The sequence below is a fragment of the Homalodisca vitripennis genome, chromosome X (genome assembly GCF_021130785.1).
Source record: "Homalodisca vitripennis isolate AUS2020 chromosome X, UT_GWSS_2.1, whole genome shotgun sequence".
In the NCBI taxonomy this organism is placed as follows: domain Eukaryota; kingdom Metazoa; phylum Arthropoda; class Insecta; order Hemiptera; family Cicadellidae; genus Homalodisca; species Homalodisca vitripennis.
This window is the reverse complement of record NC_060215.1, coordinates 144,551,514-144,695,692: the sequence shown is the minus strand read 5'-3', so window position 1 is coordinate 144,695,692 and position 144,179 is coordinate 144,551,514. Positions and strand designations below refer to the sequence as shown.

Genomic DNA, 144,179 nt, shown 5'->3' with positions numbered 1-144,179 from the left:
ATTACGATTCCAGCACAATAAATCGGCATTTCGTATCATTCCAGATGCCGTTTTATAACATACAAGATTTGTTGTGTCATTCATGAGACTAAATCCGTAATCTCGAGTTTTTCGGTGGAAGCCAATTTAAATTGTAGCTAACATTGTCAATTACAAGTGTAACAGTTAACTCTCCGTTTCCATTCTGATGTTTAAGATCTCCAACAAATAAGAGTAATAAATCGAAAATGAATAAAGCAGTGCTAGAAGCAATGATCCTTTATCTTTAATTTAATGTATCATTCAAAGATTGGTTCAAAAAGAATCACCAATGTTCTATTGTACTTCGTTTGTAAGCGTTTATTAGAGGTGTAACTGCCAGAGCTCTGGGTAACAGATAGTTCTCTATGTAAATGCTTTCAATTTCAACTACAAAAATGTGTTCCCAGAAGTGGGTAAACTCGTTACAGCGGGTTCGACGGTTATCGCGAGATAACCGAATCACGCAACGTCGAGCGTGGCTGCTGCTTGGATGGATAACCGCTGAGCGATCCTGTCCTTGCAAGCAGTCCACCTGCCCGGCCAATGGTGGTGTTCGGAAGTCACCTTTAAGCCGTTGGTCTCTAGATTGTGTTAGAGAGGGCTTATTAGCCCTAACTTCAACTGGTAAATAACACATCTTTTACTTTACATTTTATTTTTTTACACTTAAAGACTGCACTCTCCAAATACTGTGTTCGAATCCCAATTAATCAAGAAAGAATATCCAACCTTACACACTGAGTAATCTGTTTGCAGAGGACTTTATTCGACATAACATTACTCCTTTACTCCTTCCTCTTGATCTCCACTTACATCTTGAAGCTGGCGTGAGATGACGCTGACTCTGCGTCCTATACCTACCTTATAAGATCACAACTAGAAAATTCTGTGCCTTTATGAAACACTTGTGTCTATGAAGAGGTAGTAATCCTTTTTGGAACCAGGCTACTCAGCAAACTTCAAAACGTCAATAATTACACACACAAAATTGGTTACTTAACTGGAAACTTGGGTATCGCCAATATTAAATATACAATGAATTAGTAATGAAACGTAAAACAATTATAAACAATATTTCGTGGTGACCCCAAGTTAAATTACATTGAAAAAAGTGTTGAACTAATAAAAAATTATCAAATCGCACCAAGTAAGAATCCAGTAAGAATCGACGTTTTAAACATTCTTTCTGCTTTACTCTTGCGGATAATCTAAGTAGGGATCTTTAAAACATAAATTCACCCTTCCCACCAAAGAATAAAGCTGTTTTTACTTTGTGAGGCGCACTTCGAATTGGTTCGACTCTTGTATTGGTGAGTTTCTGCCTTGCTTCGGTAGACCCCTGTGTCTACTCACTTAGGCAATCTCTCCCTTGCAGAAGCCAGTACCTAAGTTGAGATGGTGAGTTTATCTTCTATGTGAAAAGTTCTAAACCTATGTTCACCTTAATATTCAATTTTCATTGAATGGCTTCTAAGTATAAAATAAATACCAGAAGAAAAGTTATCAATACTTAGATGTAACCACATATTAGTATCACGTGTTATAGGTTGATGACCACCGGTTCAGCCCTGAGGCTTTAGTTCTAGTCTCTGCCAAATTTCTTCTCATCCTGCGAGATATCTATGAATAACCTGTCTCATGTGGTCCGTTCAAAAATGGCAATAACCGGTTAAGAAACCTTGCACTTAACGTGAACTTTCATCATCCTCAAATCCATAAAAGGTTAGAGTGTCAGCACTTTACTGTGGCCATGCCATAGCTAAGATACAGCAGTGCCGTAGCTATAAAATAAGCCCGCACTTTGGATGAAGTCAAGTTTAAAAGATTTGGTTCCTCTGTAAACAAAGAACATATCCTTGTAACCTGTTTATCCGGTTAATCACTTACTTTGATGCCAAGATGATGTGCGCTTATTACGCCTAAATCAATTGGAGATACCGTTCTGTTGAAAGTACGTTATTCATTTACATCGTACGATAGTATGCAGTGCAGTCAAACCTGTTGATGGTAGGATTCGACAATCTCTTTAGTGCGTACAAAGTCATATTGCGTACAGTTAGAGGTTAGAGCATTTCGGTGACTGACTGGAGTAAGTGGTCATGCATACTCATCGAGTTGAACCATTTAACAAAATGGCGTCTATCTTATCGCCCTATGCCAACATTAACTTCTGTTACCTGTTTTTGTTGTGAACGCTAGAAACAACAAATGTCATGGCATAATACACAGCAAGTTTACTGAGTAGCCTGGATTCGTAAAGGATTGCCACCTCGTCATACACACAATGTTTCATAGTGGTAGAGAATTTTCTAGCTGTTTCTATCTTATTATGATATCATCAGGTAGGTATAAGACGCAGAGTCAGCGTTCATCTCTCGCCAGCTTCAAGATTTAAGTGGATCTCAAGAGGAAGGAGTAAATTAGTAAGAAGCTTTAAAACATTGATTCACTCTCTCCAGTAAAGATAGAAGCTCTCTTCAATTCGTGAGATGACATCTTGGTACGATTTAATAAGTTTTTAATACTTTAAAAAATTTTTGAAAATGGTATATTTTACTTGTGGTCACGACAAAATGGTGATTATAATTAGTGTTCGTTTCCTTACTAATTGTATATTTTAAAAAAATTGGCGATACCCAAGTTTCCAATAAAGGAATTCATTTTTTGTTAGTAATCATTGACGTTTTGATCCTAAAAAGGCGGTTAGTTGTGTAGTTCCCCGTGAGGATATATTGGCCAGTTCTCACGGTATACAGAGTGTCCGTGTATGCCCATGTAGTCCGCACCAATACTGTACATACATATGTACGTTTAGATCTTATATGTATCTATTCTAGGGTGTACAGTGTTGTTGGGCATGCACATCCATATAAATGAGCTATATGTACTCTAGTAATCTACTGTACCACAAGCCAATCATAATTCTGTGGCATACGACCCTTGCTTTCTCCATAATAAAACGCACTAACAATAGCTCAGCCACACAAAACATTGTACTAATTAGGTACATTTTAAATAAGCAATAGTTCGCTAACAATATTTTTAGGCTGGACCTGACATTTTTAATCAGGTCTAGCCAGATCGAGCTAGCGATTTTGGCTATGGACGCTACTAAACACTTTTACATTTAAGACAATGAAAAATTAAAGAAAATACAGAAATAGATAGTAACGCCATCATTAAAATGGCGATAACTAGATGGATATTGTCGAGAAAAGTTCAAAGGCTGTGATAGCAAAGAAAATTAAGGAACTTAATAGTCCAACACAAAGAAAAAAAGTCAACCGAGTTACAAAAACGAATGAAAGACGGAGAAAATATCCAAAAGAATATATAAAAAGAAATTTGGAATTCAACCTGAAACGATAAATCGCAATGGTACATTAACTGACTTCGATGGTAAAGTAGAAGAATACATATCGAGTGATACACTGTCAATCGTGATTTCGCCTGATCCATTATTTGAGCGAACAGTCTGCAAAGCTATAAAGCAATATCTCTTGATATGTCTGTGAAGTTGGTGGCTGACAGTTACGGACAAGGCCTGGCGTAGTGGCATACCGACTTTAACAAACTCTAGGAGAGAGCGCGAACACCACGATGTGGTGGCGCAACCTGGGGCCGGGCGCCGCGCTCTTACGGTAGAGGAGGGTCGTTTCAACTGGAACTGCCTCACTAGCTCCTCGTGGGCCACCTGCATGGACTGACCACACACCTCGTAGAGAATGATCAGTAGTGGTGCAGAGCTCGGTAGGCTCTGCTCGGTAGTGGGACAGAGCCGAGCAGTACCGACAAATACCGAACATACGGCTGAACAGAGCCGAGCAGTTCCCACAAATCCCGAACATTTGGCTGATCAGCGACCTCAGTTCGGAACTGTTATGATTTCTATTATCTATTACGAATTAATGAGTCTTTTTATATCCGAATATATCTGAGAAACATGGAAATTATATAGAACGTATATTACAATAATGTTAATTCAATTAATTATATTAATATTGTACTTTCTTTTATACCTCATACTTGACAAAATGTAAGATGGTGCACAACGAATAAAGTGTCATAATTTCATCGTATTTTGCATATAGGCTTAAAACAACGGTACATATATTTTTTTGTTTCATTGGAAAGCTATTAAAATTAATAGGGCAAAGCAACACATTCATAAGCATAACTGCAACATATTTTAATATAGAGTCCTTAATTTGGAAGTACATAAATTAATAATTACGCTACAAAAGCTATAATAAAGAGTTATCACAGTAGATGTTAAGAACTAGAAACTAAGTGCATTAAAAAAGAAACTTTTGAGCCAATGTTCAACCAAAACATAAATATAGAAATGTGACAAAAACAATCACAGCTACTCAACTTACATACCTAACATAGCTCGTGACATCGTTAATATACACAACATTTTTCTAATTAGATTATAGTAATTTAACTGACAAATTCAGTTTAAGATCATATACGAATATAAGTATGGTTTACAATTTTAAACGCCACTTTTATAGTTGCGTAGGAATATCTATATAATACATATGATGAAAATATTTTAGTCCTACTGATCTCTAATGCTATGAATATTAATTAAGTTGTAAAATCAAGGTTTAATTAAATAAATGTAACTGTGCTGCATCCTGCAACATTCGGCTTGAAGATGTAATTGAAATATATGTATGCTGTACCAAACTACTGAAAGGTGTTCAGCTCAGAGTGTAAACTGAAAACACAGTGGTACATTTTAATAGGTTTGCCATGTACTGAACTAAATTAAATCCAGAATAGTATGGAGCGAGAGCGCTTGGGACTGCTCATTCCACTATTCCAATACATGGGCTATCTGTAGTTGGCAGGAGGGGCCCCTCCATCCCCACTCTTTCTCTACGATGTGTATGATCCGAGGTGGTCCATGCAGGTGGCCCACGAGGAGCTCGTGAACTGTCTCTATACGGCGCTCCGTAGCTGGAACGACTACAGAACGGCGACAAAGCAAAAGTCCCACCGGAGCTGTCGCGGCAGCACGACCCGTGTATCGAATGCCTGCCGTTGCAATACATGCTGTACTGGTTCTAGAACGAGAACTGAAACTATTAGATACCGCGACAATATATGTTGCTACGAGTCCAGAGAGGCCAAATTTCTATTCTCGCCAATTGGGAATTTACTTGTATTCACCTCTTTTTAAAACTGTAACAATGTTTTAAAGCTTTGATTTAAGAGCAATTATAAATCCTAGTTAAAAATGTATATTTTCCTAGATACTTTTTTCAACAACAGATTATTAACTGTTACGTCTTTTAAATTAGCCATATTGCATTGAAATTGATCCGAAATTACTCGATGCTACGAGACGTAATGAAATAAATATGGTATTTCGTTGCAAAGAAACTGTTAGCCGGAACCGTTCCACAGCAGTCGCTAACTCGTTGCAATGGTTCCGCGTCTATACATTCCGACTGGGTACGACGGTCTTGATTGATCTGCTCTAGCAGACGGCCTCGCCGACAACGACCATGTCATCGTGATTGCTGGATCAATTATGTGACAATTACTTATCTCTATTATTTATATCACACCTATCACTGAATTGGTAAAGTCCACTATTGTTATACTGTAAGATACAGCGTTTAGGTTTGATAAAGTCAACAAACCTTTTTCTTCAGTCTCATTCTTGGTAACAAGGTGTGGGGTTTCAGTTCAGATAAGTTAATTTTCACTGACTTTGGTAGACTTATTTAAACATCTTATTGACTTCAATTTAACGGTTGATTTAATAAAGAATGTGTAAGACGATTGCTAACTCTATACAGGGTGTCAGTTAAGTCTGGAACCTCTTTTTTTAATTTTTGAACCACAATAGAAAGAAATACCAAAGTTCACACACGTGCTTACTGGTGATAGTAACGCACACATCTGCCCAATTACCGACCGGCTAATCCCTTTGGGGGACGGTCCACAAGGAGTCAGACAAAATTCTTAAATAGCAGCATAGGTCAAGTTTAAAACTATTACAGATATTACAAGTAAACACCAATTTTTAAGTACCTGTGATCAAAGTAAGTGTTCAAAATGTTCAAAGTGGCCCACGAGGAGCTAGTGAGGCAGTTCCAGTTGAAAACGACCCTCCTCTACCGTAAGAGCGCGGCGCCCGGCCCCAGGTTGCGCCACCACATCGTGGTGTTCGCGCTCTCTCCTAGAGTTTGTTAAAGTCGGTATGCCACTACGCCAGGCCTTGTCCGTAACTGTCAGCCACCAACTTCACAGACATATCAAGAGATATTGCTTTATAGCTTTGCAGACTGTTCGCTCAAATAATGGATCAGGCGAAATCACGATTGACAGTGTATCACTCGATATGTATTCTTCTACTTTACTATCGAAGTCAGTTAATGTACCATTGCGATTTATCGTTTCAGGTTGAATTACAGGTCAAGTTTGGTATCAAATTAAAGGTCTTACTTAGCAGAGTACAATGCCGCAAACCGGACTTCAAAAGGTGGATTCATTCAGTAGTTATAGCTATTTGAATTTTAAAACAATTGAAACAATGTAAATTATTAAGTATTACAAGTAAACACCAATTTTTAAGTACCTGTGATCAAAGTAAGTGTTCAAAATGTTCCCCTCCCATCATCTGACAATGTAGTAATCGAAGCCAGGAATCAATAATTATTACCAATAACACAACTACTGTTAGAATGTGAAAGTGGCAGATAGAGTCATACACAGCATCCACAGAAACTTAACGTTTGGGAAGGTATTACAGGAAATCAAATTATGGGCCCATCATTTATCAATGGTAATTTAAATGGTGACTCGTATCTAGCAATGCTCCAAAATGAGATAATTCCTGCACTACAAGCTGCTCTTGGTCGACAATTTCAAAGATTTTATTTCCAACAAGATGGCGCGCCACCACACTTTGCTCTCCTTGTTAGAGAATACTTGGATACAATATTCCTTCACAGATGGATTGGAAGACATGGTGCAGTAGAGTGGCCTGCTCGTTCCCCTGATTTATCTCCGCTGGATGTTTTTCTTTGGGGATACCTCAAAGATAAGTTTATCATACTAAGCCTCGAGATTCGGCGCACCTAAGAAATCTCATAGTCCAAGAAGCTCAAAATATTCCTCGTGACTACCTTCAAAAGGCAGTGGATGGCTTTTACAACCGCCTAGGACATTGCCAGACGATGGGAGGGGAACATTTTGAAACACTTACTTTGATCACAGGTACTTAAAAATTGGTGTTTACTTGTAATATCTGTAATAGTTTAAACTTGACCTATGCTGCTATTTAAGAATTTTGTCTGACTCCTTGTGGACCGTCCCCCAAAGGGATTATCCGGTCGGTAATTGGGCAGATGTGTGCGTTACTATCACCAGTAAGCACGTGTGAACTTTGGTATTTCTTTCTATTGTGGTTCAAAAATTTAAAAAGAGGTTCCAGACTTAATTGACACCCTGTATATTATAAATCATTGGAGAATTGCTTTGACACAAGATAGCGGTAGACTTGCTAATAAAGAAACAATTTTCTAGCGAAATAAAAAATTATGATGTGTTGTTTGAGCGTTTACGGACGGAATGCCAAATAAAGATATTTATATTGCCAGGTTATAGACGTATTTCTTATTTTAACAGGATGTAATTATAGAAGGAAAGGGATACAGAGATATATTCATGAGTGCAGGAGACAGCCAGATCGAATACAAGAAGCAAACAAGATTTACTGTTTAAAATCAGAAAACACGTCACAATGTCTCGGGCCCGAAAGATGCGGTTGCCAAATCGCATGGTTGTATGAGTGCACGAGATTAAGTCAATTTCAATATGCAAGACATTTCAAAATAAAATTAACGAACTGAATCACTCTATGACGTTCCCACCACCAAAAATGAGCCTAATGATTCCGTGATTACTACTAAAATTATAGCATGTAAACCGAAAGGATGGTATGTATTGTTATAATACTAGTGGAAGACTAAAAAGGTTTAGCGACTGTTGAGTCATAATTATATTGTTTAAATCATATCATTTGAAACTTCTTTGTAATTTATCTAAATTTTCTAAATACTTCAAAAGAGGGAATATACATAGCACTAAGAATATAATTTTTGTGAATTGTACAAGTAAATTTTATTAGTAATGTCATTGTTTTAGATATTGTTCTTCTATTTAATTATGCTGGAAAATGTAATTTTCATATAGTGTATATATAAAATTCGTATGATAATGAAGGAGTAAAAGTTACCAAGGGTGAGTTGTTTTTTTTTCTTCTATAACGGATTGTAGTTTGCTGATTTTTTTTGTTTGGTCTGGTGGCACAGCTGTCGGCTGTTTAGAATCTTCTGTCACTTGTCGGCGTCGCTGTCAGTTTATCTATCAGAGTGTAAATTATTGTATGTTGGAGGTATAGTTAGGTTGAACAAATTTATGATTTTATTCTTTGTTGATTGTTATGCATTTCTTAGTTCTATTGTTATTAAATTTTAATTGAGCCCTGTTGACAACCCTATAAATTCTTACGTTTATTTTAATCTTTCGTATAGAAGGTATCAAAGACAAGTGAAAAATCAAATAAATGTCAGTGAACTCTGTTTTGTAAAATATCAAGTGCTGCTCATCAGCATAGCCGGCTTAACTTCTTTGTCAGACCGATAATAAGTTTTCATTATTTTGGTGTTAGCATTTTAATCAAGAAAAATGTGTGGAGGTTTCACCTGTTCAAAGAATGCATTAACAGCACTTAATGTTTTATACATAGTAAGTAGTAGCATTTTATAAATTAGAAGTAAACCTAGAGGCATGTTATAGAGTAAATTTATATGTTTACAAGTCCAACTTGGCGTAATTTGTTGATTTTTTATGGATAGTAGTGAGAAGTGTCAGGATATCAATATTAAATAAATAAGTGAGTAATGACCTAATAAGAGAAATTTCTGCACGAGGTAGTCATTCCTCAATGTAGGGAATGTTTTAATCTCCCTAATTTAGACATAAAATACTTATATTTTAACAAATACTTATTGCAGAAAAAGCTTGTGAGAATTTAACAGTAAATAAACATTGTGTTGTTCATAAAGGTAACAAGAGGCTTACCTAACCTAACTACTAGACTATCTTGCCTACCCAAGGGCATAGCACTCTACCTGAAAGCCTACTACCCTACCCGATAGCCTACCACCTTACCTGAAAGCCTACTACCCTACCCGATAGCCTACCACCTTACCTGAGAGCCTACTACCCTACCCGATAGCCTACCACCTTACCTGAGAGCCTACTACCCTACCCGAGAGCCTATCACCCTACCTGAGAGTTTATCGCTTTACACTTGAAAACTATCGAGCCTACCTGAGCTCTTAACAACCTAATGAAGAGAGATATCCTTCCCTTAAGGGGGCATGTATTTTTTTTAGCTTTTTCGACCTTTCCTCACTTTTAAATAAGTAGTATCCTAGTCACATTTTAAGTATTTTCAAGGACCAACCACCACCCTACCCGAGAGCATTCCATCCTACACAAGAAGTAGTTTTCCCTTTAAGGATAATGTTATTGTTTTGTTTTTAGGCTTTTCCCCACTTGCATTTAATTAATATTGCTATCTTAGTCATTTATTAAACACTTATCATCCAAAACATAACCTAATTTGCGAAGTGTGTCTTATAAACTAGTATCAGAGTAAAATATATTAAATGTTGGTTAGTCAGAAACTATACCATCATTTAACTTCTACAATAATTATCAAGCTAAACGGTAAACATACACTTTACCCACTTCACATAATTTTTTATTTTTTAAATGGAAAATACTTGGAACTTGAATAGAAAAATAAATAGCAATAACTAAGGTGTGGGGAGCCCTAAATATTTAAAAGAGACCTCACAAAAACTAGTCATTAAAACATTCTGATAGTAATCCCTCAGGCCAACAATATGTGCTTGCAGTAGCAGCATCGGTGTTGCTCCATGCTGAAGGATGTCAACGAATTAAAAACCTTCGATATAGTACCTCTCATTAACAAATCAAAATTACACCCTTAAATATGTTATTAAATTCTGTATGGTACTAACCTAAATGGTTAAAAGTGGATTTAAATTATTTTAAGTAACAGGGATAAAGTAAATACTATCCAGCCAAATTTAGGATGGCCAATCAGCACTTAGCAAGTTTATAAGAGAAATAATAGCTAATATTAATTTATTATAATTAATAGGCCTACTCTCGAATCAAAAAGTTTACATACCTGAGTTGGAAATCTAACTACAAACTAACTAGAAGAGCTCCAATAATGGGAGTTACTTTAAAATTTAGGTTGGTTATTTCTGTGTTTAGACAAATAAAGTAAATAATTTGCTAACAATAACAGTTTTTTATGTCAATGACAATGAAAAAGGTACTAGTTTATGGCACATTTCAACCACACTGCAGCTTTGAACATTCATAACTCAGAAACTTATTTTCTGATAAAGACTACATTTTTATATGAGATAGTTACAAATGTAGTCTACTGTTCTCGATTAGCATATTTTAGAATTAAGTTTTATATAAAAAAATTGTTAATAACTTACCATTTTATCTTTCTCCTTGACCGTTTGGTAAATAAAAATAGGCTACAGCATTGGTCTTGTTTTTAAACTCTTAAAGTCATTATTTTAGACCTGTAATTTTGTAAACCACTATTTAAAATGTTCAATTTTTAACATCAATTTAATTGAGCAGGTTTTGTATATTTACCGCAACCGGTACCTGCTTGATTGAACGCATAAACCGCCAGACTGTCTAGGGCAGTGTTGCCAAAAGAATTTGAAAATCATTTTAGGTAAAATTCAAGTTAAGTCCACCATCTGACATTATCTTGAAACTCATAAGGTCTGATGATTTGGCCATCTAAAATACCTGCCCACAAATCAATCTTCCCGTGGTCAAATAAGGATTCTCAGTTGCCCAATAATGTAGGTTGTATACGTTTACAAAGTCATCTCTCCTATATGTGCTTTCATCTGACAATAAAGCATCTTGTTCAAAAACCAAGTGATCTTCTCTATGTTTTTCAAACATCCTCAGACAAAAATATTCCCTTGGAGCATAATCATAAGTAAGTTTAGTCTGCAAATGGTATGGATAGTAGGCTACTGTTGTCTCTGTAATATCCTGTAGCTTGCAGATCGTGACAAGCCCATTCTGGCAGTGATGGTCATCATCAAGACACTAGAGCTATCCAAATTATGTCTTTCTTCTCCATGTTGTTCACTAGGTATTTTGCCTTCTAATAAAGCCTGATGAACATTTATAAAAACGCTGTAACCGGAAATCTGTGTATACTGTATTCAGATACCTTTCCTGATACATGTTAGCAGCCACACAGGCATTGCCATGGCATTAACCATAAAGGAAATAGATGTCTGCGTGGTCACGAATACAGCAGGCATAGTTAATAGCAAACAATAAATGTTGAACAGTTAGCACAAGTAGTTATACAATCCAATAATGGAGACGTTGGTTTGGAAATTGCAAAAGATTCATAACTTTTATATAATTTCTTCATAAAATTAAATAGCAATTGAAGAACTTTTTTACCAAACTAATGATGATCAAATGTTTTATATATATATATATATAAAACATCATCTGCGAGAGGGGATATTACAATTTTATTGATTTTTTAATTCTCCATTATCATATGAAATGTAATTTATAATTCTAAATTTTTATCAGTTTTGTCTGTTTTTCCTGTTTAACAGGCAGTGGGTTTCATCCTGATTCTGGCAGCAGTCTACGGTCGAGCGTCAGCACAAGTAACCAACCTTCCGATAGTCAGTGGCATCCTGGGCTGCGGTGTGTTCCTCATCCTCGTATCAATCTTGGGACTGTTTGGAGCAGTGAAGCACAACCAAGTCATGCTCTTCTTCGTATCCTTTATGCTAGAGATATGTATTTGTTACAGATTTGAAAAAGTGTATTGTATTTGTGACATGTGATTCAACCTAGAATACACTCCTCCCCTGTAAAAGGGCAATGTGATTCAATGGGTACTGCAGTTACCACATAGTTAGTGGCGTGTTAAAATCCTCTCTTTGTCAGCAATTCACTCACCGGACACGGATGGTCCAGAAATCATTGTTAAACCATTGGCATTTGAGACCCGGCTGTCTTTGAGTATCGTACTATAAGAAAAATGTACCAGTTACTCATTTATTTTTGGTCACAGAACTTTACAAGGTGTCCATAGGCTATACATTTTATTTTAAAGGTACGAGCTATATGCATAAAAATGTCTGTATAGGGGTTTGTAAAACACACTACTTTACAAAATTTAGTGTTTTAATTTTTTTAACTTTGTCTTTTTTGTAAAAAAGAAATAAACATGTTTGTTAACCAAGATCATTAGATGCATTTAAAACAAGTTGAGATTTTGAGTAAATGCTATGACTCAGTAAAACAAGAGGATACAATGTTTTATACCTATCCAGTATAGGACAAATATTGAGTATGAATGGTTAGCCAAACCGAAGTGTTTTATCCTTCTCAAGCATTGAAGGAAAACTCAGCGTTCTTCATTTATTTTCAGTTGGGTGGAAAGATGTTTTTTGTAATTTCGCTTTATATTTTACTTGAATATTATAATTAGAGTCAATTATTGTCACTTAATATATAAAATATGTTTATACAGTTTTGTTACAGTAAAAGCTTCACGAATACATTCGTCAAAGGCTCGCTATTGAAATAAGTTTTGTGTATATTAGTAATTTGTCAAAGCTAAATTTTGAATCCATCGAATCTGCAACCAAGATTTGGATATTTGGATTGATAGAGAAAGTCTAAAATCTGCCGGATTACCCATGTCACTAACTATTGCACAAAAGTCATGTTCATGTTCTAGCACTTCCATTCCAGCGACATAGCAGAAAATGAAAATTTCGTTTTGTTAAACTAATAAACGTTAAATCATTGTGACTGGAAAATAAGCTTGTGTATTACATCGTCTAGTGGGTTTTGTGGTAGATCGATACTGGTAAAGAATGAAGGAGGAAATCAGATGAAGGATTTGAGATGAGTTGTTGTATTAAAGTAACATCGTTGGGCTAGTAGTGGTAGATGGAAACATGGGAGATAGGTGGTCAAAGTAAGGAAGTATTGTATTGTTATGAACAGTATTTGATTACAAAAACCTTTCTCCTATGGTCATGTCTGTGCATTGGAGCATGTCTACTTGCAGACAACAGCTGATTGGCAGTAAGCTGATTACCGATTACCGAGATATATCAATCAACCCAATAACAGATTATCGCTATTTTCTATATTTATGATTGAGCATCGTCGAGTATCTGCTACATCTATTAGCCGGTGACAGCTGATCAGCTTTATGCAAATTACCGATCCGAGCACTGAATTGTATTTTTGTCATACATTGTGTAGCCATCTCACTATTATGAAATTACAAATATATATACACACATAGTGCTTTTGCTATATATATATATATATATATATATATATATATATATATATACGGCAGAAATAACTTTACAACAACAAAATTGGTTATGTGTTTTAGCGGACATAATCATTCAACAACACTTGTTAAGGAAGTATTGTTTACAGATATATTAGTCAAACGCTTGGTAAGAGGTAAGAGATTGAAAGTCACAATATAAGTTAAGTGCCAAGTAGATAAATTTAATTTACGCCCATAAATTGACTGGTTTAACTTTATTTTATTTTGTTACTTTACGCATCTCCTATTAACTAAACCAGTATATATGATGTTTTGATGATTGGCCAAATTGTACAATGATGGGCAATACAGGAGTATGACAGTGTGGTGGACAACATATACTTATTTCAAAGGGAAGTCTGATTTGTAATTCTATTGGTTTTCACTCACATTTTCTAGACCACTAAAGATCAGACATATTTCTATTTACCTACTCCATTAGGAGTCAAAATAGAGGTCTGGTTGAAAAAGGTATAATACTAACCTTACTGTGAAGAGACTGCACTACCTAATGTATGAATTTTTTGTAACTGTAAAATTTACAGTTGTTAGATGTTCAGCAACTTTGAAAATCTAACAACTGTTATTTCAATTATAGGTTGTGTTATACAAATTCAAATAAAACAACTTTGTACATATTATTGAAATAGGATTCTTTTTTTTACTAACAAGTAAATCTCTGTAGCTTATGTATATGTTGATATAAATGGGTTAACTTATTACTTCAACTTGTTACAATTTTAAAATTTCTGATACAAAAAGTTGTGATTCTTCTTTTATTATTACATTATGATGCAGAAATATTTACTCGAAATATTGTCTCGAATTTGCTTATAAAGTATGTTTAACAGCACTTTTTAAAAGTTTCCCACAACTTTTTTTGTGCTGTTTTTTGTGAAAAAACAGCACTAGTATGTAAGCTGCATAATAGTAATAGAATCTCAATTATTTTACAAACTATTAATATAAATTACAAAACTTCTGCTTATAAAAAGGTATAGCATATTCCAAACATATGTCAGCCATTTTAGTCAAAATAAAACAATTTCAAATTTTTAGTTAGGTATCTTTGTCAAAAATGTTTTCAATAATTATTATTTTCTTTTTAAAACTCAACACTAAATTTTAATAAAAATTACATATGGCAAGTTATGTCTGAATATGATAGACTAAAGAGTCCTGCCGGCAAGGTACCAGATTGATAATCTGTCTCCATTTTTGGATGAAGCGGACTCTGAGGTTTGGATCACAGTATCACCTCCTGAAAGCGAGTAAATGCTGGATATTACGAGGTTCGTTTATTTCAACCTCCGATCTCACCCCATGGCAGTGATACAAGTGGAGGTCTGCGGTTTGTGCAGTAGTCAATCGCGCATCTTCCCCGCTACAACATTTGTCACTGCCGAGTTCAAGTAGTCAGTTGGGGCTGAGATGCAGTCGTATAAACATGGCCGCCTCTATCGATTCTCCCACCAAGTGTAAATTGAGGAGTTTATTCCTTTCCTGCAAGCAGAAGTGCAGGGAAGAATTGTAATATGAGTTCAAAACACAAGTCCCTAATCAGGTAGAACAACAGTAGTCAACTGAGAATTGTCAATGGTGAACGACAGTGTTGATATTTTGAGTTAATTGATATTTTGAGTTAATTAGTTCATAATTATTTAATGATGAATTAGCTTACTGCAGCAACATCTTTCCGATGATAACTGTCAGGTGAGGAAGCAAAATGAATTTGTGTAAGAGAGATAAGGCGATACTTGTGAGAAAATCCATATTCTATGTGTCACTGTAACGTATATATATCTTCCAGGGCCTCTACCACCAGCATTTTTACAGTGAGTGAGGTAGTGTAACTAACGAGTAGTAGCAAGAACCTATTGAGGAGATCATTGTAACTAACCAGTAGTAGTAAGAACCTATTGACGAGATCAAGCTGTTTTCCTGAGCCAGTTACAGTACATGATCATCCTGTTCCTCATATTCCTGGTACAGTTCAGTGTGGCTTGTGCCTGCCTTGCCGTGGACAAGCAAGAGCAGGAGCAGCTGGCCGAAGAGGTAAGTGAGGTGCACCTGCAACTCTGGAAATCATTATATTCAACCAACTCGCAAGTTTATGTAGCTACTTAAAAACGCTAGTTACGATCAGTCTTATAAAGGCCCACTAATTAGACACACCCATACTTTCAGATACAATATTACACAGTTTTGTTTATATGAGGCAAAGTTACGGCTTTACAGACTTTCTACCATAATGAAATCACGCTCTGCGAGACAGAGTTAATTTTTGTGACTGGCTAATCACAGTACTTTGGCCAATTTATACTTTGTACAGTATCCATGTAACTCACTCAATTTCTCATTGCTTATAACACAAATACGTGCTATATCAAATATGATTGTAACAATCTGTACCGTTTATGTAACTGGTAGTATTACGAAATTGTACACTTGCAGACAAGAACTGTCCAGTTGTGAGAGTTTTTACCATAATCCACTACAGCTAGTGTAATGTCTAACACAGGCTTATAAATAAGGGGGGCTCAGGGGGGCCAAATGCTCCCCCCCAAATTCTGAGAAACGAACATTAAAATTTCACACAGTAGTTTGTTTTGTAAGGTCTTAAAGGTCAACAATTTTTCAGGGAAAGATTTCTGAGCCCTATTATTTAATGTTAATTTTATACCACCCAGTACATCACCCCCCCCCCCCCAGAACTAATTGTGTATACGAGTATACCCACTGGTGTCTTACTATAACATTCTCAGTATCTCATATATAACCGGTAGTATTAGTTGTATGCCTGCAAACAGTGGAATACAACAACAGTAGTAAGAATGTTAAGACTTCTTTTGATTCATGATAATGAATTTAAACATAATTATAATTATATTACATGATTATTATCTAAATTAATTTTGTAGTATAATAGTCCTTTCTAACGTATGTTTCATTGTCCAAAGCATCTTCAGGGAGTCTCTAGTAAACAAACATACTAGTAAAAGTTTAGTGTAGGAGCCGAGAATAAATTTGCACTGTATAAGCACACAACTTTGTTTTTCTTGAATTCGATAGAGGAATGTTTTCCAAGAAAGAAGTCAGTCATCAGCCGCACTAGTTTTGGTGGTGGTTGAAATAAGATATTATGAAAAGGGTTAAAAATATGAATGAGGAGAAAAAAACACGCATCATGAAATTCAAGACATAGACTGCTTACAAATGGCTGTGTGGGATATTGTACAAAGGGAAACACAAGATTCTTATCATCATCCGTCACTTCCTCTGTTGTCAAATGAAGAAGTCTTGCTTAATTCAGTTCCAGTCGTAAACATCTATAACAGTAATTTTTCAAGTACTTCCAAGCTACATTCTTCCATGTCTTCTATACAATCACAATCAAAACATAACTCTCCTGTAAACTCGTATTTATCTCCTATCTCAGCTGTGGAGGTTGAACGGGCAATACCTTCTTTAAAATCAAAAAATTCTTCGGGTATTGATGAAGTTTCTAGCTCACTCTTGAAGCGGTTTTTCAAAACTATTCTCACACCATTAACAGTTCTTTTCAATGACTCAATAGCTTTGGGAATACTTCCAAATGTTTTCAAGGTTTGCCAAAAGTTGTGCCAAAAAAGGTGATAAATGTGACATAAATAATTACCACCCGAAATGTATACTCTACACCATATCTGAAGTATTTGGAAAACTCATTTATAACAAACTTCTAGTCCCCTTAACCAAGTTCAACTTCCTCGTTCCAAACCAATATGGTTTCAGAACCGGGCGATTAACAATTCATGTAATCACTGACTTTTTGCAGGAAATAGTTTGCAACCTTGAGTATAGTGGAGCCTGCTCTGAGAGTCTTCTGTGATCTCAGCAAGGCGTTTGATTGGGCAGATCACAGCATTCTATGCGATAAACTTCTAAAAATTGGTGTGCATGGATTGCCACTCTCCTGGTTCAAATCCTATTTATCAAAACGTCATCAGTTTGTTGAAGTATGTGGAACTAGCTGAGTTTGTAGAATCTATGTTTCATGTGCCCCAGGGCAGTGTTCTGGGGCCTCTGCTCTTCATTGTGTATATCAATGACGTAAGCCAGAGTTTACCCCTGTCAAAATCCGTAATGTTTGCGGATGACACCACCTTATTGTTCGGTGGTACAGAGCATGATTTGTAATCCAGAGTCTCTGAATTGATCTCATCATTTTAAACATGGTTGTTGAATAATAATCCATTATTAAATGCAAATAATACTTAATTTATTCAATTTTTGATTAGAAATAAAAATCCAATGATAATATCACTAAGGCTTTGGTATAACAGAGAGCTCTTCAGTTAAATTCTTGGGATTGGCAGTCGATGACAACTTAACATGGTTGCTTCACATTTTCCAGCTTTGCAACAAATTGAGTCGAAGCAGTTTTGCCCTCAGAAAATTATATCCTCTTTTACATTCGGATGCATTGCTAATGGTTTATTATGGTTACTCTTCCTCTGTTATTTTTTACAGAATTGAAGTATGGGGAAGCTTACCCCATGGATCCAGAGGCTTACTTGAACAAAAAATGAGCAATCCACCAAATTATTAATGGATAACCACTCTTAAATTCTTGCAAAGGAGTCTTTCGTTCACGTGGAATTTTAACCTTTACTTCTCTTTACATTTATAGAACAATACTTTTTAGACCGAAAAAACTCAGGATCTTCATACTGTTCGAGAAACTCACAGATTCCCCATCAGACATGAAGTAACCTCCGCACTCCATCACACTGTCTTGCACTCTCAGAGAGTTGTTTTAAATGAGCTTTGAAAAAGTATTTATTGAAAAATGAATTTTAAAGTATTGGTGAATTCCTTTCTACCTGAGACTGTAGAACATCAATTTTAACCACTGTAGCTCGTAAGTCTGTCAGTCAAACGATTTATTGTTAGTTCCTTATTTATAAATTAAGATTTTAATTTCTGACATCTGAGATGTATATATTGTATAAAATGTATACCTATTCAGAAAAATAGATGAATTGGAATGAAATTATAATTTCTTTCCCAGATTATATTTTGCTCAGATTGTCATACTTAAAACCAACTGTCAAACACGTAAATATATGTTAAATCAGCGTCAACAAATTATATACAGACTCTTAAATGGTAACTTTCAATCTCTCGTAGTTGTCTTAATCTGTAGCTCATTTCCATTCTCGAGATGTCCCACAGACAAACAGGCAACCATGATAGAAAGAAGGTGACACGAAAATGACACATTATATGACGCATCTTGTACAAATGAAAATTCATGCCAAATGTTTCAATCCATGTCTACACATGAAATCTCTCTCAACACATCTTGCCACACAACACATTCAGTTGTTTGTTCATTAAATTGGGTTAATATCGGTGTTTAAATAACAAAAGTCTATACACCAAATCACTATGAAATGATGTATGTGTTGGGATAGTTAGGCTACATGTGTTAATGAATCTCATCTTTAAATTAATTATAGGCGTTTGTTTACAAATATATTTATTCTGCTATTTTCTCATTGCCATCATTATTATCCATAAAACCAATGTAAAAATATTCACTAACACAGCCAAATCCTTTGGAGTGACATGCACCATCACCGAACTCAGTGTTGCTCGTATAGGAATGAAGCTTCATGCACAATTTCAAGACTATAGGTCAGTTCTTTTTCTAGATATCTTGTGAACAGGCAGATTGACCGAAAGGAAATTTTTCAAGGCCCAAGAGTGGTAGGCTTCGCTAAAGCTGAGCCAATTATTTATTTAACCAGCTGGAATGATACCATCACTTAGCACATAAACATTTTAAACAAGCATCGTGCCAGTTTCTTCCTCTTATACTTTGTGCTAGTGTTGTGAGGCTGTTGATTTGATTGACGACCGTATTAAGAATTCCCAAATAAGCACAGTTTACCACACTATTTAGACAGGTAAATTAAAACTCTTTGAAATAAAAACTGTTGAATTGTGAAATTCTTTTACCCAGGTACCTTTTTCGAAGGTACTTGGCTGTAATAGAAAACCTAATATGAGATAATTTTACGTCTAATCGATCTCTTACTTATAAACGAATTTTTCCTTAGTGCTTTGGCATTTTTTTAATCTCATCTTGAAAATAATTTGTTGTGTCAAGTCACAGAGCAAGAAACCAATGCCACGTTGTTGTATTCACATTTTAATTGTTTTCGTACAACTTATTTGAGTACACCAATAAGATAAAACTTACATAGTAGTATATCTTACCTGTTTGTGATATATCTATGCATGATAATTTATTTTAAATAAATGTTTCTACACAGTGATATTTCTCATAACAAAATCATTTAAAAATGTGTATAATTTAGCAATGTTAAAAGTTGTCAAGAAAACTTGATCATAGAAAAGTAGAACGAACCAGGTTTGGTGCATTCCATTTTTGCACTTAATATTAAATGAAGAAATAATACAGTAAAAATAATTACATAAACACAAAAGAAAATAAAAATGGTTCAGCATAGAGTGGTAAAATTCATTAATGGATATTCATAAATACTTATTCAAAATAAAATATTTGTACTTCTATAAATTTGTATTAATAAAATAAATTAGTTGCAGTAGTTTTATATACTGAAACAAATCCAAGTGAACAAAGGCATTTGTTACACACACATTCACAATGTTAATACTCTTTAAAATAAATTCTCTAAGAGTCATAGCATGTTTGAAGCCACAGCTTTATTGTCAACCTTTATCCTTTCAATTTAACCTATGAACAATAAACATCTTCGATTTAGTTCTTTTTACCTGTTCTACATGTTCACAGAATGACATCATTTGAAAAAGGAGCCTATGTTTATTGGTAGAAAAGTATGAAACAAAATACACGCAGAATGAGTATGATACGAGTTTGCAGAAATTTAAAACTAAACCATAAAATAAGTTTTTTGTAAATGTCCTTATTCTGTGTTGAATTTTTTACTAACAAATAGTTATAGCAAGTTTGAAGAATATTCATCTAAAATAATAGTGCAGGTAGTATTTATAAAATGTATGAATTCTTAAGTAGAACTATAATTATAATTATTTACCAGTTGTTACACCTGATATCCGAAAGGATCAGAAATGTGACAGATCTCTAAACAACGTAATTGTCGGAACAGTGATCACACACATAGCATACAACAGCGCAGCATGGCATATTTACTCTACACAGAAACAACCCAGAGAAATATTGTTTGAGTAATTTTAATATCAAAATCAAAATCAAAAACAAAAATCAAAATCACTTTATTGTCGTATAAATCTCATGATCATAGACAAAGTCATAAATACAGCACATTCTGGTAGCCAAGTCCAACATAGATAGTTAAAAGTTAAAAGTTTAAAAGTTTCAACACAGTTACATCAACAATATCAGCATTAATGCACTTAATGTAATTTAATATAATTTACATTATTTGGCAATGCAAAAGAACTATACAGTAAATAACAATGGTACCACTGTAGTTACATCGATGGATCTGTATTGAAAACATAACATAATCTTATTAAAACAAAACAGACTTATTGGAGAAAAATTCCTCTACAGAGTAGAATGGGTTCTCCAAAAGCCATTAAATAATATTTTTTTAAGAAAAGTGTTTTTGTCAAACTTTGGGATTAAATGTGACAAATGGTTATATACCTTCAGGGAAAGTACCTGATGACTCTTTAAAGTTTTACTTAATCTATTAAATTTTATTTTTGATAAATTCTTGCATCTTGTATTGTGCGGAATGGGTATCAACCAATGGGCTTTATTAAATTTGGATTTTGGAAAATATATTGAATTAAATCAAATAGATACAGGTTTATGACAGTTTGAATGTTTAGTAATCTAAATAGCGGTTTACAGTGTTCTATGCTAGATGATTTGGATATAATTCTTATGGCCTTTTTTTTTGGAGGATCAGTATGTCATTGATCTTACTACCATTGCCCCATGCAACCAGGCCCATATCTAAGTATTGATTGAAAAAAATGCAAAGTAGGCGGTTTTTGACATAGTCGGTGCTAACAGAAAAAGGTTAGTCGCCTAAGGAGGTAAACTACTCTTGACAATTTAGAAGAAATATACGTAATATGAGAGTCCCAGTTCATGTTTCTATCAATGTATACTCCTAGGAATTTTACATTGTCTGAGAGACTAATGTTTAAGTTACGACTGTCAACTGTCCTCGTACTGAAAATAATATTGTGCGTTTTTGATTCATTCAATAAGAAACCATTGCTCGTGAACCAATTTGAAGCATCTGAAATAGAATTTTTTTGAAATTAAACTAAGTTCACTTAAATCTTTGCTAATATTTAAAAAATGTAGTGTCCGTCTGCATAAAGGATGGTTGAAGCTGTAATTGAAGCAGGCAGATCATTTATACAAATTAAAAAACAGCAAAGGTCCAAGTATGGATCCTTGTGGGACTCCGTACTTCACGATTACTTCATGAGACCAGCTTTCCTCAATGCAAACTTTTTGTTTTCTGTTATTAAGGTAAGACTCAAAAAAATAAAATCGGCATTTGACCAAAACCGTAATATGCCAACTTCCTTATAAGATCATTATGGTTTACACAATCAAAAGCCCTGCTCAAGTCACACATAGTGGCTTGAGCAAAGGCCTTATCCTCCAAAGCCAGAGACACATCCCGCAACAATTTATCTAGAGCTTGAAAAGTGGAACAATTTTTCCTAAATCCAAATTGCACGGAGCTAAGAAGATTGTTTAGTTTCGAGATAATTGCTAATTTGCTTATGCACTAGAGCCTCCAACAGTTTTTGCCAAGAATTGGAATAATGGATATCGGGCGGTAGCTCTCTGGTTTATTTTTGAGTCCTTTTTTATAAAACCGGACAAACTCTTGAAATTTTCAGCTCCTCGGGGAAATAACTATCTTTTAGACAAAGGTTAAAGCAATGTGTCAATGGAGATAAAATGTGTGAGGGGTTATTTGCTTTATCATATTATTAGACATACAATAAACGTCACAGCTGTCAGAGTTTTTTTTCATATTTTGAACTGAATTTAGAATATGATCTGATGTTATTTTAGCCCACTGAAAAGACTGAGAGGGTTTATTGATATTACTTTTTATTAACAAATCACTTGCAGAAATTGTTGCATTGTCTAAGTTGGCTTTAATATTGAGAACAGAGTCTATGAAATAGTGGTTTGAAAATGTTCAGGGACTAATGCCAGGGCTTATCATCACTGGCATTGGAAAAAACAGTTGTTGCTATTAATAATTTTCCAGGCTGCCTTGCATTTTAATTTTTGCTTGTATTTATAAAATGTTCATTATGGCGTTGCTTTGCTAAGGCAATAGCTTGTCTGTAATTTTTTTTTAGATTTTAAAAAACTTTGCCATAACTGGGTATCATGTTTTTGCAACTTTATGAAGGTATATAAGATTTACTTTTCATTTCAGACAAATCTGAGGTATACCACTCATTTCCTGATATATTATAATTTTTTCGATTTGATTTTTTTAGTTTTTTAAAATAAAATAATACATTTATAATGGTTGAAAAAAAAATTATTGAAAAATGTAACTGCATCACATTGTTTATGCTGGGTCATGAATTTATCCCAGTCATATGAGGCTAGTGTTATTACAATACTATCTAATGATTTTTTAGGCAAAATAGTTTTTAAAATTATTGACACTGTTATGAGGACCACTGTTATATTTTAGGAATTTATTTATGTCTACTAGGATACCATTATGATCAGAATAGGGAAAATCCATAATTTTGCAGGAGACATGACTCGAAATATTTTTGTTATTTATAAAAACGTTATCCAGGCAATTTTTGCCCCTTGTGGCATTACGGTTCAGATAAAGGAAGTTGTGCTGTCTTAGAAGATTTTTGTAGTGCAGAGGCAGGTCCATTTTTAGTGGTTAAGTCAAATTTGTAATTTAAATCACCACCGACCACCACAGAGTAATCCCCTCCAGTTAGAAAGAAAAAGTAGTAAGTTATCTAATGCATCCAAAAAGATATCGGAGTCACCAAGCTGGTGAATGATAGACAGCTACTACTATCATATTCAGTTCATCAATAAAAGTTGCAGAACTCTCAAAGTGTAATTCCGAGCAATATCTACTTATGTCACAAACTCTAGTCTGCAAAGAGTTATGGACAAACACCACAGAACCCCCTCTAATATGGTTGGACCTATTGAAAGCTCCAGCACAATGGTACCCTGTTGGAAAAGAAAACAGTATATCGCTATAACATAGCCAATGCTCAGTCAGACAAACAATATAAGCATCATTTAAATCAGATAGGAAACTATCCAAAATAGTTACCTTATTACTGAGACCTTGAATATTGAGGTAAAGTATTTTTACATTTCACCATTCCTTAGGAAATGAACTAATCTTAATATTCTTAGAGGGGACTATGAAAAATAACACCTGTATTTACAAAGGACATTGTAAGGAGCCTTATGTCTATGTGGTTCACTGATACTGTCCAGACAGTTCTGCATTTTCAGGCCAAACTGAGCTACCAGAAAGTAAGTTATTTTATAGATAACAAGTTTGAAAATGTTCAGAGATCTGCGGTAAGATTGTAGCATGTAAAAGGCGAAAGAACTGCTTGTAGATCAACTGTCCGGACAGTATCATGTAACTTGCCAAAACTGTGAATAGTCCGCAGTGAATGTATTAATTATTAAATTACTAATAAATTTGTATTTCTTAAAAATTAATTATACAGTTTATATTGATGGCTACTTTTATTTTGATTGGTTCTTATAAATTGTATCCTCCAGTTGCTTTTAGCCTTCATTTATATGATATACTGTATACATTACTAATATTAATTTAGCTAATGTAGAAATTATTTGAAAGATGGAATAATTATACTTATGTATAGGGTTGGCGCACCGTCAGCATGGACCTGAAGAAAGAGGTGCAGAAGGATTTCAACTGCTGTGGTTTTGATGACAAGATCCACAACGCGACTGATCCCATGGGACATCCCGAGTGTGAGCATGTGGTAATGTCCCAATTATTTTGAATTTATTTCAATTTTTTGGGTTCACATCAAGAATGTTTATTGTTGTCCCACATCAAGCATTAACAATGTCACAGGATTGGCATGAATTAGGCTACATCGTTTGTCGTATTTGATTATAACTAGTTTCTTATAACTAAATTAAAATTTCTTTATAGCTAGTTTATAATTTCCTTAGAACTAAATTAGAATGTCCTTATAACTAGTTAAAAATTTCCTTATAACTAGTTTAAAATTACTGTAAAATTCATTATCATTAAAATCATTTAGGTACACCTCTTCAGCTGAATAAAAAGCTTTCATTTTGAGCCACTTAACCAAAACTTAAAGTTCTTAGTGCACACTGTTTTGGCATTATGAGGTAACTTGTTAAAAAGATTTGTACCAATGTAGACAGAGCTATGTTGGGACTTGTTTAACCTAATGTATCTCACATCAATTAGATATGCAGATCTGGTATTATGAGAGTGTACAGAATTTCCAAGGTGTGTGTGAAGAGAATCTGACCTTGTTTAGTTTAAGAAACTAAACAAGGTCAGATTCTCTTTGATATAAACAAGGCTCTGTAGAATGTAGATGTATGTGATGAGGTTAATAATATTTAACACACCAGTCTTGTTTAAAGTTCATTTTTGACAAAGAATTTGCAATGGAAAAAACCTTAGGTATTTTATGGAATTTTCCATGGTTGACTGTAATAAAAGTAACTGAAAAACAATGTTTCAAGAATTTATGTAATCATCACTTCATCATAAAAAAAGAAGAAGAGAGCTGTAAATTTAGAAACCAAAACTGGGTTAGTCACTGATCATGGTGATGTTGCAAATTATTTTTACTATTTCTTTTTCATATTGCCAACATTCCATCACCAAATGATACTTTATCATCTGTTACTCTAAAAAATCCTATCTTTTTTCGCTGTTCTTCGTTGTTGCTTTGTTCTTATTGCAATAACTGGGGCTTATAGAACTATGTCCACATTAGCATTATGTACTCCTCCACTAAAAGTCATTGTAAAGGAAAAAATAAACTTGATGAAAGTTAAAAAGGAAAAAGATTAGAATCAGCACAGGAGGTGAAAAGAGAGGTTATGAAAAGTGGCAACGAGAATGGGAACTAGCAGAGGTTGGAAGGTATACATATAGCTTCTTTGATAAAGTTGAAGACAGAATAAGTTTGAATCATTTAACACTAGATAATTATCTTCTTTTTTTTGTTCTCTTAGGACAAGAAGCTTATAAATTGCACGTAATCCTGTAAGAACCTTAGCACTGCTTCCGGAGTGACAGGATATTCAGGATGGGTAAGGTTAGGGAGTAGGGGCCGCCTCCTATCGAGATCCATGAGGAAGAATTAGGGCACTACATCTCAAAGTCATGTCTCCCCAGAAGAAGGGGAGGCCAGCTCTGAACCAGCCGCTCCAGTCAAAGTAGGCAGGGAGTGGCACACCCTTGTTGAGGCTAGCGAGAACCTCTGAGGTTAGGGAACAATCCCCACCAACTCCAGCAGTCATCTCCCAAAGTAGACTAGACCTATCGAATTGCCCATGAACCCCAGAATCTCGACATTTGCAGTTAGTGATGTTAGTGACCACTGGGCACAGCAAAATCCAATGTGTCACCTAAATCGGTGCAACCTTAGTATGTCAAGAAGCGGCACATCACTAATCACAAATCTTGAGATATTAGGGTACAAGGGTAGACCTATATGTCAAGTCTACTGCGGGAGATGACTGTTGGAGTTGGTAGGGCTCCCTAAGTTAAAGTTTGCTAATGGTGCAGTGTAGCGGGTACAACGGTTATCGCAAGATAACCGGATCAAGCAACGTCGATCGTGGCTGCTGCTTGGATGGGTGACCGCTGAGCGATCCTGTCCTTGCAAGCAGCCCGCCTGCCCGGCCGTTGGTGGTGGTTCGGAAGTCACCTTTAAGCCGTGGGTCCCCAGGTAGTTAGAGAAGGCTTCTTAGCCCTAACTTCACCTTGCAAAATAAGACATGTTTATTTTACTGTACTTTTTACTTTAAAGTATGTTGCTAGTCTAGACATAGGGTGTACCACCCCCCTGCCTGCTTTGACTAGAGAGGCTGGTACAGAGCTGGCTTCTCCTTCTTAAAAGAGACATGACTGAGATTAGTGACCAACATCCTTCCTCATGGATCTCGACAGGAGGCAGCCCCTACCCCCAAATCTACCTATCCAGAATATCCTGTCACTCTAATAGCAGCACTAATATCCTTTTAGGATGAAGAAGAATTTCTCAGCTTCTTTTCCTAAAAATACAAAAAGAACTAAATTAATAAGATACACTAATTTCAAAAGCATAAGTACTACTGATATGAGCGGTATACCATCAGTGCTACTAGGATCAGAATAAATAATATTATAATATTTGTGGAAATACTGACTATCTTTCTGGGTCTAGTCCAGTAACATGCAGTTTTCAATATCCACAGTTGATAAAAAAAGCAACTAATTTCGTTGCAGGTGTGATGAAAGCAATTTACAAGTAAATGATATTAAAAACATGACATGAGGAAATGTTGAAACAATTTGTGAAATTGCTTTTAAAGGTTCACATCACACACAAACCAACTAACTGGCTCTGTAAGTATATGATATGGAATAGTACTACATGTAAGCTAAAACATATTCATAAAAATACATTCCATAGATATTATCCATATTCCATAGTACTTAATAAATTCATGACCATACCTTGTCAATGTCAACCTGATGTAAAATAATCTTTATTACTTTTGAAGCGTCATATGTTGCTTTACAATGTTTTCCTTGTTTGCAACACCACGTGAGATACCTCTTTGTTGAATGCTACATTTTAGTACCATCTGTTCGAAATGTGTTTGTTTTATTTGTATTTTTTCATCACAACTAGAAATAAAATTTGTTTCGTATACATTGTTTATTTCTAATTAAATCTGACTATTATACCACAACAGAATTTTATTTTCAAGACTATCAATAACGGTACACACTTCATAAATCATGTACATGCTTTGTACTAGATACTAATAAAACACTTTTGGTTTCAAATCTCTTAATGACCATATTATTACATTTAAGTACCATAGAATAATATATGTATATTTATTTTCAACAAAACTAAAAAAGTTTTCAAATAAATACCTTTTCCACTGTTTTTACGCAGAAAGCTAAACTCAATATTGATTGAAGCGTGACTCGATCTCCAGTGTATGATTGTCGGAATGATTTGTTGACAGAGTGCATGCTGTTCTCTCTCGGACTGCCGGTGCCTGCCGTGCATGAAACAACTTCAGTCAGCCATCGACTACGGATTCAAGCTGTGTGGAGGCGTCGGACTGTTCTTCAGCTTCACTGAGGTTAGCTTCTGATTATACTGTCCGATGTTATAGTCTCACGTCATAGCTCTATCGTTGCCGTGACGTATTATTTTCCATCCACAGCATGTTTATTCAAAACTCTGCTCTTTTAATTGGATGCATTTCTGGCATATCCATCTTCTTCTTTTTTCACAACCAGTTTATTCTAATATTCTTATCAAGCATAAAAAAGACACGGAGGGCCGATCCTATGAAAGCATTAGCAAAATACTTGTTTAGACTCGTACATTTAATGATTTTTTTAAAATCCCTTATTTTTGTTAGTTTGGATGTTGATTTAAATATAGCGTAATATATTGTCTGCCCTATTAATGTATCTTGCATACGTTACTTTAGGAATTGTTATTATATCTTTAACCCGACACCCGGGCCCGTAGTTGGGAAGCCTGTGTGCCATGTGAGACAAGAAAATTATTTAGAAATACTGAAGAATTAACTCTGCTAATCTGGAAATTATTCATTAACTAAGTTCATTTTTAGACTAAAAATACTTAACTGACATTTTTTGTTTAGTTTTATTTTTTATATAGTAATGAAATTCTTGTATATCGATTATTGTGTTTTTACAGCAAAAATACTTAATTTGTTTATACATTGTACGCATTAAACAATTCGTTTTTACACAGTGAAATCTTTCAAAACACAACACAACCACTTGAGTGGAGCTCTGAAAAGATATTTCAGTTAAATCAAATCAGCCGAATCAAAGTTAGTTAAAATATATTCTTTTTTTCAACCTTCAACTTCAATCAGTCAATGTAGTGATAGTCGTTCTGCCCATCATAGTGATGAGTTAATAAGTAGGTCTACCAACAGTAATTTCAATGAAGGCGATACCAGCACTGATGACTCAGTGCCAAACACATCTTTATTGAATACATACACGTTCAAAGTCAGCTGATCCTTCACGGTCCGTGAGTCAAACTATACTTGAAAACCTGACATTAGATGTTAGTAATAACACTAGCAAACATAATTTTTATGTTGGATATTTCAGAAAAGCATCGTACAGACTTCAACAAATTTTCCTAATGAGCTACACAATGAAATGAAAAATAAAACTGTTACAAGAAATGGTCCGTATGAGCCAAATTGTCAGTTTCCTAAAGATTCATGTAAAGACAGCAAACCATTTTCTGTAAAGTACTTCTAAAAAAACACAAAATCTTATTTGAAATTAAAGCGTAAGTGGCTACGCTGTTCTTTAAAAACGATTCAGTCTACTATGAGACCCTTTGGCTTTTTGCAGACAAAAAAGTACATCCTCAGCATGGATTTTGGGCGTTTTAGACTGACAAGGCCTTTTAACAAATTAATAAAACATGAACTTAGCAATACTTATTTGAATGCATGCATGCATTAGTGTTTAATATATGAAAAAACAACAACTGTTGATTGTTGATTATCAATGGCATTCAGGCTTAAAAAATAAACAAACATATGGGTCAAGGTTCTGGATCGCATTGTAAATGTAACTTTAACATTTGCATCGTTAAATTACATTGTCTTTAGTGGTCACACACAAAAAATAGGTCAAGCAAGAAGCGGAAACTTTTTGTCAATTATTGATCTGTTATGCAAGTATGATGACCAACTAAGTCACATTGTTAGATATGTGACTCAATCTGAAGGTAATGCAGGAATGCCAACAAAGCTTGAAATTAATGAAAGCTTATTAGCTTTTAGACAAGCAATCTGGGGAAAACTGGGGAAGGTTTACACGAAGCAATCTTAAAAAGCCTAGACGAGAAAGATCTAAATTATCGAAATGTCTCAATGGTCACAATGGAGGGATAAATATGTCGGTGTTTATAAATGTGTACAATCCAGAATACAGAAAATGCGATAAATATATTCACCACTTTGCCCAGAATTTAACTTAATTTTAAATGGTGCTGTACCAAGTATTGAAGGGAAACACTATGTTTTTGGAGTCTTTTTAACCAGAGCATTACAATATGGATTTAGTTCAACTTGTTGCACTTTAAAGAAATATTGTGCTCTACTCACTGGTGATTAAGATCTGATGATTTGAAAGCTTTTCACCATCCACTTAGTGAAACACTATCACAGACTTGACTCCTGGAATCCTGGAGTCCATGTCGATCTGAAGAGATCCAAAAATAAGTCGATGACGTAGATGTTCTATGCAAGCGCCTTACATCGTTTCCACATCGGACACCTAGACAACAAAAGAAGCCGGTCTGGTTTACCCAGCAGCGTAATCTAGTGTAATCTGTAAGAGATGTTCTCTCGGTCTCAATTTTGCACCGGATGAAAATGAGGCCCAAAACTAACTATATTATTTAATCACATTATTTATCCACATATTTACAATTGAATAAAATCCAAAACAAAAGATCAAAGAAACCGGTTGATAGTAGCAGGATTAGTTTCTATACATCGGCAGACTAAACCTTTTGTCGCTTGTCAATAAACCTTTATAAAAACAGTTGCAGTATTGTCTCAAATAATTCAAATTGTTTCCAAAAGATAGCAGCACAACACATGGCCAGTGGAAGCTGCCAAACCTATCTCACACGTCAATGAAATATGGTGTAGTATGCCACCCGGGTAGTGACCGAATTTCGTCTGGAAAGGGTTATTCAAATCTGATTAAACAATTCTCGAAATTTTGGCTCACATTTTACAAAAACTGTGTATCTTCAACACATAATTAAGAATAGAAGTCGGGTTTCTAGACAGTTCACTTCAAGTATTAGGAAGAGCTATTATTTTACTCTCTCTTTCACGAAAAAAGAAAAAAGCAACGATCTGAGTTTTGAGGGTTTGTTGCTCTATTAGCTAACAGTGATTACCATAAAGCAAAATGATTTATAACAGTATAAACTATTGTAAAATTTACTGTTCAGATTGTTGGTTTCACTTACAACTGTCTCTATTTTCAGTTTGTTGGAGTGTGGTTGACCATTCGCTATCGCAACCAGAAGGACCCTCGGGCCAATCCGAGTGCTTTCCTTTAACCATTAAATGACTTTGGTAAGATGTAGCAGAGAATATCTCTAAGTGCATGATTTTGTAGTGAATTAAGTTCTCCTCCTGTATCATTAAAATTCTAAAAGGATTGTGTTCGTATTCAGAGACAGATATTAATTTATCATATAACTTTACATGATCACACTAGACGTCATAAATAAACATAGTACACATCAAAATGTAAAAGTTTATAAATACTATTTAAATGTTAATTTTAAAAAATATTCTTACAAGTTCCTAATTTCTAGTTAATAAAAAATCAGCAGAGATGAGAAATTTTAAAATACAATAATTTTTACCTAGTTTTAAAATTTTTCATTTTGTATGCCTTTTAAAAAGGCTATTAAAGCATTCTCCATCCAAAACAACGTATCTTTTCCAGATAGCATCATTCTGTGAAATTCATTAAAATACATCAAAACCTTGATTGCTACAAAGATATTTTTGTAACTGGAACTTTCTGTCGTACATCAATTTAGTCACTTCTATACACCAAAACTCCCAGGTCTGGTAGTACATGTAATTGGGATAAAATTTAATGTTACATTTCAAAATGTTTGTATATTATTGGGTTACTGGCCCCTTAGCTGTATATAGAATAATCTATATTATAATTAAAATAAAACAAATTAAGTTATGTATTAGGTAAATATCTACTGTCCCTTTTATTACAGTTTGAAAATTTTTTTAGTAGATATACCTTAAATAACAACCCAAACATGGATGTACTCAAAATACTCGAGTCATTGGTCATTCAAATGAACCAAGCATATTTTTGATATGTATTTGGAAGCTCCTAGTTGATACTGATATCTGAAAACTGAGAAGCCTCACACACATGTATACTCTTACAACTATTGTCCGCATTCTCTATTCACCTTAGAATGTTTCCTATTCGTTTATGAAAAGCAAAGTAATAATGAATATTTATTTATTTCCTCTCTCATAGTTACAAAGATCTCAACATACATGCAAAAACAGGAAATGATCTCCACATGGGCATATCCTGTGTGTGGAGATCGAGACGCGATCAGCAGCATGAATATGTACTCATCAACATAAAAAGTAATGTAAATCTTCGTATGGAAAAACAACGTAATGACAACATGAAATGCAACTTTTGTATGCTCGTAATATAAGAAAAAAACAAATACTTCATAGCTACAACAAAGCAAGTGTTTGACAATAAGATTACAACCAGATAACAACCGCAGAAATTATCAACAACACCACCGCAATAATGGTATACACAACACTTCTTCTTCTATGGGTGGCCTATTGCCATGCACTTAAGCCTCAAGGGCCTTTTTCGCACCCCGAAAGCACACCATGAGGCCGACCAGTCTACGGTTTCAGCAGTTCTGCAAACCGCCGAAAACAACCGATCAGGTCCTCCTGAGGATATTCGCCTCCCTTGTTCAAACTACCAATGATGGCATACCGTTCTCTTGATATTGCAGGACAGTCAAAGAGCAGTTATTCACTAGTTTCCTTCAGCTCATCACACATTCTACAGAGTCGATCCTCCCGAGGATACCGACTCTGTGAAGATGCTTCCTCAGGTGACCATGTCCTGTCACTAAATCTAGTTCTTATAATGTACTTTTTGGATAACCGAAAACTCTGGATAGCCGCTTTCCAAATAATAATGTCCCCAACATACGTCAAATTATATAGGTCAGAGCTTAAATGTAACTTAGTAACAGGTTTTCAAGCACTTAACACTGACTAGTAGAAACTCAATAAAACAAATAATAAAAACATTTTGTGCACCAGTCACTTGATGCCTTGGCCTGCCGAGAAGTGCCAGAGCAAAGAATGTTCCATGTATCTTCTTGGATGTGGTATACACAATTTGCTATTTATCCTTTTAAAACTATAGTGAAGTGCAGGGGAGTGTATACTCTCAGCCTTTCAGAGCTGACAATCATTTATTATAACAATAATTTATGCACACTTTTCCAAAGACAAATATTATAGACTGACACAGCGTCATTTAGAAAATTTTGTCTTAATCAAGGTGGCCACACAAACAGAAAACCGGGAATAAGTTGGGAATGTAACAGACCAGAAAAAAACCGGAGTCTTGCTGTAGAACTGGGAAAATCTCAAAAACAATTTCTCTGTCTCTATGAACTTAAACGACATCTTGAATCAGGACGTAATAAATCTTGAAACTTACGTATTTTACACGACGTGGCCCGTGGTCTGAAGATCGAAATATGTTCGCGAGCCCCATTTAATGCCAGTTAACTCTACTTATGTAGTGTTAATCCACTGGACAATTAAAGTCGGCCGACCGATCATCTTAGGTCTAGGATAAACTGTAAGCAGCAGAGCGGTAGTGGCTACGATACAAGCGGTTTTTTGTGTTTTAGTTTTATTCACTGAAAGGGGGCCTTCAGACAACAAAATTGACCAACTCTTATTCTTGAGTGAAAATAGCATTTTGAAAACACGTGTGTTAGATAGATTTCACAGGCCTAAAATGTACACTGTTCACCATATAAACAGGCTTATAGTTCAGTTCGGTGAATATTGTTATCTGTTTGTCAGTTTGATAAGAGATAGAACCCAGTCTCTTGAGTACACCAGAATTTCAGTTGAATTTTAACCAGACACCAGAGATAAGACACTTTTTGCAGTAGAACTCTCCTGCAGACAGACTGAGTGGCAGGAGAAAAATGTAATGTCTGGAGTTAGCAGCGGATCAGTGGCACATATGGTGTGGTTCCATGGTACCTTGCCGCTCACGTCTTTCACCCATGGGTAATGTTGAGCGTTCTTCTTATGAGCAATAAACTTTAAGACGTTGCTCTATCGCTCACCTCCCACCCGTATCACAGCCAAGGCCTTTATGGTCTATGACAGATTGCTCCTGGCAAAAAGTTTTGTGTCTGAGAGTAAAAATCACTATTCTTAACTGGTGCAATAGATCTCGTGAGTGCTGCTTACAACCAATGTCTGACAGTTGTTTGCAAGAACTAGAGAGCCATGTTGGCAATTGAAATTTCAATTTTAAACGTTGCAGTGTGTGAACTGATGGTATTGATTTCCGCAACAATCAGCGTAAACAGCTGTAGCAAATACTTTTGACAGTCCTCACGAGTAAAATTGCTTATCTTGTTCACATTATATGATAGTAGTTGTGCAAATTCTCTCGTAACTTTACTTGCCATTGTAAACTCTTCTTAACAGCCAGTAGGCAAAATCTACCACACATAACAGTTTTCGTAACAGGAACAACATTAGCTGGACGATGGCTGGTGGACATGTAAATTAGTTCTCCGTTGAACTATTCGTCTGAACGACTTCTTTGCACACACGACGATCGGTCGGACAGTTGGAAATGTGCAGACCTCTCACCCTCAATGCTGGACTGCAGCCTGCCCCGTGATAGCACTATGTTGGTACTGGATTGTTCTCTTTATCTTTCCAAATTGGATACATGTTTTTTCCAAACATCACAGAAAGGAAAATTATTAGATATACGTGATGTCTGATGATACATTGAATGACACAGAGATAAAAATTTGGGAGCTTGAAATAGGTGGTAGCGATGAATCGTCACCAAAAGTCTCCCATATCATTAGCGATGAAATTCACTAGACCACTACAGCTTCGTGGCATTTTCTGAAAATACACTGTTGCATTCGACATACATTTGTTACAGTATTACAGTTGTTTATTTGGTTTAAAAATAGGTATTAGAGAATCGGATATTTTCTACAAAAAAAAAAAAAAACGGAAATTAGAAAAGAGATTTTGAGTGGCCACCCTGTTAATAGCCCTGATCCTGAACATTTTCTTCTTCACATTTCAAAGTTCCCTAAATAATTTTTGTAATATAAATACGTCCCTTTAGCTGATAATTCTTGGCCCCACGGGTGCTGATAATTACAAAATGATCTTGACTACGAAGAAACTGCCATAAAAAATTACAACCACGAAAAGTTGACCACGAACCCTCAAGATATTAGCTTTAAGCTGAAACAATATTTAATAAAATAAAAACTGCCTCACCAGAAGGTGCACCACATGCGACTTCAATACTGGTTTGAATGATCAAAAACAAAAAGTTATAGACTGGAATTACTTATATTATTTACTGGATTATTTGTTAAGATTAATATTTGAAAGAAATGATTGGCTAAATAACTATTATTAATACTTTAGGACTGAACTCACGGGAATGTTTATTTATGGCTAAGATGGGCAAATTTATCTAACGGATACCACCACTTTTACTGGAAGTGGGTGTTTAACTCAGTCATATCAAACATAATGGGAGTTATGATTGTTTTGTCGTAATGTTTTATATTATAATTTATTATAATCAGTATAGTATGGTTTTTTTTTACTATAGGTACAGATCCCTCAAGTTACTTACTAAGATTTACTGACGGTAATTTATATTTCAGAGAGAATATCAGGTTTTCCAAGCACAACCGATGCCACGTCAGCTTGATTCTCTCCACTTCTCTAGTCATCAGATCTCACTCGTCCTTCACAGAGCAACGCTTCCCTTCGCTTCGTCACGTGTTTGTAAAGTCAACAACAAACAAGAATACATTCATTTTAGTTTCTCAAAAGTGTAAACTGCTATATTCGTAGTTAGCTTTTTAGTGTTAGTGTTTTGTGTTTATTTTGTATTGAATTTATGTTACAAAGTGTAATGAATAAGACTATAAATCAGATTTATTGTAATGCTAGTCATATATTTTGATGTACAATAACTAATATACTAGTCACTGATGTAATTTATTATGTGTATAAGTTGTAAATGTAGTCGACTGTGTCAATGTGCAATAAATGATGTCATATTTTACGTTTTGTCTTGGAAGTAACTTCCTATTGAATTTCTGCTCATTTAATAAGTTATTCGGAAAAGAGGGAAAATCATGTAATGCTGTTTTCTTATCAACATTTTCACAGAATTGAGATATATAATTGTGTGTGTGTATTAATTCTGTGAAAATATATATATATATAAAACATCCATTGTTTTAAGCTACTAGGTCAACTTAAAATTTCCCTTTGGAAACCCAATATGTGCTAATCGCTTATTGACTTAAAATATTAATTTTAAACATTTGTTTAATCCATTAGTTAATTAATTCCTTAATGACTTTGGATCTGTTAAGTTTGATTACTCTTTTATTACAGGTAAAAGAAGCAATATAAGTTTGACTATAATTTTATACCATTCGAAAATTGGGGGGAATGTGCAATTCTAACTTTAAACTAAGTAATTTTTGTACTTTACAAAAAAAATTGTTCTGCTCGAAAAGTCCCATCCTTCGGGCAACTTCTATTCCTCGGAACCATTTTGACTTGTCATGGGACTGATTTTATTCTTTCCATGTTGAGATTTTTTATAAAGAATTTTACCTTTCCCAATCATCCATTTTCATCCAACTTTGTTAAACTGGTAGGTCACATAGACCACCCTTACATCTCCTCAGCTATGTTCTGGTAGTTTTTCCGATTTCAGCAAGGTAACAATTGAGGTGCAAAACAACATGATAATATGATAATATTGAGATAGAAGACTTAACTTTGGTTCTGTCTACCACATATGCAGTTCTCAAGAACTTTCATCATCTAGAGATCTTGAGTTTTTGTTATGGTAAAACTCCAATGTCCCAACATCAACATCAGAGAGTGTGAGATGTTGGTGACACCAGCCCCAGAGTCATGGTTCATTGTATTATTTCTTTTAACACACAATATGCAATTACTAAACCAGGGTAGTACTCCAACCATCCAACCATTACAGCCCAGGACTGTATTATTTTTAGCCGGACACACTGAAAACGGAACATCAAACACGTAAATAATAGGCAACTAGCTCAAGAGAAAAGTCACAACTTTAAGGGTCTGTGATTAGCCATCGCTGATTCACCATTTATTTACAAGTCTGACAGTTTATTTTAAGTGTTTCCAGCGAAGAAAAGTATGATTATAATAAAATAAGATTTCACTTTTAACCTTTTTGATAACCTCCAATTCCAACCTCAACCAAAATTAGTGTGACTGACTATTATTTTCTTTCTACGGGGAAACTTCTTTGTAATTAACTGCAAATACAGTCACCAACAATCTTATAAAGTGTATGGTGAGACAGGATGAGTAAAATAGTTATGCATTTTGTTCAAAAATGGATGCAATATGACATTCACGACAAGGACCAAAATGGTTGACCAAGCATTTGGATGGATGAACTGGATGGATTGGTTGTAAGAATGGATGAGAAAATTCAAGAAAACAGATTTTTCATGATCACAGGACCAACAAAATTCTACTGGTAGTATACATGGAATTGTGACAGAAATCTTGATTTACACAAGATACCTGCCAGATAGTGACTCTACTGATTGTGCTGTGACTGCGAGTGAAACTTGGGTGAATGAAAAAGATAGTTCATTGACTGAGGACCAAAAATCTCCAAAAACACTAAGAATATGTTTACAAACTTTGTCTGCAAATAAGCTCATTTCCTGGAAATAGGTATAATGATAACATTGGAAAGATACTGTGAAATTGTAACAGGAGAAAAATTCACATCAAGCGAATGGAGAAGTTGAGGTTCAAGGTTTCAATTTGTGTACAAAAATAACTGTCCACATGGAAAGTAGACTCATGAGGTGCTGCATGGATTTAGGTAAAATATTTATTACCATTACCAACACTGCTCATATCTTGCTCCAAGTGATTAACATCTTTATCCCCAGATGAAGACCTCGCTCACAATGCAGTGCTTCCAAGGAATGATGCCAATCTGCAGGCTGGACTGGATTGGGAATCTAACTCAAGACTATGGTAAGTGCCTCAATTTAGCTGAAGACTACACATAAAGTTTTCTTAATAATGTGCTTTCTAATTTATACAATACAGTACAGTTTCTTATGTTTATAATTTTTAATTCCAAAACATATGATACTTTCTGAATGGTCCCTATACCATCTCTTTGATTACGACCTCAAAATGTTTTAAGTTGATAGTTACGCTCCCAGCAGGAATTACAGCCTTAGAAATCCTCATAAAACCAACTGGTCTGATTATGAGAAAAGGTTCTGCTAGGATTTTTGGTAATAGAGTAATCTTAGCTGATATTGATGAGACTGCATCTTCTTATGCAAATGCACACGTTATTGAATCTGCTGACAACAAAAGCAAAGCCCTATGGAGTGTAGTAAACAGTGACAGAAACGGATGACATTTACAATCTCAAATCCGTATCGCAACAAATAATGAAGTGGTTGACAATCCTTTAGTGAGCATTATAAACTAATCATTTACCCTTGGTCAATTTACCACTGCAATGAAAATATCCAAAGTGTATCAAAAACACATAAAAAGACCAACAACTGAAGTACAAAATTATCGACCCATATAATTTGTTTCTACTTTTTCAAAAATAATGGAAAAAGTAGTTCTTAACAGACTTATGAAACATCTAGAGCAATTAAATCTGATTACCAAATCTCAACATGGGCTCTTGAAAGGAAAATCTACCACTTTTGCCATTATTAGCCTTGTTGAATATATCATTGACCAAATTGGCAAAGAAAATGACATCTGTTCCTTGACTACAGTAAAGCTATCGACTACCTAGAACATGACTTTGATCTCAAGGAAACTATCATCTTTAGGTATCAGAGGTACAGTCAAAACTGGTTCCTAAGTTATCTGTCAGGGCAATCCCAAATAGTTGAGGTGCAGAGCACTACACTTGGCCTTATAAAACACATATCAATCACACCCAATGCCTGTTACAAGAGGAGTACCTCAAGGATCCGTCCTAGGTTCAGTCCTCTTTGTGCTTTTTGTCCATGATTTCTCAACATACCTTCCAGACCACAATGCCACCTTTGTGATTTCTTACTTACATTAAAACATAAAAAAATATTTTAAACTTTAATACAAAAGTTTTGTGATGTGTCTGAAGAAGATATCCTTGATATCGAAAGGCCTCACAAAATAATAAAAGTATTAAATATTGGTTTTATGTTTTAACGTAAGTAAGTTATCAGTACCAATATAAGCTCCATCTACAACACCTTTGTGATGTATACAGATGACACAACACTCTTGATCAAAAACAGCACTGCTAAAGGAGTGTATGCTTCTGCATTTAATTCGCTAAATAAGGCTCTGATGTATTGCAGAGGAAATGACCTGGCTGTTAACCCATTAAAAACATTAAAAGTAAATGTAAAAAACCACATTCCTAACATATCTGACGTAACAACTGAAAACCATGTAAGATTCATTGGTGTCACTCTGGATGGGAATCTCACCTGGACTGAGCACATAGACAGCCTCTGTAAAAAAATCAGCACTCCGTATGTTGTCTGGCGGATAAAATGGATTGGGAATTTTGAAGCCGCAATGACAGCTTACCATTCACTAGTGGAAACCCATATGAGGTATGGGCTTATTGTGTGGGGTGGATCCCCTGCTGGAAATCTCAACTGGGTACTCATACTACAGAAAAAAGCCATAAGAACCCTTGCTGATCTTGAACCCCAACAAAGCTGCAGACATGCTTTCCAATCCAGGGGAATAATAACTGTTACTGGGCTGTACATTCAAGGAGTAATTTTGCATGCTCATCAGCTGTATCTCCAAACAGGGAAAGACCTCCACTCACATAACACCCGTCACGCAGCCGACTTTGTTCTGCCTCTACATTGTACAGCACTTTTTAAAGAAAAGCCATCTTACATTGGGCGAAAACTGTGGAACATTCTACCAGACACTATCAAAAGACTTAAGGGAGAAGCTCTGAAGAGGAAACTCCACAACTTCCTTGGAAACCAGCCATTTTACACCCTTGAAAAATTCCTAGAAGCATGCAGGGAAGAAAGGAGATTCCAAGACGTATCCTGACATCATTTATTGTCAACAATATTAATTTAAATATATTTAACTGTTATGTTTTAAATATAGGTGACTATATTACATATTCTTGAAGAATATGTGAATAAAGAAATTTGTATATTATCTTCAAGATACTTGGATGCAACAGAAATGACTACAGGTACAAGTGGTAGATGAAACGACTGCCACCAGAAACCCCAATATTTACAGGGAAAGCCTTTAATCAAGGGTAATCCTAAAGGAATAAATACCAACTTGTATACTGTCACTGTCTCCAAAGTTCAGTGGGCAATAAACAGTTTAGCCCATTCACATCTCTTGGTGGATCTTTCAAGTCCCCTCCTCAATGAGGACTGATACCGTCTACATCTTTTGTACCTCAGTCCAAGAGAATCAATAGAGTAGTGTTTATTCCTAAGTGTGGTTGTTGTAACTCTACAACCACCAAATCATAAAGTCCTAACAGCTTTCATTGTTTTTACCTGAGACACTTGAGAAATTGTGGACAATCGCATTTATAAAGGGGTGCTCCACCTTTGCATCAAAACAAATACGCCTACAAACCAGAGAAGTTGTGTAAGATATTTCTTCAGAAAGTGGTGAGTTGGACTGGGATTCTCCTGCAAGGAGGAAAATGACAGAGCATTTCTAGACTCTTAGGGTGTATTTGATGCACCTCATGCAGTCCCATGAAAACAAATTTCTATTCAAAATGTAAGCAACCTCAAACTTCTTAGCGTTGGTGATGTATGCATCATCTTCATCTAAGTATCTGAAAGTTTCTCTAGGTCAAAAACTGTCTATGAATGTCCAGCTGGACTATGAGCTCAGTGGATAAAAATAGTCATTTGTGACTCTTCAACCATCTTTTGAGCCTCTATGGGGCTTGAAGCATACATCTGTTACTGACTACAAGAGACAGTCTCTGATATCAAAATGATGTAATAAGTTTATTTTGAGCTTCTTCATCACCAGCTTTTTTTGGATCTCTTCAGATGAACATGACTCCAGATTTTAGGAGTCAAGCCTGTGACCGTGTCAGATTATAGATTCTGCACTAAGAGGAAGATGAACTGGAGCTAAACTCGACATTCAAAAGAGACAGTTATCAGATCTCAGGCAGATTCTACATGGTACCCTGGTCTGGTAGGCAATAGCATCAAATAAATCTTTACAAAATCAACTATTAGTACCACAGTGGCCCTTTATATGAAGCCCTCCAACGTTCTGGAAGTGTTACTTGAGTTGTTTCACCTCAATATCTTCCTCAATCCGTTGGGTACTAAAGTCCGGATATTCGGACATGTGAAGAAATGCATAAAAAACCAATAAAAACATATTTTTGCGTATAGTTTTATCATAGTGTTTAGTGAAACAAAACGTTTTTCATCCGAATTTTTTTAAAGAATTTTATTTTACTAAAAAAGTTAAGTATATTTCTATTTTTGGTAAGTACATGTTTTGTTATTACTTTTAATTTTTACATTCCTTTATTAAAAATATGCAAAGTTTACTATTACAAAATTTATTTATGTACTACTAGTTTTTTCTTGAAATCATTAATTTTTATCGAAAATTAAGAAAGTTACTGGTCAAAATGTAAAATAGTACACAACAGCTTAAAAAGAATCTGGTATTTTCAGTAATCCCTGGATAAAAGTCGCTGCGCCCGTATTTCTTGGACACAAGAAACATTGTGGTCTGGTACCCAAAGGGTTAAAACAGAAGCACGGCTGGCAACATAACAAACTGATGATGATGCCCAGTTGGTAGAACACTGTGTCATTATTGGAGAAAATTCCCAAACGCCTTTTGCCAGATGACATCATGTCAACCAAGGACGTAGTCAGCAAGGGGGTCCGGATCCCCCCCAAATTTTCAATGGTTTAATTACTTTTTTAGTAAATGATTATTTTTATTATTTTTATTATTTTTATAATTCAGTATTACTAACATATACTGCTGTAAGATCGTTCTCAACATAGAAACAGTCAAGAACTTTTTAAGGAACAAAATGGGGCCTTACTTTCTGTAGATTATGGGAAAATATTAGTTGCCTTGACCCCCCTCAACATTTTTTCCTGGCTACATTCTTGATGTGCACAAAGTATTGTTCTGCCTCAGTCCACATTGACCTGAGAGATAACTGGCTACACAGTAGTCACATGTTATCTCAAAATCAAATGATATCTTAGCTCGCAAATAAGAGTCAAATCAGGATTTGGTTTTTTTCAATTAGACTTCAAAGAACAATCAATTTACATGGAAATTTAGGAAATTTAAGTATGATGTTTTAGGTAAATATTTGCACAATTCTTACCCCTGTCCAACTGTGGATAGAAAAATGTTACACTGGTAACTCCATCTTCTCAAACAACGGAGCAAGTTAGAGCAATTCAATTCTCTTCTGAATATATAAAGATTGTGAGCATTTCATGTTCAAACTCGTATCTTGTGCACATCTAATAAAATGGGTCTTAAACCATCAGGGAATCTTAGGAGATCTTAAGACAATGCTGGCCAAGGGAGGGTTTTCCAAAATACCTTTGTTGGTAAGAACAATAATAATCAACCACCAGGCATAACATCCTACTCTTGTACAAATTTCTCACTAATTCTTTGCAAGAGATCATTATGCAAATATAAGAGCAGTATAAAATATGGGGAGTAAAATATTTATTAAATCTGAAAATAAATTATTTCCATTTGCTTTTTCAATCAATGAAGACAGTTTTTTCATTGTATTCTGTCATGCATGTTTAATTATAAAAATATTGTTTCGCTAAAACATTATGGGAAAGGAGCTTGAATTATTAGTGTTACATTTGGATGACAGAGTAAAAAATCTGACTTTTAATATGTTTCTGTTCATGGATATTTCCTTGGCTCTATTATTTAGTATTCTGTTAATGTATGCCCATATGTCCTGTACACAAATTAAATAAGATTTCTTAGTTGTAATATCAATTTGGATAAACTGATAAGTGAACGAAATCTTGCCTTTAAAATACCTTTTGTTTGGGATTTTTATGTGGAGCAATTATGTTAAAATATTATAAAGTGAAATTTCCTTATATGTATCAAACAAAGTCTTGTTTGCTAACTTGTACGCAATTTCAAATAAAAAATCTCCAAATAATGTATTGCTATTTAAACAATATCAGGAAATCTCTGAATAATCTTCCCACTAGTAAGACACTCATAACTAACTCGGAAAATGAATCTTTCTTGAGTATCAATAAGATTAGAAACAATAAGAGGTAGCTACTCTCTTTTGTTATAGCTACTCCTAAATTTATAAAAACATTTAATTATTTAATGATTTTCCAGTTAACATACGGCATAGACCATTTAAAAAGTTTTTTTAATTGGTTAGAATATAGTGATTTTTCCTGTATAAAAGATTTTGTGTCCTGTGATATTATTTCTCCTAAGTTTTAGTTCAGTGAGTATTATATAATTGGTTAAGGTTTTGTTTTAAAATGTTTATTTTATATTTTAACTATGAATGTTTTTGTTTGTGATACACTTTAACCCTATAAGTGGCAAGTTCCCTATAAGGCATTCGTCTCAGACGGTGCTTGCCACATATAGGGTTAATACAGTTCAGTGTAGTGCTGTTTTTTTCTTTGGCCATCAGTGTCTACTTTGTACTTGGTTTCTGTGTACTGTTGTTTATAAATACAGGGTGTGTCATTTGAAAAGATATCTCAAATGCCTGTGAAAGAATGGATTGTCCTAGAATAGTGAACTAACCGAATGCCCTATAAAACCAACCCTTTAGGACAGTTTTAAATATTGTTATATATATTTTTAGTACAAGATGTAAATGTTCAGAAGTTTATTGTGTTCTTCTGTATTTATATGTGAGCATATGTAATGCTCATACAATTTATAAGTACTACCTTGGTGAAAACCAAACTTAAGTCTTTTTTCCCTTTAGAATAAAATCCAAAAAAACTATGACATGTGAGATTTTAAGTATTATTCCATATAATTTGCAGGTGTGAATATAAAATTATGTTTTACCCATATTCATTTACACAATAAATTCAGGGGTTTTTAATATACAACAAGGTATTTTTCTCAAAGAAATCCATTTTACTAACTAAATCCATACCCAAATTTTGAAAAATTAAAATTCTCAAGTCTAAAAATTGTTAAGTGATAACACAAGGCACCATACACATAATTATGAATATCTATGCAAACCAACCATTCTTTGTACTTGATCTTTTGTTCTAGCTCCATCAACATTCTCATTTGAATAATATATGTGTTTTTAAGCTTAATTTCAACAAGTTTTTTTTTTATTTCAAATGAAATGTTATTGATTCAACCAAGATTGTTTTCAAAATAAAAATACAGTTTTTGAAAAATAATTATTACCTACATTAATTTATGGATAAATGTATTGTTTCAATACAAAATTTTTTAACAGTATAAATAAACTAATTACCATCTCAGTTTATGTTTTTTGAATAGCATATATTCAATCAAAATCAGCTATTCATAAAACTGCACTATTTACATATCCTGAATAGATGATTATTTGAGAACGTTATTTGAACAATCATCAGTCTTTTAAGAGATTTTGTTAATTAATTACCAAAGAGCTATAATTTCAATTTGCTCAAAATTTGGGCTTTCAGTTCAAGGTGATCATGTTGCATACCAAAATAACTCTGATTTTATTGTGAAAGTAAACTGAAAAGAACAATGAGTTGGCACGATTTTGAAATTAAAAGTGGTAATTAAATTTTGTTCATTAAATTTTTGGTTTATAAACACTTTTAAAATTAATATAACATTACATATGTTTTATATTTTAAAAACTTCAAAATTGAACCTCAGATCTATGGATTTTACCATTCCACATACAGGTTCTAAAGTAATGAAAATATGTTTTTTAACTGTTTTTACGTGTTGATGTTATGGGAAAATCGTTTTAATTATGTGTTCTCATAGTATGAAACACTGTGTATATTGTGCTATGCAATACTTGAAGTTAATGTAGTATTACAGTGAATATAGTTCAGTACAAAAATACAATTCAATTACAACATATGCCAATAGCTGTGTTATTCACATGAATTGTGTTGAAACATTATTGATTCTTGATTTAATGGGAATTTTTGCCTTGCAAAGGCTCCGATGATGTCAGAATAGCCAACCGACTCATGATAATATCTCCAACCGTCCAACCAATAAGATATTGGAGATAAAGGGTGGTTTTTATGCAGTTATCACTTTTCTTATACTTCTTTTTCTATATTTCTTCAGACTAATTTCAAGGGGTAGCAAAAAGCAAAGCAGTTTGCATCCAAGGGATTTTCCTACTCCCAAGGATCAAAAAGGACTTAATTCAAAACTGCAGCTGTTGTAATAAGTCAGGTACTTTGTCCTTATATTCAGTGTATGGATTTTTTCCCACTGAACAGATTAACAAATGCTAAAATATGGTTTATTCACCAATTACGCTATTGTGTCATTTGTAATTGACATGTAAATTATCTCATAATTTTTTCTTATGTATTTAATTGACAATTCACCAGCCGTATTAATGGTGGGAAAAACTATAATATGTAGTTTTATTTCGGTAGAGACCAAGTAATTGCAAGAGAGAATTACTTGGAATCGTTGTGGTCTAAACGAAGGAGAAAAAGGGAGAAATCAAGTATTGTGTTGTTTATAAAATATTTACAATGTATTTTTCAGAATTAAATTAAACAATTAAGACTAAATGGTAATGTGTAAATAATTATAATTAAATTGATTTATAAATATTTACATAAATTAAATTTTCATTTATTACAATAAAATATAATCAATAGATTTCTACAAATTTAATAAATAGTTACAACAATATAAATGGCAACAACAGTATAACTAACTGTCACTAGGCTCAAGCTTTACGGAAGACCTGGACACTGTATGCTAAACGTATGTAAATGTTTAATAATTTACTAATAACTATTGATAGGACAAGCTGTTGTGTCCGTCAGCAAAGTTGCAAAAAGATTTATTGAGTTAAAAATAAATAGCTAATCAATACAACCATGGCTGAGCTATGGAGTAAATCTAAAAAGATGTTCAAATAATTAGATCTACTCCAACACATCGTTTATTGAGAATCAATCATTATTGTGAAAAATTAAACGTTTATATTTGAAAGACATGAGCAACAAATAAAAAATAAATAATGTATTCCCAAGTACAATATAGTTTCAGTTTTACATGAGAAAAAATGAATAATACTCATTTTCCTAATACTTAACACTACTATGGGATTAACATTGTCCATATTTAGACAACAAAATGATGATTAACTAAACATAAGGTGCAAATGATAGTTCTAGTACTACTATAGATTATTGACTAACATGTTAAAAACGTTTTGTAGGACAAAATGAAAACATTGAAGTATTATTTATAATCCGGGCTGCTCTTCTCAACAAAAGATTAAATGCACTGATTTGGAATCTTTACGATTTTTAACGATATTGAAGAAACCTGGTAACCAGTTAAAAATTTTTAACTTTAAATTTTTTTTAAATCAGTACTCTTATATAAATATTAATTTTAATGTTCAAATGAAGTAATAAAACATGCCTGATTAATTTAATATATAAGTATCAATATGGAAGTCTACTAAAATTCATGCCAGCAGTTACAACATATTTATGCAAGTAATTAATACTTAACAAACACTAAAAGTTATGATAAAATTCAATTACAGTTTACAAATGACAAACAATATTTCATGCAATACTTTATGCTACATTTTTATTGATTGCGTTTCAGCGAAAAGCACTTTAGCACACCTTTCCCTTTAGGAATTAATTGTTAAGGTCAGTCTGGAGTTCTATACTAAATATTTTGGATTTGTGCTATTTGTAACCCCTACTCAATGAGTTTGGTGGAAGTTTGAAGTACAGCAATTTAAAATGGTTAGTACAAAAAATAAATTTCTATGTATCAATGAAAGACCTAACCAAGATTGAACCAAACCTACTTGTTGTGTCATCAAGACTTCTAGTCTTCTGACCAGTGAAGCCAAGGTCAACACAATTTTAAAGATCTTGATAAGAATAATCATACAATAAAAATATATTTAGAATTGCCCCAAAATTCTTCCAAGAGGTGAAATTTCACTGACAACATAAAAAGTTGTTTCTCAAGTAGACCACATGTTCAAATTTAAGGTTTCATTTTTGTTACTTGATCCTTTATAAAATTATTAATCCATTCCCATAAATTTTCACATTCTGTTTTTATCTACATTTTTGACAAACAATAATCTCTTAAAGTGAATCTCAATGCTTTTTAAGTATACATTCTGGTCCAATCTTCTAATAAATTATTGATAAGTTTCAAAAATTACCTCTTTTTATCCCCTAGTGGTGTACTTCAAAATTCAAAAACTCTGATTATTCATGTTTGAGAGTTACAGTTTTTGAAATTTTTTATACATTCCTGTTATTTCAATTTAATTTAGCATGTAACTAACTGGTATACATAAGATATAGTTATCACTCTATTAACTTTTTAGAATTTTGGTATGTTTTAATTTGTATTAATAAAAATCCAAATTTGGTATATAGAACGTTTTAACAGCCTGTTGTGAGTAACTTTTCATGTATTTATATTCAAACTATTTGTTATATTTATGTATTTAGTTATTTGTTTATTGTGCTTAATACTAGTTTTAGACACTTAAAAGTAACAATTGTAGTTTTTATATAATACATGTAAGTAGAATTATAATTTATTGCAAAACTTTGAGCCTAACAAGGTGTATTAAAAATATCATTAGTTTTGATATATATACATTATTCCAACAAACTGTACAACCCTTAGTTTAGGCTTCTCTTAAATAAAACATATCCCTAATCTAAAGTTAAAGCTGTAAAAATGTTTATCACATGTTTTTTTTTAATAAAGTCCATAAATTAATAATACAAATCAGTTGAACAAGTCTACAGTATTTATACAAATGGAGAGCACGAACATTTCTAAGTTTTATACACTAACTATAATACACAATAATTTAACTTTATGATGAGTCTTAGGTTGGCACGTTTTCACTAATCACTAAAATACTAGGTTGGAAAATTCAGTCACTTTTTAATGGCTGAAAATGACCCAAACGAATAATAAATAGATTTCTGGCTAAGACTTTGATTTTTGTTGACGTTCAGGATCTAAAGCAACAACCATTCATTGAAATCGTTTATGGATGGAAAGGTGTCTTGCATGTTATAAATGCGATATAGATAAATATAATTTTGTGATTCGTAATACTTAATGTTAAAAATTCGTGTATAGAAAGCACAGAAAATCAATATTTTTATTTTAAATTCGAAAATTTTCAAAAACCAAAATTTTTTAAATAACAGATAAATTCGCTTGTAAAAATTTGAAAAAAAAACATGTAAGGGTTTTCCAAAAGTTGCATTGAGTTATAATACTGTAAAAAGACGAGTTACATTTTCCATTGACAAGGCATTGCTGTAAATTCTGAACTCGTTTAAACAAGACTAGTTTTGAATTGATATCCTAACTCTCTTCAGCTTAGAGTGTCATGGGTCCCCCCAAAAAACACAGAATTGGGAACAACATAATCTGCAAAGGCGTACAAGAACCGAGCGTAAGGGTGGATTCCGGTGGGAGGTTCCTCGGATTTCCTCCACGAGGCTTCCCATGCACTCACCGGCTTCGTGAGAACTGTCCAGACCCGCTCGAAGCTCTCTCTGAAGTTGAAGTACAACCTGTACGGGGCGAACGCCAAATGTGCGATAGTCTGACTGTTTATGAGGGCATAACACGATACCAGAATGTCGTCCACCACTATAGTGCCTGTCCGTGTGAGTGGGGCGTAGACCCCACCGTGGTGGACCCACTGCGCCTGTACCGCGACCACCGTGTCCCGCACATACACCCCACCGCCCACCGCCACCAGGAGGTGGTCTCCAACGGCCACCTCCGCCGCGAACACGTGCTCAGTGGCAACCCCCTCACTCTCCGAGAGCCGCAGCACCAGGTGGGACGGAGTCAGCAGGACGGAGCTGCCTCCCCGCGTCTTTATCCTGAGGAACTTCCGGCTGTCCAGTGGGTTCCTGTCGAGGAATAGGATGACTTCGCTGAAGACCATCTTGCCGCTGCCTCTGTCCAGGGACAGGACGTAGTCCCCGACCCGCAGATCCGCCATCCTGCGCCGCGTGCCGTCTGCCAGCACGACGGTCCCGTTCTCCATGAAACATCCGCCGGACTTGGCCGCTTGGGACGATTCTGGAAACAGACAAAGTCCCTCTTGAGACACTCGTACAAAGATACCTAGTTTATGATGTTAAAAAGTGAAGATGACATGAACGAAGTCACAATATTCTCCAAAATAAAACAACGATCAATAAACACGAAGTTTAGACAGGGAAATAGCAAGTTGAACTGAAAAAAGTAATTTAGTGATTTCTAGAATAGAAGAAGGATAGTTTTCTGCAACAGAAAAAGAAGACAAACGAATAAAATAAATTACAAAGAAAAACAACACACATAACACAAATTGAATATACGATTAAAAGTAATTGAAGAAGGCAAAGTTAAGAGTAAGTGTGAAGATTTTATAAATAACACTCATGAATACATCATTAGCGCCTTGAGCGTGGAGAGCAGATTCGAGATCATAATAAAATTGCAGGAAGGAAAATTGTATTCCATGTAATTTATTTATAATCGTATGCAGCTGACCATGTACGAAAAAGGCATCAACCCTTTCCAATCCACTTATTTGTATTTAGAGCACGCTAAATTTAAAAAATGGACAACAAAATTAGGAAATGATGTGCAATTACTCGTAATGACATTGTAATGTTTTGTCGTTCTGGTTGTTATGATTGCAACAGAACATATCATTACAGTTATATTTACATTTCAAAACAAAACAAAATATTTACCAAATATTGTATTTATTGTGTTTTCTAAATTAAGTTCACGATGTCAATTATTGGATCTTGCACAAATTAAGAGAATTCTTCAAAAGAGGACTGAGAATATCAATTTAATGGTCTGATGTAAGATGGAAAAGAGGTTGAGAATATAAATTTAATGGTCTGACGTAGGATGGAAAGGGGACTGAGAATATCAATTTAATAGTCTGGCGTAGGATGGAAAAGGGGCTGAGAATATCAATTTAGTGGTCTGGTCTGACGTAGGATGGAAAAGGGACTGAGAATATCAATTTAATTGTCTGAGGTAGGATGGAAAAGGGACTGAGAATATCAATTTAATGTCCTCACTCTCTTGGTGATCTCATTTGACCCTCAAACCAATATTGGTCGATAGCAACGATTTAATGAAAAACAATAAATCAAAAAAGAACAACTGAAAAAACCCTAAAATAGTTTTTATCCAAACTATCGAGGTTGATTAGCGAAATAGATTGTCTTTATCTAGATCATATGTAGTTAAACCGTGTAGTTCAGACACTTAAACCCCTGGAGATTTGATATTGGTAAAGAATTATGTAAGTTAAGAATTGCAAACTGTGTTTACAATAGTAAGTAAGAAGTGTCTAAATGTAATAGTTTAAAATAAAAAGTAAAGGTCTAATTCATGTCAAACCCCACTTTCGGTGTTGTGTGACTAGAAGGTGATTTAAAGTTAAGATGGGTCAAGCTTGACACAACATGAAAAAATAACATTTTTACGACTCCGAATGGAATGGCGATTATTAAATTGTCTTGAAATCGATGCAGTAAATATGTCACATGATTTCGTACATTATCACAACTCACCAAATATGTACTGAAAATTAATTAAAATAATTGCGATGACGCATTACGATACAAGTGAGGTAGTACTTTTTATATTTTTTAAGTAAGCAATTTGCATGCTCAACATCTATAAATGATGATCATTTCTCTTTATGTTGTCGAAATTTAGTTTTGTAGTAATAAATTTATTGGGCTTGTCTTCTGGAGCTTTAAATAGTTTGCTACTTGTCCAATAATTTGTACATTTTAAGACTCCAACCCCAATGAGTCGAGGTTGTAGAAACCCGTGGCAAAAAGTAGTGTTTTACGGCACTTACTAAGTTACACTGTAACGAATTGAACAATTTTAAAATGCTAAGCAGTACCTAGAATTTCTTTTAACCTAGGACACTAATACAAATTTTGTTGACATTTTTTGTTCCTCAGCCAAATTGAATCAGAAACCAAAGTAAAAAGAACAAGTCAATATAAAAACTTGCGAAAATTCAATTAAACTATACAAAATATGTTTTATATTCAGGTATTTAATCTCAATTCCAAAAACCACTATTAAAATCTTGTACGTTGCGTTAGTATAGTACGAAGACATCAATTCCTAATTTATCACTCTTTCCTTTTTTACTCTACATTTCAGAAAACATCCTCATATAATGAATGCATAAACACCATTGTCAATTTAATTTTTTTCCAGAAATAGCTTTTGCTTATTGGTTGTAACAGTTGTAATCTTTTAATGAATGAAGTTTAAAACGGATGTACACTTCATCAGCCAATAAATGTTTTTGTAGAAGGTTCCGGTCGTTGAAGAGTCGCCGTGGACACTGAGGTTAGGTTGGTCTCTGTGGGTGTCCGGGCCCCTGATAGGTTTACACTAAGCCTATTTGCCGGGGACAGACGAGGTATGTTTGCCCTCTTGTCAAGCCTGCCGTGTCCTCTTCTGCTCCGTCTTGTCGGTTGACGGTTGACGGTGGTCGCTGGCCAAGCACGGCCGCGGGGGGTGTTTGTTGACCGACACCGTCACGCCGCGCCGATATTCCTGTTTTGGAAACGTTCCGCCTGTCAGTCTAGATCTCGCAGTCTCTTGGGACTAGGAAAGGTGCGGTTCGACACAAGCCTGGACCCCTCGTCTCTGAGAGAAGTCAACTTTAACGAAGACGTGTCTTTTTTAATTCCGTTGCCTACTTTTAAACCTAAACCGTCCAGGCTCTTAAAACGGGTGCTTAAGATTATAACCGTGCACGCAGATTTCAAGATGTCAGTTCGTTATCGTTTAGCAAAAACGAAGATTCCGCCTTTCCGAGGAGGTGGTACGTCTTTTCAGACACCAAGAGTAAGCACCAAAACAACTTGCTGTGGATGGCATTTCAGTTCACTAACGGTAGAAGAGATTTGATCTCTAGGTAAATGGGAGACTTTAACGGTCGGTCCATCCAGAAGGTGTCGTTCTGTTCAAGTATGTCGTCTCAGAAACTTTCCCACCTAGTCACATCCAAGTTTTCCGGTTCACACAGTGTCGAAACGTTAAGAAATTCTTGAAATATTTCAGCTACACTGTAGAGAGCTATCATTGGTGAACAGAAGTTTCGGTTTAACATCTCCTCAGGACTGACTGTTGGGAATCGGAAACTTTTATTCTAAAGTACCAATTAAATATTAGAGGAAGAGGATATATGATCACCTACTGAAGCTTTAAAATTAACAAACCCAGAACGCGTATAAGGAGTGCTTCTGGGATTTCAAAAACGTCTTTTTCTATAATGTATAACGTCTGTTATTAGAAAAAACAGTGAGTTTACTTCAAACCGGATAGATCGTAACGCATTGTCAAATCTGTAACTCACATGAAAACATGGATATTTTTTACAGCTAAAGGAAAAATATCGGGGAATATGATCGAGGTCCAATCTCGTTCTGATTAAGCATGACAATAAGGCTTCGTAAATCTAACCGAACTAGTAATAAAATAGCAGTTCAGTTTGCATTCGCGGGATTCAATAGACCCTGGATTTGCCGTGGATGTCCAATTGATTGCGCCTCTGTCGGTACGGAGCATCCAACACTGCAGTTTCCAGAGGTCCTCGCGCTCGCTCCGCGTTGGGCGCTGATTATTCCTGTGAAGGAGCCGATGTTTGTGCAGCCCGTCCTAAGTTTGTCTTTCCCATGTATACCCGCCGACACTCGCACGCGCACACACGCCTCCTTTGTCCCGGCGTGTTTGTTTGTACGCTGCTGCCCATTCATGCTTACTCCTTCCCCATTGTTGCTATATGTCGGACGCACTTTGAACTACTTCAGTTTGTGTTAGGGACAGACTCTCCTTTTCAGTGTTTTTATCGCCGGTTTGCTTTATCTGTTGTCAATAAGGTGTTGTATCATTCTGCCACTCGATTCTGTGCAGTCAAGTCAGTGCTTTACCAGTCCCTGACTCAGGAGTTACGTAATGATTAGGACTTATCGACGGATTACAACTCGAGTAGATTTGCTTTATCTAGAAGTCCGTGTTACACCGGTCCTGACTCAGGAGTTACGTAATGATTGGGACTTATCGACGGATTACAACTCGAGTAGATTTGCTTTATCTAGAAGTCCGTGTTACACCGGTCCTGACTCAAGAGTTACGTAATGATTAGGACTTATCGACGGATTCCAACTCGAGTAGATTTGCTTTATCTAGAAGTCCGTGTTACACAGGTCCTGACTCAAGAGTTACGTAATGATTAGGACTTATCGACGGATTACAACTCGAGTAGATTTGCTTTATCTGGAAGTCCGTGCTACACAGGTCCTGACTCAAGAGTTACGTAACGATTGGGACTTATCGACGGATTACAACTCGAGTAGATTTGCTTTATCTAGAAGTCCGTGTTACACCGGTCCTGACTCAAGAGTTACGTAATGGTTAGGACTTATCGACGGATTACAACTGGAGTAGATTTGTGTGTTGGCTTTATCTGAAAGTCCGTGCTACACCAGTCCTGATTCAGGAGTTACGTAATGATTGGGACTTATCGACGGATTACAACTGGAGTAGATTTGTGTGTTGGCTTTATCTGAAAGTCCGTGCTACACCAGTCCTGATTCAGGAGTTACGTAATGATTGGGACTTATCGACGGATATTATAAAAATCCAATAATTTATATTATGCGATAGCGCTTTATCTTCTTATAAATCTTTATAGTACTTTTTTATCATTGTTATAGGGAAAAATTCTAGTTCAAAAAATGTGTATGCAATTTTGGTATATCACGAACCTGTCCATGTTCGTTAGATGTTATACTTACTCTTCAGAGCTCAATCCGTTTTGAGAAATTGTTAACTGTGTCTAAGAAAGATCTTATTGACTCCTTCGATATCGTATGGATTCGTGCATCCGACAGGAACAAATCGAAATAAAGGTCCGAGTCCGTATCGGCCAGGCCCGAGAACTTGCTATCGTATATCGCCGGAAACAATTACTGAGGCTAACGAGCTTCTGGGATCTCCAGGATCAGCGGATCGACGCGTGCTGAGGCGGAGGTCCTGCAGATCACGCACATCGTCTCTCACACTCTCACAGCCTCTGGTGCAGCTGACTCGGCCTTTGAGGACCGGTTGTAGTGATTCGATCTTAAGTTTTCCCCTATGCTGATTCTCAGAACAATGCTGATTCTCAGAACAATGCTGATTCTCAGACACTTTCCTCTGCTCCAGTTGACTCGACCTTTGAGGACCGGTTGTAGTGATTCGATCTTAAGTTTTCCCCTATGCTGATTCTCAGACACTTTCCTCTGCTCCTGTTGACTCGGTTTTTAAGGACCGGTTGTAGTGATTTGATCTCGAGTTTTCTTCTACTGATTCTCAGACACTTTCCTCTGCTCCAGTTGACTCGGTGCTTAAGAACCGGTTGTAGTGATTCGATCTTCAGTTTTCCCTTTAAGAACAATGCTGATTCTCACACTCTTTTCTCTGCTCCAGTTGACTCGGTTTTTAAGGACCGGTTGTAGTGATTCGATCTTCAGTTTTCCCCTATAAGAATAATGCTGATTCTAAGACACTTCTAAATTCTTGTATTCAATACTAGTCCCATATATGGGACATGTCTCGTTTTAAAGACATAACGATCATGCAAACTCTTTTTGGGGTTTTTCGTTAAATTCGAATGCTTATCGAATATTTAAGAAACAATTTTATTTTGAGAATTTCAGCAACTAATAAAAATATTCTGGAAATAAAAAGCGTCTGGATATTTAAAAATAAGTGCGGAAAGTGATTAGGCTAACATAGTTCTCATGGGGCTAACATCAAGTTGGCGTTACTTCAGAAAAACCATTCTCAGGCATTTTGATAAAATTTAATGTTTATTGTAGGTGAATAACCCATACAAATTTATATAAGCTCATATAAACTCTAGTATTTGAGCACGACGACTGGGTAAAATATTATTTTCATTGGCATATAAAAGGAATCTTGTTGCATAATCTGTTAACGTTTATCAGAGTTTTCATCAAATATAATACAAGTGGATGTTATCAATAAATTCCATCCATTTATTTAATTTAACTGCTCATGTTCTATGAGTATGTCTAGAGTCTATGAGTATGTCTCAAACACGAATATTCGTACATTTAATTCAAAATAAACATTTAATATTTTTATTTTTTAAATCTTTTGAACTGTTCTTAGTTGGAAAATTTCATATTTAACATCGTATTTAGATTATAGATGTTAATTTAAGAAACTAAGGTAGTATGCATTAAGAATAATTTTATATAGAAAAATTACTAGGTTTTCAATATTTACAAAACAATAATTGTCTATAAGAAGTGGTTTATTTCTACTGACCGACCGAAAAATGTATTTTACTACTAATGTCAATTAAAGGAAAGTAGGGAGAACCAGTTGAACAAATGTCAAGACTAATTCTCAGAGGTAGAACATTTCCGATGTTTAATTTCAAAATTTAATTTGGATACGTTTACAACTTCGTTCAAAATCTATTCACCATTTATTTTAAGTACTTAAGACTGTAATGGTTTCATAAATTAGAGAAACTGTTAGTCCTTAAACTGTCTCCTTTGTTAATTTATGGTTCAGACCTATCTGCAGCATTTTTGAACAAGTTCAAATCTTACTTTGCCCAGAATTGAATTTAATTTCCTTTCCTAACTTTGTGGATTTTTGTATAAACATTTTTTACCTTACCGGACCATGTTAACTATATCAGATATTTGTCTTCCGATGCTCCAAGGCATAGAACACCCCCTCCCCCCCCACACTGGGGCATAGTCGGAAACGCTGTACTCTCACTTCGTGTGTTTACCGTTCAAGTGACGCATAAAATAAGTTCCACGTAAACCTTACGAGCTTTTACTAATGAACATTAGTTACGATCGCTCCCCTGCGTGTAACATTTAACGAGCATTCAAAGATAAATCAATATAAGGAGAAATCTAATTTTCCGGTGGGCTCGGAACCGACTCGCTCGATAACGGAATGGCCGCGACCGTCCTGAGCGTCGCTCTTTACTGCGGCAGCTGCCGTAAACGGTTCATAAGTGAGATAGGGTCCAAGCAGTGCATAAAAACCAAATGTACCGAGTCGGACTTCGTTAAAAAGAGACTGGGTCTGGACTCTGGAAGCGGACGGCCGCGCTGCGCCGGCGCGAGATACCCGACTGTCCCCGTAGTCTATTACAAGGGTAGCCTTTTATAGTTTTTCTGTGGTATAAATCGTATGTGAGCGCGCGTGAGTGTGAGTGTCGGTGAGCGGTGGTTGGGTTGTATTTAGGTGGCATGTCGATCTAATCTACGGCGCATTCATCAAGTCAACTCGCCGCAGTCCGACGATAACTCTCCTGCGTCCCTGTCGCCGCGGCAACCAACGTTCCCGTGCCGTGAGCCGGTCTCCGCCGCCCGAACACCTCAACACCCCCCTCCCCCCTCCCCACCACCCCCCGCTACACACCCACCGGCCGTGATTTGTGGTTCCGCCGCTGAATTTATCATTTCAGTAATAATCCGTAAACAAATTGGCCGAGGTGGTTCTTGAAGAAGACGAGTTAAAATATTGAAGGCGTCCGATTTACCGGTCCGATCGCTGGGATCGGTCCCCTTACTCGGTACTAGATCCGACGACAGAAACGTACGTATTCGAAAAATAACCATATTGAATCATGCTGCCGAATTGGTCTAGCACATATCTAGTTGCAGAGGACTGAAAAATGTTACTAAAATACAAGAAATTAAAATTGTTGAGATTGGCTATCATCTATATAACTTATAAGTTATATCATCTATATAACTATCAATACAGGGACAGACTGTAAACAGCAGTTGTTGTCCGCATTGCAAACATACTTCTGCGATATCTGAGCACAACATCAGCTATTAACACGCGTGTTATATCGGTGTTTGTGTGATACACTCTGTTCTGTTGATTATCGATATACGTAAAGTAGATTATGCCAAAGTATAAACATTTCTTTAAAATTCGGAAATTTGTTGATAAAACCGAGTTAAATTAGAAAATGTTATATCTGTGTTTGTGTGATACACTCTGTTCTGTTGATTATCGATATACGTAAAGTAGATTATGCCAAAGTATAAACATTTCTTTAAAATTCGGAAATTTGTTGATAAAACCGAGTTAAATTAGAAAATGTTATATCGGTGTTTGTGTGATACACTCTGTTCTGTTGATTATCGATATACGTAAAGTAGATTATGCCAAAGTATAAACATTTCTTTAAAATTCGGAAATTTGTTGATAAAACCGAGTTAAATTAGAAAATGTTATATCGGTGTTTGTGTGATACACTCTGTTCTGTTGATTATCGATATACGTAAAGTAGATTATGCCATAGTATAAACATTTCTTTAAAATTCGGAAATTTGTTGATAAAACCGAGTTAAATTAGAAAATGTTATATCGGTGTTTGTGTGATACACTCTGTTCTGTTGATTATCGATATACGTAAAGTAGATTATGCCATAGTATAAACATTTCTTTAAAATTCGGAAATTTGTTGATAAAACCGAGTTAAATTAGAAAATGTTATATCGGTGTTTGTGTGATACACTCTGTTCTGTTGATTATCGATATACGTAAAGTAGATTATGCCAAAGTATAAACATTTCTTTAAAATTCGGAAATTTGTTGATAAAACCGAGTTAAATTAGAAAATGTTATATCGGTGTTTGTGTGATACACTCTGTTCTGTTGATTATCGATATACGTAAAGTAGATTATGCCAAAGTATAAACATTTCTTTAAAATTCGGAAATTTGTTGATAAAACCGAGTTAAATTAGAAAATGTTATATCGGTGTTTGTGTGATACACTCTGTTCTGTTGATTATCGATATACGTAAAGTAGATTATGCCAAAGTATAAACATTTCTTTAAAATTCGGAAATTTGTTGATAAAACCGAGTTAAATTAGAAAAATGTTATATCGGTGTTTGTGTGATACACTCTGTTCTGTTGATTATCGATATACGTAAAGTAGATTATGCCAAAGTATAAACATTTCTTTAAAATTCGGAAATTTGTTGATAAAACCGAGTTAAATTAGAAAATGTTATATCGGTGTTTGTGTGATACACTCTGTTCTGTTGATTATCGATATACGTAAAGTAGATTATGCCAAAGTATAAACATTTCTTTAAAATTCGGAAATTTGTTGATAAAACCGAGTTAAATTAGAAAATGTTATATCGGTGTTTGTGTGATACACTCTGTTCTGTTGATTATCGATATACGTAAAGTAGATTATGCCAAAGTATAAACATTTCTTTAAAATTCGAAAATTTGTTGATAAAACCGAGTTAAATTAGAAATCCGATCGATTTAGTTCCGTACTTTCGGTGGAAAGTAACTAACAATTCCCCACTGCAAGATTTCATGGCGAGAAGACGAGTTATCTCGTGGGGGGACACGGAGAGGCCAGAGGTAACCTATGACCAACAACGGTCTGCCCGACTCGGTGCGGCTTGACACTGCGGCATGGCGCGGTTCAGCGTAGGCGTGCACTCCACAGATCAGCTGATTAATGCACGGCCTTCGTGATTTATTATCTCCTTCGCCATTGTTGTACAAATTATCCACAGCATATATTACAGTGAAGCAATTGTCATAACTCCGACCGATTAGTCGTTGTGAATAGAAGTGAGTGTTGTGTTACGGAAGCTTATTTCTGTCCGGCGTGTGTTGTGTCGGCCGACTTCACAGCATACATTACGGTGTGGCAATCGTCATAACTAGGACACATTAGTCGTTGTGAATAGAAGTGAGTGTTGTGTTACGGAAGCTTATTTCTGTCCGGCGTGTGTTGTGTCGGCCGACTTCACAGCATACATTACGGTGTGGCAATCGTCATAACTCGGACACATTAGTCGTTGTGAATAGAAGTGAGTGTTGTGTTACGGAAGCTTATTTCTGTCCGGCGTGTGTTGTGTCGGCCGACTTCACAGCATATATTACGGTGTGGCAATCGTCATAACTCGGACACATTAGTCGTTGTGAATAGAAGTGAGTGTTGTGTTACGGAAGCTTATTTCTGTCCGGCGTGTGTTGTGTCGGCCGACTTCACAGCATATATTACGGTGTGGCAATCGTCATAACTAGGACACATTAGTCGTTGTGAATAGAAGTGAGTGTTGTGTTACGGAAGCTTATTTCTGTCCGGCGTGTTTTGTGTCGGCCGACTTCACAGCATATATTACGGTGTGGCAATCGTCATAACTCGGACACATTAGTCGTTGTGAATAGAAGTGAGTGTTGTGTTACGGAAGCTTATTTCTGTCCGGCGTGTGTTGTGTCGGCCGACTTCACAGCTTATATTACGGTGTGGCAATCGTCATAACTCGAACACATTAGTCGTTGTGAATAGAAGTGAGTGTTGTGTTACGGAAGCTTATTTCTGTCCGGCGTGTGTTGTGTCGGCCGACTTCACAGCATACATTACGGTGTGGCAATCGTCATAACTCGGACACATTAGTCGTTGTGAATAGAAGTGAGTGTTGTGTTACGGAAGCTTATTTCTGTCCGGCGTGTGTTGTGTCGGCCGACTTCACAGCATATATTACGGTGTGGCAATCGTCATAACTCGGACACATTAGTCGTTGTGAATAGAAGTGAGTGTTGTGTTACGGAAGCTTATTTCTGTCCGGCGTGTGTTGTGTCGGCCGACTTCACAGCATACATTACGGTGTGGCAATCGTCATAACTAGGACACATTAGTCGTTGTGAATAGAAGTGAGTGTTGTGTTACGGAAGCTTATTTCTGTCCGGCGTATCTTGCTAACCGACTTCTTAAACGTTTAATCGCGATTAACAATTTTAATTTGTCTTCTTTAAAGTTCGCATTACATACATTGTTGTTTAATTGTCTTCAATGATATGTGATATTAATCTTTAGACTTATATTTTCGTTTACAGTTGGAAATTAAGTTTCCTGTACATAAATCGTTATTCAACCTTCATTAGTAATGTGTAATTTAATATTCTTGCTTCTAATTCTGTACACAGTCGATGAGTAAGTTTTCCACACGGTGGTTTAATCTACATGAATAGCTAGTCATTTTATTGTTTGTGCATTTCTAAATATATAAAGAAAATTCCATGGCGTTTTTTATTTTTATACAAAATAATAAAGTGGGTAAAAAATTTGAAGTTTAATAAGATTTCAGAAAATGTACAGAATACCAAGTACACGCAATATAAAATTCGTAAAATATCGACCTTAAGCTTCATATTTTATGAATATCGAAAATCCATGCACTTTATTATATATAAGAAGTACACGGAATACTTCAACTATTTATAAACAGGTTTTATTTGCCAGAATTTTTCTGAAACCAAACATCATGCATTTTATATTGACAGTTTACGTTGACGAGTTAACTTCGCTTGTTAAATTGAAATAGACTGTTCAAAACTGAAAACATTCTGTATGCATAATGAAACACTTATTTCTATAATAGGCCTTTTATTAAAAACTGTGTCAGAAAGTGAGAATATCGTATAAGGAATCTAGTCAGTCAATCATCCCATTGCAACATGGAAATTAAACACACTCATCTTCGCAGTATTTAGCGCTGAAACATAGTATTACAAATACAACACAATACCATTCTGCAAACAGGATGGTTTAATAATCTTATAGCATATAAAACAAGAGAAAGTAAGAAAAATAATAAAAATGCATGCGAAATAATGTCTGATAATCGCACTCCATGCTAAACTGCACACGTTGGCACACCATGCCACCAACCCGAATTAAGGCGAATTTCTTGACTGGACAACACTGGGCGTTCCTGAAGAAAACGGCATTCGTTCACGGAGAAGTTCCTTCCAGAGGGATTTGGGAATGGTAATAGTCTCTTCTTGTTCGTCCCAACTTACGTCCTCATAAGATCTTTGAATTTCGCCGGACGGGGGGTCTGAAAGCAAAGTGGCGTCCTCGAGTTATATAATGGTCAGGAACGTCCAACCAGACCCTGCGAGTTCAAGCATTCCGAACATCGGGGGTTTTGTGGACTTTAACCTCATGAAGAGGTTTCATTAGCAGGGCTATCATTATATCTACATACAGGAACAATATTGTATTAAATACAAACCCATTTTAGGGTGTTTAAGCGTTTATTATTTTAGTACCAGGACAGACAAACTGAACACTCCATAAGGGAGCGTCGTTTGTTAGTGGAGGATCATTTAAACCCTCAGAGATATTTGTATTTAACAACTGGTTCGCTAGCTCCGTGGTATAAAAATTGTCTGATGCGACGCTACTACCATAAATTTGTGCCTTGTTCTATCACTTATTGTATAAAATTCTACAGGCGAGCACAATTGTATACAATGTGCGAAATTTAGACAACGAAACTGTTAATTCCGTAGCCGTTAGCTTCTCAGCCAGGGACGGCACCATATTCCGGCTCTATATCTGGTTTACTTTGCTCTTAATACTGCATGAGTGGAACAGGACGTTATTGTATCGGAATACCATAAGCTTAAAATTAGAGCAATGCAAAAATTTCAAATTCCAACAAAACGTTTTCAATCGTTAAAGGAAGCATTTTGTGATGACAGTTTGTGATGGACCCTAATCTTTGAACAGCACTAAGATTTGTATGGTCAGAGGATGTTGATGATGATGAACGCTCCTGTCGCTCTGTGGCATCATAAATATTAATGGCAATGACAGAAAGACATTGGAATGAAGATGTTGACAAATATTTCCATGAAGATTTACAAACGAAGAAAGTTTGCATCAGAATGGTATCAACAAATCTCGTGAGCAACAAGAAACAGGAGATATCTGGTCGGACATCGTGGAGCCGTGGAGCGATTCACTGCATCATAAATTAAAGGTTTAATGAAACATGGCGTTTTCAGAACAGTCCAGAAACAAAGCGTTGATCCATACATTTGAGGACACCAAAATTCCCAGGATGAAAAACCTGATAGATCAAGTTAAAATTGAAAGCCATGCTCAAAGTGTTTGTATGTTAAGGATACCATTACGATTGAGTGGGTACTTCAGGACCATACCAAAAGTTCTACACTAGGATCCTGGCCAAACTGAGAGAAAAGGTGAAGGCAAACAGAACAAATCTGTGGAACGGTAAATCATAGATTCTGCAACAAAACAATGCGCCAGCCCACAACGCGCTTTGTGTGGAGTAGTGCTTAGTTGACAAGGGCTCTCCTGAACTTATATACCAACCTTACTCACCACCAGATCTCACCCTCGGACCTTCCACGTGTCTCAAAAAATTGAAAAGCGCATTAAAAGTACATATTTTTAATCTGCAGAAGAAAACAAGGCAAAACAGTTTTGCATGATGACTGCGATGAGGCTTCATCACAGGTTTGAATTCTGGAAAATTCGCTTGCCGTGGTGCATAACAGAAGGACAATATGTGCAAGTGGATTAAAGTTACTTTTGCAAGGAAGTGATGAACAAAATATGTTTTCAGAACAAGCTCGTTATTTAATTGTCACCCCTCGTTTATTTTTCTTTTTTTAATTTGTTGGTTGGACTGTACAACTATGCTTTGGTTTATCAAAGTAACTTCTATCTCTAGAACAAATTCAACAACAAATTATTTTAAAAATATAAAGTCTCCATTATAGTTAGTGTTATACATTTTTAATTCTTTAATATATTTCACAAAGTACTTTAAACGATTTATTTAACCTCACTGTATACAAATCAATTACAAAAAAATAAGTAATACTTTTTTGTAATTTTATATCTGAGGATAGATTATAATCTTTACCCTTCGAATACACTATATTATGTGTCTAGACAAAAAGCAGTTAGTTTTTGGTAAATATTTAACTTCTTGCAAATTAATTTTAATTACTATGTTTTAACTCAACAATACAATTTCATCAAATCTTTGTCTAAGACAGTAGGCTCAATATTTAAACTGGTTAACCTTTACCCGATAAAATCGTGACGTCATACGGTACTATTTATTTAAAAGAGTACATCTGATTATTTTATTACCTTGCTTCAAAACTATAACACAATCCAAGTTTATGAATATTGAGACAGTGCTATTTTCGTCTTTTAATTTGTTTTATAGTTTATTGAAAAAGTATTAAAAGTTTGACTGCACTGAATATTCTATTTATGTCCATTACAGTATATTTTGAGTGGAAACGACTGAATGTTGACAGGGAGAGTTTATTCAGAAGTCATTCACGCAAGGGCTACAGTTTAGCGATCCAGTTGTTTCATACAGGATATATGTCTCCGCCTAGATCATTCCCTAATTCTATTCGTCAAGATCCTCTCACAGATCAACAGCTGAACAAGTATAAAAATGATGTGTGTCGGCTGCAAACCAACAACTATAACAGACCGATGTATTTGCACACATTTTGGAGTCGAGGCTTAAATGTAAGAACAATTCGCAAATTCTGGAAACCATCTAGGAGTGAATGTACCATCGAATAGACCAGTCCCATCCTCTAAACCATCAATTAACAAGTCCCGTCTCCCTCGAACCGAAGGATGTTAGGTAGACGTCTGGAGTGAGGAAGCCCTACTGGGAAGGACTTCCGTGAGGATGTGGGATAGTTGGCTGCGGTCGGAGGGACAGAAGAGTTATCCAGCTGGACGAGCTTGTGTCGCTGCCCGCCGTGGTCGTCCTGTCCTCAGTCAGATCCTGTCCTCAGTCCCCAGAAAAAAATGTGCCCTTCTCCATTCATGTCTTTGCTTCTTCTAACAAGGAAACGACACCCTAGAAATGTTAATCCTTTTCCACAGCCTTGCTCTGTGACTAACTCGTTGAAATAACTTACATGTCCAAAACCCTCGTGATAGAATCACATTATCTTTTCGGCTTGCAAAAATTACATGCAAAATAACGTTTGTATTTTGCATATCCCAATTAGTTTACATTCTAAACCGCTGATTTATTATGTTTCAAAGTTACCAAAAAGGAAACAAAATATTGAGGGAAACGTAGGTGGACCTTTATGTTTGTATAAAGGTTGCTGTCTTTTCTAAATGCATAAGATCCCTTATTGAATAGGTCTAGTTGTTTTTTTAAAACAGCAAACAGCGTTCAGTTATATTACTTGAATTTTGGCATTACATCCTACTGCAAAAATCATTTTAAAAATGACAATGGACCTTATATTTATTTTGATTTTGCCATAAGTGGCATGCAATTTTTATTAAAATCGTACAATTATGAGAACAACTGTGACTAAAATTCCACTTGAGATACAGATCTAAGTTATTTTGCTTTCTTAGCATAACTGTTTCACCGACTGTCGGTCGGTTCATACATACATACATATAGGCAATAATGTAATGACAAAGTAGAGCCAAATACTCAAATTTTTCGTAGTATAGTTTTGGAAAATTTTAGTGATTTAGGTTTATTTTACTATCACTGGTATAAATTAATAAAACATGCTCCAATATAACATTTTGCGCAAGGTCTTTTGGAATCAATGATTCCATCATCAGGCACTTCAAAAATTTAGATTTGTTGATTCAACCAATCCGACGACCTTATTGGCTACTAAGAGTCAAGGAAGTCAATACTGACTTACTTCAGGTGTTTGGAGGAAAATGAAGTATCTGTGGGTGATAATTGAATTCCTATACCGCATTCGATGTACTACCTTATTTTCTTCAAAATAAACGGATAGAAGATCCCAAAACCGTTGTTATCCATGAAACCATCATCTATCATTATCCCTCGACATTTCCCTCTCCCAACTTTCTCCCAGAACCATGAGGAAGTCTGATGGTCTCACCTGATCTGACGCTGCAGTGGATGTGTGCCCTGCTCTCATAGTAGACCCAATCGAACCCTGCTTCGACGGCGAGCCTGGCGAGCATGCCGTACTTGGAGCGGTCCCTGTCGCTCGTGGTGATGTCCACGGCTCTGCCCTCGTAGTGGAGGCTGTCCGTAGCGTGGTGACCCTCCTCGTCCCAACCCTCGGTCACCCGCAGGCGCACCCCAGGCCACTGGTTCATCACGGAGATCGCCAAAGTGTTCAGCTTCTCTTGACACCGCTGCAACACCAGCAATGTGTAAAGTACACGGTCACTGTCACTTTGTGACATCGAGCATTTGAGATCGTCTGATGAAACGGCACCGCATCTCTGCAGCAGTAGTAGTAGGCTACAATTTACCATGGTTTCTTAGTATATATCATTAATTAAGAATAAAGATAAGCAAGTTATTAAATAATGACCTTAAAAGTAGTACAAGTACTACAGTTGTTCTCTTGGTGTTTTGCACTCCTGTCGTGATGATCTTCCTTCGCGTTTCTTTCCATGGTGATCATCCATGGTTTCTTAATAGAAAGCATCAATTAAGAATAAAGAAAAGTAAGTTATTAAATGTGCCCTTAAAGTAGCACAGGTACTATGGTAGTCCTCTTAGTGTTTTGCACTGTCATGATGATCTTCATCCGTTCCTTCCCAGACGCTTGATTAGGAGGTACGAAATTCGTGACCAACAGAGATCGCACTATCACTTATGTGGACCTATAAGTTTCACTCTATTAACAGTGTATAGTTTTATAATGGAAGTTCCTTGAGATTAACTCAAATTACGTTTTACATCCTGAGCAGGAAGCTTTGTGTAAGTATTCACAATAAACAAGCGGAATAAACAAGTCACCGGGATTTACTTCTGTGACGTCCACCGGAAACGCTTCAATGCGTGACACCGAACAATGCCGGTGAAATGAGGAGTCGCGGTAACGTGAAGGGCCCTCTGGAAGAAGACACGGTGTCCCGCGGAGCGGATAGCACGTGTAGTCGGCGGAGTCCCTCGGGCTTCAGACCGCGGCCTCAGATCGCCATTCCCGTGACAAGGCAGTCTGGGACAGATGCTGCTAACGATACCCGGTCGCGGCCTCGGGACAAAGCGGGTGTGTTTGGACCCCACCAGTCAAAATGCCCATTGTGCCCACAAATAAACCCAATTTGAAAACTCCCAGTCAATGGGGCCATCTGATTGAAAGCCTCGTTTGACACAGTTTTGGGCCGCTTTGACACAGTGGGTACCGGGATCCTGAGACTGGCCTATTGCCTTCTTTGTGCAGAATGCAATTCCACACGAGCTTTCAGAGCCTATGGTGTTTTGTGATCCTTACTTTTAATAAACGTTTTACTCGACAACGTTATTTCTGCATAATTCGGATGATACCAGTCAAACTTCATTTCCAAATTCGATCAAACTTTACTTGAGCTCTGTTTTAATGTTGCTGCTAGTAATTGTTTGAGAACCGAAGTAAGATGTATGGACCTTACATGTACCAGAAAGTAGACTTACGGCCAATTGGTGGAGAGTGGCTTACAACAACGTATTCTTATAGTTCTTTATAGGGTTCTCCGAATTCTGTACAATTGGTAGTGGTGCTTAAACACTAGCGTGGTATAAGTCTCCTTGATTGTGACATCGTACATACCATGAGACATTTAGAGCATTCACCCTTGTGGTAATGGTTCCAGCTGGAGTCTTACCGTATACAGTCCTACCTTATTAATCTCGGCTTCTCGCGTTGTGTGAATTACGACCGATGTACTTATAAGTTACACTGATTTATCCTTTTTGATAGTAAGACACGGGCATAACTCAGGGTGTTCACAGTGGCGGACAAGAATTGTAAATTATTACCCGATCTAATCGATACGTTTCAATAAAGTGAGTTAACTAAAATACGAGTATCACAAATTCAATTTAAATGAGAAGTCGATCCGCTGGGCGTGAGAGGATCTCGCGGCCCGAGCGAAGGAAGGACTCAAAGGCCCGTAATGAAATGGAGGTTGCGCCGGGTGCAATCGATGTAACGATAAACGGGGCGAGAGCGTAAGTCAAAATTGAATGACCGCCTTAAAAGGGCCCCGGACTCGTAGCTCAGCGTTAATTGCAAATTGAAACTCATTTGAATCAATAAAACTTCAACTGGATGAAAGGTCAGCACCGAACGCCATGGGTGCGAGAGAGAGGGAGAGATCGGGTCCTGAGGAGTGAGAGAGAAGGAGAGAGCGCACAAGGAGAGGCTGTGTTCATCTTGAACAGGAGGCGGAGCTATTTTATCTGTGTGGCGAGAAACAAAAAAACGAGCGGTCCACCACAGAGAAACCCCTCCCCCACCAGACCGAGACCGCGGCACGGCAACTGCACATCTCGACCTCGGCCAAGACACCGTCCGCCTCAGGGAAACGGTACCGAAAAATGGATGATAAACATGAGATGTATTATAACTCGCGCTTCAGAGCAGATAAAAATTACATTCAAAACTCCAGATACGTAAAAAGTTTACATCCAAAATTTACGACACTGCACTAAAAGAATAACAAGGGTGTCTTCAAAGAACTTCCTTTTATTGCAACGATCTTAAGTATTTTAAATTACACTGAACAATTTACGATGGAAGAATCAGCATATCTGAAAATCTCACAAAAATGTACAAATCCTGTACTTTGTGTACCTCACTATGCTTATCACATAGGTATGTATATTGCACCTCACGCACCTCAATGCACACCACGCATTCACATTAAGTCAAAGTTAGCTTTCTTCTTAGAAAGCGTGATGTTCTTTGAAATTAACACTTTTACAAGTGTGTCCTTTAATAATCTCTTTAAAAGGATACTTGTGAAAATATTTACTTTTAAATTTAGAAGATTAAAAAAAAATTCATTAGTTCGCAAGAAATATTTATTATGGCATATTTAGAACAAAGGTAAAGCCATTGTGATGCCTTCGTTAATTTTACACTAAGAATATAAAAAATAATGTAATAGGCTGGTGGACACTAATGAGTTCCAAAGTTCTTTAGATATAAATCCACCCGAAACGACACATTCTCAGTTGAGCGTCGAAGATTTTTGCGAAATAAAACAAATGACAACTAACTTTTAGAGACCTATGACTGCAGGTATGCCGTTATAAACATCTCTAGAACAAGACACAAAAGTATATTTTTTCACAAACATGGTTTCAATGACACTCAATGTTACAGAACATACTTATTTATCATGTTTTATTTACTGCCAAAATCATATATAAATATTACACTCTAAAGTATTTATGTCAGTTTAACATTTTTGCTATTTTAACTTTTGAACATAGTATCAAAATATTTGTCTTTACTTTTAAGGCATTGAACATTTTTTTAAATTGTGCCACAATTACTAAAACGTGATAGAAGTTCCCTTTTTGCGACCCACTCGTCATATGAGTGTCCATGTTGTTGGGGTGGGGGGAGGGTGATAAGCAGTTTTAATAGTATAAAATTGTAAGAATGGAAAATATCTGGAAAACTTTACACAGACAATAGGGAAATTCGATGTTCAAGGTAAGAACCAAATCGGTTGGGTTGACAAAATGCTATACCTTGTACAATTGAATTCAGTAAAATTACACGTAACTCCCTATTCGGATAATAATAGCGAAACGCAATGGCTTCATACCCCCCCCCCTCTATCAAAACCCGTACATGACCATGATTGCTGCAATTGGCAAAAAGAAATATGCAGTGCGTCCCAGCAAAAACAAAAGATTCGGTGGATGTGGCTAAAATGGTGACCTGAAGTACCAAGGTTCACCAGCCCCGATCTTCGGTGTAGGTCAGTGGGAAGATGGCGGCATCTCCCCTCAGCCTCTCTCCTCTCTCTCTTTCTGGTCTGCTCTCTCTCTCCCACCCCTCCTCCCACGACTCTCTCTCTCTCTTCTCTCGGCGGAGATCTCAGATATGAAGGCCCATTGTGTACGGGATACAGACGATTATGATAATTTTATTGTGTAAGCTTGTATTTTATTGGGGTACAAATTGCCTCTCAGTCGGTTTCCGCTCGCGTTCCAAAGCTTGGATTTTGCGTTTCGTTTCCAGCGTTGCAACGAACATTGTTGCGATTTCCGAGAAACTATAGAATGATGATGTGCTTTAGATGGCTAGCTGTTTCTCGAGGAACTCTAGGGGGCTTTTATTTTACCTTGGAACTTTAGACTGCTGGCGGTTTTCCGAGCTCTACATATCTGACAGTTTCCAGATAAACTCTATAAGACTAGAATCTTTAGGGAAACTCTAGGCAGAAGTCGTTTTCCGAGAAGATGGCAGTTTCCCTGATGAACTTGTAGATAGTTGGCGGTTTTCCGAGAAGCTCTAGATAACTGGCAGTTTCCCGATAAACTCTATACGACTAGCGATCTTTCGGGAAACTCAAGATAGATGTCCTTTTCCGAGAAGCTGGCGGTTTCCCCGAGAAACTTGTAGATAGTTGGCGGTTATCCATGATGAACTCTGTAAAGATGGCTGTTTTACACAGCACCTAGCGTAATCATGACCGTTGATAAAACATGAAAGAATAACTTTCACAATTCATCATAAATTCAAATGATGAGGCTATGAGAATGAGAAAAATGACTATGAGAAATAATAATAAAAATGAACAAAAATGTATTTACAAAGCAAAGCAAAGGATATGTATGCAATCATAAACAACCTCTTAAATTGCCATAAACATACTTTAAACTAACGAAATTGTATTAAATTTACCTAAATAAATTATAGTATGTGCAACAGATGTACATATAATATTGTTGTAAACCAAACTTAAAGGGTGTGTTTTTAAAATTAAATTGTTTGATGATAAATAAGGAATACAAAAACAACATTAAGCTCAAAATAAAGCACACGTCAGTGAGCTGTGGATGACTCCCAATCGATTTACAGCTAGCTATTAATAAAGTACAGAGTGTGATCTACGATGTAAAGTACGATGAGTATCTATCGTTCAAAGTATTTTCATGGCGAGGGATATAGCGCAATGCTGGACCGAAACAAGTATTTGCTTCTCCACATCCAGACAATTAGATAAAAGTAATTGCTAGTGAATGTATTACCATATTTTTACTTTTCTATTGTATCACAGTTCAAGCGCTCTTGGCTGTACATCGTGTAAAGCGCTGTTTCACGTTCTCTGGCGTCATAAAACATTTCGCAAACAATATTTTGACCCGTACTGTAATGTCATGGAACGGTCGAGTCGTTAGTACTGTACTAGAGGCCCTGATATAGTGAAATACTAAGTGATAGTAAATAGTAAGAAAATCAAATATGTCTAATAGGTTTGCTTCAGTTGGTTGCATGTGGTGCCAAAACCAATGCCCGGAGATCTGCTTATTGCAGTGAATAAGTAATAAGTAAAATTGTCTTGTTAATGAAAATTCTAGAAATGTCTATAAATTCAACATCTGTGTAACCTCTCTCAATTACTTACAGAACATTAGAATGACCTTGCTACATTAATTAGCCTACTTCGATTGTTCGCGATTTCCTCAGTTTCCCCACTTCCATATGCACATACATTAAGATAAAACGTTGCAAGATGAATTCCTTTTTGCTAGATTATCACTTTACAACTATGCCTTCAAGATCAAGGCACTGAAGATAATAAGGCTGATATGGATTATTGGCCAACCTGACTTGACACCAGGAGGACAATTTTACTTCCAAAAGATTTTACTTCCTAACCTAAACAAACTAAAACGCGTAATATAAACTACGTGTGTTATATGAACCCAAAAGGATCAGGATAAGTTCATGAAGCGATGTTATATATTATACATAAATAAATAAACATACACATGTACTTATTAAAATACAATGGAAAATGTATAGACAATGGAAATACGTAAAAGCATCCCATGAAGGTATTTCAAAGGTGTCGACTTTCGTCACGATTTAACATTCACTTTATTTCCAAGCTCAACCGGAATTCGTTACCACTCTCGTTAAGTAAAACTGATAAAACTCACGAGACGTAAATGAACGATACGATTACGGAACACGATTGACTGCCAGCGAGACGTTCTATTGCGTAATTCCTAGACGGGTATTTCAAGGCAAGTGTTACTGTTCGGTCCTGTATCAATCGTGTGTTTACAGAGATTGTTGCACCTACAGCTTCAGCCTCCAATCACTCATCAGTGACATTAAACCGCCTGCCTGTCCGTCTGTCTGTGCGGTAATCCCAGCATCAATCAAGGCCGAACGATAACGCCGATAAGGGTGTGGTTAACCTTCCGGCGAGCTTTGTGGATGGAAGCCGAAGAAAGGAGAAAAGATAGGGCTGTAAAACTACCGGCCTCCACCTAGGCAATGTCCGAGTGAAATGCTCGGCCGTAAAAAACTATTAGTGAGGCAAAATTTTGTCGTTTTCTGACATAACGAAAAGAGTTTTTCTTGGTCGTCATTTAACATTTCTATATCCCGAAATGTACAACTATTTTTTTTAATATTCCTCCGAACATTGTTGGAAGTAGGGATTGGAGGAATACACAATAGCTGCTTCGGAACAAAATATTTTATTTAGAATTCCAAACAGATTTTTTAGAAAGAGTTAAACTATTTCTGTAGCTGACCCTGGAGCCCCGGAATTATCCAGGGTTTACTGAAAACAACGCTAAAGAAGCGTTTGTGGATGGGTGGAAGGGGGGGAAATAAATTTAGTAGTGGTCTCCGAGCGAACAGTTTTTTGTTAAGAACCCCAAAAGAGATTATGGTAAAGAGAGGGTTTAACTATATCTGTAGCTGGCCCGGGAGCTCCGGAATCACCAAGGGCTTTTAGAAAAGGGCGCCTAAGACACGTTACTGGGATGGGAGGGAAAGAAATCTAGTAGTTGTTCGGAGATTCAAAATGGTAACCGCAGTTTACAATTGCTGTGCTTTCATCATTTGAATTTGTCTCTCAAAATCGGAAGTTTTCATCGGAATAGCCATACATGTGCTTAACGAAATTAATCTAACTGCAGCCACAGAAAAGTTTTCTTTTAAAGTTATGGCTGATTAAATTTTTGGTTTGGGCACAGGGTCAACTGAGGTTTCTATTCAGCAAGGAAAACAAAAGCGACAGCATACGTTCGCCGTGACAGGAGCTTGAATAAAGAAGAAAAGACAGGGTTCCCACAAGGCTTAAGCTCATTAGAAGTCCTAAAATAACTTAGGTTGACTAAAGCGAACGTGGATGTTTTAAACTCACCGTGGGAGCTTCTTGTGTTGACTGTGGCTCTGTCACGAGTTTCAAGCCAACTTGAGTTTTCTCACGAGAAAAATGTTAAAACATAAAACAACGTTTTCATCTCATTCTCAATCGTAGCATTCCGCAAAATATTTAGTTTTTTAACCATGGCTTTCTGTGTCAAATGTATTTTAGTTTTCTTTAATATTCTTTTCGGTTACCCAGTTTTGTAAAATTTGCAAATACTCGCAAATCTCTGTGATCAAAAACAATATATGAAAGTTGTTTCGTTAACAGTTTTAAAAAATACCCTGGATCACAGCCAGCCGGTTCTTAGTTGTTACCACTGTAATGTTGCTTACTAATGTGTTTATTGCATTAAGTTTTTATGCTAATCGGCATGAATAATAAACTAGATTCTTAATTAATTCACGCGATGTTCCTAATATCATATGTAGGAATTGAATTCATTAACGATCTGCTTTTTCATCCAGCAAAAGTTTGCAATGAGACCCACACTTTAATCATTAAAGGGCTGAATTGCGAAACTCTCACTGTTAACGAAAGTCTCTGCAACAAAGAGAATTACCGTTATAGCTTACTTTGTGAAAAAAAATATTGAAGGTCTAAGCAGGTATTGGGATGGGGTGTGTACAAAAAGTTCAAAAAATTGAATTTATTGTAATGAATGGGTAGGACCATTCATTTGTAAATCACGACCACTCATCAATTCTTCAAAATAAATGTCAGTTTTTAAACCACTTCTTTTTTCACAGGCTCCACATTATGTTAATCGTTCTTAAATACAGTTAAAAATGAAAGAGTACAAGTCTGTATAAAGGAATAAAATTTGCTGAACGAATCATGTTAAATCGGTATATTATATACAAATTTTAAACCTTCAAATCTGTTCCTACCTATCAGCGGACAGAGATAAGTAGGATAAAAGGTGCTAAAACAAACTTTGTCTAAGATTTGTCGTTGACGAGGAAAACAAACTAAACCCTGTGGCAGCACTCGTTAGGTCTATACCTCAGCCAATTATGGAGTCACGCCCAAATCCTCTCTGGACAGAAGCGAGTGACACCGCCAATTATCTCAGGACATGTCATCCTCTCCTGTCTTCTGCCTCGCCTTTGTTGCCCAGTTCCCGGAACAGAAATTGCATTAAGGGTCCCGAATAACAGAGGTAATTAAGCGACAATACTTCTTTTACACGGAGCACGTTTACCTGGCTACTGTCCTTGTCATAATTTGCTTATTGTCCTGCCTTGTAATAGGGTTAAAGCTACACGGCTACCTGGCAACGGCATTGTTCCGTAAGAAAGTGTGCTTCGGGTTCGTTAACCCTGTAAGCCTTAGTTCAGTTCGGTTAACTCCCCTTGTCTCATAATTATTGTAAAAGGATTTACCCGTTATGTGAGTTAGGAATTTGCGAAAACACAATGAGGAAGGAAATTAGATTAAGTACGAGTGTTGCACACGTAAAGTGGTCCCGTTATTTATTTTGGGATATCAATGCTAATCAACACACTTGTATTTTTATTGCAACATCATGGTAAAACAACGGTAACTATATTTCACACTAACGTTCGTGTAAAAACTGTTATAAAATAATTTTTTTCCGATTCAGGACCCATACTCGCTGCCCGTTATTTTTGCCGCTTTTGAAGTTGATATTTTAACGAATTGTTTCGAACAACACAAAAACGAGGAAATTTATTCTAAAATAAACTACTAAATACATAAACGAAATCGCGTAACGTGGTACGTATGTCTTGTTAAAAATAAAAATTGTTGGGTCCTCATAAGACTGAAAGTAACCCAGCACCCGCGCAGCCAGCCTCAAAGTGTTGGGTAGTGAATCTATTTGTCAGGGTATAATTTTAAGGATGGTCGTCAGGCAGACGTTATTTAGCGTAATTGAGTCGTATAATGACATAATAAGTCAGAACTACTACAGCCGTAAAGAAAGACCGGTGAACTTTACAGAGGCGTATATGCAAGTCACTGCTGTCTGCAGCGTGGTTGGATTCAGTGTCGCCAATCTCGGGGGGGGGGGGGGGGCACCATGGGTGCACCTGATATAGCACCTCCTATAGATAGCACCCCTCGCTAGTGACGTAAATTTTATGTCACAAAAGGGGGGGCTAAATCAGGGGGTCTGCCTCACCACCCCCTGGAACACGCACCCTCTGGGATATGACGTCACGTCTGGGAGGTGCTTATTCAGTGCACGGACATGGTTAATGCGCTAAATTAGCACCCCCCCCCCCTCGATTTAATGGGAGTGCATATACAGTGCACGGAGACGGTTAAGGTACTGAATTAGCACCCCCTCCCCCCGATTTCAAGGGAATGGTATTCAGCGCACGGAGACGGTTAAGGCGCTAAATTAGCACCCCTCCGTTTCAATATTTCCAAGTTATTCCATGCATTTAAGACTAATGCATTACTCTTGCAATAGAGGAATTAAAGTGTTTAACACCGATGTTACAAAAATTAACCGGTTTTCGGACATTTTCCATCACAAAACTAAAACGTTTTATTGTTATCACTTTAATGAAAGAACAGCGATGCATAAGTCTTGAATGTATAAGATAACTTGGAAATATTGAAACTGAGGGGTGCTAATTCAGCGGCTTAACCATGTCCATGCACTGAATAAGCAATCCACAGACGTGACGTCAGAGCCCACGGGGTGCTAAGCCAGCGTCCCACCATCGTACACCCACGTGGGGATATCGTTTCTTTGAAATATCGTTTATCGTTTGTCCGATAATGCAAATCGTAAGAAAGTATGGAGTTCTCAGTTTCCCACAGAAATGTGCTCTGCGACTCCTTTATCTTAATAACCTGTGTTTGAAACCTCAGGAACTTCTTCTCAGGCTAGAGTAATTATGCAATGTGTACAGACATTCTTGACGACAGTCCATCATGAAAAAGAAATATTATTTTATAAAATGTTATTGCCTTACTGTGCCTCAAGACCATCACCTCGAACCAGTGTTTATCTATAATGTAATATACATTTTGATTTATTCTTATCCGTCTAACATTAAAAATTGGGCTCAATAATACGATTATATATGTCATATAAAATCTCAGGTAAATTTCACAATGGTAATACTTGAATACCTTTTGAACACAATCTGTGAGATGGCCCTAATGTGTATTAATCTTCAATAGTATATAGAATAAATAGCAATCTCATCAATAAGAGCAATAAACGCAAAAGTTAATCACCATTGATTTAGTAAAAAGTGATTCAGTTGCTGCTGTGGTGGTGATTCAGTTACTGCTGTGGTGGCGATCCAGGTGCTGTTGTAGTGTTATGAGTTTTGTCACGGATTCCAGTGGGCCCATGCGTCCAAAGTCATTAAAAGCCGTCGCCCATTCAGACAACAAACCAATCCTTTCAAGTCCCACAAACCGGTTAGAATCACCTCGTTTTTTGCTTATTTAAGTTCATATACCTTTGCAAAAGAATGTCATCGTCGTTTTCTGCTGCACAAAATGAAAATGGTCCACTGTTTTAAAATGTATCCGAGGAAATTCGAGTTACCCTTCTCAAACAAAGAGGTATAACCGTTTCTAAGGCACCGAAGCTGCAAGGCAACGAGGAGGCCCTTCACTCTAACAAGATACAATCTCGCCGGAGGTCCCCGGTTTGAGGTACGGTAGTCGGCTGGAAAATCGGTTAAACAAACCTTTTTAAAGCTAGCCGCGCCTCCGCGGTCTTGTTGTTCGCTCAATTCGCCCCAAACAGGATTAGGATGGTCTGCCACTCATCCGGGATCGTAGCTGGGTTTTTGCCCCAAGTGTTATTATTGGCACATGTTGTTTTCTGGGAAAAGAAAAATACGCGTTTCCACGGTAAATGGCACGCGGAAGGCCTGAATGATTCGAACTAAAGCTTCAAAGCCGACTGCCGTGAATAAAACTGGGAAAATAAAGTTTAAATGGTTCACAGAGCAATACACTAACAAATTTTAAACGGTACAAAGAACATCAGTGATCTATACACCGTGCATTGTTCGACACTTTGTATGATCATCTGGTACTGCTCCAAGGTCTAACATCGAGTTCCAACGATGATCTGATGTGAAGGAAACAGGATTTGTCCAGACATTTTCCATCGTTCAGTGATACAAAAAATCAGCAACATTGCAATTCGAGATCCGTCGTAGGTGGCTGGTCGACGAATGCAGACCCATTGTGACCTGAATTCTGTAGCACAGTTTGAAAATATAGTTTTGTGTTTAGTTTTTTATTAAGTGCATGATTTAGTTGGTGAAGTTGACACACAACATGGTGGTTGTGATTCCGGACTTACGCGTATAGTTGTCTATTTTAACCTAGTTTGTAATTATGTGTAAGGTTAGTTATTTACCTGAAGAAGAGATCAGATTGCAGTATTAGAAACGTAGTGTTACTGATTTTTTATATCGCTGAACGATGGCATATGTTCAGAAAAATACTGTTTCCTTCACAATCCTTCCGTAGTCAATAACAAACTTTTAACAAAGAAAGGACAATCTGATCATAGTTCAACAATTCACAATCGATTTTTTTATTTCACACAGTTGCTGAATATTAAAAATATGACTCAGCAATAGTCGGTACATTCGAAATGTTTGTGAGTATTTAGCGCACAAACGATTATTCATCGAAATAAACGACTCATCGCGTATTCGGTTGTAGATACAATCGGTTCCAAACCCGGTTATAAAAATGATGATTGTGGTACGATTTTGACTTGAGTGATTTAAATATGAACTGCTTCTATCACCATGGCTACTGCTGATATAGTGATTCTAGGTAGTTCTTAATGGAGGAGCAATATATTAAACTTGTATGAATACGCTATCTACAGTTGTTAAGTCAAACACCACGTAATTACGATTGACTATAGCAGATAGTACATTTGTCAATGTACTTTTAACGGCACTTATGCAGCTACAACTGTAGTAACTTAAACACTATTTTAATGCGCTTGCAACCCATAGTGCCTGGTGTATATTTTAACGGCACTTATACAGCTACAACTGTAGTAACTAATACACTGTTTGATGCTCTTGCAACCCATAGTGCCTGGTGTATATTTTAACGGCACTTACATCGTTGTAACGTTTGCCAAGTCAAAGACCACGGAGTTCAAAGCGACTGCAACCCGAAACTTGATGACGTCAGACGGGTCTACCTTGGGACTTGCACCGACTCGACTCAAGGTCCAGTCGCCGCAAGGCCTTTCTCCCTCCAAGGTCACGGCGGTAGACCGCAGCGATAAGGGGGGGGGGCAGGGTAATGTACAAATTCCTCAAAAATCGTCCATCGCTAGTGGAGAACCAGTGTCCAAAAGCAAAGGCAGTGTTACGAAAATCTATCTTTTATCTTCTAAATACCTCTAAGAGCACTCATGTGAAAAACGATTCAACACTATTATTATTAAAAATGATTCTCATTATGGAAATCTAAAAATAGCTTAAAGATGTCTGTCATGTCATGAAATCTTGTTATAAATTCTTTTTACACATTCTATACCAGAACATTGTACCATCACATAGCACAAACATTACAATGTTGCGTCTATACGTATTCATCCTAGCTTTGAAAACCCTACAGGAGAAGATTAACATTGTACGAAATTCCAATATCACATTTGTTTGAAGTTTGTTCTTTACGATGTAGGGATTGTGAAGGAAACATGAATTAATTTTCCGGGCATTTGCCATCGTTCAGTGATCGTTACGTTTCGAGATCCGCAATCTGATCTCAATAATCTTATTCACCTGAAGAAGAGATCGGATTGCAGATCTCGAAACGTGGTGTTACCGATTTTTTGTATCACTGAACGATGGCAAATGTCCAGAAAAATCCTGTTTCCTTCACAACATCACATGTTTTAATATATTAGTAAAACACTAAAGCGATTAAAGATACCGTCGCCGAGTTAAAGGGCCCAAAAATATAGCTCCGTTGAATATGTAGCTGCTCCGCGCTTCATGAATATATACTTTATAGCTCTGATAACGCATTTTAATATTCATTCGACTAATGGATTACATTTCCAGTGTTGTTAAATACCTCGCCTTATCAGCTACCTACTTAGCAGTAATTTGGGCATCCGAGTTTTGGGTCCTAGACGGCAAAACTCATGTGATAATGCAGTTTGTACATTTGAATGATATCTAACTAAACCCGTGTAGTGTGCCACAGACAGACAGGCTCAGTTGTTTGTTTGCTGCTCCCTCTGCAGTCAACAGGCCCCGGCTAATGGTAACCGAGTGCTGTATCTATATGGGTGTCACAACGCGATGTGCGCTCCACCGCGCAGCAACACTCAGGCGATCCGACAGCCGCATTAGGCGACCAACACCCGAGCCAGACCATCTCTGCCAAAATCCGTTAATTCCTCAGACATCGACCGGATTCCTCGACAGAACGGAGTGTTGCCACGTTATACTCGCACGTTCCCCGTTCCGTCAAAATTTGTCCGGAATATTTTGCGGGTGGCCGATTCCCGAGGACGCGGGCAGAAATGGAAAAGCCACCGATATCGACAGAAAAATTATCATCTATACTGAAAAGCAATTTGGGTGGCTGGTGAGGCTTCGACATTAACACCGAGCGTGCCATGAACAGTTCCTGCCGGGTAACAGGCGAGTAAAAAGCACTTTGGGTGGCTGGTGAGGCTTCGACATTAACACCGAGCGTGCCATGAACAGTTCCTGCCGGGTAACAGGCGAGTAAAAAGCACTTTGGGTGGCTGGTGAGGCTTCGACATTAACACCGAGCGTGCCATGAACAGTTCCTGCCGGGTAACAGGCGAGTAAAAAGCACTTTGGGTGGCTGGTGAGGCTTCGACATTAACACCGAGCGTGCCATGAACAGTTCCTGCCGGGTAACAGGCGAGTAAAAAAGCACTTTGGGTGGCTGGTGAGGCTTCGACATTAACACCGAGCGTGCCATGAACAGTTCCTGCCGGGTAACAGGCGAGTAAAAAAGCACTTTGGGTGGCTGGTGAGGCTTCGACATTAACACCGAGCGTGCCATGAACAGTTCCTGCCGGGTAACAGGCGAGTAAAAAGCACTTTGGGTGGCTGGTGAGGCTTCGACATTAACACCGAGCGTGCCATGAACAGTTCCTGCCGGGTAACAGGCGAGGCCCTAGTAGGGGTTCAGGAAATTATCTGTGGCATTGTGGGGCTTAACCTGCTGTGGAGTCCTCCAGTAAAAACAGGTCAGCTAAACACGTGATTGAAAGCGTTTTCTGTTCTGAAGTACTCTGTGTTCAGCCACCGCCATGTTTGACTTAAATCAGCTGATCCAAAATTATTTTAATTTATATTTTAACACTTTTCGCAACCAATAAGTCAACATCGCTACGTTGCAAACTAAGTATACTTATTGTGTGCAACTCACTATTAAAAAACTATTAAAGTTGCATATGCGGTTCTCTAAAATAATTGAGAACTAGCTAGGAATAAATAGATGCATAAATGTAGATTCTGATTATATATGAGGGCAGTGGAACATAGTGTTACAATCTACAAAATATTGAGCCAGATTGAGAGAAATACGCGTGATTTTATGAGTTCTGCATGATTTACTGTAATTTAAGATGTATTACGTGTCGTGTCGGTTGCCAGACTATCGAATGAGATAATTACAGAGATGTATTGCACATATAAACTAACTACATATTTATTAAACATGTGATAAGCGATAACTTACCAGTGCGATAACAGCACATTTGATTGCAAGAAAGAGAACAGTGATAATATGTATTTTCTAAATAACCTTGGATGGATTCAATGTATTATAATTCCATCGTGCCGTTACATTTACAATCGTGTCCTTACTTAATTCTGAATAATCTGTAGGGATTTAGTCAAAGCACAAGAACGAGTCTTGTTAACAAATTTTACGTTATTGAATATACAACAGAGCATACGATTACGGAAGGCGAAAATTCTATTGAAAACCAACGAGATAAGGGAAGTTTCGAAATCTCAATATGTATGTATGTCAATACATAGTATAAAGTGTAATACTGTAAAAACATTAATTTGCAGATTTTGTAAGAGCTCTATGCATGTCATTCGCTGTAACTGAGCTATTGAAGATTAAAAGTCCTATAAGTAAGATAATTTGTAAGTATACAAACATTGGTCACCATAATGTTTTACCCAAAAATAAGGTTTCAAAAGCCGATTTCTGGTATCTTTTCTCTGTTCAGATCTCGAGTCTCTGCTTGCACAGAGCTCAAAGTTTATTGGTGCGATAAGTTTAATTCGTGTATTTGCTTTTATAAATTTCACACCTTTATATTAGTGGGTTTCGGGAATTCCATAGGATTCCATTCACAAATTATCGATCACAATCAGAAGAAGAATGGGAATAGCGAAATAGAAATTGTTTGTATTAAAGGGAAGGTGAGATGGGATGAGGGGATGGTGAGGGGAGGGGGCGGGGGCGGTCTGTGTAAGCTGCCTGTCACCCTGTTGGCAAACAATGCGATAAAAGCGCCCTTAGCGGCAATATTTGTAGTGACCGCAGCGAGCAGCCCACCCACCCTGAACGCTTTGAGGGACCGCGCCCTACACCCTGAGTTCATTCAGTGGCGCCATCCGCATCCATTGATTTAGGGGTGACACCACCACCGCACCACTGCACCACCGCCACCTGCTGACCGGGACCTTGTCCACTTTATCACTGTGATAAGAGAAAAAGTGTCTTCCCAGGTAGGTGAGTGGTTCGAGTCCCGGTACGGCCCCGACGAAAACTACTTGACATTAAGCGTGTTTTACAGATCGTTTCAAGCGTAAAAACACCCAACGACGGCCCTCGACTTTTAAATGCTACTCATGCAAACGATACTGCAGGCATTCAACAGGGGCTGTATCATATTCAGGACGTACAGAAAACACATCTAGGGATTTTACAATTACGATAGGGCAAAAGCTTAGTACAAAAATGATTTATTTTATAGACAAGGGAGTTTGAAGCAATGGGCAATGTTTTGCAGGTTTTCATCGCGGCACACGATACCGAATTTAGCAACTGTAAAGTTCAGTATTATGGTGTAGGGAAATATAAAACAGTATGTCTGTAAATACTAAAGATATGTTTTCCTCCTAGAAAGTCTGATAAAATTGTTGATTATTTGGTTCGTTACATAGACTACTACATGAGTACAAACTGAAATTATGTTTCTATGGGCTGTTTCCCTTACTTTATCTGTGTAAATATTTTATGTTTTTTTTTTTTTTTTTTTTTTTTTTTTTTTTTTTTTTTTTTTTTTTTTTTTTTTTTTTTTTTTTTCTATTTTCGGTCAAATAGAGAAAGTAATACACGTTCAATTTAAGGCTGATAGTCAGTGTATCCACTTGATAACTATTGTTGTATGTATTAAAATGCAGCAGAATTACTATATATAAACAGGGTAGTTTATTCTTTTAAACAATTCCGAATTCATTAGAAAATCAACAAATCCAATAAAAAGGCACCGACCTTTTCAAAAACTCTACAAGGTAAAATGAATGACTCGTGTGGTCTTCGGAGTCTATTGTCACCTTTAGAAAGTTGGTGAAAGAAAAAAGGGCTCGGTGTTGTTTTTAACACCTTGTTCCCGTGAGAAACGTGAGTACGCATCACATTTCGTTTATTGGAGCTCTCCAGAATGAATGGAAGTGTAACGTGGGTTCCATTCATTCAGAAGTGGTGGGTGCATGACACAAGAGGTGGCTCTTAGAGACAAAAGTAATCTTTCCTCTTCAAGGACTCCCACTTAATAGTACTATATCTTAACAACGGATTAAGAAATGTTTTAAGTTTTAATGACTGTTTAATTAACCACGAAAGACGTATTTATATGTTCCATGTCAAATGTTTTATTGCATTTTCGCCATTAAATAAATTGCTGCTTTTGGCAATCATATTTTTTTATGACTTCCACGTGCTGGTCTTGGGTCAGCACCAAACAGGGATGGAATCTTTGAACACGTTAAGTCGAAGCCACGATCAAGATGGAGGTTAGAAAAGTGCAAGCTAAGTGAGTTAAGTTTGAGTGGGCTAACTGGCTGGATTTTAGAACTCTGGGCATATGATGCTGAACACGCTATCAAGATGGAGGCCGGAGAGGGGCAAGCCAGGTGAGTTAAGTGTGGGTGGGCTAACTGGCTGGATTTGGGAACCCAGGGCATATGATGCTGATCACGCTATCAAGATGGAGGCCGGAGAGGGGCAAGCCAGGTGAGTTAAGTGTAAATGGGCTAACTGGCTGGATTTGAGAACCCTGGGCATATGATGCTGAACACGCGATCAAGATGGAGGCCGGAGAGGGGCAAGCCAGGTGAGTTAAGTGTGAGTGGGCTAACTGCCTGGATTTGAGAACCCTGGGCATATGATGCTGAACACGCGATCAAGATGGAGGCCGGAGAGGGGCAAGCCAGTTGAGTTAAGTGTGAGTGGGCTAACTGCCTGGATTTGAGAACCCTGGACATAGGATGCTGAACACGCGATCAAGATGGAAGCCGGAGAGGGGCAAGCCAGGTGAGTTAAGTGTGAGTGGGCTAACTGGCTGGATTTGAGAACCCAGGGCATATGATGCTGAACACGCGATCAAGATGGAGGCCGGAGAGGGGCAAGCCAGTTGAGTTAAGTGTGAGTGGGCTAACTGGCTGGATTTGAGAACCCTGGGCATATGATGCTGAACACGCGATCAAGATGGAGGCCGGAGAGGGGCAAGCCAGTTGAGTTAAGTGTGACTGGGCTAACTGGCTGGATTTGAGAACCCAGGGCATATGATGCTGAACACGCGATCAAGATGGAGGCCGGAGAGGGTCAAGCCAGGTGAGTTAAGTGTGACTCGGCTGGATAGCAGTCTGGCGGGACAGGAGAACTCGCAAAGCTGAATGGCTGTTTTACTGCTGCTCCAGGTTCGGTTTCCCACGGTTTTTGTGGCCCGATTGGTCGCGCCGCCATTGTCACTAAACTAAAACACGTCAACATTTTGTAAGGAATTCTTCTACTCTGGTTAATTACTGGCACTTCTCCCACGATTCGATGTGGTGTTGTGGGCTCTCAGCCGCTAGCTTAGAGCGCTCTCAGCCGCTAGCAGTGCGCCGACTCGCGATGACGAACCATTGAGAATCTAGAGACCGCAACGCCGACATTTACATCATTTCACACTACTTGTTGAGGCGAGCAGTGGTATGAATATATATCAGCCGGCCCGCAAGTAAGAGTCAGGTCAACATGGTTGAGATATGATTCTCTTCTTTAAGCAGACGTTAAGAGGGAAGCTGCTTCACCTGACGTTGGAAAATCGATGTTCCTCTCTCATCAGAATATGAGCCTTCCTCGTAGTTTTAATTCTGTCTATTTACCTTACATTTGTAAACGTTTACTTAATGAGTAAATATTTCCACAACGATATATGTATATTTAGTTGTCAGACGTAGTCATAAATAGAGTATCCAAGGTATTTTAAAATATCTATAATTGCTACATGAATGGGCGATTCCCATCTCATAGTTTGTTATCAGTAAAACTTCATCAACTTCCATGAATTCCAAGGTACATGATATTTCCCCGTTACAAACCACAAAAATAAATCCATAAACTTATGATATCCCCAATTAAATTACAAAATGGAAAACAATTGTAGCGACTTACTAAATTCTATGTGAATTACAGGCACAGGGGTATTTGAATTTCTCACTGCTTACAAAAGTCTATGGTCGAACAACGGAAGATTCTATGGGGAACTTAATGTAAAAAATATAATCCGGGGCATTTGAAGCCGTTGAAATAGTCGAACCCGGTGTGATGGTGATCGAGGATGGAAGGTGGCTGAGAATTAGTCGGACAGGAAGAATGCAAATTATTTTGGGATCAAGAAACACTCTATTAGTGAGCGCAAGGCGAGCTGGAGGAATGCCGTGGAGAGATGAGATCTTAAGTGACAACAGGTCCCGATAGTTGACGTCTTATCTCCATCTTTGTTGTGGTCTTTAAATAATTGGGACAGGATGTAGCGTGGAGCTCACTGCCCAGCCAAGCGGAAGTATCAGGTATCAGGTACCAACACCTCCTCTGTAGTGATACTTGGTCTTTGTCTGGGGTGGCCCACGGCCCAGTGTCTATCGACTCCACTTTTCTGACCCAGTTTGTATAGCCGTGTAATTCGATCAACGTTCGTTCGGATTCCCCTAAATGTTCGGCACTTCGGTGACATCGCTATTCCGCATTCTCGCCCAGCACGAGGATCGCTTCGGGGGCTTCTGGTGTCGTTGGTGGCTTACGCGTTATGCACGTTCAGGCCTACATATTAAATCATAGAGTCACTTGTGGTTAAAAATTATAGTTGGTTGTAATTATTGGTCTTCGATTCATACATGTATTGTGTACTTGAATCTTTGTGGCACTCATGTCAGCAAATCCGAATATAAAAATCTTGTTAATCACGCCCACATTCATATATATATAATCTTTTCTTCAATCCTGTCAGCAAATCCAAATATAAAAATCTTGATAATCAAGCCCATATGCATATATAATCTTTTCTTCAATCCTTTCACCAAATCCAAATATAAAAATCTTAATGATCAAGCCCATATTCATATATAATCTTTCCTTCAGTCATTTCAGCAAATCTAAATATAAAAACGTTGATGATTAAGCCCATATTCATGTATAATCTTTCCTTTCAATCATTTCAGTAGATCCAAATGTAAAAATCTTAGTCACATTCGCCCGTGAATCGTGGTTCTGTGGTGTTAGGTAATGCGTATTCTACTACAAATCATTCCCAACTCTTCCTTTGTGCTTTGCGTTTGCCATGTAATTGGTCGCAAAGTTTGACTCTGAAGCACAAGTTAGAGTCTGCTACTAGACTAACTGTTGTGACTTGTAACACGTGAAGATCGACATATAGGTGCCTCACAATACAATACAATACAATACAATACAATATCGTAGTCACGATTTGGACCTGTTAGGATAGGAATAATGGTTCCATCCACCGAACGTTTAAGTGTCACGTAAATCTTTGAAAATCGTGATTACCATTTCCATGACAGTTACCCAAACAAGCTCTAATAATAATTGAAATTATAGTATTTTTGCTATCGCAAAATGTCGGGGACTCCACTGTATTCGCAACTGCATGACGTAAGCAAGGAATACGAGGATAAAGTATCGGAGCATGTACAGTGGTCGTCACAGCCCACCTGCCACAGTTCCAAATATTTATGGCGTATCGAAAGTGAGAAAATCGGCCGTTTTGAGCCTCTTTGGTCTCTCTGCCCAAACTGTAACGGGCGAGATTTATTGCCGGTGTCCAGCTGCGACCGGGGACAACACCGAAAACACCCGAACTGGACTTTAATAGATGTTCGCAAGGCAGCCCACCAGACTCGGCTCTGGGCACGCCTCACCATTCGCCGTCACCGGATGTTTCTGTGGCACCACCTCGTAATATTCTTGTTTGGTCGGATCTGGGTGACGAAACCTTCATCAACGTGACTCATATGGCTTGTTGGCTGAGCGTAGCTCAGCCTATTATTCTAGAGGCTGGGAAGATTTCATCTGTCAGTCCATAACAATGGCGTAATGTAGCGGGTACAACGGTTATCGCAAGATAACCAGATCAAGCAACGTCGAGCGTGGCTGCTGCTTGGATGTGTGACCGCTGAGAGATCCTGTCCTTGCAAGCACCCCGCCTGCCTGGCCATTGGTGGTGGTTCGGAAGTCACCTTTAAGCCGTTGGTCCTCAGGTTAAGTGTTAGAGAGGGCTTCTTAGCCCTAACTTCGACTGGTAAAATAAGACATCCTTAAAATATTACAAAATGTAAATGAAAACATTACTTTTCCTAATTGTTTAATTTTTGGACGAGGCCTTTTGAAACCAAAGGCTTCATATTCAGGCAACTCCTGAAGATGAAACCTTTGGTTTTGAAAGGCCTCGTCCAAAAAATAAACAATTTGGAAAAGTAATGTTTTCATTAACATTTAGTAATATTTTAAGAATTTTCCAAATGCTCTCAGAGTCTACCAAAACATCTTTACTTTACTTTTTTACTATATTTCGATAACTAAGTGACCTTGAGTTGCAATTTTGCATAAATAATAATTTCTATACGAGCAACACGGAATTCGATTATGGTGCACATCTCTCCATCCGATTTGGCTGAGCGTTACCGAATATTACTTTTACATATTTTGGTATGGATAAAAAGAGTCCATCTGTAGAATTTAAATTTTGCAGAGACAAGAATGAGTTGTATGATGGCGCATGTCCAACTATGCAATTTGAAGTCTCCACTCAGTAGGTTGACACAATTGATCTTTTCCCCGCAGGACATCTCGAGTATGGAATGTGCTATGGACTTGAAGTTATGCAGCAGTATCAGCGAAGCTTGATACGCGACACGTATGGACAGGCTTCGCCGCACCCCATCGCGAACCTAAGGGCGGAGAAGTCAGACGACGTGGCATGAGAGACGCGCACGGCTAAACAGCCTGAGTATGCAATAAATCCAACGGTTCAGTTTATTTCACGCGTCATTGGCAAGAGAGCAGGCGGGCAAAACGGCGGCAACGGCCGGCGACAAACACATCCCATTGCCGACAGCACGAACTCACTATAAAACAGGCCGTTTAAAACACACAACAAAAAACACACGATGCGTGTAATAAATGGGACGGGAGTGGACTCCGGCCACTGCACACTGATTAATGAAACTGATAGCAATGACAAACGTGTGGACGTTAAATCGTTCTACACAACTGTCAACGGGCTGTGTTCTTCAAAATATTATCACGTATGTCGTGCGAACCGTTTTTATTCATCACATGAAAGACACAGTTATTTACTCTATCCGTTCCTAAAATAGGGACGCTGTAAAGGTCGACCGAGGCAGTATCGTTAAGTTGGTCTTTCTTAACGTTAAGCTTGGCTAAGTAAGAGTGGCCTTGAACCTGACTGTCGTTGAATCGATGACGACTCGTTAACCTTAACCGTGACCCTTTCTGATTTGAGACCATAACACATTTCCCGTTAAGACTAGAAACAATTTTAATATCACAATGTACGCTGTTCCTTACAGGATTATGGCTGTGGAAACGGTTAAATATCCAGATTCGGAAGACATACACTGAAGACTGTTCCTAACCTTCCTCCAGTATATGATGTACTTTAAATCCTGAAAAAGGCTTTATTCGAATTAGCCTTACACAATATAACTGCTTTGTGTTAAATAGTTGTGGAACCACATCGGTATTACGATCGCCCTCCAGGCAAGTAAACTCATTACGTTAAGTAATTCGAATTGGTAGAACAGGATTCAACCAGTTACTAATTTTGGAATTTTCATTTCTTTGTAACTTCTATACCCCGGAGGCCACTTTCGCAGACTAGAGACAGAGTCCAGTGGGAAAGGTCGTGGGTACGGGTGACGGGTCTCTCGCCCACACTGAGTAGTCTCTGGTGTCTCGCGCCCCCAGCCGTCACCCCATGATTAATCGTGATAATCGCTCTGTAAACACGCACAATCAGCTGTTAGTATCGGTCGTTCGGATCTACAAAGTGATGGCGACACCGGTGGCACCGGTCACCCTTGCCCGCCTCCGCTCCGTCAGGACTGAATTAATTGTTTGTCAATCTCTTTAGCCGGAGCCGACATAGGAGTCGTTCCAGGAGCGAGGTCCACTGTACTGAACCGTTTAAGTTGATTTGTATTTCTGTAAGTTCTTTGAGGATAACCGCCGCCTCGGTCGTCTAATCGGGGGAACCGATTTGACAAGCTCGTGGGGGAATCTGCCAAGTCTAATGGTACTTATCCCCAAGTAATAATTGGAGGAATACGAATAACTTAAGCCTAGGATGTTTCATATTCAGTATTTGAACACTCTATTACCACTTAAATTACGAAGAGACCTGATGCCAGTAGTTCAGGATGACAAGTGTTAGTTCTCGTAAACTACAAATGACGAGTAGAAGACCTCTTGCCAGTAGTTCAGGAAGTCTAGTGTTACTAATCCTGAACTACAAACGAACAGTAGAAGACCTCTTGCCAGTAGTTCAGGAAGTCTAGTGTTACTTATCCTGAACTACAAACGAACAGTAGAAGACCTCTTGCCAGTAGTTCACGAAGTCTAGTGTTACTTCTCCTGAACTACAAACGAACAGTAGGAGACCTCTTGCCAGTAGTTCACGAAGTCTAGTGTTACTTATCCTGAACTACAAACGAACAGTAGAAGACCTCTTGCCAGTAGTTCAGTAAGTATAGTGTTACTTATCCTGAACTACAAGCTACGAGTAGGAGACCTCTTGCCAGTAGTTCAGGAAGTCTAGTGTTACTTATCCTGAACTACAAACGAACAGTAGAAGACCTCTTGCCAGTAGTTCAGGAAGTCTAGTGTTACTTATCCTGAACTACAAACGAACAGTAGAAGACCTCTTGCCAGTAGTTCAGGAAGTCTAGTGTTACTTATCCTGAACTACAAACGAACAGTAGAAGACCTCCTGCCAGTAGGTCAGGATGACTAGTGTTACTTATCCTGAACCACAAACGACGAGTAGGTGACCTCCTGTCTATAGCTCAGGATGACTAGTGTTAGTTCTCCTGAACTAGAAACGAACAGTAGAAGACCTCTTGCCAGTAGTTCAGGAAGTCTAGTGTTACTTATCCTGAACTACAAACGAACAGTAGAAGACCTCTTGCCAGTAGTTCAGGAAGTCTAGTGTTACTTATCCTGAACTACAAACGAACAGTAGAAGACCTCCTGCCAGTAGTTCAGGAAGTCTAGTGTTACTTATCCTGAACTACAAACGAACAGTAGAAGACTTCTTGCCAGTAGTTCAGGAAGTCTAGTGTTACTTATCCTGAACTACAGACGAACAGTAGAAGACCTCTTGCCAGTAGTTCAGGAAGTCTAGTGTTAGTTCTCCTGAACTACAAGCTAACGAGTAGGAGACCTCTTGCCAGTAGTTCAGGATGACTAGTGTTACTTATCCTGAACTACAAACGAACAGTAGAAGACCTCTTGCCAGTAGTTCAGGAAGTCTAGTGTTACTTATCCTGAACTACAAACGAACAGTAGAAGACCTCTTGCCAGTAGTTCAGGAAGTCTAGTGTTACTAATCCTGAACTACAAACGAACAGTAGAAGGCCTCTTGCCAGTAGTTCAGGAAGTCTAGTGTTACTTATCCTGAACTACAAACGAACAGTAGAAGACCTCTTGCCAGTAGTTCAGGAAGTCTAGTGTTACTTATCCTGAACTACAAACGAACAGTAGAAGACCTCTTGCCAGTAGTTCAGGAAGTCTAGTGTTAGTTCTCCTGAACTACAAACGAACAGTAGAAGACCTCTTGCCAGTAGTTCAGGAAGTCTAGTGTTAGTTCTCCTGAACTACCAGCTACGAGTAGGAGACCTCTTGCCAGTAGTCCAGGAAGTCTAGTGTTACTTATCCTGAACTACAAACGAACAGTAGAAGACCTCTTTCCAGTAGTTCAGGAAGTCTAGTATTAGTTCTCCTGAACTACCAGCTACGAGTAGGAGACCTCTTGCCAGTAGTCCAGGAAGTCTAGTGTTACTTATCCTGAACTACAAACGAACAGTAGAAGACCTCTTGCCAGTAGTTCAGGAAGTCTAGTGTTACTTTTCCTGAACTATAAACGAACAGTAGAAGACCTCTTGCCAGTAGTTCAGGAAGTCTAGTGTTACTTATCCTGAACTACAAACGAACAGTAGAAGACCTCTTGCCAGTAGTTCAGGAAGTCTAGTGTTAGTTCTCCTGAACTACAAGCTACGAGTAGGAGACCTCCTGCCAGTAGTTCAGAATGACTAGTGTTACTTATCCTGAACTACAAACGAACAGTAGAAGACCTCTTTCCAGTAGTTCAGGAAGTCTAGTGTTAGTTCTCCTGAACTACAAGCTACGAGTAGGAGACTTCCTGTCTATAGCTCAGGATGACTAGTGTTAGTTCTCCTGAACTAGAAACGAAGAGTAGGAGACTTCCTGTCTATAGCTCAGGATGACTAGTGTTAGTTCTCCTGAACTAGAAACGAAGAGTAGGAGACTTTCTATCAATACACCAGAATGTCCAGCGTTACACACGGGAGGTGTGTTCTCTGGTAGTAATATCTCTTAATTGTGACATCATCAGTGTTAATGAAGGGTAAGTTCGCCCAGCAGGTAAGCCAGTGTACCTCTTGATCAGAAGTGTCAGTGCCGGTCTCCCTGTCTTGACCAATCCTCTGAATGGTTCAAACAATCTGTCGAGGAAACAAAGCTGCTGCAGAGACACAACAATGGTCCATCGGCTGTTGAATCATAATCGCATAACTCACACAACAATGAAGTGATTGATATGGCTCGCCCACACGCGCAGGCGCTCACTCGCTCACAACTTGTCAAGTCTAATGTGCGACCATTGTGCGCTCATATTGGTAGGCTATTGTAGACTAATAACTTCCGCTCGGCAAATCGTTTCTCGAACCACTTGTGGGACCGTCCGAGACCGGATGGGGGAGGGGGAGGGTTAATATGTACAGTGATTTCCAGTAATATCAATGGTTGAAACTTGTTTATTCAGTAAACTCTCAATGACATCAAAGCCTTTCGGGCGATGGTTAATACACTTGTTAAAAATGTATCGGATCGAAGTAGTAACTTTTAAAAAGATCAACTTATAAAATTTAATCTCTGTATGGCAATTTGCCTAAAATGGTCTTAACGTACAAAGTTTTCATGCTAGAGCCTTAATGAGTCGATTAATATTAAAAATATACAAATGCAATATGGATACCTACGAAAACAGTGGTCTTTAAATCTTTATGTCGAATACGTACTTTGGTGCCATAGGTTTTATACTACTCAATTTATTTATAACATTAAATTACAACTATTAGAACATGTTTATTTATTCTTCAACTTTGTTTTTAAGCATTTATTGTTATTGTGATCCTAATTGCAAAGTAGGGGCCACTGAGACCAAGAAATTTAAGAGTTCAAGTGTACAATCCGACCACTAAACTTTTATCATGCCCATAAACAAAAATTGCGTTCTTCTAATAATCGGAATTCCGTAAATTGGTAATAAATAACAAATAGCCTTCGTCAAAATAATAATTTAAATTTTTTGAAACGCTTATTGAAATTATCTTCAAACAACGATAGCTAAGTTAATGTATCAATGAATTTACATTTATAAAAGAGGTGGTCGTAATTTCTAAAATACAAAATTGAGGTGTACAAAATGTATGATCATCACAAATGTATTTAAACAGAATTATACATTTCCGTAAGCTGCTTTGGGGTCAGTTTTGTAACGGGGATTTCTATTTATAAACTGTACGCTACTCACCAACGAGCTGGCTTATTTCGTGAGAGGAGCAAAATAAAAAAGTAAACCTTAAATGGGCATGAAATGTACAAAATTTCATTCAATTATCGAAGCGCCTCCTCAGGAATTTCACAAAATAAAAATACTTAAAAATTAACTTCAAATTGGGTGGGCCTAATAAATATATCGTAAATAATTAAATTTTTTTTTCATTCCTAAAAAAATTAAATGTGTTTCAGTATGAATAAATACATCATGGACATTTAAAAGTATCGACATCATCACAACTTTTGAATGTCTCGTCAGGTAAAATTTATTCTGATTCTCTATCTTTTCGGTACGCGAGGCGTGAGAAATGTATGGAATATATACACATGTGTCAAATCGTATATCATCCTAAAGCTTTTCTTGACACACAAACAGATAAATACAAATAAAGTTTTAAATGGTATGAAATGAAAAATAACTTATAATAGCAGGTGGAGTTAATCCCAGATAATTAATTTTGCTACTTAACCTACCATCAGATAACTTTACCATTTAGTAATAATTAGGTAATAATTTTGTATGTGTAAGTTACCAAAAAAAGGGCTCTTAAAATGCGTCTAGGATAGAGAGACCAAAAATAAGGTCCCAAGTATGGGGTTGTAAATAAAAATATTCTACATATTATATTTTTTGTGAGGACGGGGGGGGGGTTATATAGGAGGCAAAAATATAATGTTAAGGGAAGCCTCACCTGTAATTAACCACTTTCAGGTATATTTATTTGCCAGGACTCATTACATACACAAAGAATATGACATATTTAGTACTCATTAAATTCAAATGACAGTCATTTAGATCGGAGGTGTACAATTTTTTAACCTTAAAATGATAAGCCACTTCATTTAAGCTTATGTCAACATCACCTAAGAGCCGTATCCATGTGGGCACAAAGAGAATCTTAGTTGATGGCCATAAATTTAGTTTCTTAGACTTTAAGAAATTCCCCTTTTTGAAACGAGGTGAAAAAGTCCAGAAAAAGTTTCACTTTCCGCGTATAATAAAAAAAGTAAATTAGAATAATCTGTATGACACGTTACTTTTCTTTTTATGAACATCAGTTTTGCATGTAGCCTTTAAAGTCATGACCTTTCTGAAGGCTAACAAAAGTCAACAACGGATGAAAGGTCTATATTTTAGAATATTTCGAGCTATAAAGAAATAATGGTGACGCAGGTACAACGTAGCATTGAAAGCACATTACGTGCAGATACATGCTGAGCGATATACGCCAGGATTCTATATATATATATATATATATATATATATATATATAAATAAGAGGGCCGCCGCCGGAGGACGCTGGCGGGGACCAGGTCTAGTTTTATCGGACCTGCTTGCACCTATAATTAATGAGATGTACTCCTTGCTTTGGCTCTGCTAGTTTATTGATTCTCCACCTCTCCACGCCTATTGTCCTCCTTTGTTCGCTCGCTCCTAGCCTCTGCCTCAATGGCGGCCAATTGTCCTATCAGTACCAAAGCCGCCCTCCGGCCGCGTGCCGCCATATCCGACAAGGATGCCACTCGCTCCACGGAGATCACCATTTTGCAACCCTCTTTTTGCACTTTAGCTAGTTCTTCCAGACTCCAAAAGCTTACCGGTTATGATCAAAGGAATATTACTCCTAAGAGGAAACAAATGATCACGCAACCAGAGCGAATCTTATTCCGTTGTTCACCCGCTAACCGGTTGTACTGAAAATTCATACAGCGTACTCGTGACTTTATAAACTAAGAAAATTATACTATTTATGTTTTTTAATTGTCCAAAAAGGTGCCTTTGTAAAATGTTCAATTCAAATTTACGCGAAACACAAAACAACAGAGAAACGTTAAGAGACGGTAACTCAGCCGTTGCGATCGGATAACAAGTAACGGAGAAAATAAATGTTGCGTATGATGTTTAAAATGCAATCGACCAAATGAGGTCACACAACTCTGGTACTATACATTGTGTACTCTATATAGGCTAGCGCCTTTTGTTGTTTTGTGGTACTTGGTACAATACTCGCAGACACAACATAACCCCAAGGAGACGGCCGGAGTTTGCACCCTTTACTTCCTCCCTCCAAAAAATCATACAATCAAGTGAAAAATCAGCACAAAACAAAGAAACAACAATTTTTTAGCCTAAACGTATCTACTACGTAATTTAATATTAGTGATGGCGCTTCAAAATTTTAATAAAAAAAGTTTGAGTCATAGTTCCAACGGAACGTTTTTAATCTACTTTATTTATTGTGTCGTATATTATATTAAATGCGATTTTTATTTTATTTAAACGTTCAACAAACATATTTAATTGCTATGTAGTCTTGAATGGCTTAATAAAATGGTTAAGTTAAATCATTTTAAAAATCCCAATGAATTGAGTATAATTAGTGTATACACATACTCTGTTGGATTTCTTATGCAGCCTTAACATCAAAACATTTTGTTCTGTGCCTTACAGCACTTCAAGTAATAATGAGGAATTTAAGGAAATGCATAACAACGTGCTTACATTTTTAGACAGAGACAAATGACCAAGAGGAAAATTTAATCTTTTGGTTGCAGTTGGAAATTCCTCACTGCGCGTAGTTCAATCGTAACCGCGGATTTGCGTAAAAGGACCATTCTTCACGTGGAGATAACAGGGGTGCGCAGGGAAGGCGAAGGATGAAAGGAGCCACAGACCGAGACCAGAGCTCAGCGAAAGTAACAAGGCCGCCATTTTGTACCGGCCCGGCCCCCACTGGTTTACTGCCCGATGCTTTGTCCCCAGCCTCCAGTTCGGAGCCGCGGAACTCACTAGTTTCTCTCAGGTGCTGACTCTATTTATATTAGTCTGCTATGTCCAGTCATTTAATCTTCATTACATTTCTTTAAGGATCGTTTTAATTTAGGCAGTTAAAAACTCCCCATGAGTTACTTAGTGAAACAAAATAACTCATTCTATTTTCGGAGTTCCAAAATAGAATGCTTCTTACACACCCTAATTCTTTTGCAGTTGTCAAATCCGGTTGAACCTTCCACTCACTATCTCTCTTATCTTTTTCTCTACTTGTTGTCGCCTATCCCAACAATAAGAACACGACGAATTAATGTCCCACATACACTATAAAAATTAGGTTCCACCAATATATTATCAATACGTCGAAGATTTCAAGAACCAGTTTTAATCAAATTTAATTTCTATGATCGTTCTTTTATGTCAAAGATTAATCCATCCATCCCATAGACTACCCCCATAAAATATTACCGTGAGCAAGATTTAAAAATTGTGAGTTTTTACAATGGTTATAAAATATAAACCAGGTGCCCCATAAAAATTAACGCACTTGGGGCTCAACTGAAATTTACATTAAGCTTGATTATTTCACACACAATAAAAATAAATAAAAAGTGAATACCAATAATGACATTTCGCGATAATTTTCAATTGTTTTGTGAAATGAAGCTAGTAGGTCTAGCAGCTGTGAAACGTTAATCATTACAGTGAATAGTGTGAAAATGTTACAGCTTTTCCAATTCACATATGTAAAAGTATTAAGTGTACCATTGTATTTCAGCCACATTCCAGCTAATAATTTCAATTAGATTTTTATAAAAATCTAAATACAGTTAAGAATTTTAAGTAAACGTATAGTTTGGTTAATTAAATTGTAATCAAACATAATTTTTGTGTAAAAATAATTGTTTTGAAGATAGATTTCTATAATCGTCCATACATTTTTACGATATTAAATACTATTTATAGATCTTGTTTAATGCCAGAAAACATAATTTTGGGTTAAAATGTTAGTAATATAGGCTAGGTTATTTATTAACCCACGTATTAGGTTTAAAAATCCAAAGAAACGTAAAAATGGACAAATCCAGCTGACATATCGAAAAATTATACCTAGTCTACATGCGTAATCCCATCTAAAGTAGATCATCGGTGGAGTGTACGTCATAGTTTTCTTTTGTCCAATACTAAAATTCAATATTTATTATTGTAGTCGAGAATTTCTAGGAATATGCTCATTATTGAATTTTTAAATGTGTAATTGGATACAAACAAGAGAAATTTATCAAATTCGGGTAGTATAAACTTGAAGACATTTACGGGTTTTATAAAGAAAAGGGTTTTTAATAATGAATCTAAAGTATGAAGTCGAACTTTTTTTTTAAACAAAAATCATAATTTAAGGAAAATATAGCTGCAGGTTGATCCTGTACAATTTTAGATACTATGAAACCAAAAAAGTTCTCAACAAGACAAAGTTTTAAATTTTAAATATTTTAAATTTTAACCCCGCTGTAGATTTTGAACAAGGATAAAACAATGATTAGACATTTACTGACTTCAATACACAAATAAATTATCATAAACGTGACAACAAAAACTAACAATGTCATTTTATAATAGGCCGTTCTAGGTTTGTATTTACAAACACACAAACCTTTGTTTGGGTGGAAGAGACACGGGACAGGTGAATAGGCTAGCTACTCAACGAAGTACCATAAAACTATCGGAGATGGGCTAGGTGATAAAACCATTAAACTTGTAATAAAGATGATTAATCAGGTAATAAATAAGCCTCACGTCGTCACATATATGTAACTGAACGATCATCACGTCTAGTTGGTGCATTTCATTCTGTTTATAACACTTAAGTCATGTTTGTTTGTTTATATCGATTTCAAACCCAATTCACAATAGTTTAGAGTTTCAAACATTAGTCGAAAATACACATTCACAAAGGTTTGAGCCAATATATACACTGCAATAACATTAATAATGTATATCATCTAACATCGTTAATTCTTCGTACATTGAAAATGGCTGCAAACTTCCATTTCTATGCAAGAGAAGTTGAAATTGTAAATGTAATATTTAACTGCTGTTTTAATTGTGTTGTGGTTAAATGAAGTAAGAGTACTATGTAGTAATTATCTCTGTAAGAAAGGCAATATCTTCTACTGTTTAAACTGGTGACTACTGTATTTATTACTCTTTCGGTAATGTTTACAAGCACATTGTCAGCTAAATATAAAATCTCTAACCGATAAATAAACTGATGATCAAATTAATCGAATAATCGCTAACATAAAGTAATTATTCGTAAATATCAATCCTTGGCTAATCTTGGCAAGCTGTTTATCCTGCAGTTTATTGAAAATATCCAAACTAAATAATTTATCTCTCAAGATTTGTACTCAACATGCTATTCAATAAAAAAAAGTCTAATTTCAAGTATAATCTAATAGTATATTTTCTTTGTATTTACTACCTGTAATATCAAACTATATTCTTTTACCTACTCATGAATGTATCTTATCACAACCTCATTCATTATTCATTATCCGTTTGTGAATGGTTTCCTCAACCAGGTATCAGTGTTTTGATTTGTTTTATCTATATCTGCCGAGTTTTCTCAATGCTTTCTAAAACACAGTAGTTTGTTTTACAAATTGTACGGTGAGATATTACATAATTCAAAGAGAATGAGAGATATACAATTTCCTACAATAGTGTCCTACAAAAATAGTGAGAACCTTGCTGTGATACAGGAACCGACAACGCCGCCGAAGAGGTCCTCCTAGACACCAGAGCAATCACGACTGCATCTTATTTGTTCGGTCCAATGTACTCCGGGCAGCTCTGGGCCAATGGGAGCCCTGAACCCATTGAGGCTTCCTCTGAAAGACTTGCCTGATCGATGAGCTACGTGGGTATGCTGTGAAGGCACGACTTCGTATCTCATCACTTTCTGGTGTGGAAGAGGAAGGGGCGTGAGAATCTCCGCTCTAGACTTCTGCGGAGAGTGTAAGCATTAACAAACGTTTCATTAATTAGCGCACACTCTCCATCCATTTCCAAAAGCATGATAAAAGAAAAATATTCTGAGTGATTTTGGACGAAATTCTTAACTGTTTTTCATTCCAAGAAACTCCTAACCACCGCGTCGTGGTTACTCAGTGAACATTTCATTGTAACAAGCGGATTTGTAGTGATACAATTATAAATTATAGTGTTTTTTCCTCCATACTCCTATATTATTAAGTATTAATGGAGAAATAGTCCTTCTCCATGGTAAAAATCTTGAACTTGAAGAATTTGAATAGCTTCTTCTCTAAGAAAAATTGCAGCTATCACAGTTTTAGCGGATTAGTGTAAGATAAATATTGGTGTCATCAAAGATTCCGATAAGTTTAAGATTAACTTTGATGTAGAAGTCGTACAAATAGTTTTGAAGATTGAAAGAACTATTGCTTTGGGAGATATCACTCTTGGATCTTGTACGTTTTCATGGACTTTTATCTAGAACGGACTGGTATCTAAATTTAATGGTCTTGGACAATCGTTTGTGGAATTCGAAGAGTTGTTCTCCTCCGTTTCTATGATGCTCATGAGCATTCTTCTCCTCGTGATTTTTCTCGGGCCGGCAGGACGTGGAGAAACTCTCTACTTCCACCAGTACTTTCCTCAGCCTCCTGATATCGTCTGCGAGCGGGAGTGTGAGACGAGGTGGAGGCGGTTTCGGCACAGCCGTGACCCGGCATTGTTCGCCGCCTGACGTCACAACATGGCGCCTGCGTGCAATTATCCCTTCCAGGTTGATTAATGCAGGAGGTGTTGCTACAGCCCTCGCCGAGCTACGGGCCATGTCCGACACCCGCTAACTACGTCTACACCTCAGCGAGTCCACTCTTTTTTATATTAAATTTCACATTTTAAATTTAACGTCTATTGTTATTTGCGTTCACTCCGGGTCGAAGAGGAGTCGACTTTTACCCTTAAATGCGATAACACTGTTATAGTCTACTAATTGTATAGATCGGTCTAATCGTGGTCGGTGATCATCAAAACATATGATGGCTTGTACTTTTTTCAATTTTGAAGAAAGACTGTTCTCGAAAATTTTCAATGGGTTTTCTTAAAATTCAAAGATTTGTCTTCGCGTATTTAATGTAATCGATACAACTGTAATATAACTGACGACTGATACAATTAAGTAATATTTTACGCATAAAACTAAAAATCTACAATTATATTACTACTACATACGTTTCATTTATAATTAATTTTGCCTTTAATTGACAACCAAATAATAAGAATATATATATATATATATATATATATATATATATATATATATATACACATAGTATAGAATTAGATCACGAAGAGCGTAGGCTGCAGCCACAATAAAACCGAAATTAAACCTCTATTCTCGTTTCTAATTCTATTCAGATATAACTTAGGAATCTAAATCCTACCTATTACACGTCAATAATAAGGAATGAAAAAATAATAATGTGTTGTAAAAATTACTGTCATAGCACAACGAAAATATCTATTATTAACGCGACCGTGTTAGTTGGCCGAAAAGTTACGCCTTCTGTCTTACCAGCCGTTGAAGTCCCCGCGCAAAAGAAATTTGTATGTTGCAACATTCGTGTTAGTAGTGTACCTTTAATTCTTAATTTGACGAAAGTACAAATTTAAATCCAACTAACTGTAATGTAAACTATAGAAATCATAAACTCCTTAGTCATAATGTTTTAAACAGGAAGATAAAAATATTCCCTCTGACTAATATTAGAACGATGGATAACAGAAAATTAAACTTTAGGAATTAGCCCAGCTGGGAATTTTCACAGGATAACCCCTGAAGGGAGAACTTGCTTCCAACTCAATATATTTATTAGGTTTTCTTTATATTCAAAATCACACTTTCAATTGGACACATACCAAAACCATAAGTCCATAAGGCAAAAATACAAGACAAGCTTCTCCGTGAACAATCGTTAACTTCAAAAAGATTTACCAAAATTTGACTTTCACGGAGTCGAAAACACAAAAAAGCAAATGATTAAATACGACTGATTTATCACTGAAATTTTGATCTCGACATTTAGAAAACAACTGAAGGAGAGAGTCTCGTGTTGCTGCTAAAACGGTTCGGTTTTGTTCCCTTTTCAGAAATTTGTTAATATGCAAAAACATAAAACTACTTAGATATGTTCATCAGTAACAGCGGGCGAAGTTGTAGTACTATGAACGTGGAGTACTTAAGAGTGGACTTTCTACCCTGAGTGCGAAACTATCTTCTACAACGCGGTAAGGGCCCAAATATCCACTATGAGTCCGCTCGCTGACTCTCGGCAAGTTATTGGTGACAATCCTATTGATGGTGATATTTATTTACCTTATTCAATGTAAATATTCGCAACTTGTGGGTCTCAGTTTCATAGTAACCCTTTTTAAAAGCCCTTTTTTAAATTAAAGCAAAAAAAATTATACCTGTCAGTTCAAGTCAGGTATATTAGGGACTCTGGTGGGTAGAAACCAAGCATCGTGAATCACTGAAAAGCTACATGGAAGAATAAACTGTTTTGGGACCGTGATTAACATTTCATGCTCTTACGTATTTCCCATTAGCACTAGGAAAGCATGGGCAGAATTTCGTGAGTAGCAGGATGATCCTACATTATGAACTACATGAGTAGTAATGTACATTAATGAATCGATTTACATTATCAGAGTAATCACCGGTTTTCTTGTTGACACTGTACAACGGTATGAGTTTGCGAATGCGTTCTTAGTGGAACATCCGTAGTAATGGTTTCCCAAAATCTCTAATATCATCCTCGGAGACCCTGATAAGGCCATTAACGACCTTCTGTCAATAGCTGGCCGGAAATGACAGGATGCTAATTCATGGATGAGTCACCGTCACCGACGGCGTGGGTTCCGAATGACACTTACAGACAGACATACCAGTCAGGGGTCGGGTACGGCGGCCGCGGTCTGAATCCGGGTCCGGGAGTGGACATAGCCCAAGTCCGGCTTCCAGCACGAGGACACCGACCACTTGAGGAAAGGCTTTTCTGTCACCAGCTAAACACTTAATTGGGTCAATTAAGGTCAATTCAGTTGTTATCTCGACTTACATAAATTATAAGATTTCGGTTCTAGAAATTCTAGTATGTTCCTTGCGTATGACTATTCGGGAATGCACGAAGAATAAACATTTGCTCACGACGTACCTTGAAATTCATTATATCTCTCTGTTATACTTTTTATATTTGCAACCAATTCTCATCGGTTGCTCCTCAAAATACACCTCAAAATGAGATATCTCAATCCTCTTTTTCCTAGGCCTCATTATTATAAAATAATTAAATTCAATCGTACCCGATATATGTATTATAGATATATTATTGATTTCGTCGTTGAATTGACAAAAATTCATCATCAGTTACACATTAGCGAATTGGAGAGCATGTACGGTAGACATAATTCTAAAACACACTTTTATTTTACAATTAAACCTCTCGAATACTTAAAATTCCTTTTTAAACGCTATTGGTTGAAACGACGGTTTCATGGGCTTTTCTTGGTTTCATGGGGTTTTCTTATAGTGGCTGCTATCGCTCAGAAACAGAAAGCTCCAACCGAACTAGACAAATACTCGAGAACAGAGATTGGTGTTCTCTAGAAATCGAACGAGGTGTCAAACACTCGCTACTTGAAGAGAATTCACATGGACTACAGCAAGCACAAAAGGAGAAGTGGAGGCAGCGGTGCGGCGGAGCGGCCAACCGAGCATCTCACAATCCCGGTTATCAGACTACAATGGACTCTTGTTTCTTGCTCATTGTTCCTTTTGCACCATAAATTTCTGCGAGGGCGACAAAACACCTTCAGTACTTAGCTGCACTTGTAATGTGTCCTTTTTGTCTCTCAGCGGCTTTGAGGAACAACGCTCCTCGTTTTGCTCTGTCCACTTTCCGTTTTTCTCATGCCACTATGATGTATCGACAGGGAGACGCGATGCTCCTAATCGTCCGCTTTCTTTTCCTCTCGTTCCACCGCAGTCGCCGTTCGGGGTTCCGAACCAGGAGACCGATCGGGCCGGCAGGGAAATACGATTCAGTGCTCGGACCGTTCACAAATTAGAACACGCAATCTATCATGTATTCCTCGACAAGAGGAGGGGGCGAGGGGAGATCTGCCATTAATCAAGGCACATCAATGGTGTCATGTTCGGACTGACAAGAGGTAGGCAGGCTCATACATAGCAATTTCTACTGTCGATCATAACTCCACCTCCTGGCCGTGGCCCACCGAGAATCCCGCACCAGGCCTAGCGTGTTCTGTTGTCACAGGACTAACTACACAAGGAAAACCAGTTGCTAATTCCAGACACAATGTAATCCGTGAGGTACGATGAAATTTACATTTGGATTGCCCAGTGCAAGAATTTATTTTAATTATGCCATTTTTTAGTACAACATCGTTTTTAAGTAGATTTGACAAAAAGTTAAACAATTCTTCCAGATGTTCCGAGACACCCCGTTTAGTAGTACGTTTTCCTCACGATTGAAAACCGTCGGAACTCTGTTTTACGAGTGAACACAATTAATGAGCTATCGTTTAATTCACAGAATCGGGAGTTTCTAAATCGTCACGTAATCAGTTTTTAGCACTGCCATGGATAGCGGTAATTGACCGAAAAAGATAATTGGATGAAAAGTATAAACAAAAGCCATTATATACTTTAATGCATCATTTAATGTAACTATTAGCTACATATATTATGTGAAGAGAGTCCGGGTCACGAATTTGGGTGACCAGAAAACCCAGGAGTTTGTGTGATGTTTCACAAGAACGCGATTTAAACATTCTAAAACGTAAAAGTGAACTGTGGTTATATATTTATGATTTCTTTCATAACAGTTTGCGAAATTCAAGTTTGCTTTTTATTTCATAGAAATTTGTGACGCTGTATATTTCTTATTCGCGATAATAAAATAGCAACAGCATATTGCAGTGCTTGCAGTGTTCTCTTATCAGAAGTTAAAAACCCTTTTTTCAAGACGTTTGGTCAAGCTATAAGAGTGACATGATCAGTGAGGGACTTAGCAATAGTTATGTGTTACAATTCAGGCTAGTAACGTTTCGAGAAATGACTTCTACCCCCTTCTTCTGGTGTGAAATCCCGACTATGGCAAATACCAGTGCTGTAAGTAAATAACGTATCTATTATATTGCCTCGCGATCCCAGCGAGCGGTACACTGTATGCTGGTGGATACCTAGAAAGGACATATTGTGTGGGTGGCGTTGCCAAAATCGAGGACCTGGATGAGAGGTGACACTGTTACATGTGACGCAACTCGTGACGGTGACGCATGTCTGTGACGCGAGACTTGACGCGCGACGAGCCCCGGTGCGGAAGAGTGAACGTCTTGGATGTCACCAGGGTTCGGTTACCGCGGCAGGTCCGAACTCACTGAATAACACCTCTGAGTGTAATACACACATCCGTCAAGCCCACTAATACACTTTCTGTTGTAAGCAAATCGAATTCATTGTGTGGTTTAAAGTCGGTTTTAATTATAATAACTTTTAGAAACGTATGAAAACCACGTCACTGTGTGTCAAAAAAGGATTTTCGGTTGCATGAGGAAAACCTCTTTGAAATACATTATGAACACGTTTAAAACAACGGAAAATACATTTGTTTTTTCTGTTTTCAGTTTCATTGCCAACATTCCAAAGGCTTCGAATACACCTACTCAGAAATCGTTTTCAAAGAAACACACATAAAGCTTTTCACTGGTATTTCTGAAAGCCAATATTTCTTCATTTATTTCTCCCTAGTAGGCGCATTTTTCATCACAGTTAAACTGTACGGATGCCGTGGCTAGCGGCTCTAATTGCATTTTATCCCTCGTGCGGCGACGCGCGGCATTTCGGCCGGCGTTTCGGAGATATTACTCCTGCCGGCGTCGCGTAATAAAAACCAGTTCATTATAAGAACAAGCCACGATCGAACCACACCTATCGGTGGTTCCGTCGAGCGGCAAAAAAGTAATAATTCACCAGCGGCGGCGGTGCGGCAGTGTACGGTTTGCCGTCGACGGCATGGCGCGACGATACCGCGAGGAAAAAGCGTCATTAGATGGGACAATGTGGATTCCCGAGCCGCTGCCGTGCCCGATCACACTTACATAATTGATCAGAACAAGATGGCGGCTCAATGCGGCCGCTTCTTATTGGCTGTGCCACCTTCCACTGATGCCGATCGGAGGTTTCATTTCGAAACGTTGTGTCGGTTTCACGAGTTTATAGTGTCTTCCTCGATTCTCGTTTTAAGGTTTCACCTTGAGGTTGAGTTATGATTAGACTGAGATTACTTTCGAGATTTTTGAATAGTTCTGGGCTGTTTTAGACGAATCATGGTGCTATAAATGTACGCTAGCACCTTTCCGGATGGCTCTCCACAGATTTTTTCAATCTAGTTTTGTAAAAACCGTACTCTTGGTTATCAGATTCACATTTCTCTTGACACTATCCAATACATAGAGTCGTGATTGGAATTATCCACCTAGGGAATCAGAACATTCACGAGCGCTAGAAATCAGTACCACGTGGTACACTTTAAAATTCATAGGGCCGAACAAGAAGGAATTGTCATTATATATAATAAAATAAATATGAAATCATATCTTGGCTATTTGGAAAAATATGGCCTAGAGAAAGCTTGTGGTAATCGTTCTAAGAGCGCAGAGCCCAAAAATTGTTTCTTACATGAGGTCAAATGAGTTTTGCCAAACCGTAATTGGGCAAAAAGGTAGTTACCAGACGTTCATTGTGCCTGTTTTGACAGGCAGTGCGAACAAAGCCAGTATCGGAGCCGTGAGACGGCGCGTGTTTGCGCGTGTGTAAGTGCTAATTAGGCGCAACACTGTCCCAGATGTTCTACCACGCGCATTAATCACCCATTAAGGTCCGATGCCACTTTTTCAATCGCCCAATTCGCTTCCCGGCCGCTCCTAATTAACAGGGACAAGGCTAAATAGCAGCGTTTACCTGATGACGAGATAAGGCATAGGCGAAACGGTACGTTGGGAGCATTTTAACCCGTTCGTAACGAGATAGGGACGTTGCATGGCGATTCGGTACAGGTTTTTTACACTTCAGTTCAGTATTAGGAAAAGGCGGTTATCGGAGCGCATAAAATTAAAGTAGGACCCGTGAAGACTTAAGCAATAAAATAGAACCAAAGCGTTCATTGAATCCGTCATACGAACCTAGACAAAAATCAGTAAAAGTTTAAACTTTAACTTAATTACTTAAGTATGTAGATCAATTTTGCCCAATTTCGACCCTGGTACTGCACAGTTCGACAGTTTAAGTGGGTCGCCTAAGTTATTAAATCTTTTCCCCTGAAGTTGACCTACCAGAATTGTACCTCAATAAAGGTTGCAGTAGCAGCGAATGCAACCTCTTAGAAGAGGGCAAGTTGTAGTTTCTACGTGTTGAAAGTTCTCTCAGTTTCATTTCGCACGTTGCAATGTTACGTTTCCACGCTCACACTACAGGCAGCGTGTGCTACTAAGCAGAAGAGAACAGGATGAGCTTGAAGATTTCGGCTGAAACATAGGATGAAGACAAAGACAGGGAGTAGGTTGGAGTGAATAGAAAACGTGTACTCTAAGTAATTCTGGAAGTAATGTTGAGCTCAGGATGTTGGAGACTGCCGCTTCTTGCAGATTTCTGTAAGTCGACGGCGTAAAGAGGACACGGTGTGAAAGGTGTGAGGGGACCTGATGTCCTGTACAGGACTTGTTGACTGGTCCACTGTTGTAGCGGAGTTGCCGCTGATAAGATAGCGGCGCGTGCCTTATCACGGGTATAAACGCCTCGACACTTTCACTGGGCCGCGCCGCACCGCCGAGGTGTTTACACTAGACCCAGTCCGCAGTGTCCTAGGCCATGTGACAAGGCAGCGCGCGCCGCATATAGCGACTACAGTGGAAATGTAACAGGACACAGTCTCCAGATGATTCATAGGTTGATCGGTAGTACCACGAGTAAAAGAAGAATTTCCAAATGTGAACTGGTTAGAGGAGTTTGTGAGAGTCATAAGGTACGAGGCGATAACATGTCTAAACTTATTATCGAGGAAGGACCTTAAATAGTAAATTGAGCATACACATATCCCAAGCTTAGATTTAGAATCCAAATCCCTCTTTCATACAGTTAAACACACGTCACATATATTTTATGCCTACAACGGTGTTCGATGATTTCAACGAGATGGATTCATGGTTTGGAATTCCTGGATCGTTAGTGAAGGATTCTTCTGACGTCTAAATAATATCTTTCCTGTGAGTTCGTTGTGAGTTTTTTATCACTGCATGGCGATCAATGGCTTAAATATGGCTCGTCCCTTGGAGCTATCACCCATCCAAGGGATATCAATGATCGCTGTGTTTCTCTCCTCTAGACAACGCTGAAAGGGTTCTTACTATAAGAGATTAAGGTGGACAGTAAACAAAGGAGTGAGGGAATAAAGTAGTAGTAGCATCGGGACAAATAATCAAAGGGAAAAGTGTCAAGCCAGTGATCGAAGTCATTCCAACGGTGTCAAATCAAAAACTGGGTTCAAGGACATGGATGTGTTCAAGCAAAGTCATAATGTGGACAACAGGAATACTAGTGTCAAGTCAAAACACGAGATCAAGGTGGACCGTAACGATAACAGTATCAAGCCAAGGGATGACTTTAATAAGGTCATTTGGCTTATCAGTATCAAAGAAAAGCACGAATTCAAGATAACGTTACGGGCAACAATATCAAGGCAAAGCATGAATTCAAGATGAAAATTAGAGATAACAATATCAAGAAAAAGGGCGAATTCACGATTGAGTATGAACATTAGGGATAACACTATACAGGAAAAGCACGAATTAAATATGAACATTAGGGATAACAATATCAAGACCAAAGCGTGAATTCAATATTGGGTATGGGTATGGATGACACTATAAAGGTAAAGCACGAACTCAAGATGAACATTAGGGATAACCGTATCAAGACTAAGTAGGACTTTAAGGAATACTAGCATTAAATGAGTGAATGAAATCAATATAGTTGAAGTATAATGTGGTAACTTTGTAAATTAATTTTAAATATTCCGTCCCGTTAGTCTTTTAGTTACAAGTTTTTCTTGTGAACCTACCCGGCACACTTTAATGAAAATACGTTTTTACAAAGAGTTGAATGGTTTCTTGAAGGACACTCGAAGGTCACTTTTTAACAACTATTTTCATGCGAAATATATGCATGTGTTGATGATGTCAGCCACTCTCTGAAAATTCACCGTGAAAGGTTTATGGACATGAAATTTTTTCTGTGTACATATCATACAAACATTTAAGAAAGACAATATAAAATATCTCCAAACGTATTTGCATACAGCAATAATATTCAGTGTTGTTAACAAAACAAATGGTTGTTAAAATGCAAATTGTGTTTTAGGTTTGTAATTTATCCATGTGAAATCTTCTTTTCTCAGGTACACTATTTAAGGGCACGAAATGAAGCTAATCGAGATAAAACAAAGTCGTACGCCGTACTAGTTGGCTGGGTCGGCCAGAACAAAGCACGTCTATAGCTCTCACGCCGACCGTGACTGTGATCGAAGGTCAATGGTCGTGATTTTTGATCATAATGATCGTGATCGTTTTGTTGATCACAAACCACTTCGCGAATTAGAGCCCTCGAGCCCATCTTCATCTGTTTACAAACATAGCGGTGACTCAGAGGGCTTGTGATTGCGACAAATCGATAGGACGGCGAAAAGCGGGACAGTCAAGTGTGTATGGACAGTGAATCAAGTTAAGTTGAGTGTCTGTCTTTCTGAGGATGGGCTGAAAGATTTTGTCTAGATTGATTATGTGTACACTAATAAACCCCTGTTGTATCTTGAGGTACTAAGATGCATTTGTGGATGAACAATCTAATTTAGTCTAAAGTTTATATTCATAGTCTGGTCTGAGGTACAGAAGTGCATTTCAGGATGTACAATAGAACCAAGAAAGGAAAAATGATTTAAGATTATAAATCAAACTTTGCTGTAATAATGAATTTACACATGAGACTAGTACCTGATTGTGAGGATGTATTTAAATATGAATAATCGAATTTATTTGTGGGGATGTACGATAACGGGTCAAGAACAAATATCTAAGTTGAAGCATGTCATAGCTTGAGTCATATAACTGCTTATGTTAAAAAAATGATCATTTATATGATAGTGTAGAAAGCGTAGACTGTCGTCACCAGAAGGGTCAACCGATGGACCGTAGCAGTGTTGTAATCGGTGGTAGTGACGCCCCGCTTCAGTCCAACTAGCCGTTTACTTATCTAAATCACCATGTGATGTGAGATACTGCTCATGAACACCTCGTGGACTCGACAGTGTACTACGAACACTGTGCTAGTGTTGTAATCGGTGTTAGTGACGCCCCGCTTCAGTCCAACTAGCCGTTTACTTATCTAAATCACCATGTGATGTGAGATACTGCTCATGAACACCTCGTGGACTCGACAGTGTACTACGAACACTGTGCTAGTGTTGTAATCGGTGTTAGTGACGCCCCGCTTCAGTCCAACTAGCCGTTTACTTATCTAAATCACCATGTGATGTGAGATACTGCTCATGAACACCTCGTGGACTCGACAGTGTACTACGAACACTGTGCTAGTGTTGTAATCGGTGTTAGTGACGCCCCGCTTCAGTCCAACTAGCCGTTTACTTATCTAAATCACCATGTGATGTGAGATACTGCTCATGAACACCTCGTGGACTCGACAGTGTACTACGAACACTGTGCTAGTGTTGTAATCGGTGTTAGTGACGCCCCGCTTCAGTCCAACTAGCCGTTTACTTATCTAAATCACCATGTGATGTGAGATACTGCTCATGAATAGCTCGTGCACTGGACTTGGTGGCAATGACTGCATATGATGTGGGAAACTTTCGAGGCTTTGGGTGTTATAAAATATTATTTTACCAGTTATTTGTCCATAACCAAGTGACCGTCATAAAAAAGAGCTAGTTTATATTAGAAACCATAACCACATTTCCCGTAAAATGCAAGTGTATGTATTTGTGTTTGAATTGAATAAGTTGTCCAGCATTGTATTGGCGTGTTTTAGTGATTAACCTACAATATGTGGATACAACTATGATTTGAGGCCTTTTAATATTTTAAACTACAAATAAAATATTATACTAAAAGAAAGTGCAAAGAAAGTCTGAAATAATATTTATACGTTTTCGTACAATTTTTTCTATGACAAAAGCTGAAGTTTTGTTCTTGTAATATAACAATATGTATTTAGGACATATAATAAGTTAACATGGCTTCCTCCCGCGTTTCAAAATTTCAAATTACATATACGAGCATAATGGATTGAATCAAATTGAAAACTACATTTTCAGAATTTTGTTTTGAGCCATCTCAGGTTCTACTTTAAATGCTCCTCTAGGTCTCCCTCTACAAATTTACTATTTGAGTGGTATTAGTAGTATACACTCGCTTTTCAACCAAATCACCTTCCGCGAAATTATTATTATTAAAATATATCAGTCTCGTCAAAGATTCGTTATTTTTTGTTAAGTACAAAAAGGGCAGTTCCAAACTCATTTACATTCAATGTACAGAAGATTTAGCCTGCGAATATGTTTTAATTATTGTATAGCATGACGATCCTTCTTATAACAGATTTATACCCTGAATTTACAAACAGTGTTGAAACGTTTTCAATCGTTTTAGTAAACTTCCAAATAATAAACTAACTTAAGCAGTGTAAATGCATCGCTTCCATTCAGATAAGCACATATTCTAAAAAGCTGCTTTATAATAATGTTGAAACCCGTGTCTTTGGCGATAACATGAGTATCTGATACAATTTGAAGTCTGATTTATTTATTCCTGCGGGAAGGAGTGTGAAAAAAGTTGTGCCCCCCTTGATTGTTTGATCTTGAAGAAGTACCGCACAAGCACGCAATAAAACTATGTACCTGATGAGACTATGAGAACACCTCTTCATCTAGATGACACTAGATGACTGCTGGGTGAAGCAGACTGAGCTCTTTTGCAGCTTAGGGGTCTCTGATGTCGAAACGATGCAAAGGGCTCGTTTTGAAGGCCTTCATCGTCGACTTCTTTTGGATCTCTTCAGACGGTCTCCAGATTCGTAAAATTACTAAGTAATTGCATAGCTAATATTTATTCTACTCAATGATAGTGCTCTTAGGTTTTGCTGTTCTCCACCCTTTGCAGAGACATATATTTTCGAAATGAAAGTTTAGTAGGTAAACAGGTTTCCCATCGACATCGTTCTGTTGGTTTTGAGTAGTTCTGCTAATTGATACGGACAACGTTCGAAGCTGAGTTTCGACGACACGTTGCTCAGAGCAGGGAAGGCGGCAGAACAAATGTACAAACTCATTACCAAGTGTTAATCATCGGGCCCAATTGATCAATTAACGCGCAACACGGGAAAAGCGACTGAATCATACCGCGGTTCGGACTCCGAGTGGACCGGCGGTTACAGAACTATACTAGGTCTTACAATTTTCCACGGAACTGGTTAAAGTAAGCGATTTTAGGATTTAGGGACATTTTAGTCACTGGGAACATCATTGGTAAAGACTCATCAATAATTGGCACACACAACACTACTAAATAAGCAGATAGCGATGATGGTGGAACTAGGCCTCTAGATCTTTCATCACAATCACGACTCATAATTCTGATGTGACACCAGATTGGCTGACTGATTACATTATTCAGTTATCACTCGAGTTTCCAATGCGTTGCATCAAAATGACAGATCTATGTGATGGCTTTTTCGGAGAATCTAGCAATTTCGACTTCTAGTAAATCGGCTGACTAATCACATTATTAATATAAAACCGATGTTTCCAATGCGTTGCATCAAAATGACAGGTCTGTGTGATTGCACATCACATCACTTAGTGCCGACAAGTTGAGTTTGTTGAGATGTGATCCTCTGAAATTTTCGATAGCATAAAGCTTGAGTCAATAATACCTCTATTAAATATTATTGTACAGAGTGTTGAGACATTCAACTGTATAGTTCAATAAGTACTAATAAATGAACAAAAATATTTTAACCGTTTTTCGCTAATGCTTCATAGACGACAAGGTCCAAACTTTGACCACGTGCATTTATGCCTACTGCCACCGATCTCGCTCCATATGTCCGAACACAAATACGCTACGCCTGGAGTGACTCTATCATGTGAGTTCAAACTGACAGAGCGGTTGCTCACTCCCTCTATCGGCCGGTCCAGGATCCTTATCAGAGTTGTGTCAGAGGACCGTTACTTTTCGATAAGGTATTTTTGAACCTTATACAGCCCACGGTTGGATCCACATTGCAATGAGTCACCGAGCGCTGAGCTCGCCGGCCGGGCTCGGGGGTATATTATTGGATATTATCGTTGAGACAATGACCGGAGCCTCCACGGGGATCGCACCTTAGGCCTCCTTTTGTTGGCTTCGTTTGTCCGATGCCTGAGGAGAGCCCAAGTTTATAACCATGCCTTGTTCCTCCTAATGAAACTGCGACTGCGTACACATTTATGGCTGCCTAGGCAGCAGGGCCGTAACTAGCGAATAGGGGGCCCAGGGCCGGCAACCCCCCTCCCTCATCAACGTGATTCTTCTGATCTGGTTACCGCGAAACTCCAAATCCAGATGTACTTCACGGTGAGTGGTGGATACAAAAACCATGACATCCACCGCACAAAAGTCCAGAAGTTAATTATTTTACAAGCATACTAACACCATAGTACGATTACTGTACGGGGTGTTCTGTAACAAACATACTTGTAAAGTAAGTTCCCTAAGGTACGGTTTACCTAGTGGGTACATGTTTTATAACCACGTGACAACATTAACTCAAAATCTGCCAGGGCATTAGCATTCTTTATCAGATCTACACTTCCTCTTAAACTGTTTGTTGAGCGGGTTCCAGGCACAATTCTATGCCCGGTGCCCAAGGCAGAAATTAAATATCAGGGACACATTGGACTCCAACGTCACTAAACAAGGTTCAACTATTACAGTTTATAATTCTAACCTTGTGTGTGATCGCAGTATAAGTCAGTGATGGTTTTTATTCAGAAACGTTATTTACATTAACATTGTAAAACAGCAATATTTTGTCAATAACCTTTGTTTTGTTGAGTCAAAACGATAGAACAAGAACTATCAGAATAGAAACATTTACATACAGAATGCTTGTGTATATGTGTAATCTAACGAGAAGAGGACCAGGTGGAGAACAAATGGAAACCCCTCTATAGATGTGCCCCCTTCAAGAACCCCTCAAGACTACGGCTCTATTAATAAAATCACAGCCGGCTATTCAGGAGTGAACACAGCGAAAGCCTCTGGTAATGTCTAAATCGCAGCTGTAGAGGGACCTCTGTTTTCAATTATATACTACCAATTCTGCAAGAATTTATGACTAGCCCAATTTTTTCTTTCAGGCATTCCAGCATTGCTAAAGGAAATTCACTTCAGATGAAGTGACGGCCGCGTATTCTTTCTTTCATTTATGTTTGCGATAAGAAATAATGAAATATGATATTATTTCACAAGAAAAACGCATGTGAAAACGAATTAAACAGCCGCTGTGCCTTGTATACAAAACTGTGGCGCTATAGAAGACTAAACATCAACAAACTGTTGATTCCAGCTGTTTAATTATTGCTGATAAGAGCTGCTCCATATTCCGTGCCCTCCGCTCTGAGGAACATTCACACCATCTGTCCTCTAATAGAGTAATTGAAAACAAATACCAATTGGAAAATTGTCTAAAAAAACAATTCAAACTTTGAATTCATAGTGATAAACTATTATAATACACTGCAGGTTTAATATTATGTGTTATGTTAATGACCAGTAATAATTAGTAAAAATTACAATTTCTACGTAGTATTTCACGTGTTAAAATAAGCAACCAGCACTGAGATAACTTGAAACTATGTTAACTTAAAGTAGGTTTCAAAATCGAACAACTGTTTATGTCCGTAGGTAGCTTGTTAAAAATACAATACATTATGACTACTAGTAATATACAAAATTATTGATTTGTGTACCACTGCTCATGCAGGAAAGAAGCATAACTTCATACACTAAAAGAAGATCCCCTGTAATATATTTGACTGACAGAACGAATGAAAAGAACCTTTCATTTTTGTTTCTTTTAAAATTGTCCATGTAAAGAGATTTTGGATAATATATTATAATTTTAAATCGGTTTAGTGATAAAAAGGCAAATTTGCAATTACCTTTTGGTGCAACTTTTGTTAAGTACAGTTTGTAATATACAGAACCAGATAATCCCGAACAATATAATGCATTAAATTTACTAAATTACAAAATGTGGTTTGGTTGGATTCTCCACACATAAAACCATTCAAAGTAAAACTTAACTATCTAATTGATATTATAAGGAAATCTGCGATAACTACTCTAATGTGTAAATTTTACTCGTGCATAAATACTATTAATTACTAAGAAGGTATGGCTACAATTTTCATTATCACTAATTGTTTTCACAATTGATCTATTTAGTGTAAAACAGACACTTATCGTCAGACTGCACTGAGAAAGGAGTGCCTACGTTCAGGTGTGAAAGAATACCGTACTAGAGCAAACACGGTCGAGGCTACACCACAGAACCCGTAAAAATGTTAACTAGAAGGCATGAGCCATAGTAAACAAATGGTGGGACTCGGACAATATTATTGTTGTACAACAAACAGGCCAAAGGCCGTGGCAGAGCGCTATCACAGTTATCATCGTCGAGCGACTTACAGCCAACTGGGGGCTTCCTCGGAGTCGGTTAGCAAAATGATGCAACACTTCACTTTCACTACACCACTACCGATCTTCAGCGGTTCTAGCAGACAAGACGTACACTGTAACTGTACCACTGCTGACCGGGGTCCTGTATAGTATGGGATATAAGGATAATAGGATTCCGAACATTTGCTATCAATATGTTATAAGTTACAAGATGTATGACACAACGTTTCGAGCATTGCCATCTATCCTCTTTGTCAGTTGCGAATATAATTAGTACACGGGAAAAGAAACATTTTTATGTAATAATTGTATTCGCTCCTGACGAAGATGATAAATTTCAATCCCCGAAACGTTGTTTTATACATTTTGCAAGATATAACGATAGAAAATGTCCGAAATCCTATGTATCCGAATATAATTAGTACATGAAAAAAGAAAGATATTCATGTACTAATTGTATTCGCCCCTGATGAAGATGATAAATTTCAATTCTCGAAACGTTGAGTTATACATTTTGTAACACGTAACGATAGCAAATTTCTGAAATCCTATTATCATTTATAACCTTTCATACTAATTAACACAAAGAATGGGAGATAACGTCGGCGAATTTTACCTTATTTTAGGAGATATCTTCGTACAACTGTAGTAGGCACAAGGAGATAAATCTCACCATTCAAAAACTTTCCTAACAATTCTGGTGACTTATAAATATCAAACGTAAACACGCGTGTTTCTCAAGGAGTGTAGGCTAATCTGAGTTCTATTGAACTGAAGTCAATAAAAGATTAAACGTTCTAAATCAACGCGCACTTGAAGTCGATACTTGAATCCTTACATGGTCGGTATTGGTATTTGACATTTTGGTGTAAGGGGTGGTCTGATTTTCAATTTCAGTGGTTGTGGTGATATATTTGGTATAACGTCTACCTACCTTCACAACCCGCGACAGTAGTTCACAACCTCGAGAGCGCCACTCAGTTCCACTTGAGAGCGCCAAGATCAAAAAGTTCGAATGTAATCGAAATGTGGCACCAAAATTATTTTCGGATAGAAAGAATTTATTTATGAATTTAGAAAGCGCGAGGCCCGCGAGCGACTGGGAGGCTGGGTCTGCCTCTGGGAGCACAAATTGGCCCCGTAAACAGCACAAGGACATGTTTTATTCATAGGTTATTTAAATACGGGCACAATGTGATGCTATCACTGATTAGATGTGTCGCGCGCTTTGATATCATCCCGACACACGCACGCGCTAGCACACACAGACACACACGCACACACTGGGAAGAATACAGACGGGGGCAGACCAGAGCATGTAAGTCCACTGACTTCAGATTTCTCAGAATCTGATTTTGCATTTCATTTAACACATATACGTAAAGCGGAATCCATCAGTACATATAGATGTCCCATAACTAGTTCTTTTATCGTCGATAATACATAATAAAATGTATAAATATTCAAATAAACAATAATGTGCCTATATAATAATAATGTTTTGTTATCGCGTCAGACACTTCGTTAAGGGTATAAAATACTGTACACAGAAGTCACACCTAAATATCCATCCAGACCCATGCAATCAAATTCTATCCAACTTTAGCTCATTTCTGCGTCTCAATAGAAAATTTGAGGTTAAATTTTAATATCTAAAACGCTATATGAATGAACCAGAATGTAATAAAACTATAATAGTAATAGTTGTAAATTGAATCTGTGGGTTGCTAGTATTTTTTTCGATTACATTAATTGCAAATTTATTCCGGTGGAGATTATTTTATTATAATCCCATCTTTATAAATTTCCTTCGTGAATGGAGATTCCTTCCAAGTAAAAAAAACTAATACAGTATTTGTACTTATTAAAGTCACCGTAAGTAGGCCTCCTCTTGGGCGACTAGAATGCGTTACGCTTCATGGTCTCTTTGAATTATAACGGGGACTTAATCAGTATTGTACTTCTACTTTAGGGAATTCAACTTAACACGCCGTAAGGACACTGGGATTAATCCTTTTTAGGCAAAATCTTATTTTTTATTTCTACACGACGCACCCAATGAAAAAAAAAGAATTCTACAATGAACTGATCTGAATAAAGGAAGCCCTTTTGCGTCCTCTTCAAAACCGCCGCAGAATTTTTAATGTGCCTTCTCGTTTGGGATCAGCCCACGTAGAATTACAGGAATTTAAAAATTTAGGACTGTTATCAGGCTCTAGTAAAAACTGCTGAAAATAAAAATTTAAAATTTATACAGTACGTACATGTTGTACCTTAAGGAAGTGACATGTTTTTTTAATAAATGTATTACTTGATAAAATTATACTTTTTAATTAAATACATTAAAAATTACATTGTTTTTCTTAAAGAAATTGTTGTATGGATAATAATATGCACACCTTGTAGCTATATATTGTGTACATGCGGTAAAAACTTCATATTCACAATGGGATGAACATTTTTATTTTGGCCTGATATCCAAAATACCCTACTTTACAACGCTATCAACAACAACTTTTTTTATTCAGGAAAGTTATCTGTAGGAGACATGGATTTACACACAAACACTTTTACGAACCTAAAATCGATTACAACGTCATAACTTATGTCGTACCATCATTGTTTATCTCTTGCGATTACCAAGAACCGACTCGAGGAAACGACTGAGCATTTGTGACTGAGCGTTTGTGCTGCGTCATCGGAAAAATTACTGACGCTGAGTTTATGTACTCTTCCGTTAAGTTCTTATTTAGTGTTAATGGTTCATTCTTCCTTATGACTCTATTCTATTACTGAATCAGTTATTATAAATGTTTTCTCACCGTTTCTTCCGTCAACAGTTACTACTACGATAGCGTGAATGTTGTTGGGAACATAGGTCTATTTTAAGATTCCAGGAAAGGCATTCGCAAGTTTGCAACATACTGAGAAGAGACAGGTACCTTTTCCACAATGTGAAATATCTCACACTTACGCCTCCCAATTTGACAACAGGTGTTTTAAGTTTTTATCTGAGCTAAATTACAGTAGTGCGATCGTGAATTCTCTGCACGCGAATAAACTGTGGATTTTTATAGTTTTGGAAACTGAATTAGAAGATGTATCCAGATCTTACTAGATTCAACCGGTTTACTCTTACACCGAGGTAACCAATTACCGGCAAGTGTACGCAAAAAAACTGCATTAAAGGGGTACCAAGCTTTATACCGTTGTAACATATTATATATTGTTCAGAAATGTGTTAAAAACCACAATCAAGAAGTTATAACTGTTATAGAAGGATGTCATAATGTGTTCTCTTATTCTGCCTAGACTGTTCTTGTTGTTTATTGTTTAAACTATTATCACATAAACTTCAGTTATTATGTTAACATTACTTTCAACTGCGAACTTTGTACGGATACACATCGACCACTTAATGTTAATTGTAAAATGTCTACCTTGGAATACATTTATTTGCATCCTAGCATTTAGAATCAACTAACATTAGATTACTGTGTGAATAGTTATTAAAACAAATGAGCTTAGAAACGTTTCTATGTTATATCAGAATTAATTCATCAGTAAACGTTGACATCAGTGTTGTATATAAATATATGTAGCAAATAAATATCGTATTTAACGGGCACCTGTATTACAATCCCGCGTTTTAGATAAAATGTTGAAATTTGCGAAAAAAATACCAGGAATTAATTACACATTAGGTTATGTTGATCATAACTTAATTTTGAAAACGGTATTTTTACTACTATAATGTAGCAAATTAAAAATAAACACGTTGTAAGATTATCGTTTTCATAACAATCACGTGGAACTACAATCTTAAGATGCAAATTAATTCGGAATATTTAAGATGGTGAAATTGGTTTTCAATAGATTGCTTTATTTTTAAGAAAATTTAGATCAGAGCTCTTAAAGATACCATTCCTGGTAGGAAAAATTTAAAAACAGTTTTTACAACTATACGAGATATAATATAACATTTGAATCGGAATTTAGGGCAGTATTATTACCATTTAAAAACATGTCCTAAAATTGCTAAAGATGAGGATATTAATCTTTCACATAAAACTCATAAAATATGACTGGAGGAAAAGACGTATTTGTTATTTATACAAAAATAATTTCCACCAAAATTATTGAAAAACCATTTTACTGTACATTCTTAATTTCTATTTGAGTAAAAAAGTGGTATTTCCAAAAGTTACAAGTTAAATCACTCTCTGAATGACTTTTATGTCTTAAGTTAGGTGATCTCAAATGCTATGGATGCAAAATAAAAATATTTTTCCAACAAAATTCCGTCTCACTACTTAAACCAATATGAGCGTACTGTCGGGAATCAAAATATAAACTGAAAGGAGATTGTTGATAGTGGTTCGGTCATATTGTTATCAATGATATAATATAGAATACGATAACTAATTATGTTAAGACTTGTTCATTTGAATCTTAGTATCCCCTAGTTTACCCAGACGTTTACATTTATTTATGACATTTGCCGCTTCTCGTTCCATCATTTAGTACGAGAGCGATACAGTCCTATTTTGCCAATAAAAATCTACAATTACAGCTATACAATAGAATATTTATGTATCACTACTGCTCTAACGTGTACCTCGCTTACTGTGCCTATCCCATGTTTACTTGTAATTATAACCTACTGAGATTGACAATTGCCTCCAGATTTCTTTAAGTAGGTGATAAGAGTAGCGTGTGTATGCAACACAACACGTGAAGCGTCTAATATATTGCCTACTCAACATGCCACTATCTGAAATGTTGCTGTTATCAGCCCATTATTGATACAATAGTATTCTCTTATCCACACGGCATCGACACTTTCATTGCTTCCCCTTGAATGACGCTATTGCTAATGACTGTGCTTCCGCATAGCCACGGACTTGTGGCCTACAATCTACACCGGATTACCTGACACTTGCAACCCAAAAATCCAGGCTCGAACAACGCTGGGATTCCAAAACAGTTAAAATTACCCCGAACTGTAATTGTAGCCTCTGACGTCATAGAAGTAAAGTCATTTCGTCAGAGTGCCACCACAGTGATCTTGTTACAAACGGTTGAAGCAAAGCGCTTAACATTAACATATAGCAATCTACGCGTTATTTGTTGAACATGCAGAAAATCAATCTAACACTGACACTAAGCACAGCCAGCCCATTCTTAAGAGTTTTGTTAAAACTCACAACTTTGATAAAAAAAGAATGGGCTTGTTTTTGCCCCCAAAATACACTGTTATGAACCAAAGGGATCTTACTTATATTATTACCCAAGTTGTCTTCGATCTAAATAGCGTCAATCACATTTTATAAGACCTTGAATATCATCGAAATTAAAGTTTGAAACCCTTTTTTATCGCCTAAGTTATCGAACCTTCCTTAGTATTACGACGCAGTTACATTATGTCATTGTGATAAATCATGGATTTATTCTTCTATCTAACATATTTCCTTATCCCCACGTTGTAAATTATGGCATATCAATAAAATAATAATATCAAATAAATAATAACATCAAAAACTAAATTCCCGATCAATTCATTGGTATTAGTCGGCAGCTATGAGTCCAGAACGTTCTTTTAGTTTTCGCGTTAGGTTAAAACAATTATTTGAATGCGAACTTGTGCTTTGAACGTTATTTAAAATTAAAGAAAAGCATATTTGGAAATAAAAACTTATCGGATCAGTAAAAACGGTATAAAAGTGCGTTTGACAAAATTATAGAAATGTGAATAGAACATATTTGTTGAAAAATAGAACACTGTAATTACAAACTTACAAATTGTCCAACTATTTCTACTATAAAGACAAATTTAGGTGGTTCAATTGAAACTGTCATATTTAGAAAATACACTTTGAGAATACGTCTATGTTCCGGTTAGTTTTCATTTGAATGTCATACTCTTAAGAAACGCGTATAATGTAGGCCATGTCAACATTTTCTATTTCTTTAATGAGTAGACAAAACCCTGATATGCTTTTAATACCGTAAGATATTTATTTAGCGACAGCGGAAAGAGTAGTGTAAATATTTGCAAGACATTGTTTTGACATTTTAACATTGCATTTGCATTACTTTTAAATTTAACGCAGATATACAAAACTACAACTACAAGCTCGTTTCAGCGATCATAGACAAATAAATGTAGATTGTTTTGTAAACATTTAGTCCATCCCTACTTTGACAGGATTTACAATTAGGATGACAGCGCTTAGAATAACTATCATTGAAAGCGCGACATACCTGAGTCATGAGGCGGTCGGCTCCTGTTCCTTCTTCGTCTTTGAACACAATGTCGCCGTTGTAATTGGGTACTAAGTCCTTGAACCTGGAGTCATTGCGGGTGATACGTCCCTCGGTGAGACCACTGGCACCTAGAGTGTTCTCGGAGACGTTGGGCACATGTTGTTTGAACACGAGAGGGGTCAGTTTCTTGGGGGGTCTGCGGCGACTGTTACCCCTGCCGGGACCACAAGCCCCGACCTCAGCACCCCCGACTACCATCATCAGAATCACCAGCACGAAGAGAGGACGCGACATCTCATCATACCATGGTACCAGAGGATGACCTCTGGGCTCGAAACTACTGTTGTGGCGCGCACAGGGTAAAGTGACGGACTGGGAGCTTGTGAGCCCCTGCCCCCACCGCCACCGGCCCCCCCTCCCGCTACCTCCTCTGCCGGGGCTAGCACCCCCTCCACACCCCTTATCTTATCAGTCCACACTACTAGTGTTGGTCGGCTATTTTTAGGTGACGAGTTGAGTGGCGTCATCGTTAACCACCTTATCAGTTGTGACGAGTTGCAATTTTGTATCTAACAAACCGCAGCGCTCGCGTCAATTCCTGAATTTTAGTTGTCATCTTTAATTTGTAACCTCAGTATTAGGATTTATTTTACAAATTATGCAAAACTAGTTATACATAAATATAAGTATACAAATATAATATCCCTGATTCAACATTTCAAAATCACAATATTAATTAACACTTATGTATTCTCCTATTTATTTAATATTAATTAATGGTTGGAATATAAATCGTACTTTTAAACTGATATTGCCTAACGTGAATATGCGTAATCGTTTAATATGTAGCCTATTCAATACAGTACATTACGTGTTGCATAAATTTATAGTACATACACTACTTTTAGGCTCACACACTGATTCCTTGAATAACACTAATCGTAACGGTGATTACTATAGATTGTTATCATTAACAAATAATTTTCAATGGTTTTCTATCGGCGTATCTCAATAATTTTCAAAATTTGGAATTGGAGAAAATTGATTACGAAAAATTCAAATATGTTGTCCATATTAATTAACATTTATGTATTCTCCGACTTATCCAATAATTATTAATAGTTTAAATATAAATCGTAATTTTAACTAATACTGTCGAATTTGGTAAGAATAATATGCGTAATAATTTATTATGTATCATATTAAATACACTACGTTACGTGTTACGTTATTTTGTTGTAAATGCACTAATTTTAGGCTCACACACTGGTTCCTTGAATAACACAAATTTGTAACTGTGATTATTATATTTTGTAATTATTATTAACAAATAATTCCAAATTTTTTTCTGTCGGCATATCTGAATTACTTTGAAAATTTGGACGTGAAGAAAAAATTCGAGTATGCTGTTTAATTCATTTAGTTTAATTTTTGCTGTGAAAATAAAGCCACGGGTGATAAAATAAACAACTAAATGCGTTTAAGATTGCCCTATTCCTGATTCATAAAGAAAGTCAGGAGATCTGAAAGGTGGAAAATCAGACCATTGTCCGGGTTCCCCGAATTGCTGTAACAATAACGGATTTGTAACAACGACTCGGGACTCCTGTTTTTCTGGGAAAAAAGTTAGAATTTTGTTCCCCAATTAACACGCCAACGGCTTTGTCCGAGAAGAAAGCCTAGGCAGCCTAACCTTGTTAGCCAATGTAAGGATTGACTCGAGAAAGTCGGAAACAAAATTATCCTTCCATTGTGATCTATTTAAATGTCGTACCTGTGGCTGTGGTACGGACCCTCATTAATTAAGATCGGTCAAAATACTTTGAATGTGAAAATTAACGGGCGTATCGTTCTTCATGTTTAAACGAGAAACCTCGTTCTTGTAATGTTTCTTATATGCCACTAAACCGTCGGACAATAAACTTAACACTGCCTCAGAATATTTTTTATGAATAGTGTATACATATAAAATATAAATGAAATGGTAATATTTTTGTATTAAGAATTACAAACAAATAACGAGCCTCTTCATATTACAGTTTTTATTATTTCGTTATTTAGAAAATAAAAATAAAACTAAAAGGCAAACCGTTTGTGTACAGTTGTTATACTGAAGTATAAAATATTTCAATAAACTATTCATACCGGTTTTTTTTCTTTTTTTTTTCAGAAAAGTCCACGATTTCAGATAAAACGAAATGTAACAACATATTTAAGAAGCGTTACTGTAAGACGTAAAAGTTTGAAGTGCACCTTTTTAATTCATTATTGTCCTCAACTTCTTTATTTTCTTCTTCCTCCTTCTCTTCTTCTTTGTTCCCGGCACCCTTTGGCAGCATATCGATGCTGTCTGGTCCTTCAACTATGACCTTGATCAAAATCCTGGGTTCCAGGAAATCAATTTATCTCATCGACGGATAATATAGGATCAGTAACACCAAATTATAGATTGTAAGGATCACAATATCAGTTCTTGGACCTTTTTCAGATACAGTACTTAACGCTTGCATTAGAGTCAACTGAAATGATATCCTGTAATACTGTTTTTGTAAACAAATTCAACAGCTGGGGGTTACAACAGAGTGAGAGAAAACCAGTGCTGCCAATCCATATCAAAAAAATGGATATTCAGTAAAATTGTTGTTCACAGCACGCGAGTGGCTGAGACATCGTCTTAATTAATTCAAATTAATTATTTTACTAATTCAATAATGAAAAAATATCTTCATAACTATATGTATTCGGAACCAGAAAACGCGAAGAATACAAATAAAAACCTTTATGGAAAAAGTGCACATTTTTCTTAAAAGAAAAGCTGTATTATTAGACATCGTCCATAATTTTTGCGCTTCTTGGAATTTACCGAAATTTAAATTTGATGTTATATTTGAGAAGTACAAAAACGTCTTGTTTTAAATGTTACCATAGAACTAGAGTAATCGATTATTAAGCATATGCCTATTCCGTAATGTACTACGAAGTTAAAAATCTACCAGCGACGGTAAAAACACAAAGTTACAGTAAACAGACTTTTTCAATCATAATTTTATCAAAACTAAAAACATCCAGTGGAGCGTTATTTAAAAGTTTGAATTTGCAGTGTTCCACTTTTATATTGTATGGATACACTTGATCCGGAAAATCTACAGCTACACCGTAGATTAACACGAATATAAGACAAGGCATGAAGGAGATTCGTATGTAAAAACCAACCAATAGTGTAAAAGAGGCACTCAGTTCCACGGATTGGAAGTTTCACAAACTTCATCACAACTTATTCACGTAAGCTGACGACTCCCCCTCCCAAGAAGCCCTTTTGTACCTAAAAGAACCTTTGCGCTTGCTTTCGGAGGGATAGGATTTTCAGGATGGGTAAGGCTGGTGGTGGGGGCAGCCTCCTGTCGGGATGCCATGAGGAGGGATGGTGGACACTATGTCTCAGTCATGTCACTTTGGAAGGGGGGGACCAGCTCTGTTTTCAGCCACCACCAGTCAAAGCGGTCAGGGGAAGGTACTTCTTCAGGTTTAGGCTAACAGCATCTAACACTGACGGAGCCCAACCCACTCTGTCATCCTTCATAGTAGATAAGACCTATCTATCTACTTCCCTTGTATCCCGATATTGCGTTTAATGATATGCCACTCCTTGGGGCTGCCCAGATCTAAGTGACATAACGCTTTAATAATGAGTATTAAAAGTATCTTAACCAGCAGTGCCACCAGATCCATAACAGCTGTTATACAGTTACGCATATATTGGCAAGAAGTTGTGCCAGTTTTGTGTCCGACTGTTAAAAATGTTAGTCTATACGGACAAAAGAGCTTGTGAAAACTTGGGAGCAGAGTCGGACTAAAAACTGTTAATTTCTAAACAGATCCCAATGCTCTAGACCAGAGTCGGACACGAGAATTGGAGAACAGTGTTGAGTCGCAACAGTCAGCGACAGCAAGTACTTGCGACAGAACTTGTGCAAGTTCTCTTGCAACTTAACTTGCCAGTGTAAACGCAGCTAAGTAGTGCTTACTGTATATCGTGTCTACTAATTACCGAAATATCGCAAAAAAGCCTTATCAGTTGGGTTGGCCATTGCTTAAACGGTGTTCGACTGATAATCGAAGAACCGTTAGATCGGTTTCCACAGATCAGTCGGCTAGTGGTTATAGCGTGTTGGACTGATAACCGAAAAACCGCCCGACCGGTCCTACCTGCTGCGTTGGCCTTTTGCTAGTAGCGTATTGGACAGATAACCGAAGATCTACCCGATATGTCTTACCTGCTGGGTTAGCCAGTGCTTATAGCGTTTTGGAGTGAAAATGTATGGTCGCCTGATCGGTCTCACCTGTTGCGTTGGACTGTAGATATAGCGTGCTGGATTGATAACTAATGATCGATCGCTCGACCAGGTTCACTTGGTCTATTTGCCTGTGCTTATAGCGCGTTTTACTGATAACAGACGGACCGCCCGACCAATCTTACCTGCTGCATTGGAATTTTGTTTATAGCGCTTTGGACTGATAACAGACGGACCGCCCGACCAATCTTACCTGCTGCGTTGGAATTTTGTTTATAGCGCATTGGACTGATAACAGACGGACCGCCCGACCAATCTTACCTGCTGCATTGGAATTTTGTTTATAGCGCATTGGACTGATAACAGACGGACCGCCCGACCAATCTTACCTGCTGCGTTGGAATTTTGTTTATAGCGCATTGGACTGATAACAGACGGACCGCCCGACCAATCTTACCTGCTGCGTTAGAATTTTGTTTATAGCGCATTGGACTGATAACAGACGGACCGCCCGACCAATCTTACCTGCTGCATTGGAATTTTGTTTATAGCGCATTGGACTGATAACAGACGGACCGCCCGACCAATCTTACCTGCTGCATTGGAATTTTGTTTATAGCGCATTGGACTGATAACAGACGGACCGCCCGACCAATCTTACCTGCTGCATTGGAATTTTGTTTATAGCGCTTTGGACTGATAACAGACGGACCGCCCGACCAATCTTACCTGCTGCGTTGGAATTTTGTTTATAGCGCTTTGGACTGATATAACAGACGGACCGCCCGACCAATCTTACCTGCTGCGTTGGAATTTTGTTTATAGCGCATTGGACTGATAACAGACGGACCGCCCGACCAATCTTACCTGCTGCGTTGGAATTTTGTTTATAGCGCATTGGACTGATAACAGACGGACCGCCCGACCAATCTTACCTGCTGCATTGGAATTTTGTTTATAGCGCATTGGACTGATAACAGACGGACCGCCCGACCAATCTTACCTGCTGCGTTGGAATTTTGTTTATAGCGCATTGGACTGATAACAGACGGACCGCCCGACCAATCTTACCTGCTGCATTGGAATTTTGTTTATAGCGCATTGGACTGATAACAGACGGACCGCCCGACCAATCTTACCTGCTGCAATGGAATTTTGTTTATAGCGCATTGGACTGATAACAGACGGACCGCCCGACCAATCTTACCTGCTGCGTTAGAATTTTTGTTTATAGCGCATTGGACTGATAACAGACGGACCGCCCGACCAATCTTACCTGTTGCATTGGAATTTTGTTTATAGCGTATTGGACTGATAACAGACGGACCGCCCGACCAATCTTACCTGCTGCATTGGAATTTTGTTTATAGCGCATTGGACTGATAACAGACGGACCGCCCGACCAATCTTACCTGCTGCGTTAGAATTTTGTTTATAGCGCGTTGGACTGATAATCGGAAGAACCGATTGTAATGTTTCACTTCTGAGAGTCAATGTCTTTGCATTTGGCCTCGACTATTAGATGACCGCAATATAAAATGTTAAGAACATTTGCAATACTTTACTAGATTATTAAAAAGGAATCTTACAATTCGTTATACTGTTACGAGTAACAAAATAATTCAAAATGTCTGAAAAGACGTAAGACAACGTTGACCCTGTGTTGATAAGTTTGCAAGAAATTACACAATGAGTAAAACGTGGTTTCATTTGTTACTTTTGAAAGACAAATGAAAAATGGAAAATATATTTCATTTTAAATTTACATACCCAAACTGTATAATAAAACTATTTGTTCACGTGTCACTTAGTCAGCCATTATATAAACTGTTGCAATTTTCTTCAGGTGGGTTATATTTTTCAGGACGAGAATCAGTGAATATTTTAGAATACTGTTGACTGAAGTACGTTTTTCAGTTTACTTAGTCATTCGAATTATTTACTTTTTTATAGTGTGGAGATAATTTTACAATCAAATATCCAATCACTATTCGAATAAAAATAGGTCAACTCCTGATCGTTAAATCGTCGACTACTCGGTCAAAGGCGTTTGAGGAATCTTATTTCAAATCGAATGTTTGACCTATTTTACATATCCTTTCCAATGATGACACAAAGTTTATTTATGTCTAGTTATAATGGGATTTTCATCCACTTGAGGTGCGATTGAAAATGAAGAGATAGAATGAATGAATAGCGATAACGCACATGTGCGGGTTCTTGAGAGAATTCAAAAACTCTTACATAACGCTAGCAAAAAGTGATTACGTGACCGATCACGTGACACTAGAGAGGAACGTGACACATCTTTGACCAATGTTTAAGAGGCGGAGGTTACGTGAATTATTGTGCTTACCAGGAATAAGTGGTTAAACCCCACTTGTCGCTCGGCATAAACTAAACGAAGCTATTACATAATCTGTTTGGAAATTAACTGACAAACGAAACTAAGAAAACGAGGTACAAAAAACGGAAACTAATTTAACAAAATGAACCACCTACCCACTATTTTATGAAGCATTAAACGATTTTTTACCTTATACAACGTCTGTAATATATGGCCGCATATAGGTAGATCTGGATTTCTGTAAAAATTCTCATCCAGGTAGTATTGTGAAACAAATTTAAATTTTTTCGAAATGTCTACCCCGACAAAAAAAACATTTTTCATTTTTTTCAAATTTTTTGGGAATAACTTTTTTTGATTGTGATTCCCGTAAGATTCTTATTTAGATTTATTTTTAGATTAATAAAAACCAAGTCTTAGTTTTTTTTTTTTTTTTTTTTTTTTTTTTTTTTTTTTTTTGTTTAGATACTCCTCGCCTTTTTAAATTATCGTGGAATATTCCATAAGATTTTTACGTTACATGACACGCTTTCAAAAAAGTAAATATTGTTTTTGGACCAGTGCTGTTCAACTTACCAATTTAGGGTCTATAGCTCATTTAAAATCCGTAAAAATTACGTTTATTAACCACATATTTGAAAAAGCCCTGTAATCACTTCATGATGCTCTGACTGAATGTTCCACTATATTAAATATCTCATAATTGGAAAGAATATAATAAGCAAACAATTGTATATGCAAACATAATCTATTGTTATATCCGAGAGTAATCATTTTGTATAAACTAAGTACTGTTTTGATTGTGATACTATTCATACAGCTATCTCCGTTTTTAGTAACAACAGAGTAAGAGGAAATCTAAATGACACGGTAATAGCAACGTACTTAGCAATAACTTGCTATTATTTCGCTCTGATAACAAACACTCGGTATTATCTGGAACGCGTCGAGCCTTATCAGCTTCTTGTGCATTATCAAGAGAATGTGTTCGATAAGAAATTCTTTGTTATGGTTTGTGCGAGGTTGCTTTGCAAACATCGTACCAGTCGAGATAAGAATAATTGGTAAATATAAGCACTCAAATCCCAGTTTGTGCCGAACACCTGGAGATTAGTCACTGTTTCCTTTGTTCCGATCACGTCTCACAGCAGTTCATTCCATATTACCCCTTCGTTTATGGCTTGCCATATGTAAAATGGGGATCCAACTAACCAAGCCATCTTTGGAGTGATGCCATTTCCGGTTCGGTTGTCCGTGTGAGGTCGAATTTGCGACTAATAAAGGCCTTTGATTTGATGGACATATCAACCTATGCTTAAATTTAACATTTTCTTTTAACTCCTTTTAGTCCGTCCTCAGTATGATGGAAAAAATTATGTTCTAGATCATATGGTACATAACATAATTCGGCTAAGATTCAACTCTTTGTGTAACATTTTTTAAGAAAATGCGTTTTTTATTTTCGATCGATCTACTAGTTTTGTAACGAAGCTTTGTGATGTGTAGAATTTTTCATCAAGGCCAAATTCATCTCACATTGCAGTATATTGTGTATTTATACGTTTGAACAGTTTTTTTTTCATAAGCTATGTTTTGCAAATAATTTACTATGAAGCTGGTTTGACATCAATACGAACTGAAAACGGGAAATAAAGGAAAAAATTCAAGTAAATCATAATATTTATTATAATAAGAATACAAACAAAATTTTACCATTAATTCAAATTGTGAAGTAATGCGAGTTTACACTAGAATAGAAACGGAAAATAACCATATTTATAAAGGCGGAGTTAGGGCTATTTTATCCCTCGAAGAAGTGCTTTAATGTGTTTGGAAGTACTTCTTTTCGGATTCTATCCAAGTGTAGCTATTTTCTGATAATGGAATTACGGTTGCATGTGTATTACTGCACAATTAGAACTACAAGAAATACCTGCTACCATGATCTATCTGGTTTTGAAACTGATCTATACCTATCTGGGTTTTCATCGAACCTCTACTTTTCATACAATTTAAATAGATGAAATATACCACGTTTTAAATGTTATAGTTTTAAAACGTGTAGATTGTCATACCTAAAACAGAAAATGTTTAACCCGAAAATCGAAAAAATCTATCTGATTTTGAAACCAGGTGACTCTATTATGGATTTACGTAAGTAGTAGAACGCAAGAACGTTTGCTATTAAACTTTCACAAATGCTTGTACAAGCAATTCGTAGACACTATAAAATGTATTTTATGGCATTATGGAGTCACAATTAATATTAACAGCTACTAGCATTTTATAAAGATAGCAATTTACTTACTGGTATGTGTCGAGGTTTATACAGAAACAAATACCATAAAACAATAATACTTAATTTGTCGAGGTCGGTCTTAACTAATTATCTTAAGGTTAGGACGATCCCCCTTTAAGTCTTATTCTGCCCATCCTCATGGGCCACTGGCCTGTGCGAGGATCTTATCAAACAGAATAAGGGAGAGAGTCGATACAGTACAAGGTCTATAGTACTGATAAAATGAGCTACCGTCACATACAGGATTCGAACCTGCGCTATCTCTAACTCAGATCCTAAGTCCGATTAATTAAACCACTCGGCTATCGGCACTACAAGCAGTTCCATATACAATGGGTTGTCACTGACTTCGAGTAATACCAAGAGGAAATATTGAAAATAATGGTTCGGAATTCCAAGCTTTATTAACTTTTAATTTTAATTAAACGCGTTTATTAATGATCCTAAGTACAAACAAGCCTGTCGTGTTCTTTAGGGTGAAACCGTCATTCGCTGGAAAGGCCCGCGTAAGGAAAATGCAGTGAAATGGCTTGCCTCGTATCAGGATTTAAACATACCAGACTCTATACATAAGATGGTATATATGAAATACCACTATTTCTATTCATAACGTAGCAGTTCAAGCAGTTCACCTTCCTTGTATTGCAGCGTCTGGTATCTGAACTCTGAGACAGCGTCAGATACCAGACGCTGCAATAAAAGGAAGGTGAAATAAAGCTAAACTCATAATTCAATTGAATCATCCCTTCCTACCATAGCTACGTTGTGTGTAGAAAACTCAGTTGCTCCACCGTGGTTAGAGATCGTGTCTATCACATCGTAGTGCACTCAATTGTGTACCTGATGAGACAATGAGACTACCACTTCACCAAATTATAGGTGTCTCTGATGCTGAAACGATGTTAAGGTTTCGTTTTGAGCTTCTTCGTCTGGCCAGACGAACATGACTGCAGATTCCAGGAGTCAAGTCTGACACAGCGTCAGGTACCAGACGCTGTAACACAAGGAGGATGAACTGTAGCTAAACTCAAAATTGAAGTAATTTCATTTCTCTTGTTAATTTTTCTACTCTCACCGTACAATTGAGATGATATTCGGGTTATTTGTGCTCAGAGTGGTATAAAGGAAAATAAAATCAATTAAGCAATAAGATATGATGTAGAAATGTCATCACTTGTCCATTTTACCCGTGGATCTTGGTGAAGTTTGTCACTGCGGCAGTTGAGGCGATGAAATCATTTTCCGTTGGGGTTTTTATACGGCCATTTATTGTGGTGATTGTGGCCGGCCACCTTGAAACCAGACATACAGAAAATGCCCTGAAGATAAGGATATGAATTGTTAAGTATCTATAAATATACATTACACGACTGGTAAAAATAACTTGTTGATAAATATTGAATTGAATGCGGTTATTTAAATAATAATACAGTACTGAGGGCATGCTCAGTTGTTTTTCAAGTCCTTCGTGTTGTATTTTATAAATCAATCTTGGTTGACACAGCTATATCATATTCGTACAAAATTATTAATGGTGATTAGTAATAACGTTTATTGTACTATAATATGTATAAAAAGTCTATTAATTTAATTTTGAAAGAAAACTGAGAAGTTGAAAAAAATAAATCTGACGAGAACGTAGCCAGGAAAACATTTGGGGGGGTGGGGTCCAGACAAATGATATTTTCCCGTAGTGGAGAGAGAGTAAGGCCCTATTTTGTACCTTAAAAAGTCCTTGGTCTGTTTCTTTGTTGAGGACGAACTTTCAGCCGTACATGTAAGTAATATTGAATTATTTAAATAATAATAAACGTTTACTAAAAAGGTAATTGTGAAATTGAAATTGGGGGGTCCGGACCCCTTAGATATCCTCGCTGGCTACGTCCTTGAAATCTGACAAATAAGTCAACGGTTGGTAATATGACCAGGGCGAATGATCGTGATGCTACGGCCTGTTATATGGCTCGTTAGTTTTATCGGTTATTACCCATTCCTATGCATGTATGTAATAATCGATAAAGTTGCTGGGTTCAACATCATGTACAGTTCAAATAAGTGTTAACGAAAGATTAAACTCCATTGCAGTATTACTGGGCATCCTCCAACAGTTTTGTACAGCATACTTACTGTAGCTGTATTTGTGTTCTAGAAATTCTGTATATAAAAAAGTCATCTTCAATTGTAAATTTTTTGTACACACGAATTTGACCATAGGCTAGCTAATTTTAATGTTTTATACCATTAAGAGTCACGGAATTCTTCCAAGTTTTGTGTGGATATTTGGATATTCAATTTTCCAGGTAAATAAAATTTCCTTGATCATTATAGCCTTAATTGTATAGATAATAAATAAATATTACATAGATTATGTTATTATATTTTATCAATTAACTATACCTTTGAGTGGCAGTCAATTAATGCACTTTTTATTTTTTATGTACATGTTTTTTAAACCTTAAAAAGACGGTAGATTCCAACCCTCGAAAATTAGAGTTATACTTTTTGTAACATATAATGATGGCTAATGTCCGAAATCCTGTTTTCTTTTCAAACATGCTATCGTCAATAACAAACTTTTAACGAAGAATATTTTATTATAGTTCCAAATAACTACCATTCCAACATAAAAAATGTATTTTTTAACTATTTTTAATGCAGTTTTCTGCAACCTATTTCGTTTACTAATAAAGGTGTTCTAATTTTAAAGTAACTACAGCTCAAAATATCATCATCAACTCGTTGCTGACATTAGGTTTCCTCAAATTAAAAATCTCTACCTTCTTTTTAAAGAATTTTTTCTCTCTAAATGTGTTTCTTGGTTGTCTAAGCACAGTTATCAAAGTACAATAAATTGATTTTTCACTTAATTTAACGAACCGGGTGTGCACTTGGTAAATTCTATGGATCTTTGAACAGTGTAGACGATAATAATAGTTCTGAAATAGAACCAAGTACCAGAGATGTCAATGGAAGCCAGAAGGCAAAGAATAAAACAAAGTGGTAGTTGAAGAAGAAAGTCCGGGGTTTTGTACGAGTATTTCTTTATTTAGTTGTCAGCCAGTGACATAAAGACAAGTAGGGAACACGAGTGAATAAATCATATATGTTAGACGCGATTGTATACTTCTCCAATTTCACTCAGCAGGTAGTTGGTAAGTACAAATTAAAATGATGTGATTTAAAATGACAATGATTCGCTGCAATTTTGATTGATGTCGTCTTAAACGTGGACTATTGTTCGCCTGAGAAATTAGCTATGAAATATTGTCATAAATTATCCCGGGAAACCACAGCAACTCGCGTCGACTTTTATGGGTCAAAACCCATAAAACAACAACAACAAACGGCAAACTGACACAATGGCGAGTCTTGTTTGCTGTGGCACCTGGCTTATGCGGGGTCACAGCGCTCTGGTGTGATTTCTTTATTTTAACCGAGACTGTAGTTACGTGACAGGATCTGTATTAACCTGCAGAAGAGATCAGATCACAGATATTGAAACGCAGTGTATATTTATCATTTATTGGTAGAACTTGTGTTTGTTTGTTTTTTTTTTTTTTTTACTGTTATTTTAATTTTATTCCATTGTACACTGCAAGCTCATGAGAAAGTATTGTTGCGTTTAAAAATGTTGAATTTTAATTTTCAGTTGAGATATCCGGACCGATTGGGTCAAAAAGGTGGTTTTGGGAAACGACATTCCACACATCCAATGCATTTAACATACGAACGTATCGACTTTGACAACATTTAGTGTACTTACAATCATATTTAATGAAAACCAGGAATAATTTGTTCACTTTTTCACAAGTTATAATGGTTAGATATATTGCTTCTCTAGCTCTTGCCCGTCCTCATGGGCCACTGGCCTGTGCGAGGATCTTATCAAACAGAATATTAGTATTAGTGGGAGAGTCGATACAGTACAAGGTCGATGGTACTGATAAAAAGTGACACAGATATAATGTTATGTATAATTATAACTATACGTGAAGAACTAGTTTATTAGTATCCTCTGTATAAATAATTTAACTAATTTATTTTTGTATAAATATAATACCATAGGGACAAAGTTGAATTCCCAAACTTATATGAAAATGTCCAACCTTCTGAGTTCTGTTATGTCAGTAGCGAAGTTTCTAGGTAAAATTTATAATACGTTACGAGATAACTTTTTTGCACAATGTTTTTGTATCACAAACGATTGTATTTCTGAATGATTTCATAAATTACAAAAATGTGGGAAATACTCAAATCCTTGTCTTATCATAACTTAAAACTTTGTGATTGTAGTTTGGTTTACTAAATAGTTACATATTTTTCCATCTTATAAGGTAGTATTATCTCGACTAAGGTGTATATTTCTGTAAATATTTTTATCGATTCATGTGATAAAATTGTTGAAATAGTAAAATTAGCTCTGAAATTTTATTAAGGTAGCAACTTAAATTAGGCGATTTCACAAAATTGCCAGCTAGTCACTGCCTCCCCCCCCCCCCCCACTCAAACCACGCTCATTAGTTTTACAACATTACTAAATGCATTTTAGAATGTTCTAAAAACGAAACATATTTTATTAGACGGTAAGGCTATAAATAATTTACTCAGGCCGGCAAATTTCTTCGATAAGTTGCCTCACCAAACTTTTGAAAACTTGCCTTAATTTAGAAAAAAATCGTGTAATCTTATAGAACTAACGGAACATATAGGTCAATAATAATGTTCTGCTATCAATAATAATTGATGATTAAGTGTTAGTCGTGATAGTGGTATTAATAATGTACTAGTAATAGGGACGATTAATAGAGATGAAGCGGCCGATATCAGAGTCCAGTCAATATTGACTTGTGTTTGTTGACGTCCAATGACTGCTTCATCTTTCACAGTTCAGGGTTGTCTCGGACATCAAGAACTCTATAAATAAATCTTACGAATCTCCAGTGACTCGTCAGTTATAAATATGATAATTCCTTTCATTTAGCAAAATAGATAATACTGTCTGCCGACTCTCCTGATTGTACTATGATATAAATCGCGCCTCTAATGCGATATTATTCCTAGGAAGCCTCTGCTCTCTCATATTCTAGATGCTATATTCTAGATTCCTAGTTCATCTCTGCTATATTCCTCTCTTATCGGTTATATGAAACGGTTTCATCAAATACGGCACTAATATATGTTTTTGTCTATTGGCCATCGCAATTATCTTAACTCCAACGCAAAATAAGCGACATATCAGAGCGTCAAATTAGGATCCGTTTGCAACACATCATAAATAGATGAGCTGTTGTTATAGACGTAACTAACGCTATTATATATCGTCGGGGAGGGATAATTTTGAATATAAGCATTGCATAGCATAACAGTTAAGACTGATGATTCGATATAGCTGTTTAATAAATGCCTCGAAATATGCAATATTTTGTTCACCATACGAAATATCTGCAACACGTTTAAAAACTGTATGCAAACACATATACCGGAAAAAAACAAATACAGGTTTTTAAATATTTTAAAACTGTGTTTAGCTACGTAAAAAAAATAAAATTATTCACTATCACAAAAGCACAATATTGAAATTTTACAATAATTGCTTAGTATGGATCCTCCATGCACATAGCATGTGAGGAGGAAAAGTGCTTATTTAATCAGAAATAAAATTAGCTCCCACTGAACTAGGTAACGAGATAACTTTAAAAATTAAACAAACAAACTTCTTTGTTTGGTAAATAACCAGAATTGTAATTATCTGGTTCGATAATTTAATTGTTCTTCAGAAACAAAAATTATCCTAAAAAAAATCCAACATCAATTTGCTGTGCCGACTTTGAGCTAGGTTCTTAAGAGTGTGCACAAGGTCAACACTAGGTACATTATTTATATCACACAGTTTCTTTATATTTTTTTCATTTCTGAAGAATAGAATAAAAAGAGCCAAATAAGAGTACTATATCTGTCCCAAATTGTTTTTCATATTATTAAGATTACTCAAATCAGGTTATTGCCGGATGATGTGTAAAAAATTAAAAAACAGTAGCAGATCTGAATTAGTATTAAAATATGAGGAAGAAACACTTACTTGTTAAATCGAAGATCAACCCGGTTTTACATACTTTATTTTGCTAAAAATGTAACGCAAAGGGAATAATACACTTACAATATCTATAATAACCACATGTAACATGTAATTAATATTTCAAATGACATTCTTGAAAATTCCGTTTATGTTAAACAAAATTTAAATTTGTATGTGAGAGGGTCAGGTATGACCCCAGTGACTAACTATGGGGAGATGAGGGGGGTAGTATCCCCTTCCAAAAACACTAACGTTTTAAAATATACGTATTACAGCAATCTAATATATTTTTAATACAGTATTTAAACATTTTACTTTTGATTATACCGATTTAAGTTTAAATTCATTCATATTTATTCCATACCCCTGCTGTGGTGTGTCCTTCAAACAGATTCGTCACCCCCAAAGCCAAGCACTAGTTACGTCACTGAGCACAATTATTTTAAGGAGTAATATTTTACTACTCAGTAGTAATAAATACAAAATTTTAAATGATAATTGTCACAAAACGTAACGTAATTGTTAGTTTTTATAACGACCCACCTAGATGTGTTGACATACCAATTTCTCCGTGTATGTGCTGTACTTCAATATACTGTACAGGTGTTAGAATAAACTTGTTACGTCACCTTAGACCTCGACAGTATCTTCAAGAGAGTCGTAAATTCAGAGTGCACCCATAGTCCGGTGTCCTACAACTTTCGCTCGCTCTGTGGAACACTTTATATCGTTTGTAAGATGTGTTTAACACTTTATATAGTTTGTACGATGCGTGTAACACTTTATATCGTTTGTAAGATGTGTGTAACACTTTATATAGTTTGTAAGATGTGTGTAACACTTTATATAGTTTGTACGATGTGTGTAACACTTTATACAGATTTGTGTAACCCTTTATATCGTTTGTAAGATGTGTGTAACACTGTATATACTTTGTAAGATGTGTGTAACCCTTTATATCGTTTGTAAGATGTGTTTAACACTTTATATAGTTTGTACGATGCGTGTAACACTTTATATCGTTTGTAAGATGTATGTAACACTTTATATAGTTTGTAAGATGTGTGTAACACTTTATATAGTTTGTACGATGTGTGTAACACTTTATATAGATTTGTGTAACCCTTTATATCGTTTGTAAGATGTGTGTAGCACTGTATATACTTTGTACACTGTGTGTAACCCTTTATATCGTTTGTAACATGTATTCATAGTATTAATTTATTGTTTACAATTATGTACGTTGTCCATTAGGTTCAACGACATCAGGAAGATTCATTAATATTTCGTAAATATTCCACCTCGGAGTGTTGGTTGTAAGGTAAACAAGTCACAATTTGTGTTGAAGACGCAATGTTGCACTGTTCAGATTTATTTTGGTACGTGACAATACACGTTAGTTCCAACTACTGGAAAATGAAATATATTTTATTTCTACTCAGGTTTTTAAACAGAAAATACTTTCATTTTTATTATAGAAACGGCATTGTTAAGAACACTGGATTCAAAGATCACTTAAAGATTTGTTCAGCGATGTCGAGAAATTTGTTTACTTCGTTTGAATTTGATTTTAAAATTTTAAATGGGAAGTTGAAATTTTAATATAAATTTCTGAGTAGTTATTAATGTTGTCTCAACATTATCCAGTTTACCACAGCGTTTTTCTCTCACTTCCCAACGTATCAAATTGAGCTCTTTGCTTAAAATATCAAAATTCAATATAAACGTCTTTTTAATTTGTTTTTGACGAAGTGATGGAAACGATGTAATTGTGAGGGAAACAGGTTTGAAATATTTATTTTAATCTATATTTCAATTGTGTTTTGGGTGGTTATCCACCAAGAGATATTCTGCGCGAGTGTCAGATTTCAGATGCTGCACTAAGCGGAGAGTTAGTGGAGCTAGACTCAACACTCACGTTGAATCAACCCACCCAACCACGGCTGCTGCGTTGAGTGTACAAAACTCGGTTGCTCCGCCGCGCCGTGCTTTAGGATCGAGTTTAAAACATCGCAGTGCAAAATGCGTATAATGTCTGTATGGCGCAGTGAACTCAATTGTGCACCTGGCAATGAGAACTCTTCATCTAGGACATATTGAACGTCTTCGTCGTTGACTTCTTTGGGTATCTTCAGACGGACGTGATCTCCAGATTCCAGGAGTCCAGGAGCGTGTCAGATTCCAGACGCTGCACCGAGCGAAAGGTGAAATGGATCTGACTCATTGAATAAACCTTTCACACCATAGTTACGTTATGTCTAGAACAGCTTTCCATTCCTTCTCCAGCAAATGAAAACGAATTTCAATACAATAACAATAAGGAATTAGTAGAAGATTTCATGGATAATAATTCTACACGAAAACAACTAAGAACTGCACTGGTATTGGTAATGGTTGATTATATTGCCGTGAGTGCGGGTTGAACGTCTTCATCACTGACTGGCTAGGTTGGTTGTCAACCATGGTTGGCCCACTATCCCAGTATCCTGGTGATGCCACTGCGTTCAAGGCTATTGAAATAATGGCAAGTACTAGTAGTATTGCTGGATGGCTTCAGACGGACACGAAAGTGGACGGATGGAGTACTAATGAATGTGTGTATGAATGAGTTATCCGTATTAGATTTTTAGAGAGACCTTCATTACATAATCTTGGTTTTCAAATGTAGTAGTTTAACTTGACTTTAGAAGCAGCTGGAGATAAGGACATGAAATGTTTACAGTATCTATGTATATACATTCAAATACGTCTTTTATTTATACCAATGTAATTTTCCAAGGTAATATTTTATTAAAACCATATAACTTGCGTTAATTCTATTTCATTAAAATGTATATCCTTCAAAAGTGAATCATAACATTTCCCTCAATTCATACCTGGCATATATATTGCAAAACATCACATTCTTATTTTAAGTCTTTTTAGTAACTTATTAAACTTAATTTTAATACCATTCTAATTTTATTTAAAACTTTACATTGTATATTAGTACTATTTGTGATTGCAAACTCGAGTGAAGATGGACTCGGTTCTCACACACACGCTTTTGCCCATGTGGGTACCTTCTCGTGTTTATTATTATCACTATATTTGTATTATATGTAAATGAGAAATATAAATGAAAATGAAATGAAATTACATAATTACCAATTTAAATTCCTATAAACACTGGTGGAGTGATAAAAATTAACATTCTTCTGTCTTCAGAGATGTTGTCTTAAAGGAGTATGACTGAATGACTGAAATAAAATACCTAACCTAACCCAGAATGCAACATGTTTACTACAACATGTTCAAAGACATATAGATCCATGTGTGATAATGGAGGTATGTGCTCGATTACGCCAGATACCCGAATAGTGTGTTTATTTGACAAACAAGTCTTAAACCCCATTATACCCCATTTGTTTTGTTCTTAGGATTCATTCATTTTTCCATTTCGTTGGACTTTATCTGTAAAACAAACAAGATATAAAACTATATAAATATAAGAACAACCATAAAATATAAAACTTTTTAATGGTACAAATAATGTTTCGTAAGGTTAACTTTTTTACTAGCAATAATCAATACTTATTATTAACACTACAAAAATAGCGATGTAAAACATGTTGTACTCGTTTTTTTTAGTACAAAGAGGGCTAGAAATGGTATGTCAAAATAAGATTTAACCAAATTACTTTTTACCCCCAACGACACGTCTCCAAAAAAGTCGTAAATTATTTTTCTGGTACCTTCGCGCGTGACAACTATTTTTGTACTATCCAAAATTTTTATTGTGGTTTGTGGAATTTGGTATTACATACACATATTTTTTTTATCACAACAACAACAATGTTGTCTTCGTTTTTTGAAAACTTTATTGCATTTTGATCGAAATTAATATATATGGTACATATTTCACTGAAGCTTGAAACATCTGAGGTTATTCAATTTCTCAAGAAACGCCCCCCCCCAAGTCTGTGTAAAAAGTAGCGTCTATGTCCTATGTTGATAAGTTAAATCGGCGAACTATAATCATGCAAGTCTGCGAGTGTATAGATCCTTTGTATGACACAATTGAGATTGACGATATGAAAAAGTAGAAGTTACTCATAGTAATAAATGAGAAGTAATATAAATAAACATTAAGTTTATCGTGGCACTAAAACATAATACAATAAGAGACGCAAAAACGCCTCTGGTGAAACAATACGCTGCCAATAAGGCCCATAAAATCACCATAATACTCATAAACACAAACATACCGTAGCCAATTAAGTTGCAATAATTGTTTTATGGTGTCTGGTTCCGCCGCAGAGGTTTTTGCACGCTCAGCGATTCTGTGCCGATTATATCGTTCAAAAGGCAGCCGAAAAACATTATGTAACGGAACTAATTAAAAGCTCGTGTTTTTATTACGCATTAACTCGACCTCCTGTGTTCCGTCAGCCTCTCTGTCTGGACCACATTAGCTACTCCCACTGCAGTTAGCAAGTAAAACTGTTTCTTTATTTAACAACTGATGATATTGTTCTCGGCCATCACAACATGTTGTAACAGTATTCCGTATGTCTACAGTTCACGTATACTGTATATAAGTAATCATGCCATGTATGTTCTTTAACTAGACTACACTACACTGCCTAGACTACACCTGGACTACATTAGCTACTTCCACCGTAGTTAGCAAGTAAAACTGTTTCTTTATTTAACAACTGATGATATTGTTCTCGGCCATCACAACATGTTGTAACAGTATTCCGTATGTCTACAGTTCACGTATACTGTATATAAGTAATCATGCCATGTATGTTCTTTAACTAGACTATACTACACTGCCTAGACTACACCTGGACTACATTAGCTACTTCCACCGTAATTATCAAGTAAAACTGTTTCTTTATTTAACAACTGATGATATTGTTCTCGGCCATCATAACATGTTGTACAGTATTCCGTACGTCTACAGTTCACGTATACTGTATATAAGTAATCATGCCATTGTATGTTCTTTAACTAGACTACACTACACTGCCTAGACTACACCTGTACTACATTAGCTACTTACACCGTAATTATCAAGTAAAACTGTTTCTTTATTTAACAATTGATGATATCGTTCTAGGCCATCATAACATGTTGTACAGTATTCCGTACGTCTACAGTTCACGTACACTGTATATTACCATCATGCCATGTATGTTCTTCAACTAGACTACACTACACTGCCTAGACTACACCTGGACTACATTAGCTACTCCCACCGTAATTATCAAGTAAAACTGTTTCTTTATTTAACAACTGATGATATTGTTCTTGGCCATCATAACATGTTGTAACAGTATTCCGTATGTCTACAGTTCACGTATACTGTATATGGGTAATCATGCCATGTATGTTCTTCAACTAGACTACACTACACTACCTAGACTACTCCTGGACTACACTAGCTACTCCCACCGTAGTTAGCAAGTAAAACTGTTTCTTTATTTAACAACTGATGATATTGTTCTCGGCCATCACAACATGTTGTAACAGTATTCCGTATGTCTAAAGTTCACGTATACTGTATATGAGTAATCATGCCATGTATGTTCTTCAACTAGACTACACTACACTACCTAGACTACTCCTGGACTACACTAGCTACTCCCACCGTAGTTAGCAAGTAAAACTGTTTCTTTATTTAACAACTGATGATATTGTTCTCGGCCATCATAACATGTTGTAACAGTATTCCGTATGTCTACAGTTCACGTATACTGTATATGAGTAATCATGCCATGTATGTTCTTCAACTAGACTACACTACACTGCCTAGACTACACCTGGACTACATTAGCTACTCCCACCGTAGTTAGCAATTAAAACTGTTTCTTTATTTAACAACTTATGATATTGTTCTCGGCCATCATAACATGTTGTAACAGTATTCCGTACGTCTACAGTTCACGTATACTGTATATGAGTAATCATGCCATGTATGTTCTTTAACTAGACTACACTACACTACCTAGACTACTCCTGAACTACACTAGCTACTTCCACCGTAGTTAACAAGTAAAACTGTTTCTTTATTTAACAATTGATGATATTGTTCTCGGCCATCATAACATGTTGTAACAGTATTCCGTATGTCTACAGTTCACGTATACTGTATATGAGTAATCATGCCATATATGTTCTTGGCAGTGTTAAATGTAACATGTACATGGCCAGTTAATTATGTTATTATGTGTTACATGTGTTAGTTTATATAATAAATTGCAACTACGGATGAAATTTAAGAGACAGATTTGATCTCAACAAGATTACAACAAGGACATACAAGGAAGTTCCGATGTTGTATTAGTTCATGATCAAGTCATTCCAGCTCTGGTTGAAGCTTTTAAGGAACATAATCTGGGTAAATGGTGGACCTGATGAGACAATGAGAATACACATGAGACACGAGAATGGTCGTCGCCGACCTTTTCAGACCTCTTCTCTTCAGACTAAGATGACTCCAAATTCCAGGAATCAAGTCTGTGAGACACTGAACTAATAGGTAAGTGACCTCAAATATAAAGCATATTTGTGAGTGGGGGTCGTAAAATATTTTAGTTACACACATGTACAAATGCCCTGTTTGGAGTCACACTTATTTATTAGTAACCCTGTTCCTGACAAAGACCTGACTTCTCAACAAAAAATTATTTATTATCACCCCCCCACAAAAAAAAAAAAAAAACAGTTTTGGGTCAATTTAAAATTCCACCAAACACGCTCTCAGCAAATCCCTACATTGAACTTGGAAATCGTCAACCGTTTAAAGATTATGGTGGGGGGGGGGGGTACGGTTAGTTTTCAGGTACAGCCGACATATGACTTTGTAGATCGCGCCATTTCGACTCTAAAAGTCCGTGTTCCGAACCAAAGCAAACAGTTGTCCCAATAAAAGTTTACGACGTCATCGTAGTTTACGTAAGCCCCCGGATATTTTGTCCTCCCGTTTATCAATATTGCCCGCTATCACTCGGTCCTCCGTCTTATCAGTTATAAATCATGCTGACAGTGAAGCTGTCTGAATTAAACTCCACCACCTTCACACGTCAATATTGATAACTGAAGCAAAACTAAATTTGTTCTAGATGTTACCCGCGGCACTCAGCCTAACCGTGGCATTGGAGGCAATTCTTGTTCTTTTTATAACACCACTATAGAAATTTCTCAGATACGTTATTGAACCAATACCATTCTTCCTAATTTGATAACGCTTTACAAAATTTAAGGCCTAAATTAACAGCTAATTGTATGAAAATCCTGAATTTATATACCATTTTTTTTTCTTATTACCGCTTACGAAGTAACATGAATTTCACGATTGCTGTTCAATCCTTTAACTTAAAACAAGGTTCAATATTGTACATTAATGAGGATTGGAGGACCAATGTTCAATATGTTCTGGTTTTCAAGCCCCACTACCCAATATTTACGGAGAATCATTTGAATATAATACTTTATGTCGTAAGTTGTATTACAAAATTATTCTCTTGTAATTATTTTACCTGTAATGTTTCCACCCAATTTCACTTTATTTAAAATAGAGAGGCTAATCCTCGTGGGCCACTAATTGTGCGAGGAAACAAAATATATTTTTTTACGATCTAAAAGTCTTATTTACAAAAAATACCTAAAGAAAGATACTCATTTAGTCTTGGTTAAACGATTGAAGTTCTATTACTTATGGTATCACGTAGGTATTTTACCTGTCAACTTTCCAGCTAATTCGAAAAATCTTTTGGATCTATAAATACCAAGTGGTCACTTCTAGCCTGTAAGACTGAAAATATCTCAAAAAGACATTCATTTAGTCTTGTTTAAACAATTGATGATGTATTACTTATGTTATCAAGTGGGTATTTTACTCGTAACCTTTCCAGCTAAGTGGAAAATCTTCTTTTGGATCTATAAGTAACAAGTGTTGAGTTCTAGCCTGAGAGACTGAAAATATCTCAAACAAAGATACTTATTTAGTCTTGGTTAAACGAATTGAAGTTCTATTACTTATGTTACCAAGTAGGTATTTTACCTGTAAACTTTCCAGCTACAGTAATTCGAAAAATCTGTTGGGTCTATAAATACCAAGTGGTCACTTCTAGCCTGTAAGACTGAAAATATCTCAAAAAGACATTCATTTAGTCTTGTTTAAACAATTGATGATGTATTACTTATGTTATCAAGTGGGTATTTTACTCGTAACCTTTCCAGCTAAGTGGGAAATCTTATTTTGGATCTATAAGTAACAAGTGTTGAGTTCTAGCCTGAGAGACTGAAAATATCTCAAACAAAGATACTTATTTAGTCTTGGTTAAACAATTGAAGTTCTATTACTTATGTTACCACGTAGGTATTTTACCTGTAAACTTTCCAGCTACAGTAATTCGAAAAATCTGTTGGGTCTATAAGTAACAAGTGTTGATTTCTAGCCTGAAAGACTGAAAATATCTCAAAGAGTCTTGGTTAAGCAATTGAATTTGTGTTACTTATGTTATCACGTGGGTATTTTACCTGTAACTTTCCAGCTAATTGGAAAAATCTTTTAGATATTATAAGTAAGTACCAAGTGGTGAGTTCTAGCCTGTAAGACTGAAAATATCTCAAACAAAGATATTCTTTAGTCTTAATCATAGAGATGTATTACCGAATAATTCTCATGTGAGTATTTTACCTGTAACTTTCAAGCTAATTGGAAAAATCTTTTAGATATATAAGTAAGTACCAAGTGGTGAGTTCTAGCCTTAGACTGAAAATATCTCAAACAAAGATATTCTTTAGTCTTAATCATAGAGTTGTATTACCGAATAATTCTCATGTGAGTATTTTACCTGTAACTTTCAAGCTAATTGGAAAAATCTTTTAGATATATAAGTAAGTACCAAGTGGTGAGTTCTAGCCTTAGACTGAAAATATCTCAAACAAAGATATTCTTTAGTCTTAATCATAGAGTTGTATTACCGAATAATTCTCATGTGAGTATTTTACCTGTAACTTTCAAGCTAATTGGAAAAATCTTTTAGATATATAAGTAAGTACCAAGTGGTGAGTTCTAGCCTTAGACTGAAAATATCTCAAACAAAGATATTCTTTAGTCTTAATCATAGAGTTGTATTACCGAATAATTCTCATGTGAGTATTTTACCTGTAACTTTCAAGCTAATTGGAAAAAATCTTTTAGATATATAAGTAAGTACCAAGTGGTGAGTTCTAGCCTGTAAGACTGAAAATATATCAAACAAAGATATTCTGTAGTCTTAATCATAGAGTTGTATTGCCGAATGATTCTCATGTGAGTATGTTACCTGTAATCTTTCCACAGACAATCTGAAAAGTTTTTCTTTTAAAACTGTTAACCACAAGCGTTGAGTTCCAGCCTAAGATACAGGAAGCACCTCAAACTAAGATAAACCTTTAGTCATATTTAAACCTTTGAATTTGTATTATTCCATGCTTCTCATGTGGGGGGGGGGGGGAGGCCTTTCTAGGCAATCGGACATATCTCAGTCGTAACATGGAGCTATCAAAGTCGGTTTTTAGTAAGAAAACAGATAGATAATTAATTGCAAATCATTGATATTCGTCATTAGTATAAATTAAGGTACATATTTAGTACTAATTGTACGCGACGCTTTAAAGACTCCCAGTTATGTAGTATTAGCCGCAAACTGTAAGCCT

At 36.7% G+C, this 144,179-nt stretch overlaps 2 protein-coding genes across 2 annotated transcripts; one reads left to right on the top strand and one right to left on the bottom strand.

The window, feature by feature from the left end:
* Positions 1–8,367: 8,367 nt before the first annotated feature.
* LOC124369968 (tetraspanin-13) lies at positions 8,368–35,793 on the top strand. Its single transcript, XM_046828201.1, has 7 exons — positions 8,368–8,793; positions 11,772–11,939; positions 15,482–15,580; positions 24,449–24,571; positions 27,828–27,947; positions 30,878–30,968; positions 35,387–35,793. The coding sequence occupies exons 1-6, from the start codon at positions 8,734–8,736 to the stop codon at positions 30,950–30,952; spliced, it is 645 nt and encodes a 214-aa protein (XP_046684157.1). The 5' UTR covers positions 8,368–8,733; the 3' UTR covers positions 30,953–30,968; positions 35,387–35,793.
* Positions 35,794–45,598: 9,805 nt separating this feature from the next.
* LOC124369967 (sonic hedgehog protein A) lies at positions 45,599–119,838 on the bottom strand. The gene is made up of 3 exons (XM_046828200.1): positions 119,467–119,838; positions 64,889–65,150; positions 45,599–49,142 (listed from the first exon to the last, which is right to left on the bottom strand). The coding sequence occupies exons 1-3, from the start codon at positions 119,761–119,763 to the stop codon at positions 48,421–48,423; spliced, it is 1,281 nt and encodes a 426-aa protein (XP_046684156.1). The 5' UTR covers positions 119,764–119,838; the 3' UTR covers positions 45,599–48,420.
* Positions 119,839–144,179: the final 24,341 nt, after the last annotated feature.

What these genes read in the sequence shown, in the direction of transcription:
- LOC124369968 (XM_046828201.1), top strand. Translation starts at nt 8,734, where the DNA reads ATGTGTGGAGGTTTCACCTGTTCAAAGAATGCATTAACAGCACTTAAT. An exon ending in AGGAGCAGCTGGCCGAAGAG is followed by an intron (nt 15,581 to 24,448) that starts GTAAGTGAGGTG and finishes ACTTATGTATAG; the next exon opens with GGTTGGCGCACCGTCAGCAT. An exon ending in TGTTCTTCAGCTTCACTGAG is followed by an intron (nt 27,948 to 30,877) that starts GTTAGCTTCTGA and finishes CTCTATTTTCAG; the next exon opens with TTTGTTGGAGTGTGGTTGAC.
- LOC124369967 (XM_046828200.1), bottom strand. Translation starts at nt 119,763, where the DNA reads ATGTCGCGTCCTCTCTTCGTGCTGGTGATTCTGATGATGGTAGTCGGG. An exon ending in CCGACCGCCTCATGACTCAG is followed by an intron (nt 65,151 to 119,466) that starts GTATGTCGCGCT and finishes CTGGTGTTGCAG; the next exon opens with CGGTGTCAAGAGAAGCTGAA. An exon ending in CCACTGCAGCGTCAGATCAG is followed by an intron (nt 49,143 to 64,888) that starts GTGAGACCATCA and finishes GTCTGTTTCCAG; the next exon opens with AATCGTCCCAAGCGGCCAAG.